This window comes from Emys orbicularis, chromosome 16 (assembly GCF_028017835.1).
Source record: "Emys orbicularis isolate rEmyOrb1 chromosome 16, rEmyOrb1.hap1, whole genome shotgun sequence".
NCBI classification, from domain to species: domain Eukaryota; kingdom Metazoa; phylum Chordata; order Testudines; family Emydidae; genus Emys; species Emys orbicularis.
In genome coordinates, this window is record NC_088698.1 from 12,835,616 (window position 1) to 12,971,986 (window position 136,371).

The 136,371-nt window shown below is 45.6% G+C and overlaps 4 protein-coding genes across 4 annotated transcripts; 3 read left to right on the forward strand and 1 right to left on the reverse strand.

Annotated features, from left to right (window-relative positions):
- Positions 1 to 7,234: 7,234 nt before the first annotated feature.
- On the forward strand, positions 7,235 to 17,749 carry ADORA2A (adenosine A2a receptor). Its single transcript, XM_065417781.1, has 2 exons — positions 7,235 to 7,584; positions 16,749 to 17,749. Exons 1-2 carry the CDS (start codon positions 7,235 to 7,237, stop codon positions 17,713 to 17,715), a joined length of 1,317 nt encoding a protein of 438 aa, XP_065273853.1. The 3' UTR covers positions 17,716 to 17,749.
- Positions 17,750 to 59,986: 42,237 nt separating this feature from the next.
- UPB1 (beta-ureidopropionase 1) lies at positions 59,987 to 96,122 on the forward strand. Its single transcript, XM_065417873.1, has 10 exons — positions 59,987 to 60,087; positions 60,425 to 60,596; positions 63,511 to 63,598; positions 64,678 to 64,772; positions 71,281 to 71,442; positions 75,336 to 75,505; positions 82,603 to 82,684; positions 86,264 to 86,306; positions 92,577 to 92,731; positions 96,039 to 96,122. The coding sequence occupies exons 1-10, from the start codon at positions 59,987 to 59,989 to the stop codon at positions 96,120 to 96,122; spliced, it is 1,152 nt and encodes a 383-aa protein (XP_065273945.1).
- Positions 96,123 to 100,145: 4,023 nt separating this feature from the next.
- GUCD1 (guanylyl cyclase domain containing 1) lies at positions 100,146 to 108,637 on the reverse strand. The gene is made up of 5 exons (XM_065417689.1): positions 108,574 to 108,637; positions 106,889 to 107,054; positions 106,023 to 106,114; positions 103,938 to 104,179; positions 100,146 to 103,429 (listed from the first exon to the last, which is right to left on the reverse strand). The coding sequence occupies exons 1-5, from the start codon at positions 108,582 to 108,584 to the stop codon at positions 103,338 to 103,340; spliced, it is 603 nt and encodes a 200-aa protein (XP_065273761.1). The 5' UTR covers positions 108,585 to 108,637; the 3' UTR covers positions 100,146 to 103,337.
- A 3,652-nt stretch (positions 108,638 to 112,289) lies between these two features.
- SNRPD3 (small nuclear ribonucleoprotein D3 polypeptide) lies at positions 112,290 to 117,925 on the forward strand. Its single transcript, XM_065417690.1, has 4 exons — positions 112,290 to 112,385; positions 114,842 to 114,991; positions 116,463 to 116,655; positions 117,755 to 117,925. Exons 2-4 carry the CDS (start codon positions 114,866 to 114,868, stop codon positions 117,814 to 117,816), a joined length of 381 nt encoding a protein of 126 aa, XP_065273762.1. The 5' UTR covers positions 112,290 to 112,385; positions 114,842 to 114,865; the 3' UTR covers positions 117,817 to 117,925.
- Positions 117,926 to 136,371: the final 18,446 nt, after the last annotated feature.

Below are 136,371 nucleotides of genomic sequence, written 5' to 3' on the forward strand. Positions count from 1 at the left end.
ATTCATCGATGAGATAGTAGCCTGGGCATGTGTGCTCCATACTGCCAAGCCTCAGGAAACCCAAGTTGGAGTCTAAATCTTAGTCTCCTGTTCCCCAGGTTGCAGAGACAGTGTGCTCAGGCCCCGGCTGTGGGAGTGCCACTCACTACTCCTCATCTGGCTGAATAAGGGACAGCATTGATGGGTTCACAAGAGTGTCTTATCTACACTTTTCTCAGCCAGAAGGATGATGACTTAAAAGATTTTTGGGATAAAAAGAACGAGGAAAAGTTCTCTCCAGGTCTGTGACAGGGATGTTGACTATCCTCTGTGGGGGTCAGGATTTATGTAAGCGCACATACTGTGTGTAGATAGATAGCTCAGTCTTTGTTATACTTGTCTAGGACTACATTTTCAAGGAGACCAGGCACCCATTGCTCCAGTTGAAGGTTATGGGAGCTGCAGGTGCTCAGAGCACCTGAAAATCAGGCTCGTAACATGCTGTGGTATTCTTGCCTGCTTTGTTTTATTTTCATCCTTCGTTAATGACGAACAGTCACAAGGGAAACAGTCTATTGTTAATATTTAATTTCCTCTTATTACTGGAAGCAGATGACTAAAAGATCAATTAAAAATATAACCAATAAAAAGCCAATAAGGAAACCAGAAGAGCCACATCCTGCTAAGATAGAGCAACTCTTCCTCCCGCCTGCGCATCCCAGCCACCTCTTCATCCGTTAGCCAGGATGTAGAGAAACCGGTTCTCAACCACGCCCCGGCCATTGCAGCGTGACATGAGGTAGTTGGGGAACTTGTGAAACAATTGTAAATAAGGCATCTAAAACCTTGGTATCTAAGTGCAGGAAACAAACTGGCGAGCAGCATTTAAAAGCAATTCACAAGGAACAAAACCCAGATTTTTCAGTACATTTGTTGCCTAAAATGTTTCTCAGCTACAGGTAAAGTATGGACAATGGTTAATTTGTGTGATACATGATCCTCTAAATATATGGCATGAGGCAATGTGTCTTCGACATTTCAATAGATTTTAAAGATATGGAATCTTCCCCCAAGTTAAAGCATCTTCAAAGGGAGGAGAATGTTCCCAAGTGGCTAAAAGTTTCCTTTCTGAGTTCCGAAAGCAGGAAACATATGGCTTATTAACAGCACCAACCTGCTGGCTCAATTTCAGGGTTAGGGTAGTTGGGAATAATACCCTGTACAAGTCCGAGGTTTTGCCCTTAGGAAACTAGGCACCTGGGACTGTGTAATTTCCCAGGGATACACTAGGAGGCACTGTGCTGGGGAGGAGGTGGCATGGGGCCAGCTCAAGACTGTTGTCTGTGGAGTGAGTCCCAATTATGGTTGTCTCTCTCTTGGTAGGGACACCACCTCTTCCCTCCCATGTTACCTTGACATGACCCACTTTCCCTAGTACTGGTTTTCACTGGTTCTGGAACCGGCCGGGAAAACCCATTCTGGTCCTGAGACCCGGCTGGAGTGGGGAAGGACCAGTCAGAGTCCAGAATGGCTCCAGGCAAGGAGGTGGGATCGATAGTGCTGTGAGGAGGCTGGGGTGTGATAGGCCCTCAGCCTATCAACGCGGGCTTGGGGACTAAAGGAACAATAAGGGGCTGAGAGAGGTTCTTGGCTTCGTTTTTTCTTCCACCTCAGTCCACGCAGTGTTTGGTCACAATAGCTCCGGCTTCTGCATGTTAGAAATTCACATGGTTCCCTGATGCATCACACTGCTAGGGAGGTTCCCCTGTGCTGAGATTCATTGCAGCATGTACCTTTACCTGGCCATTTCATGCACTGTCTCTAGCTGCTTGGTCCTGCACTCTGGCTACAAAGGCAATGGACTTGAAGATTTTTGGCTCCCAGGGAGGGGTCACATTCTGATGGCTGGAGGATCAGAGACTGTCTGAGAAATCCTGCACCCTGTGGGATATTGCTAATGCCCCTGAGATTGGCTACCAAATTAAAAATTGTGAATATTGTCAAACCTGTTACTCCACAGCTGGAAATAAAATGTTCATCGAATAAGGAGGCTGGGCCGTGAGAAGAACAAGTCCACTCATTACCAGCATGATGATGCATAATGCAGGCATGTGTATCCAAAAGCAAGAGGTCTAAACTGAGCCTCAAGGGGGCAATGGCAGGAAAGGAATTTGTATGCGGAATGTTTGAATCAACACTATCTGAGCATTCACTCCAGATAAAAACCCCAAGCAGCTCAGGAGACTGCAATGGCAGTACCTCAGTCCAAAGTCAATTGGAAGAGCTCAAAACAAAAGCTTGTTCTGCCTCCAGATGTGAACAGCTTCATTGGAACATGCTGTTCAGATTCTTTATTCAATTTTCAAGAGACAGATTCTCATTGGGGCTGAAATCTGAGCTAGAACAGAGTGTTCCAAGTCATGAAAAATGAACAAGGGAGCAGCTTAGGGGTTTTGTGAGCGGCAAGAAAGGTTTATTTAATAATGGGAGAAAGGCAGGAACATAGCCCAGGGTAACAAGGAGGGATTAATCCAATTAACAGAACAAGACATGAGTTTGAGAAGCAATATTAATTGTAGCTGTCCAGCAGGCTGCATGGTACAGGTTATTTTTCCCAATTCACAAGAAGTTCACAATATTGATCTCTTGAGGACCTAACTGAAATGTTAAATATCCCACCCCCAATACCTTCGTAAGTCAAGCAGGCTTGTGAGTAAATTAATCTCATCAGTGCTGGCTGCTGGACTGTTGTCATACATGGAATATATGCTCCTCAGAGAAATCAGTACCCACAAAATATATGTCTTCCCCTTTATGTCTATATTTATTTTCATTCCTGCTCAGTAAATTCTAGCAATATGAACTGAACAAACTGGGGCCTGGTTTGCAAACTAATTTTGGAACTAAAGCAAGCTTCAAATACTTCTGCTGTCAAAGAGTCTGGCTGCCGGCGGGCTGAGGGTAAATCCTGCCTCACCACATGGAAAATGAAGGAGATGGGGAATGAATGGGTATATGGCACTTGCACCTCAGAGCCCATTGTACCCAGTGAGCTTGTGGCAGTCATGGTGCTGGAATGTTGTAAATTCAAACACTGTATCTAATGCCAGTTGCTACCACAGAAACATTGGTGCTGAAGGAGATGCAATGCTGGCATGTCATGGCTGGAATGTTTGCTCACCTCCAGTCATTTGTCTTCTGAGATATATTAACTCTACCCAGGTCTAATGCTTTCCATCCCATGAAAAAGCAGAGTGTAGCAGAGTATAAGAACCAGTTGTCCTCCTTCTGAACAGAACACTGAGGTGAACAGAGAAGATTATGATGGAAAAATAAGACTGCAGCGTGCAAACGGAACCAGAGAACTAGGCATGAGCCAAATTCAAAGCCTCCAGAGACTAATTTATAAAAAGGAAATCAGTCAGTGATGCAACTGGGTGAAGTAGAATGTACAAGAACTCTCGTGACATAAGACAATTAAAGACAGTCATTAAATTTAAAATTACAGCATCTTTTTCCAGGAGGATGTGCTCAACTGCAGAAAATTCCATCTCTCCCTGCATGAATTTGAACTAGGTGAGACTTATCTGGAATGATGAGCATCAGGGAAATCCAATAAAACCTTGCTATCTATCTCATGCCTAATCTGATTAAAGATAGCCATGTTGGACAAAGATTAGCTGCTGAAGTGGTCAAGTTAAATAAAGCACAATTAGGATTAAGATTGGTTCATCAGCCTACACAAGGAAGTGCTGATTTGGGAAAAGATATCCTATTGATCCTGTTTCCCCTTCTGTAAAATGGGAATGTTAGTGACCTCCTTTGTAAAGTGCTTTGAGTTCTACTGATGTAATGCGCTATGTAAGAGGTAGATGGCAGTTTTATTGTCTCTGCATCCTGTTTAACTTGATTACTTCAAAGGCTAGTTCTTTTCAAGCACGGCTGTTTTTATAGCTGTCGTAGCTTGATGTGACAGATCTTTTCTTTTTAAAGTTGGCTTTTTTATGGGTCAAAGGTTTTGGCTGAGATACTCCATATGCAGTTGTTAAATTTCACTAAGTGTTTATTTAGCAGAGAGTTGGTACTTAAGCTTGAGTTTCATTAATTTTATGTGTCTGGCGATATGAATGTAAGTTAGGAAGCCTCACATTGAAAAAAAGGCCTACAAACCTCAACGGATTAGTCATTCTCCGGGTGTGTGTTTTGCATTCTTGGAGAGATGTGAACTAATTTGATGTCCCCTTCCCCACTTCAAAGGCCTCATTTGTGGGCTCTAGCTGTGACCGTTCAATTCAAATGACTAACCTTTTCATAGCACGGCACTTCCAATAGACACACACATCATAGCTCTTGGAGCAATTTTTTCCTATCTCTAAAGTTGCCACTTGTTTCCCCATTTTTCTTCTATTCTTTTTCACTCTGTCATCTCTGCTTCTTTTTCTCTGTCTCCTGTCATCTCACTTTTCTGCCCTCTTCCCTGCGTTTCTGTCTCTTTCTTTCTGCTCATCTGCTGTTAACTCTATTACCCGGGGCTGGATTTCAGGCTAGAATGCATTTTGGCAAGTGGGCCCTTCAGTGTGTTTCAGGCAGGATTTGAAATGGATAATTAATGACATTTGGAGAGGTAAAACAGGGCTATACTTTTAACTTTATTGACATACGGTGGAGAGAAGAGCTTTTGGAGGGACTGGATAGAGAAAGATAATAGAGACTGTCCCTCCTCAAGGTACTATTGGTAAAACGGAAGATCCTTATTTGCCTCTTACCGGCTACATTGCAAGTTCATTTCCCCTATTGACTTCCCCAAAATATACATATAAAACAAAAGGGGATATCAGGAGTTGATGAAAAGGAACGGTTTTAGCACTTCTAAACCAAGAAGAACCACTCCCTCTCCTTTCAAACACAGCACTAGCAATAGGGATCTAAACCAATGAAAGGTGCAAGATTAGCTTATCTCCCTGAGATGAGATGTGAATCACAAGTTCGTTGCATTTTCACTATCTTTACTCCTTTATTTTATTTTGAGAAATTCTGTTTCCAACTTCAGATCAGTCTATCTTTTGTGAAGATGTGAAAACCGGCTGTTCAGGGTCATCTGTTGTTATAGCACCAAAACATTCATTTTGGGAGGCTTATCTGCATTTCTGAAACTGAACCCGGTGGTGATTTAGCAACTGACCCCAAAGCCCCTTTCTTTCCCATCCCTACTTGTGTTCGTTTGTCATAACTGTACTCTTCCCTTAAACAAAGGACAAAACACCAGCAATCTTTTGCATTAAATGAGGCTTAAAACGCACTACAGAGGAGCCAAAGCATAGCATCCTGTAGTCACTTGTGATGGACTGCGAAGGACCAGAGCCTTAAACTAAGCTCAGCAAGCGTCATTCTTGATCGTGACACTTTGATTGGAGTCTCTGTCTGGGTGCAAATGTGTGTGTGTCTCTGCACAAGAGAGGGTGTGATGGGAGCGGCAGTAAGTGCTGTGCATGTATCTGACTCGTGGGGACAGGGTGGGTGTGTCCAGGAATACAAGTTAATGTGTTTGTGGGTATGGCGTTAAGAGCTTCTCCATGCATGGGAATGTGTGTTCCTGGGGCCCAGTTTGCCGCTTTTTGCAGGGGTGGGTGGGTGTAATACTATGTGAGCATCTGTGCATGTACCTTTGTGCAGGGGGAGTGTGTGTATACCCATGATTGTATGTCTGCATAAGTATGTGTGTATCACTGGTTGTGTGGCCATCATTCTGATACTGACCTCCTTTGTAAAGTGCTTTGAGACCTATGAATGAAAAACGCTATAGCAGAGCTAGGAATTATATAAAAAGCAACAGAGGGTCCTGTGGCACCTTGGTGCCACAATACCCTCTGTTGCTTTTTACAGATTCAGACTAACACGGCTACCCCTCTGATACTAGGAATTATATGTTTGCTTATAGTGTGAGGGATTGTGTGCGTAGGCAAGGGTGTGTGTCTGTGAGAGGATGGGAGTCTGCACTGTGCGTGGGTCTTTGGAGCAGTGTGTGTGTCTGTCTCCTCTGGGTAGGAAAGTACTGAAGGATGTTACACTCTGAGTTCTATGGGGGGTGTTTCTTGTGTTGTCAGTCGTGTTTTGGAATTTCCCCTGCATCAAAGGAAATGTCAGAACTGCTACATATGCAAACAATGTAAGCATCCTTACATTAGACTGAGTGGTTTGTATGTGATCACGTGGTGTTATTCCTGTGCAAGTGCATGCAGCATTTATGTAATGATAAAGTACACTCGTGTGTTAGCGCAGGTAACACGTCATGTATTTGTGATAGCATGGAGGCAGGTGTATGTGTGTAAAAGTCTCCACCTTTTTCCGATCCAGGCACAAAGCTGTCTAAGGCATAATTAGCTGGGCTCTCATGTTTCATGGCAAACTATCAAGCAGCTGCTGAATTGTCAGCTCAGTTGGTAGCCTCAGAAACAAAACAGCCCTTGTGTTTCGCATCATAGCTGTGCAATATTGACTTCAACCAGGCAGCTTTTGAGGGGGACAAAATATAAGCATTTTTTGCCTGTGATGTTCATGTTAGTCTATTTTATTTCTAACATCATTTGGATTTGTCACTTGAATGAGATTTTGCTTTTCCCATCTCGTCACTGGAGCTGATTACTTAGTATGGTTATTTTTGTTGTATTTTTTAAGGAAACAAGTGGAGAAGTTGGATGTTTGCAACAGCTGACGAGAAGATTCCCTGAGTCCTAGAGCGTTCAGCAAAAGGGAAAAAGGGAGAATATGATGATGTTCCTGAGAGGTGGCAGGAAATTGTGAAGAGAACTGTGATTGTCAACAGGAAACCCAAGATCCTCACCACACATGACTATACCAGGCAGTACATTTCAAACACTCAACATCTGCAGGTCTTTCTGATCTGGAGGGTGAAGGTTCATCTACATGAGGTTTTTCCTGGGATTGTATCTGTTGGAACTCAGTGGACCACAAATGTGCTTCTGCATTATTGTGAACCCGCTGAGAATCTGCAAGGTTTATCCTATCTGCTGAAGCTGGCAAACCCTATACTCCGTCTTTCTGTGCTCTCTGTAGTAGACAGCTAAATCAGCTGAAGGGAAAAGGGGGCAAGATAAGCCTCCGGCCAACAGCTGGCAGCTCAGTACCCTTCAGAACCCAGACCATTTTGAGGTGCCTCGGTGGCTGTTTGCAGCACTGCAGATATGGACACTGAGCTTCTCTGGCACCTTCTTGCATTGGCCTGGTCAACCTCACCATGCTAGTATATGGGAATGAAAACTTCCTCTCGGATGTAATTTACATCATCCTGGAACTGGTCATTGCAGTGCTGGCCATCTTGGGGAATGTCCTGGTCTGCTGGGCAGTCTATCTGAACAGCAACCTGCAAAACGTCACCAACTACTTTGTGGTGTCCCTGGCTGCAGCCGACATTGCCGTGGGCGTGCTGGCGATCCCCTTTGCCATCACCATCAGTACTGGCTTCTGTGCCTTCTTCTATGGCTGCCTCTTCATCGCCTGCTTCGTCCTGGTTTTGACTCAGAGTTCCATCTTCAGTCTCCTGGCTATTGCCATTGACAGAATCATTGCTATCCGGATACCCCTCAGGTAAGCCCAGAGTGGGTGGGACCTGGAGTGGGGGGGGAAGCGCAGATGGAATGGGCATCTCTAGAGTGTCCTACGTGCTATAATCAAGGAGGAAGAGAGAGTTAAAGGGAATGACGCCACTTTCACTGTAATCTGAAAATGCTTTTTAGACCTCAAAACTTGCCCCTTCCTGCTGGATTTCCTGGATGTTGCATTTTTATTTCTGGTTCCTCCTTGTCCCACGAAGTATGTGCCCGTGGCATTACCTGGACCCTGCCTAGGAGCTTACATTCTGCACTGAGACAGATTCCTGACTTAACCGTAATGATTTGTGTTCTGAGTTGGAGCAGACAGTGCCAGACAGATCGCTGTGGGAAAGCTGAGCACTCACTCGGTATCACCCCACTGTGGACAGCAGGGGCTCTGTCTGGTAGGCGGAGGTTTGCTGTTACAGTGAGATTCTCTAGGGCAGCGTTTCTCAAATGGGTCACATGCAGCCACCACGGGCTTTTCTTGCGGCCACAGCCTCCTGGGCTGTGATTGCGGGGGGTGTGTGGAGGGGACCAGTGGCCCCTCCCCCTCCGTGGTGCTCCCGGATGGACAGTCTTGGTGTTGGTTGCTGGGGTTTCCAGCAAGGGTTTGTCAGCCGGTGAGTTCCCCACCTTCCCAGGAGTGGTGGGGCTCAGGATTTGGGCTTCAGCCCGGGAGTGGTGGGGGAGGCAGGTTCTGGCCGCAAGGCTTTGGGCTCCGGCCATGGGGCTTCAGGCTCCGGACCCCGATGCCTCCCTTGATCCCCCATCCAGGCTTAATTTGTCCCCAGACTTCCTGGGGCTGAGTAAGTCTGCTGTGAAAAGTGATACTTGTATGTGGTTATGTTGGTTAATATCACTTTTCGCAGTAGAGTTACTAGCTAGCAATAAATAAATTACAATGATTTGGACGTGTGTATGTGCATATTTATTTGTTTTTCCTAAAGCTAATTAAGTATTTTAGGGAAAAGTGTGAGAGTGGCCACCAGCAAGAGTTGGTGGCCGCACTCTGAGGCCACCAAATAATTTGTCCTGAGAACCCCTGCTCTAGGGCGAGCATGCGGATGGGAATGGGAGGCATTCTCGGGAGCTGTGGGGGTGCTTTAATCCTACACAGGCTAAGAGGGAGAGTGCGCTTTTTGTTCAACATGAGCAAGAGGATCCAGCGTCTCTAACAGAGAAAGCTATTTGGCAAAGGCTGGGTCCTGTCCCAAGTCCATCCCACAAGTGGGCACCCCACACACTCCATCCTTTTGGGGAAGAAAAGGACCTTCAAAAATAGAGCTTGCAAACTGAAACAGAGTGGCTGCTGCTCTGTGGACAAGCAACCAGATTCACATGGGCCAGGGGGACATTTTACCTTGTGTATAGGAGCTGCCACCCTATCTGATCATCACAATCCTGCAGATAAATGCTGCCAGTTCAGTTCAAACCCTGTATGTTCTGGGTTTATTACAAAATGGGGAGCTCTGTGGAGCAGTTAACTGACAATGCTTCTGCGTCATTTCTCAGGCATTTAAGACACAGAGGAAGCCTGTAAATGAGTGACACCCTCCATTCTCCAGCAAGGGTAGCCTGGACCAGAGCAGAGCAGGCTGTGACTAGTGACACCTCTGCTCTGTCTCTCCATTCCTATGTATCATTCTCTCTCTTTTTCCCCTCTCACTTGTTCCTCGCCACCTCTCACCCCTGCGCCCCCCAGCAGATTATTCTGATGCCATCTGCAGAGGGAAATTGTAACGGCTCTTGCTTCTCATTTGCCACCCAGACACTCCTGTGGCGGTGACTGCAGCCTGATCCTGCTCAGTGTACATGGGCTGTTCTCCTGCCCTCTCCTCCCCTCCTCCCCCCCAGATATAAAAGCATCATGGAGGGATGGAAGAGGAACCTGGTGGAAGTAACCTGGCAGTGGGGAGAGACACTGAAAGCCCTGTGGGCAGGCACATTCAGTATTCCAGCTAATTGGCTATTTGATGAATTGAAGCAATTTGCTGCCTGTTTGGTAATTCTTTGACTTATACCCCAAAGCAAATAACGAGATAAAGCCTGATTTCCAGGTATTGTGCCTTTCTAGCAATAAGGAAACCCTCAGGGGCCAGTTCGTGGCTGATCCTTGCAGAGATGCACAAAGGATGGGGAAGGGCAGGAGCAAGAGACAGTTGTCATCCCTTTGACCATTCTCTCACAATGCCTCTGCAGGTGTTTGCCAGACCAAAGGGAGCATGGAGGAGGCAGTCATCTTCCTCCAGCCTCCACTGCAGCACCAGCCAGCAAAGCTGGCTAGACACTCGGGAGCATGCTGTAACCTCTAAGGCTCTGTTGTCATTAAAAATGCTGCAGCTGTAGCACTTCAGTGTAGATGCTTGCTATGGCAATGGGAGGAGTTCTTCCGTTGCTGTAGGTAATCCACCTCTCCCCGAGAGGTGGTACCAAGGTCGGCAGAATTCTTCCATCGACCTAGCACTGTCTACACTTAGTTAGATCGGCTTAACTGTGTCTCTCAGAGGTGTGGCTTTTTGACATCCCTGAGCAACATAGCTGGGTTGATCTAACTTTTTAGTGTAGACCTGGCCCAGAGGTGGGGAAGGACACAGCTGCTGCCTGTTCTACTTAGGAATAAATATGGCTGCACAATTTAGCAATAGGCTTCTGATTTCTTAGAACAATCAGCCACGTAGGCTGCAGAATGGCTAATTTCATTTGAACGGCACTCTTCCAAATGTTGTGTCCCAGGCAAATGCCACAGAGAGACACAAACCTCACTGACTGCAGCTGAATTATTCACTCATCTCTATTAATAGTGCGTCAGATGAATTTGAGCATATTTACTGGGGAGCAGAAGGCTTGGAAGGATTAAATTTTTATCAGTAAATGTTGATTTCACCGTACACAGAAACTGATGAGCAAATATATCTATAATAATCAACATTTACTGATAGGCAAAATAAGAAAAATGTTGCTTGAGAACTTACTAAGTTTGATTTAAGGATATTTACTTGGTATATTTTGACATGTAATGTTGACAATTTGTGTTAGTGGGTTATAAAACTTTAACTTTTAAAATCTCAATGTCTGCTGTTATTTAATTATTGTCTGATCCCCCCCCCCACCCCCATCATTTTCCGCAACTGTGAAACTTTAAAGCAATACGAATTTTAAAATGCTTAAAAATAAACTTTGATATTGTCCATCAAAATCTAATTGTGCCAAGCCGATATATAATAGAAAGATTGTATAATTTCATGTAACTGGTAGAAGACTAACATATGGAGTAGCTAATTTCCCCCTACAGCAGAACTTAGTTAGTGGAAAGTCTGAGACACCTGGATGCTCATGAAAATCAGGAGAATGCAAAATATGTAGCACAGTGTGCAACCAAGGATGATGGACAACAGCACGCCACGTCAGGCCACACTGTATTTATTTATTAAACCAGGCAGTATCCAGGATACAAATGTTACCATCTTCCCCAGAAAGGTAGGATCTCTTCCCCAAAATTACACTGGCCCAAGGCACAGAAGTGGTAAATATTCACTCTTGTATAGGTTTAGCATCTTGTGATCCATGAGGGCTAGAAACTGAAGGGGCATTCTATCACTGGAAAAGGGAGCGTCCCGGGCTTGGAAAAGGATGCTCAACACTTGCTTCTATGCCCTGAAGCTTCTAAAAGTTAGGCCTTAAAATCCCATCATTATTAATAGATTGCCAGAATTAGATTTTTATGTTTTATAATTCTGACAATGAAGGATGTTTAATTTTTAAGCCTTTTTAAAATTTTTATTGATTTTAAATTTTCACAATTGCAAGAAATTCAGGGAGGGTTAGAAAATAATTATTTAATGACAGTAAATGTTGAGATTCAAATAGTTAATTTGCGTTTTAACAATTATAAAGCTTTATCAACATCACATGTCAAAATATACAAAGTAAATATCTGTTAAATCAAACTCTAAGTTCTCAAACAGGATTTTTCTAATTTTGCCTATTGGTAAACTTCAGTAACTATAGATGGAAATATGTTTTCGTTGGGGTGTGTGGGGTAAAATAAACATTTACCAACATTTATCAATAAAAATCAAATCCTTCCAAGCCTAATTATTATGTCTAGGGAAGCTGTTTTACACCACTTTTAGAGGTTTCTAGAATGTATTAATTATGTTTTTCTCTTCCTTTGAGGTCTTCACAGTGGGACTCATGGTGCTAAGGGAACCTGGCCTGTTACAGGTGGAAGGATATAAAAATAGTACCAGGCTTAAAGTTAAGTATGTGAGTAGTCCCCTTAGGACTATTCACATGCTTAAAGTTAATCATATGTAAATATTTGCAGGACTGGGGACATAAGGCTTAAAGTCTCCCAAATGTATCTGCAAAACCTCTTTTTAGTGTGCTACGTAACAATTCCATGGTGATGTGATAAATTTTGCCTTTTGAAGGGTCTTGTGCTCCTGAGTCACTTATGTGCTTTTGAAATCACCACCTCTGAGTGTGAATCATTTGAGATGACCTGCATGGCTTAGCTGTGGCTTTGCCACTTGTGAGCAGCTTGGCCATCCAGAACTCCTGTTGATTAATAAAATCGTCCTTTTAAGAATAAAAGGCTTCTGTCCCTCATAATTGTGAAGACATTCTCTGCAATGTGAACTAATGCAGTGCTCTTTGCCTGAAGGCTGGTCTGTATGGCCTTTAGTACCACTATAACTATATCCTTTAGCAGATAGATTTGGAAACCAGTAAAGGCCCCTAGTTTGGACACATTTATAGGATGTAAGCTATACCATTACATTATGGAAATAAGCTACATCAATATCAGCACCTTTATACCAGTATAACTGTGTCCACACAAGGGGGCTGTTCCAATTTAACTATTTCGGTAACAAATGAGCAACATCACTGAATCAGTACAAAAACCAGTGTGTAGCTTGGTGTACAAAAGGGCCTGCGTGTTCCCCTTTCTGTTTGTCTTTTACAGTAGCAGTGGTAGATCTTGTCAACGCTGTTTCCCCTGGAACAATCTATGGATCAGTAGACACCTTAATAGATTTCTGACCTCAGACATGAGGAGAAAGCGAAACCTGGTTAATGGAAAAGTGTGTGTCAAACAATCAGTGATGAATTATGCTTAAAAATATCCCACAAATTCTAAACTTTATTTTCCAAAAATTTTTTGATGGAAAATGGTGCAAAATTTGACAGACTTTCCAAAAGTTTTTCTAAACGATTAGCTGATGATGCAAGTGGACTAGGCTACGAAGTCTGACAGGCGCTAATACAGGTACCACACTCCAGAAGTGGTATGGGGCATGTTTGAGGTAGGGAGAAGCACTAGCTGTTGAATGGTTCAGGGGTAAGTCGTTCATGTTCCTAATATGTCAGGTGCACTGAGAGCCTCTGCTCACTGGTACAACAAAACCTGGGTGTTATAAATAAAACTGGTTGGTATTCTTAGTCCCGGGGTAAAGCTGTTGGCCAAGAACAATAGGCATTTCCCAGCTCAGAGGTCACAATGTGTGAGGGGGGCCGGGGGTATAAAAGGTATTCCCATGATGAAATGGCAGGTAGGTGAGGTGCACTGGATAGAAAAAGACAGGGTTTCTTCCTGCAGTCAAACAGAAAAGTTCTCAAATTACCATTTGTCCACCACATTGTCCCCATTCTCAAAGGTAGCAACCTTTTATTTGTGAGACAACGTGGGCGAGGTAATGTCTTGAACCAACTTTTGTTGGTGCAAGAGACAAGCTTTCAAGCTTATACAGAGCTCTTGTCTCTTTCACCAACAGAAGTTGGTCCAAGAAAAGATTTTATCTCATCCACTTTGTGTCTCTAATATCCTGGGACCAGTACAGCTACAACAACACTGCAAACAACAACGGAAGAAATCCTTTTATTTGTGATGATCCAACGTCAACCATAATAACATGCTGAACTGCAAATCTTTCTTCCCACTCTGATTTGCGCCTGGATAACCTAGATGTGCAAGTAATTGTGGGCACCCCTTTTCTTAGGATTGCTGAGACCCATGTTCCCAGTCACTTGGAAGTTCTCTGTAAGGTGTTCCTTCTAGCTAGTGTTGAATTTGCAGCTATGAGCTCATATTGGAATGAAGGGTCACATTTTCACCACCACAGATTGAAATTAATTGGATGTAGTGAGCCCTGCTTAAAACCTGAGATGCTGAAAAGTCCTCTTAAATGTCCACTTTAGTTGCCCTATTGCTAATCTTGGAGTTCAGATGTGAAGCAGTAGCTCACGCTTGATAATTGAACCCTATGCAAGTAAAGTGGCTGCTGAAATGGCTGATTTTCTGTTTTAAATCCCATGTTTTGGATCTGAGCAGTCAGATGTGCCCTTGGACATCCCTGGGTTCACAGCCTTTTTTCGGTCCATAGTTTGTAATGCCCTTCCCTCCCGATGTAACCTGTTTTGGGACAAACATTGTTTTTCACATCCTTGTTTCTGCTGGTGTAGAATTAAACAGCCCTGCTTAGAGTGAATGTAGGTTATTTCCTCATTTGTACACTAACACCATTAGCCACGTGTTAGTTACGGGCTGCTTGAGAAGCACCGGAAGTGTTCACTGTCACAAGGCTTTTGACAGTCTGGAAGATGTTCTGCCTTGGAGTATCACTTGCTATTAGATTCACTCCTTATTACCCATGAATGGTCCCACTGAAATCCATGGGGGTCAAGCCTCGCAGTAACTGTTGGTAGGATCAGTCCCTTTGATTATAACCTCTTCAGGGCAGGAATCTGACTTTTTACATGCTCAGAGCCTACGCCCTCTTGGATGCTATGTTAATGATTTTATTCCTATCTATTTAAACATTCGCATTTGGTTCCCATCTCTAAGGCACCTGGCTGTGCTACAGCAATAAATCCATTCTGTATGTAGTCCTTCAATCTCTACAGACCTGAGTTTACCTTCTTACTAGGTTACAGGGGCAGTGAGGTTTGTCACCTTGTCCTGACACTTTCAGAATTGTGGTGAACTTGTTTGTAGATAATGTGTTTTCATCTCTCTCTATCTCTATGGACCTGTCAAAGGGGGATGTTACCGTGTGAGGCACAACTCAAACCTCTTGGAGATCCCTGAATGAGAGGCTCTATAGAAGGACCCAGTTCTATGCTGATTAATTCTACTGCCAGCCCAGTGCTGTAGGGCAGTACAGCAAGGAGGATGCTTGGGTTAAAAGCTGTTTCACAAGCCTTTAAAGCCTGTTGCATGGAAATCCCCAGAGGGTAAGAGCACTGAGAGCTGCAATAAATATATTTTTAGTGTCAGGGAAGGGACCTCTCCAGCCGTGGGATAACAGCTGTACAATTTCAAAATTCCTCCTAACAAAGATGCAGCCAATTCTAGGGTTTTTTTTTTTTTTTTTTAAAGCTTCAAGTGCCATCCTCCAATCTCTTGTTCCCTCTTTGTGATTTTAAATATACATTTTGAAGCACAGGTATAACTCCACTCATGTCGGTTCGATCTGAATTTAAGAGTAACTCCACTTCTCTCCTCCTGAATAGGCAGTATCCTTGACACTTTCTGAGGATTCACACAACTGTCACCAGTTTCTAGAGAAACCTTCTCTATCTTCCAGATCTGGATTGAGTCCTCTCGCCAGCTTGTAGAGAAAAGAGTTGCACCATGCTTTTGTTTTTTCCCCAGTCTCCCACTTTTTATGCTTTTGAAAGGCGATTAAAGAATGTCTGAATGATCAGCCTGCCCTCCCATCTCATGCCCAGGGGCTAAGAACACATGCCACCGCCCAGTTCTGTTCTCTGGCTGAGACAAGCAGCATCCCTCCTCCCCTTCCCTGCAGGACTTTAGTTCGCTTTGGGAGAGGAGCGTGTGTGGGAAGAACAAACCCATTGAGAAAGAGAGCGAGTTCTGGGTGGGTTTTTTTAAGTTTGTTTGTTAAAAGAATCCGACATGGGGAAAGAAGTAGTGCAACTACTGGAGAACATGGGAGCAGCCCAGAGTCAGATCACGCACGCACAGGGTCAAGTACAGTGTGGGACCCAGCAACGGACAATGTGGGAATCCTGCCATTCCCTTTCTGTGTGAATACTACGAGGGGAAAAGAGATTGTACTCACATGTGACACACTACTACAACTTACATTTTCAAAGCGTACAGCTGATGCCTTCAGCTGAGGGCTTACAGCAGCATGCTAGACCCATGGATCAGCTAATATTTGAAACAAGCAAAGGCCTTTTGGTGGTGTGTCAGGTTCTTACTGTGCTTCAGTTTTTTCTCTCAAAATAGCTGGGTGGATTTATTGCCGAAAGCACTGGCGTGAGGGGTAGAGTGACATGTTGACCACAGAGCTCTGCCAGACGACAGTACGTCCTGTTATTCAGAGTCCTTGATCTTTCTTCAGCTGAGGCTTATTTTGGGAAAGGCACAACTGTCAGCGTTGCTCAGCTTGGTTATGGATCCCGTCTCCGTTGATCAGCGTTGGGTTGGCAATACTGAATTCCCTGTGACTGCCATCAAAGGCGTGGTGTGCAGCCTGAGCTCTGATACTGAGCTAATGGTGCCCTTTCTCTGAGACCCTCATCTAAGCTCTATGACATTGGGCGACGAGCACAGTATCCTAGAGCTCTGTGGTACTGGGCAGTTGTACTGTACTTGCACTCAGATAGGGAGCAAGCAACACTACACTACAGGGATGCTCAGTAGCTATTTCTGCCTCTGGCAGTGCATAGAGATAAAGTTAGAGCAGCAGCTCTGGGTGTTTCGGTTCCCTGCGGGCGGAGGGGCAGAGCAGGACGGTTGCTTCCTCTATGCTTTGACAAGCAGGCTCATAACCATGAGTGAGTATTCGTAAGGCAGAGAAGGGAATTGCTGATCGGCTTTATTTGTTGGGAGCTGACCGGTGCTGCTGGCACCCACCCTTCGCCGCCCAAGAGTGGATAGGATAGATCAGAAGGGCTCCTTGTCCAGGTCCAACATCACTCTGGCCTTCACTGGGTTGAGGGAAATGGGCTCAGCACTGCAGTTCAGTGACGCTTCTGATAAGCACATTTCAGTGAGCTGGAGTATTCCCTGAAAGGCTTTACCTCCCCCATACCTTCCATGGAGAGGAGCATTGGGAAGTTACATGGGCATCAGGTGCTTGTACCAGTTACACTGTTGTAATCCTCCTCTCCTCTGCTTTCCAGGTACAATGGTTTGGTGACCAGCTCGCGAGCCAAAGGTATCATTGCCATCTGCTGGGTCTTATCCTTCATCATCGGCCTGACGCCCATGCTGGGCTGGAACAAGTGCTCCCAGAGGGAAGCTCAGGACACCAATAACTCCTCGCTCAGCAACTGCAGTAAAAGCATGGTAGCTTGTCTCTTCGAGACAGTGGTCACCATGGAGTACATGGTCTACTACAATTTCTTTGCCTGTGTGTTGGTGCCCCTCCTCCTCATGTTTGGCATCTACTTGAAAATCTTTCTGGCAGCCAGGCGGCAGCTCAAACAGATGGAGAACAAGATGGTACATGGGGAACGCTCACGCTCTACTTTGCAGAAGGAAGTCCATGCGGCCAAGTCTTTGGCCATCATCGTTGGGTTGTTTGCCGTCTGTTGGCTTCCACTCCACATTATAAACTGCTTCACACTCTTTTGCCCGGGTTGTGCCCGTCCTCCCCTCTGGCTGATGTACCTGGCCATTATCCTGTCTCATGCCAACTCCGTAGTGAACCCATTGATTTATGCCTACCGGATCAGGGAATTCCGACTCACCTTCCGTAAAATTCTCCGGCAGCATATTGTAGGCAAGAAGCAGTTCAAGACTGGTACTGCCAGTACTAGGACTTCCACTTATGGTGGGGATGGAGAGAATGCCAGCATTAGGATCAGTGAGTACGCTCTGAACATATACGCCAATGGGGAGCTGGGTGCTATCCACAAAGATACTGACATCCAGGACTTGAGTAAATGCAAGGCAGGTTTGGAATGGCACCACAATGGGAATTCACTAGACATGGAGATAAATGGGCATCTCCCACATTCCTGCAAAAATGGGGACCTTTCAGATGCATGCGGGAACATGGAACTTCTTACTGAAGAGCTAATGGGCATACGTGTCTCTTACTCTGAACTGGAGAATTCAACCTTGGCAGCAGCTGACATTTCCTGATGACTCTCACAACGTCTTCCCACTGGAATGAAATCTGTTGGGTTTTTTTTTGTTTGTTTGTTTTTTTCTATTGGCTGCCTCTGCTATGGCAGAAAGGGAGGATGAGGGGAAAAGAGGAGTGAGGCCAGGTCACTATCACATAGGGGGTCCCTACCCAGGACTGATGGGAAGATCCGAAGAACTAGACTGGAGAAAGATTGAGAGGCACCGTTTTGAACAAAGGAAGAGGAGGGACACTATAGCTATCAAAGGCCCAACTCAGAGACACAGAGAGAAGAGAGCAAAGGTCAAATCTGACATCTGAATTTTAACTCTGCTCCAGCAGGGTGTGTTATGACATTATGCTGTACTGTGTATCTGTGGTTGTTCATCAGTTTAGTGTCTTTACCAACAGAAATAAAGGTGTGGCTGAAACATTTACTACTTCATGAGGCGGAAGAGGGGGCAGGGCTTTTAACACTGTGGCCTCTAACAGAGGTAGAGGGTATAGCAGTGCCTACTGGTCAGGAAAGATGCCTATGCTGCCTGGAGAGTGAAGGGATTCACCTGGTGGGAACTTTCAGCATCTTCAACTGTGAGATTCTGTTGTAAAATCAGTTTTTAAAGCTTACTAGTCCAACAGGTTTCCTGATTTTCCACTCACTGCTAGATCAGTTATGAATTATATTACAGTGAGCTGGAATATGGACAGAAGGTTTTACCTTCCCTGTGTTCCATGGAGATGGGCCGCTGGGAAGTTACTTTGTGCGTAAGGTGCTATTATGTTGTCAGTTATGAATGTATACAAGAGAGGGTGGCTCTATCCAAGCCTACAGTGTCCAGCTATGTCCTGGCACATTGAAGCAAACTGGTAACTATACTTCAGACCCTTCCATTTCACCAAAAGAACAAAGAGTATATATGATGATTTGATAGTTTTATTAGCCAATGGGACAATGGCAGGTGTCTGTGTGCTGTGGGTAACAGCAGGGCAGGGGCAGGTCTGTGTGGGAAGGGCTGATCAGGTAGTGATGGCAGGTTTTGTGAATTGCTGGCAGATGTGTTGGTAGCAGTGAGAGATGACCACAGGCTGGTACTAGGTCCATGTTTGCAATGTCTTTGTGGCTGGTGCTTTCCTCTGTCTATCTTTGTATCTCTGCACCTGTGTACGCAGAATGCCCATTCATTCCACAGCCTTAGTTACGTTTTCTCTAGAATTCCTCTTTTTGGTGAACTTTAATTTCTCATCTTTCCTGAAAGTAAAAATAACTTTTAAAACTGAACTTGGTTTTAAAGTCTGGAATTCATATGAGCCCAAGTTCATTAAAACCTTTTTTTCTATATTGTTTCAAACAACTCCTGGAATCTGGTTAACCGTGAAGCCCTGTGTTTCTGTAGCATGTGGGTGTGCATTACAAATGAGTGTGCATGCATATGTGTGCACCAGTAGAAGTGGGGGCATGTGAGTGCAGTTTGAGAGAGAAAGAAGCTTGTGTTTCAGAGAACTAGAAAACAACCACCAGTGCAGCCCTCCCCGATCTGTGTAGACACAGCATTAGCCTTGCCTGCCTTTCTGATAGACCACGATCTAATCTGTCTCTAATACAGGGTACATGACAGTGTGGTGTGTTACAAAGGGGTTTTACATGTGTTTGGAATGGCCCCTTACTTGTAACTGGTGAAGCCACTCATCCTAAAGGAGGCCAATAAAATCTTTATCCAAGCCCAATCAGCTTGTATGCTGCATCTGCCATGTATGGTTACATTAAAAAAAACCTATTCCAAAGCTCACCTAAAATAGCTATTACTGTAACACTGGTGTGGAAAAAAGTCTAGCACAGGGCCTTCTGGGGCTAGAGGCAGGTGTCGTCTGTCCCATTGGAAAGCTAGGAATCTCCCCTTTCCAGTGATCCATTCTTTGACCCTGAAGCATTTATATATCGCCACTCAATCCTGTCTCTGGTCCAGGTCTGAGCGTTGGCCATCCCAGACCTCAGATCAGGGTAACTTTTTTTGAGGGGAGAGATTCTGAAATTTGGGGGGAAGAGAAGGAAACCCAATGCTTATTCTTATTCATTCCTTATTGACAAGCTATTTAAAGGGAATTTCCTTTCCGTTGTGCTCCCTGGGTGAATGGGGATTGGGGGTTTTATTACTCTTGATCTTCCCTGGTGGAATATATTCCTCTATGCTATGTGGGGGATTGTGCATCTCCAACCTTCTGTAACCTTCCAGCAGTGGAGGAATACATGAAGGGCTTTGATCTTTTCAGAACTCTGTTAGGCGCTGAAATGCTGCTAAGAATAACACAAGATGACATCCTGCCTTCATAGCATAACAATTAGGTCCACACAGAAGCGGAGTAGGGAAGGAAGTGTGGGAAAATATCAGCATTGCTCATGTGCTGGCACACACAAGTGCAGATAGTGTGTGCTGTCACGTTCTGGTGGCTGTCACACAGGGATCTGTCTGATGGTATATTACATCAAACTTTACAAGAACCAACACAGGCTGGCTGCCTTCCACTACTCCCCGAGCTTCCTCACACCCAACGTGCAGTTTGGTTACTACAAGGACAGAGTTGATCTATGTGGGTTTAACAAACTTGGGAGGGTCCCACTGGAAAACTCTCCAGCCTAACTGGGTTGTCATGTAAGCTCACTTGGTCTTCAGCAGTCTCGGAATTGGCTCCAGTATTGCTGTTCAGGGCATTCAACCAGCTGTGTCAAATGCTCTTTCATTGCTAACATCCAGAGCTGAAAGGAAATGGGGTCCCTGTAGCCCCCAAAAGCTGAAGGGAAGCTGAGGCTGGGATTGATTCACGGGTTGTGGGCAGGACTAGGGGAGCTTGCACTAGATCGGCATCCCTTCCCCAGGCAGAGGGCAGCTTAGCCTGTAAGGATTTAGAGATGATGCAAGCTCCTCAGGGCGGGGACCATCTTTCGTTCCGGGTTCGTACAGCGCCTACCACAATGGGTTCCTGGTCCATGATTGGGGCTTGTAGGTGCTATGATCATCATCATCCAGAAAAGATGACTAGGGGATGACATGGAGCCCATCAGATTACACCCGGCTGTCTTTCGGCTGATACGTGTTAGAGAGAGACCTTTGGGATATCTTGCTGGGGAAATGTCAGACAAGCAGATGAGGGCTGCCATGCTCAAGTGTCCCTATGCTTACTGGACAATGTTCAGCGGGCAATCAATAGCTTTAGGAGCCAGCATTGCTAGCACATAGTGACACTGACCGCAAACTCCACAGACACAGTATTGGACTCCCTGTCAAGGTGCTGACAACCCCAAGCGTTGAAAAATCCTCAGTCAGGCCCCCAAATACTACGAGATTTTTAAAAGCAGGGCATTTGGGGTTCTGTTTATTTGCCTTCCTCTTTTTGATCCTTTTTAGGGTTCATGTTTTCAGGTTTGTCTCCATATTTGTGAATTGGAAGTACAGATTTAAATGTGAGACTGTGACTCCAGGAGCTGGGGCTGTTGTGAGGCTCTTCATTTGATTGTGATTGGCAACACCGGACATCACCACCGTAATCTGACTGTCTGAAAAGAGCCAGAGAAGAGGAGTTCTGTGCAAAGCATATCCTTTTCTCCTGACTCTTCTATCTGTCCTTTTCAACTATCTATCTGTTATGCCACTCTTCTCTCAACTACAAAAATCAGTGGTCAATACAAAGGTCAAAGATGATGTGCTTCTCCCCCTCCCACATCCTCCTCACTTCCTTTGCAGTGGAGAATGTTTAGCTGATGAAACACAGCTGTTCTGAAGAGAAGGGGCCTAGGTGTCCCTCTCCCCACAGAGAGAGCTATCTAGTGTCTGATTCTGTGTGAGGAAGATTCCATGAATTTCATCATTCCCAGGAGACTAGCGAATTCCAGGGTTTATTTGCCTTGCACAGTTTTAGATGAGGTTCTGCCTGGTTGCCAGGATTGACTTTATCAAGAGCCATTCTTTGGGCCTTTTAGTTGATAGTGCGCTGTCTGGTTGTGTGTGCGCAATACGTCACAACTTTATTCGGTATAGCATGGTTCAGACAGCCTGTTTCAAAATCCTTTGCAGGTGTGAATAGTACAGTTGCAGAGTTAAATAGCAGAAAGCTATGTATCGACAAGACCGAGATGTTTGAATGACAGATAATGTTTGAAAACTGGTGGAAAGAAACAGGAAGAGCTATTTCAGACAATGAGTGTTTACCAATGAAATTGTAATTTGTACTAGTCAGTAAGTGAATGCTTGTGTTTAGGGACAGGTTTGGAAAAAATAGGGAGATTTTGGAGGGCTCGGGGTGGGGGGGGCAGAAGTGTGCTGGAGGATTCTGGGGCAGTCAGGGGGCAGGAACATTCTGGAAGATTTGGGGAGATGCATTGCGGGTTCCGGGGGCACACACAGGTGGCATGGCTATCCTGGATAACCCATGCGTCCCATATTTATGCTTGATTTCCTCAAGCAGGTGTAGCTGATTGTTCCCATCTGGTCATTATGTGGCAGAATAGATTTTTGGGCGGCTCCCCCTTCACAGATGCTGCTCATCTTCTTAGGATGTCCAGAAGTCGCAAAAGCCTTTCTTCTTGATCTGCATCTGATGAGCCCTTATTTAAAAATAAATAAATAACCTAACAATATTCTACAGGAATGGCTAACCAAATAGCAGCAATGCTACTGAGCAGGGTGTGGTGTCACAGCTGCAGAATACTCCACTGTTCTTTGATAAGGACGCTGCCTAAAGATCAGTCCTTTCCATGGTTACCATTGGCAGGGGAATCAGCCCTGGCACCTCGCTCCAGTGCTGAGTGGAAGAGGTCGAAGGCCTGATTTTGATCTTCCTTTCACCAGCATGAATCAGGAGTAACTAAAACTAAGTTTCACCAGTTGGAAATTGGTGTGAGAAGAGAATCTGGGCCCCGAATGCGAGAATCAGGCCTGAATCTGTTTCTTGTACCTCCCAGCCTTACTTTGGAAGCTAGGTTAGTTCAAGCCACAATGTACCAAAATCAGGACTGGATCCTTTTTATCCCAGAGCAACTGTTGCATTCACTCCTTGCCTCCTTCCCACTCACAGGAGAATTTTTCCTCTTTCCTCTGCTTTTCAGAGCCATCGTCTCCATCTTGTATTACACCTTCCCACTGCCCCATGGGGCAAGGGGACCCAACACCCCAGTGCATACGTGGTATCTCTTACCCTTTTAATTTAAATGTTTTATAAATGATTTATTGGCTGCTCCCCCTTTCCCTCTATTGAGGTCTATCACTTAGGAGTGGGAGCAGCATGGCAGAAGAGGGGGTGGATTCTGTGCATGTAATTATATTTTAAGTGCATTGACCAATGGTTTAGAATGTGATGAGTCATCAGACAGCCAGGCACTGAGGAGCCCGCTGCTGGTGATGCTGCTGAGTGTAATGTCTTGGTTACATTTTTTTAAAATGAGCATTAAAATAATAAAATATATTTCTAAAGGAGTGTGAGTGCCTTTGTGTCCTGGGATTGCAGAAGCTGGCCCACCCTCTGGTTTTGTTTAACAATGTATTATTATTGTGAGCGTTTCTGCTGGGCTCATCTTGGAAGAGCGTTTCCTCTGCCCTCTTCCCATTTCCGGCTCCTTCTGTTAGTCTTTCCCTGAAAATATTAACATGCTCCAAGATGACAGACCCAGACAGAGGCCAGAAGCCCTTTGCATCCCTGGTTCACTGGGATCTGTTATCCTGGCACCCGGAGGAATAACGTTAATGTGCTGTGTAATATCTGTACATTGGTCTGCCTGAGCAGCGCACTGTGGTTTGGCCAAGGTACAAGGTCTTGTCATGGCATATGGCAAGTTGTTAAATAGCCAGACACCTGAGTGGGGGAAACACCTGAACCATTATACAACCCTGCTGGCTGTGACTTTAGCATTCACTTCCTGTCTGGCTGGGTGCCCCTACTTTATCAGTGCACCTCATTGCTTTATCAGTACACCTTAGACCTCCTGCCTGCAGTGCCCTTGCTATTCCATTGCTGGATCCCCATATGGCTGTGTCAATGCACCTCAATCCTGATCTGCACCATCCTTGCCGCTCCAGTCCTGGCCCTTTGCTAATGCTGGGAATTCTAGGGAGGGAGAGACCCCTGTTCTGCCTCTCAGGCTGGTGTGGGACAGCATTGACAGGCTGCAGAAAGAACTGTGTCCACGTCCCCTCCGCTGGCAGCCAGGAAGGGGGGCTTAGTGAAAGTGAATATGATTCATAACTTCAGGGAGCAGGAGGTGATGAAGTGAGCTGGCGTCCCTGTGGACTCAGGGCGAGCAAGGCCTGACCTGCTCAGTCAAGGGTGAATTGAAAATGTTTTTCATAAACACTGTTTTGTTCTGAAGCATCAAAGAGAGAGAGCTTGGTGGAACAATGGGAGTCTGCCGGAGTACAGTGGGAGTACCTGGAGGAACAATGGGAGCCTGCCCAAGTACAGTGGGAGTACCTGGAGGAACAATGGGAGTCTGCCGGAGTACAGCGGGAGTACCTGGAGGAACAATGGCAGTATGTGTCCTGCAGGAAGAAAGCTGAGTCCTTGGGAGAACAAAGGGAGCACCCAGTTTAAAACACTTGCTCAGGAAATCTAACCTTCAAGGCCCACAGCTTGGCTCATTCATCCAAAGCAGCATAGGCAAAGGCAGAAAACAAAGGGACTTCACAGTGCTTTCATTGCAGTCCCGGGCTGAGATCTACCCCCGTAACAGTTTACTGTGTTACGTGCTTTGTGAGAGACGATTACCTGCCCTGCGAATGGGGAGGCAAGATGATCTTGAGTGTTTTTTCCATCTCCAACCTCTGTGTGCCCAAGGTGGTGGTGCTGATATTAGCCAACAGCCAGCATCCTAAAGCTATCACTAATGCAATTTCCCTACCTGGTTCTTCCCTGGTCTAGGAGCCCATTGATGGTTCTTTTAGGGACTGAACCCATAAAAGTCCAGAGCCTCCTCAGCTCCCCCTGATTTCAGACTGAAGTCTGTGGCAGTTGAAGGGGTTCAGCATGAGAAGTGGGTGAAATTTTTCACTCACGTAGCTTAATCGCTGAAAAATGCTGTTTTAATCGACCTGAAACTATTCATGAATTTGACCCGATTAGTTTTGGTTGGGGAAAACTTTTTCCAGGCCAGCAAAGTGTGTGTGTGTGTGTGTGTCCATTCTCCCCTCCCCCACTCCCCCTTTGGAGGACAGAGATTTGAATCCCCACTCTGGAGCAGGGACTTGAACCCAATCGTCCCTCCTCCCAGGTGAGCATCCTAGCCCCCAGGCGACAGGTTGTTCTGGGGTGGGCTGCTCTCTCTCTGCCTGGTTCAGAGGAGAGATTTGAATCCACATCTCCTACCTCTCAGGTAAGTGCTTTAATCACCAGGCTATAGTCATGCTCGCTCGCTCTGGCCCACTGAACAGTCAAGTATTTATACAAAGCGGAACAGTTTCAATAGGAGAGATTGAGAGCAATGCACCCCAGACTAGCCTGTAGCCTTCTCACTGGGGAGCGGGGAAGCTCTGAGTTCAAGTCCCTGCTCTGGAGTGAGGATTAAACCTGGGTCCATACACGGGTTGTTGACCTGGGTCACAGGCCGTGCCACTGTGTCTTCACTGCTATTGTTACGCTAGCGAGATGAAAGCATCCTCAAGCTTTGGAGTGTAGACATACCTATAATGGGCAGTTAGAGGACCGTATTTTCCCCAGTCCCTTCTTTGACTCCCCTGAGGACAATGTGTGTGCAATGATGGGCACTTAAAATATCTGAGATTCATGTTCTCTCCTCATAAAATGGGGGGTGGGATTTTCAAAGGAGAGCTTATGGGAGTTAGGCACGTACTGCTCCTATTGACCTCCATGCCTAGCTCCCTTATGCGTTTTTGAAAATCCCAGTTTAAATATGCAGCTGAGGGGCAAGCCTCACTAGCCTGTAAAGGAAGCAAGCTCAGCACTTTGGTGCTACAGGGAAGCAGTACTTCCTTTTAAAGCCATGACAGACAGACTGAGTTTGAGATCCACAACAGGAGCAGGATGGGATCAGAGGGCTGCAGTGCCAGCCAAGTAGGAACTGTCACTGGTAAGATCCTGCAGGGAGACAGGAAGGGAAGTGCAGCGCAAAATGATCCCTGTGAGAGCTGAGGATGCCCCAGACAGGTACTCCGAGATTCTGGTGAGTTTACATCTGGACTAAGGACTTGCAGCTGCATCCTTTGGGAGGGAACTGGCATTCCCTGGGCTGCAAATGTCTAATGTGTCTGTGTTTGGGTTTTAGGGTGGCGTCAGGCTCTTATACTTACCGTAATCTTATCCAAGAGAAATCTAATGAACCGAGAATTGAGCAGTAAGGATCAGCTATACAAGGAATGAAAAATAAACCCAGACCATTTAAGTGTGAGCTGCGCTGATGGTGCCTCTTGAACCCGTGTCATGTTATTGTTAGTGTGGAACGCAGAGGCCTGGGCCAATGAAAATAAGGAAGGCATCCTGAGAGAGACAGATTTTTATCTTTTGAGATTTGTCGTGACCTTTCCTAGACTATAATAAATAAAATTGACTAGGGAATGGGCAAGTGCCCTATAACATGTAGTCCTGGTGGCAGGACTTGGCAGAGAATGTTCTGCTTAGCAATGTATTCTGTTTAGCTTTAAATGCCTATTTCAGAGGCATGTTAAAGGACTGAGCTGTGGTAGGTGCTGAAGCTGCCTTCTGTAGGACAGAGGCACTGCATTTGGTGTGTGCATGTGTCTGTTGCTTCTGATCCTGGATGGAGAAGGTTGCTTAGGCTCTATGCTGATTCTGCCTTTAAAACTGAGCCATAAACAGAAACTAATGAACAAACCAATAGTTTTCCCAGTGGTCTGAAAGCTGGTGGGGAGGAGACCCTCCAGCCCCTGTGGCTGAGTCCAGTCCTCGAAATTATTGAAAGTCGCAGGTGCTTAGCAGCTCTGAGGATTAAACAAAACTCCACCATTATTGTTTCCTGCCTTCGTTCCTTCCAAACAGCCCTTCCCTTGCTGCACAATGGACACCAGTGATATTAAATCACTCAGTCATTTGGAAAACTTGGCTCATAGCAAGCAGCACGAATTGTAGCTTTGAGACTTGCTAGCTTTTGGATGAATTCCTGCCACATCCCGTCTTCTGTTAAATATTGGCATAAGTAAGAGTGTGCCTAATCTGTCTGATCCTAGACATGGTGGCTGGGGTTCTGATACATATGGATCTTTATAAAGAGGGCTGGGAATCATATAATGAAATAGTGGAGCAGTTTCTTGATGCTAATTGTGTATTATCCCTTTTGAGCCATAAGTGACCTTGTAACTGTTGTGTGTACTTAAAGTACCACTAAAGCCAAAGAAGGAGAGTTATATGGCTATTGCAGCTAACTCATGAAGACATTTGTCTCCAATACCACTGTCCCAGTGAAAAGACTTCTGGTTCCATCCACAGAATAAGCAATTTGTAAAGTCCGTAGATGTTTCTGGCAGAACTGAGAAGTTTGAACCAGCACTGTGAATCAGGAGCAAAGTTGGATGATGCTTTGGGTCACTTGGGTGTGCCCGCAAACATGAACCCAGACGGAAATGCTTGCCATTGGAGACTGATCTTGTGTTTTCCTGAAGTGTGGATTTGCTGTGTCAATGGAAACTGCAACAGAAGAAATGGAAGAGAAACTGGTCAACTTTTTAGCTACATACAGAAATGCTCCACACAGCAGCACTGTCTAAGCACCATCTGTGGTTTTTTTGGATGAACACTTCATTCTCGAATGGATTGCCTCAAACCAAAGATCCATTTGTAAGAAACAAGTAAAACAAGCTGCCAGTTGGCCACATAGCATCCTATGGAAATTGTACATGGCCACTGTGGACAGGAGACTTCCATGGAGTCCAAAAATGGTCACAGTTAAGTTCCACGCTACACACAGTAAGTCATGTTGACCAAGCCCCATGCAGACACACAGATCAGTTTGAATGGCAGAGCCACCACCTACTCCAGGGGTGCACAACCTACAGCCTGCAGGCCGTATATGGCCCACCAGAGCATTTCATAAGGCTTCACCATAATATACTAACGGCCGATTCATTAGCGTTTTGTCATCATGTTTACATCACTTTAGTTTACACAAGTGTGTAAATAGATTGTCTACGTACAGTGTTGTCTATCTAAATACATATGAAACAAGCTGAACTTAAAATATAAATCAATACAGGTCACTTTAAATCTTATTAAAATATGTAGACTCTGTTTGGCCCACACAAGGTTGTCCTTAGGTTTATGTGGCCCTCTAGTGTAATAAGGTTGGTCACCACTGACCTACTTTAACCAAACTGTTGTTAGAGAGACTCCTTTTTTAACCATCTGCAGCACTGGGTGTGGAGTTATAAGTGAGAGATCCGGTGTCGGGAAGGGGAGCAACAACTAATGACACATTCCTGAACTGACACCAATCGCTATTCTCTTGACACTGCAGCAAGAGCAGATGATCCTTGAGGAGAGACGTGCTGCTTTCACTGTTTAATCAGAGGGCTCTTTAGCCACGCAGCTCAGGGAGGGTGCATCTAGGTAGACCGTACAGTGAGGCTCTGGGGGGCAATATGTTCAGAGAACAAGCATTGCTGTGGGCAAGTAACCCCCACACACCTCTTTGATTACAATAGCCCAGAACATGTTGGAAAACTTCTCTGTATTTTGGGAAGCTGAAGACCTCATTGCGATGGGTAATCAAACGATGCTGCATTGGCTGTGAATCTACAGACACCGGTATGTTAACAAGCAAGTTCAGATGTTCGGCTGCATCCACATATGTCTATACAGCCCACTCCTCACCCAAATTCAGCCCTAGCACAAATGACCTCCCTTTCCAGGGATGACAATGAGAGTGTAACCCCAGAGCTGAACTGGGAGCTTCATGCCCAGCTTTATACCCAGGGGCCTAGTGCTAAAGGTGCTGAGCATCTCCTGTAAGGTGCCCTCAGCATCAGAGACTGATTTTGATGGGAGATGAGGGTGCTTCATGCCTGCCAAAGGGGTGCTCACACCTTGCAGCAACACACTCTTGGCTCCTTCATTACTAAGGTGCTTACCATTTGGGATTGGCACAATACTGTAGGTATTCCCTGCCTTTCTCTAAATCCCTTCTGAAGACATTTAACAGAAGGGGAGAGGGGGAGAACATCAACCCCTCCCAGAGACCCTTCTACCCTCCTTTACTTCCAACAGGAGACAATGCTAAAGGTTGCATAAAAAAATTCTCTTCTCCCATCACTAATAACTCAACACCATAAACAAAGTCTAAGGCCAGCTGCTTGTCCTACAGCTGTGTCTTTCTGAATTCATCAGACCCAACATCTTGATTTCCTTCCAAAGGAAATACACAGTAATATCTCTCATTCGCACTAAAGCCTGTCAAGCTGCAGAACTAACCAATGCAACATACATGTGTGTAATCAAAAAACAGGGTCTTGTGTTCTTTAAATCTGCCCCAACTCTGTGGGTGGCAGTTTTCAGCTGGCTGCTGTCTCTTAACACCTGCTCCCCAAAGAGTTTCCTTTCCATACTGATTCCTGCGTTTTAAAATTATGTCAAAACTTAACGCTTTCCACAAACCAGATCCAGACAGCATAGCCTGTGTTATCAGAGATCCCCAGGATGATTGCACCTCCCATGATATTAATGCTGCATGGCCTTCTTGATGATCATCGGAAACAATCTCACAGTAAGATTTCACTGTGCCACTCAAGTGTGAGATGCCGTGTCTGCATGTTGATTTCGCCTTCTGTTTCATTTCCCCCCCTGGGGATCTTCGATTCACCGCTCATTCTGGAAAATGGTGTATTCAGCATGGAACCCTCACAATGACAGATTAACCTTCTCTTCCCTTCCATCCCTGGGTCAAGCTGCTCTGGCCTTTGGGCCTGCAGGTCTGTAAAACGCAGATAGCTCAGAACCAGTGAGGCTAAATGTTGAGGGCCTGGATCTCATTTACATTAAGGCCTTTTTATGAATCAGGCTCTGGTAGAAGTACTACTCTGCCCCCAATACAGCCATGTTCTTCCTGTCTAAGAAGGGAGATCCCTAGGTGTTTAGCAATGCATTTGCTGTTTTTCCATTTGGTCCAGTGCTCCGTGTGTCAGCTATCTCAGTATTAAAATGTGTGTCCCCGTTTTTCTCCCTGAATAGACACAGCCGCTGACATCGCCTTCAAGATGAGGAAACAGGTTCCTGTGCATCTTTCAAGATCCACAGCCTTTGACTTCCCCTTGCTTTTACGCATCCTAAGGTAGGTAGAAGCTGCTTCCTGTAGTTCTTTGCTGATTTTTGGTCAGTGCTGCAGTTAGGCATGCAATGGCTTTCCAGCAGGTCAAACCTGACCCCCCCAATCCCTGTCTGGATATTTGCACAAGAAAAATAAACACAGGACTTAGCATCAACACAATCAAATAACATAGAGCTGGGACATACAGCTCTGTGCTATGAAGATACCATGGCAGGGAGCTCTCTGCTATGTCTTTATGCCTCTCAAAAGCCTTTATACTAGTGAAAACTGTCCAGTAACTCAGACTCACCCATGAACCCCATTCCCCTTGATGGGACCTGTGTGTCAGCCCAAGCCATGAACTCCCTCCCAAGGCTCTGTGGGTTTTTCAGACCCTTGATGTGATGCCAATGTTGTATTTGGCTGAGCATTTATCACTGGCTAGCGTTTGCTTGTTCTTCTCTGGTGCTCGGTGAGAAGATGGGCATGCCATCTGTGTCTCCCAAAATAGATTGCCTCAAACGGGGTGGGGAGAGAGGAGTGCCCCATGTTTCATAAGGAAGCTTTTGTTATGAAGATCTAACACTGCAGTCCCAGGCTCTGCCAGCTGTGGAGAGGAACAGATGGAGAAGGAATATAAAAATAGATCTAAGCAGGCTCACTCAGCTACTTTCCCTCGCTTGCTCAAAGTGGAATCTCAGAGGTTCTCTGCTTAAATGAACAAAGTGAAGAGCTGGGTGGTGTGCAGCTCGCTATCTGGAGCACATTCAACCCTTGTTGGACTCAGGGACGCCATCTCTATTAGGGCCTGTCACACCACAGCTGACGCATTGAACAATCCTGTTTTCTCACAGCTGCTGTGAGCACATTCCAGCTCAGCTTCCCCGGTGCAGCATGGACAGCTGTGGTGGTTTCCCCCCAGAGACTCCATTACTAAACTGTGCTATATCCTACCTGTGCGGCAGTGGGGTTAGACTGCAGCATGGATCTCAGGATGATAACTTTATACACAACAGCTAGGAAAACAGTGTTAGTTCCCTGCTAAAGACTGTTGATGCTAGTGTGCTTTTAGCCACAACATGGGCACAGTTTTAGACAGTTAAATTAGAATCAGTGTTCATTATTTGCACGTATCTGGGAAAAGCAGTGCGGACTGGTGAAAATGTTCACAAATCCTCAACGTTTCTTGAGTTTTAGCACAAGCTGTTCTTCAAAAACTTAATTGCAGAAAGTGCAGTATTTGTTGTTCTCTAGTTTAAAGAGTTTGTCATCTAATTAAGGAACAGAAATAATAGTACGTGAATAAAGATTAGCAAATGGCGTTAGTGAGCTGAAAATTGTTCCTCCAAACGATCTGGGGAATATTTACAAATAACTACTGTGTTCTTGGAGCTTAGGATCTGTTCATGAACAGAAACAAGGGCTAAAGCCTACATTTTCAGAAGTGACTACTTGTTTCAGGTGCCTGGATTTTTGAGGGCCCAAATTTTCAGGATGTGTGAGCCACTCATCCTCTGAAAATCAGACCCTTTTGAGGTGTCTCAGGTTGGGCACTCAAAATCATGAGTCAGTTTTGAAAATCTAGCCCTTAATTCACAGTAACTAATCCACCCTTCTAATAATAGTGACTTTTGGCCTTTCTCCTTGGGATCCCAGTAAGGTCTCAGATAGTAGAAAAGTGTCAGCAAAGGAAGGAGTTGCTATGAAAACATCCGGGAAAGGAAAGTGATGTAATAGGAGCCACAGGCCATGTGTAGCTATCCTGGAGAAAAAAATGTCATTGGTCTATGCTGGCCTTGTCACGTGGCCACCAAATACAGACTTAAAGTAGCCAAGAACAAGCATGTTCTTTAAGAGTAATAGGGAGGGGTACTTTCACTGTCTCTTATCTCCCTCCTATCCCCTCTCTGAGAGTATAAACAAGGGTGAAAGCAGAAAGAGGTGATGGAGATTGGCAGCAGCAGCGTTTGGAAGATGAGATGACACCGTGGCCCAGAAAGCATATGTCTAGGTAGAACAGTGTCCCCTGCCTCTAGCTTGGCATCCACACTCTATCATCTCCCGTTAACTGAATAAGGATCAGATGGACATTTCCTGACTGTATTTTCATAATGCGTTAATTTGATACATTCTGAGCATCTTCCTGTAGCAAATGTTCCTGAAGGTAATTGAATGTGAAGGCAGGGAGGGGATGGCAGGGAAAGTAGAGAGCTGGATGGATCTGCATAAAGGGGAGAAAGGGATAGAGAACTAAATTTTGGCATATATTGGTGGACAGGTGTGTGTTGTCCCCTTATACCAGATCCTGACAGTGGCTGCTGTCACTCTTTTTTCTGTCCTTTTCTCTCTTGTTTTTTCTGTTTTTCTTTCTTTTCTTCTTCTTTCCCCTGTTTACATTGTGTTTTGCCGCCTTTTGTCCTCCTACCTCTCCCCATTCTCCCACTTCCCAGAAAGCTTCATGCTACGGGAGGTGAGGGTGTCTGTGGAGGTAGCCCAAGGCTGGGCTGAGCAGAGGAGAGAAGCTTGAGCTAGCTGGGTGCTGCTGGAGCCTGCACACTTGGACATGTGAGCTGACTCCACAGCTGCTTTTCTTAAGGATCATAGTGGGAGCAGGGTGGGAAGATGCATGGTTTTACCTACAGACTCAGTAGTATGTTTGCTGTGAGTGAGCGTGTGTACGTAGGGCTGGATCAGGGGGCCTGCAACTTCCCCTCCCATGCTGTTCCCCTCTACTGCCAGTGGAGAGAGAAGAGACCTGAATGGAGAGAAACGGGGTCACAGATGGACCTGAATGGAAAGCAGGGAGAATGAGAACAGAGAGCACAGACACGGAGGATGTCATCTTTGAGTCAGACTGGTCTGGGTACATTTCTACTTGTTCAGTGCTCCTCTTGGTGCTTTGAGCTTCCTAATTCATCCCAGCTGAGGTCAAATGTCAAGGTTTGACTTGGTCACCACCGTTTGCTTTGTACTAGAATGGTGCCTTCCGTCCAAAGAGCTCAGTGTGTTTTACAGATAGCAACTAAGGCTTGCTGATGCCCCCAGGAGAGAGAACTACCTCCCGTTGTGGCAGAGATGGACATAGAACCCAGAGCGCCTGATTCTCACTCTTGTGCTTTAAGCACAGCAATGATAGTTGTGTTCCTGTTAACTCTTTAATGTACAAGGTCTCATAGTCCTCAACATCCCACCCACATTCTCTGCATTCACAGGTCTGCTCTCCTGTCCATTCCACTTCCTTGTCACCTTCCCCTCTGCCCCCCATCTTTCTTGCATTCCTCCCGGGACTTATACCCTGAAGATCTTCTCCTCTGTCACTTTTTATAGCTCGTCAGTCTCTGCTTACAAGTTTCTTTTTTACATGCCCGCCGCCATGCCCTCTCCTCTCCACAGCATCATTCTCACTTACTCCTTCAGGATTTTTTGCCAGTTGTCATCTCTGCCTTCCCTTCCAGCTGCTCACACCACAGCTGTGCCTGTCCCATCAGCACATGACAGCATCAATGGAACCTTGTTTGAAAATTTGACCCTGAACATGAGTGATCAGGAACATGAGACAGGAATGGGACTTACTCCCATGAGGCCTCTAGGTGCTACCACAATATAAATGTTTAACAAATTCATTTTTCTTCTTACAAACCCAGTTGGGTTTGACCTGTGAAGAATCTATAGCACACACACAAACACGCCCCAGATCATACTTGTATAGACTAAGACACATACACTAGTGCACAGAAGATAAAACATGCACAAAATCCAGCCCAAGTAGAGTTTGTGTATTTAAAACCCCGAGGCTTCTCTTTTCAGAGGAACGTGAATCATGGTCAAAAAGTTGGTTGTGGGGGGGAACTGAGACCGGGGGAGATCAGCTCATCACTCCTGTGCAGGTTCCTCTGTTCCTCTGTTTAATGCCTTATTTCCGAACAGTTTAAAACCACCATTAGCTCCTTTCTCTGAAGCCTCCAGTACAACATGTGGTGCCAGAGTCAGAATGCCAGGCTAGAGAACTATGCATCTGTTCAGCGAGGGCAAATTCCATGTCCTTTTGGCAGGGCTCCTTTAGCTAGAAATAGGATTTCACAAAAGGTCAGGAGTGGTGTTAGTGGAACATTCTCTCTGACCAACGCCTGCCACCAGGAACCCTCCACCCCAGACCCTCCTGGGCTCAGCCTGCTTCTCTCTGAGTCCTGAAGGAGGAGAACTACTGGTCTGCACACAGCTGCAGTCCCCTGGTCCTGACTCTTATTTTAATAGTTATCTTTAGGAATCTTTTCCTTCTGTAAACAGAGCCATGAAACAGACTCTTAACTTGCTGGAGGGCACTCTCATTTGGACACTTACCAACCATCCCTCCATCAGCAGCAGTGAGTCTGCCACTGCTTTGATGTGCCCGTTTGATGTGCATTGTCAGGAACAGCGGAAAAGAGCTGTCTGAACCTGCCCTGGCTTTTCCTGCGGGGGATTTTCAAAAGTTCCTACGTGATTTAGGAGCACAAATCCCATTGACATAGGCACTTTTGAAAACCTAATGCCCCCACTTTACTCTGAACATTGGGGCCTTTGAGATTCCTAGCCAGTCATTGTGGCCTCACTTGTCTGAGTTTAACTGAAAATTTTGAAAATGTTCCCTCTAATTCAAGTGGTCAGCCTCTCCCGGTGGCACTTACGATATCCTAAGGGATGAGCCATTCTCCTCCTTTGCCTTGGGAAGGCCAGTGCGTCCTTTCTCCCAAGGAGGGAAGTGGCAAGGTAAACGTGCAGCTACCTCAATGAGAGCTTCCCCTTTCATTCTGGTCTCAGTCGTGGGCAGTTTTTCCAGATCTTTCTCTGGCAAGGCCGGACTCTGGGGCATGATCAGTGAGAAGTTTCCAATCTCTCCTATAACACATTCAAATCTCTCTCATTTAGGCTGGGCCTCTGCAGTCTAAGTAGCTCTGAGATCGAAAGGGCCTTCTCTACAGCTCCCTGACACCTGCTGGGACTCTGCTCACTTACCTTGCAGCTCATAAAGGTGCCATTTTCTTCCCCTCAGTAGAGTTGCTAACATGTCACAACATGCACAGGTTGTGCTATTTTTACCTGGAGGCTCAACAGACCCAAAGGACTGATCATTAAATAGGGTAAATCACCCTAATAGGTCTGGCACTGGATGGTTTTCAGTGCCTTTCCCCATCTTTTGTAATGGACTGACAATAAGGTGTCATTGCAGGACAGCCCAACATAAATAGAAAACGCCAGATTCCAGTCCTGTAAATGGGTCTGAGAAAAATGCCCTGGGTTCTTTCATGTGGCGGATTGTTGCTGAACTAATAAAGGGAGAGAGTCTTTACTGGTTAATCCAACTGTGTGTGTAAGAAGGGAAGGAAATGTATTAAACACTTGTATTGTGGTAGTACCTCAAGGCCTCAACAGTCTCGGTTCCCATAGTGCCAGGTGTGCCATAAACACAGAGTAAAAGAGCTTACAGTATAGAGGCCAGACATGGTCGCTGAGATAGACAAGCAGGAGGAGGGATGGGGGAGCACGAGTAACAAGTGCTGGGATGTTTTAGCCCAGACTAGCGGTGTACAGTTTGTACCCAGTCAGGAGCAGTAATTCCCTGTATGCATTATGGAAGGTGTGCGCTCTGAGGAGGGACTTGGGGGAAGATAAGGTGGTGGCTTTGTGGATTTTGACTGGGAATGTGGGAGCAGATACAAAGGGACTTGTGGGTGAAGCAGCCAAAGAAGTGATTTGAAGCTGGCAGAGCAAAGGCAGGAGTTAGCCTTGCGGTGGGATGGGAAGATAGGGCAGGGCTAAACTGTGGAGGGCATTGAAAGTCTGGACAAGAAGTTTGTGTTTGATGCACTGGAAGAAAGGGAGCCAATGAAGGGACTTAGGGTGGGGTTATCAAAAGGGCTCATCCTTGGCCTAACTCGGGTCCCACTGAAGACCATAGTAAAACATGCGTTGATTTCAATGGGAGCAGAGTTAGGCCAACAGTGAGCACTTTTGAAAATCCCACCTTTAAAGAACTTGTACATCCATCACTGTCCTCTCCCCTGAATTGCTCTGCCAGGAGGATTTCATGGGCTTCTAATGCGTCAGAAGCCCAACACTGAGAGGCTCTGACGTCCTGAGGATGCATGAGCTGCAGCTTTGACAAATAGAGAGATCCTGTAGAAAGGCCATGTGGGTATAAAGAACAGGAATACTTGTGGCACCTTAGGGTACATCCAGACTACCCGCCGTATTGGCGGGTAGCGATCGATTTATCGGGGATCGATATATCGCGTCTTGTTAAGGTGCCACAAGTACTCCTGTTCTTTTTGCAGATACAGACTGACACGGCTGCTACTCTGAAACATGTGGATATATTTACCATTGGATTTAAAAAAAGGTGTCCCCCGCCCCCAAGGCTGAATACTACATAAAAAGTCAATGTGTTTGATGCAGTCAGTAAACTGTGTACACACACTATATTCACGTACATGGTGCCGACAGTTGTGATGAATTACACTGCCACGTGGTACACAGCATTTACAGGCACCTTTGACTTCCTCCCCTAGGCACTGACCTCTAGTCCATCTCCCCTGGAATTTATTCTAACATTCCAAAACTCTCTAACCAGATTCAAACAGATGCTATTTTAAAATGAATTAAAGGGTTCCTTCTTTCTCTCCCAGCAGTGAATTTCTACCCCCATCTCTACTTCTCTCCCTTATCTAAAACATTGCACAGGGCTGCGGTGCAGGATGGGCAATTTTCAGTCTTGGTCCACTAATTCAAAGTCTGATAGCTTGTGATTCATCAGGGCTAGAAATGTGCATTTTATACCCTTAGCCAGGAATTCACCCCTTTGAATGATATAAGACTTTTTTGCTTCAAGCCAGGGTAGGGCACAACATTTCTAACTCAGAACTGAAGTATCATGCAAAAAAAACCCTATTCTGTATAGTTTTTTGAGATTACTACCATAGAGGGCTTTTTACACTGGAAAATTCAATTGTGTTAGAAAGCAATCTTGAGGATCTCTGATAACATGTTAAACACTCAGAACACTGGTCTACAATTTTTGAGAAGTCGTCTGCTTCAGAGATAAAATGTGCTATTTATTATGTATTTTGATGTGCTGAATTCAAATATGACAATTAAAACAACTAATTGGCTACTGTTTCTAAGATATTTAAGTTTTTACATTTTATGTCTATGTATATTGTGTAGATAGTAGAGTTTTAATCATAAATTGTAAACCTAGGTCTTTTCGTGTGTTTATGGTTGCTTTACATGATAATATTTCACCTGTCCTGTTTATGTAACACTTTAAAAATCAGCAAAAGGGTTATATAAATAAAATTTATTATGAAACAAAAGGCAAAAAACTATTCTGTACATAGTTTAGTCCTATTCAGTGTCTACTCAGCGCTTCTTGGCTTGTCTCTTGTATTCATTAAATGGAGCATCTCTTGTCACTGTCCAGCAATAGTCTGCAAGCATTGATGGGCTCCATTTGCCCTGATAGCATTTCTCCATTGTTGCAATGTCCTGGTGTAATCGCTTGCCGTGCTCGTCGCTCACTGCTCCGCAGTTCGGTGGAAAAAAACTCTAGATGAGAGTGCAAAAAATGTATCTTTAGTGACATGTTGCAACCAAGGCTTTTGTATGCCTTGAGGAGGTTTTCCACCAACAACATGTAGTTGTCTGCCTTGTTGTTTCCGAGAAAATGTATTGCCACTAACTGGAAGGCTTTCCATGCCGTCTTTTCCTTGCCACGCAGTGCATGGTCAAATGCATCATCTCGAAGAAGTTCACGAATCTGAGGTCCAACAAAGACACCTTCCTTTATCTTAGCTTCACTTAACCTTGGAAATTTTCCATGGAGGTACTTGAAAGCTGCTTGTGTTTTGTCAATGGCCTTGACAAAGTTCTTCATCAGACCCAGCTTGATGTGTAAGGGTGGTAACAAAATCTTCCTTGATTCATCAAGTGGTGGATGCCGAACACTTTTCCTCCCAGGCTCCAATGACTGTCGGAGTGGCCAATCTTTCTTGATGTAGTGGGAATCTCTTGCACGACTATCCCATTCGCAGAGAAAACAGCAGTACTTTGTGTATCCAGTCTGCAGACCAAGCAAGAGAGCAACAACCTTCAAATCGCCACAAAGCTGACACTGATGTTGGTCATAGTTTATGCACCTCAAAAGTTGTTTCATGTTGTCATAGGTTTCCTTCATATGGACTGCATGACCAACTGGAATTGATGGCAAAACATTGCCATTATGCAGTAAAACAGCTTTAAGACTCGTCTTCGATGAATCAATGAACGGTCTCCACTCATCTGGATCGTGAACGATGTTGAGGGCTGCCATCACACCCATCGATGGTGTTGCAGGCTACAAGATCACCTTCCATGAAGAAGAATGGGACAAGATCCTTTTGACGGTCACGGAACATGGAAACCCTAACATCACCTGCCAGGAGATTCCACTGCTGTAGTCTGGAGCCCAACAGCTCTGCCTTACTCTTGGGTAGTTCCAAATCCCTGACAAGGTCATTCAGTTCACCTTGTGTTATGAGGTGTGGTTCAGAGGAGGAGGATGGGAGAAAATGTGGGTCCTGTGACATTGATGGTTCAGGACCAGAAGTTTCATCCTCTTCCTCGTCTGACTCAAGTGAGAATGATTCTGGTGCATCAGGAACCGGCAGTCTTTCTCCGTGGGGTACTGGGCGTATAGCTGATGGAATGTTTGGATAATGCACAGTGCACTTTTTCTTCTTTGACGCACCTTTCCCAACTGGAGGCACCATGCAGAAGTAACAATTGCTGGTATGATCTGTTGGCTCTCTCCAAATCATTGGCACTGCAAAAGGCATAGATTTCCTTTTCCTGTTCAACCACTGGCGAAGATTTGTGGCACAAGTGTTGCAGCATATGTGTGGGGCCCACCTCTTGTCCTGATCTCCAATTTTGCAGCCAAAATAAAGGTGATAGGCTTTCTTAACCATAGTGGTTATACTGCACTTTTGTGATGCAAAAGTAAGTTCACCACAAACATAGCAGAAGTTATCTGCACTGTTCACACAAGTACGAGGCATCTCTGCTCACTTTGGCTAAACAGAAATGTGTCCCTTTGCAAAATCAAACACTGACAAATAAGAGAGCACGACACTGTATGATTTCTAGAGCTGATATAGGGCAATTTGTTCAGCAGAGTGATGTAAGCTTTGTTATGATTGCATCATCCATGACTTCTAGGAATAACATGATGCAATTCATATCATGTATGACGCAATACCAGCTTCAGATTGCATCATTCATTGTTTTGCCTAAAAAGCAAGTACTGTCCAAACCCAGTCATAGATTTATTCATAGATCCAGTCAAAGATGTATTTTAGTCATTTCTGTTTTAAATTGAGATCCCTTCCCTTTATAACTCACTTATCCTCCGCCATTCCCAAGTCAAGGGTCGTATATACTGACCCAATAGCATATCTTGAAAACTAGAGCCAATCAACAATTTTAAGCATCATTTTCGTTCTCAGTGACCCAGAATTAGTAAAGTTTGACTACATTTATTTCAGAAGCATTTTGGCTGTAGAGCAGTGGAATAGACTAAGATAATAGGGTTAACCATGACAAGCTGACATGATGTTAAATATGACAGTTCCTGTCTAAACTGAGGGCCAAATCATATTTCACCTTATTTTAATTGCCAAAGTTCCTCATGATCAACACGATGTAAATTTTCTAGTATTGACCAGCCCTTTGTTATGAAAAATATTCTACAGAAGACTAGAAAATGTGGGCCCATGTCAAAACATGAAGGGGGTGAATGAACACTGCAAATAGATGGCTGGATTATAATTGTTATAATTTTCTTCCCAAGGCCTGTATCTGGATGTACAGTAATGAAGGAAGCTGAACAGCGACGGAGAGGAAAAATAGTACCCTGTGTATAAGAACTGAGGTTGGGCATGAGCCGAGTTGCAGAGCACTGTGAGATGCATTCTGGCATCCCCTAATGACAAGGACACCAGCGTTGCTGACTGGCTTTCTTAGGAATTGTTGCTTGTGGGCAGCGGCTACTCAGTGTAAAACATCTTGGCTGTTCCAAAGCTGGATTTGCAGACACAGCCAGCTACGGGATCATCTGTAAATGATAATCCATTAGCCTCTCTCTCCACTACTATCCCTGCACTAGGAGCTGCCAATAGTAAACTCTTTCCCTTGCCACTGGTTTCTGCTAATTCATTAACTTCCCATGCTCACCCATTAGATGCACGTTTGTTAACTTTTACCCATTACATCCCACTCTCTGGGGGAACAATGCGATCCCTTGCCTGTCAGGGCCATGAAAAATTCCAGCTGGAGTGAGTCCAGCAGCAGAGACCAGCAGCTCGGTCCTCTTGGGACATTCCAGCCTCTTGGTCCTCCTGGCAGAAGCCGTGTGTGTGCATGTGTCTTGCTTCTCCACCCCCACCCCCTGGCTCTGAGCATCAGATGGTGCTCTGCCAGTGAAGTGATGTGTTGGGGTGAGGTGGGAGAACTGGGCTTGTGTGGAGAGGGGTTGTTTTTGTCCTTCAATGACTCTAATTATGTCAGAAGAAGGCTCCCCCCACCCCCGCCTCCGAGCCCAGGCTGGCTTCAGGGGAGCATCAGGAAGATGATTTATGTTGCTCAGTGGCTGGAGCTGAGCTGATGCTGCTAGTTCTCATTATGCTGGGGCCAGGAGGAGTTTAATTTAATATCAATGTGTTTGTGGGTGGAGACATGGTCAACTGCCAGTTCCCTAATGTGGAAGGCAGGATAGGAAAGTGTGGCTAGGTGGACAGACCCACTTATGAGTTTTAAGTGGCTTTGGCTGAATGATTTCTGCTGACACCAGCTGCATCATTGTCATTTGGTGCAGGGGCAAAGAGAATTCCACAAACAAGAAGTGATCTGTCAAGCCTAGCTTCAGGGTCAGGGAAGCCAGCCAGGAATGTTCTCTCTCACGCCACCCAGGGGGACAGTGTGGGTTCAGAGGAAAAATAAAGGTGACCATTACCCCAATTTAAAAGTCATTGCTCTGAGTCAGGGCCATTTCCCAAGATTCTGTGCAATCAAGGCGGCAGTTCTGGAATATAGTTTCCAATCCTGATGGGAGGGATAGGGCGAGACCTTGAAATAATGCAGCATTAGCAAATGCCCATCTGAAAAGATAAAGCAGCAGGAAATGTTCTTCCAGAGGCTTCGAGCCAACTAGTATTATTCATAAGATTTTATACATACATGAGAAATAACATAAATGTGACCTACTTAGTCAGGGAGCCTGGCATCGAATGACCAGAGTATCGCCTCTTAAGGCCCGAGCACAAGACATTGCATGGAGTGAGAAGTCACCTGTGCACCTTGAGATACAAGATCACCCAGCTGGTGGTCTACAGGCAGAGGATCTTCCCCAAGGAGAAGGGGAAGGGGTGGCAGTGCCTGTTGGATGCAGGGCTCCTTTGCCTGTGACTAGGGGCTGTCTATCTCCAGTACGATTGATGTCTTAACAGCTCTTGAGGGAGGAAGGACACGTTCACCCTAATGGGATAATGGAATAATATGCAGAGCATTTCAGCATTGAGACAGGCCAGCTGGTGGCTACAACCATAAATAACCAAAGGAAAACAAATGTATATGTTTCAGGAAGCAGCACAGTGCATGGGTGTGTGTGTGTGTGTGTGATTTGTATATAAAGAACAAAACCCATTCTATTCAGCCATATCAGGGACGTCAAACTCATTCTGTGGAGAAGACCAAATTCCATCTTTAATGATGACCTCAGCGTCCGGCTATAAATTTAGGGCTATATTCCCCTCTGGACCCACAACAGAATTCCCACTGATGGCAATGGGAGGGCTGCACAAAGATCAAGGGTAGAATCCAGTTAGCAACTAAACCTTTAGTTATTATCATCCTTAATCATTTGTTCAGAACCTTACTGGCACCTTAAGTATCATTCGAAAATAGCCCTGGGCCTAAAGAGGAGGATCTCTGGCTTTTGTTTCTTTCTGTCCCCATTCTCCTTTCTGTGCTTCTATTTCCCTTCATCTTTTTGTGTCTCCTCTTTTTTTCCCCTCTGCAGCTAGTTCCAGTTCCTGCCCCCATAGGCCTCCTTCCAAAAATGAAGCCATTAATGCTGGCATTTGAAAGTGTCATCATCAGCTTTTAGAGTTAGCACCCTGGTGAGATTTCTGGGTTGGGGAATTCACTCCTCCCAGAGGATTTGTTTTAGGCTGTCTACTGACTCAGACAGACAACACTGCGTTAGTTACACTTGGGTCACATTTGGAAGGTTGTCTTTGGAACCCTGAGGGCTAGAAACTTTTCTCTTTAAATGAAAGCTGAGGTCGCGGAGGCCACATAGATACAGCTAGTGTCTGAATGCTTTACCCTCTGGGCAATATGTGTCTCTCATGGTTTTATCAGCCCAGGGCCCCATGTATGGTTCCTTCAGATAACATGCCAGCTCCTGGGTGGTGACTGTAGCTGTTTTTATCTTACTGCTCTAACTGGCCAGATTCCAATTTCAGCTGCATGGCATACATAGTAAATAACTCTACGTTTACACCTCTGTAGTTGAGACCACAATCTGGAACAATGACAAGAAATTAACGAAAAAGCCAATGATATAAGATGCCAACATGTCCCAGCCCAGGACCACAGAGAGGCCAATCTCACCCTTTTCTTCTTTCCACGCTGCTTGTTGACTATAGGCTCATTCCCCTGGGTCTCATTTCCCCCTGGTTAGCTCATGTCCTGGCAGCCGTTCTCATGTGCTGGGGCAGAAGCGTGGGGAGAGTGTCACACTTTCACAAATGGAGTTTCCTTTCCTGTTTCTCGTTTACCTTTCAATTTAGCAGCATGTGCAGCTTTCATTTGAGGAACCGGCTTTGGGTAAAAGATATGTTGATGGAATTCACTCTGTTGAAGTTATTTCTGTCACTAAGAGAGCTGGAAGGAAGTCAGCATTACACACATGTTACTGTTTGGCCTAGGAAGGTCTGAGAACCCTCTAAACTCTTGGCTGAGAATTGGCTCTCTCCTTTTTATCTAAAAGCTTTTTGCTTTCCTGTTAAGTTAATTAAGCTTCTATTTTGTCTTCCTTGTACCATGTTGCCAGCCCCTAGCCTTTTCATCGGGACATGGGTTCAATAAGCATCATTTACAATGTCAAGCTTAGGTGACTACTGTTTGTTTTCAGAATTCAGTCCGTCTGTTCAATTCCATGCGTTACTGTGGAGCCAGCAATATTAGCCTTAAGAAGCCAAAGGAAAACCTCACTGGGGTTAGCGAACATCCCTCACATGAGAATTGCTTTTAAAAAAGCTATCACGCTCAGTGTTTCTTCCACGTCTCCTAACGTGAGAGAGAAGGTATGGTCTAGTGGTAATAGCCAGAAAATTAGGAGTCAGGGCTCCTGCAGTTTTGGACGTCAACTCCATGGAGTTTGAGAGATTCATGAGAGTTGAACAGTTGAGAGTGGATGACTCTGGGGAGGTTTTTTAATCTAGGTGATTGAGAGGAGTCCACAAAATGTTGCATCTTCCTGCAGGTCCACGCAATCTGCCATGGAGGTCTACACCTGAGAACCCATTTGTAGTACTGTGACCTTTTATTGGACACCTTACCGTATCTGAGAGGGTTGAGTGACACTGCTGTGGCTTGGGGATATAAAAGTTCAAGGGGGACTAGTTACTGCAGTTTGACTCTGTCAGTTCCAGTTGTAGGTAGGAGTAGGAACACATTGTTCTTTGGGAGTTGGACAGGCCCAAGATATTTTGTTACTGATTCCTTTGGTCACAGCTGAAGTGTCTTCTCAACAGTTCTGGGTGTCAGCTGATAAAGACCCTGCTCTCCATTTCATGCTGTTCAGTGGAAGATCAGAGGCTAATGAGATTAACATAGTCCATGATTTGATTATGGATAAGGCATCTGATGTTGCAACTGCAACCTGGTTGGATGCTGCTGCAGTGCCACGGTAGCCCAGATGTCATGCAGAGGGTACTCAGTTCAGCATGGTGATTGAGGAGGCAGTGTTGTCATGTTGGAGACAGTTGATATTAAACGTAGTCCTCCCACCCAAATCCAAATCTAATACAGCATGTTTAATATGTGGGATGGAGTTAAAATAGAACTGATGCTGGTGTAGTGCCTTAGAAATGCCTGTAGATTAGATGTAAAAATCCCCCACAGCTCCAGAGTCTGCTTGAGCTGACAGTTCCTCTTCACAGAAGTAACACAGAAGCTCCCCAGAATGGTTCTCGGGCTAGCTCAAAATTCCATGGTTGCCATATACCATGGTCCAAATGGTTGCCATGGGATGTGGAGGATCTTCAGAATTCAGTGGGTCCTGCAGTTTATCTTGTTAGACCACCACATTCTGTTATACTATGATCTAATCGCAGTAATAACAAATAACCAGGGCTTTGGAGCTGTGCTCCGGCTCCACTCCAGCTCCAGGCAAAAACCTGCAGCTCCACTGCTCCGGAGCTGCTCTGCGCTTCAGCTCCGGGCTCCGCTCCAAAGCCCTGCAAGTAACAGTGAAAGTCGGCATTCTCCTTTGACCAGTTCCATGCCATATGCCCATTGACAATCTTGCCAGCAGAGGTGTAGACTAGAGATCAAACAAGAGCTTCCCCCTTGAACTGAGCAATGAGAAAATGACAGAAAAACAGCTGGGATTGCGGGCTACCTCTAATCTCCTTTGCAGCATCACAGGATTCGGGCCACATTTAAGAGCTCAGGGTGCCTGCAGCAGATGACTGACAGCCTTTTGGAGGAAGAAATAACACAGGCAGGGATTCTGGTGGACTGCTGAGCTGGATGGAGAATGGGAGTGGAGAGCACAGGAGGAAATCCCCAAACCCTTTTGCCTAATAGTAATGTAGATAGGTTTGATCCTTCATTTCTAATTACTACTCAACAAATATATGCAGCCATATGCTCAGCATTACACCACAGAACTGAAGAGCAAGTGAGGGGTGCGGAATCAAACTCACAATTTATATTGGCTACTGACCATCTCCAGAAAGGTCAGTAGTATACAGGATAACCCCAGGACTTGAACATCTTGGTCTTTCTCACTCATGGAGGAAGTTAAAAAGAAGCCAGCACCCATGTTACTGAAAGCAGCTTTCTAAACTCTGCTCAACTGAATGTGAAATTGCAGTTAATTAAAATGGGTATTTGAGAGCCCTCTGCTGGTGGCCACATTGCTGAAAACATCAGCTTGTAAAATATTTTCCATATGGCTTTAGCCAGCTGAAAACTGTCATCTCTAAATATTTGGGTTAAGTACAGAAGAAAAGAACTTTTATCCTGAGTGCTAAACATGCACAATGCTGCAGCAGATAAATAATTACAAACATGAGCTAATTAATTGTCATAGAACCCCTGTGGACTGTAATATTAGCCCCATTTTATTGATGGGGAAACTGAAATAGAAATTAACTTGTGACCAAACCAAGGTCACACAGCGAATCAATGTGAGAAATGCAATTACAACTAGTTTTTCTGGCTCCAATCGTGTGCTTAGACCGCTATCCCATGGAACCTCTCACTCCAGTTAAACAGAAATGTTTTTCTAGATAGAGACAAGCCAATGCAGTGTACAGAAGGACCCCCTCAGAAGCTAGATTGGCACAAATTGGGGCCCACTACCCACTATGAAGACTATGGGTAGGATTCTTACACCTGGCTAATCTGCTAATCTGCTGGGCCTGTGGAAGAGAGGAAGATGGCTTGAAGTCACTTTTCACTTCCCAGTCCAGGGGCTGGCTGGGAGTTGGTTTGGTCCTTGGCATGCTTAGGCCTGGTCTACACTACACCTTTAATTCGGATTTAGTGGCTTTAATTCGAATTAACTCTGGAACCGTCCACACAACGAAGCCATTTAATTCGAATTAAAGGGCCCTTTAATTCGATTTCTGTACTCCACCCCGACGAGCGGAGTAGCGCCAAAATCGAATTTGTCAATTCGAATTAGCGTTAGTGTGGCCGCAATTCGATGTTATTGGCCTCCAGGAGCTATCCCACAGTGCACCATTGTGACCGCTCTGGCCAGCAATCTGAACTCGCATGCACTGGCCAGGTGGACAGGAAAAGCCCCGGGAACATTTGAATTTCATTTCCTGTTTGCACAGCGTGGAGAGCACAGGTGACCACAGAGAGCTCATCAGCACAGGTAACCATGCAGGCTGATAATCGAAAAAGAGCACCAGCATGGACCGTACAGGAGGTACTGGATTTGATCTCTATATGGGGAGAGGATTCAGTGCTAGCTGAACTGCGTTCGAAAAGACGAAATGCCAAAACTTATGAAAAAATTTCCAAGGGCATGATGGAGAGAGGCCACAATAGGGACACAGATCAGTGCCGCGTGAAAGTCAAGGAGCTCAGACAAGCCTATCAAAAAGCAAAGGAGGCAAACGGTCGCTCCGGGTCAGAGCCGCGGACATGCCGCTTCTACGCTGAGCTAAATGCATTTCTAGGGGGGGCCGCCACCACTACCCCACCTCTGACTGTGGATTCCGAGCTGGGGATAATCTCATCAGGGACACCTGATGATTCCGCGGAAGGGGAAGAGGAGGAGGAGGAGGACGAGCTGGCAGAGAGCACCCAGCTCTCCGTTCTCCCCAACAGCCAGGAACTGTTTCTCACCCTGACTGAAGTACCCTCCCAAGCCTCCCAAGCCAGCACCCAAGACCATGACCCCATGGAAGGGACCTCAGGTGAGTTTACCTTTTAAAATATAAAACATGGTTTAAAAGCAAGCATTTTTAATGATTAATTTGCCCTGAGCACTTGGGATGCATTCGCAGCCAGTACAGCTACTGGAAAAGTCTGTTAACATGTCTGGGGATGGAGCGGAAATCCTCCAGGGACATCTCCATGAAGCTCTCCTGGAGGTACTCCAAAAGCCTTGCCACAAGGTTTCTGGGCAGTGCAGCCTTATTCCGTCCTCCATGGTAGGACACTTGACCACGCCATGCTAGTAGCAAGTAATCTGGTATCATTGCCTGACAGAGCCTGGCAGCATATGGTCCCGGTGTTTGCTGGCATTCAAGCAACATCCGTTCTTTATCTTGCTGTGTAATCCTCAGGAGAGTGATATCGCTTAGGGTAACCTGGTTGAAATAAGGGAATTTAATTAAGGGGACTGAGGTGGCCGTTCCTACTGGGCTGTTTGCCTGTGGCTGAAAAGAAATCCTTCCCTGCATTTAGCCAAGTGCAAGGGGGGGGGGGGAGGATTGGCCCAGAGCTTTTCGCGTTTTGCTAGCAGGGATCTTCCCTGATACCAGCCACGCGGTGGGGGGAGGGATAAAGCACTCATCCCAGAGAATTCATGGCGGGTGGGGGGGGGGGTGTTAGTTTGGTTCCTGCAGGGATCTTCCCTGATACCAGCCACGCGGTGGGGGGAGGGATAAAGCACTCATCCCAGAGAATTCATGGCGGGTGGGGGGGGGTGTTAGTTTGGTTCCTGCAGGGATCTTCCCTGATACCAGCCACGCGGTGGGGGGAGGGATAAAGCACTCATCCCAGAGAATTCATGGCGGGTGGGGGGGGGTGTTAGTTTGGTTCCTGCAGGGATCTTCCCTGATACCAGCCACGCGGTGGGGGGAGGGATAAAGCACTCATCCCAGAGAAATCATGGCGGGTGGGGGGGGGGTGTTAGTTTGGTTCCTGCAGGGATCTTCCCTGATACCAGCCACGCGGTGGGGGGAGGGATAAAGCACTCATCCCAGAGAATTGGATGGGGGGGGGGGTGTTAACCTTCAGCAGCAGAAAACAAGCTAACAGGAAAACTGCAGCACAACGGGCTTTGCTTGGTATGTGGGAAAGCAGGGCGCAGAAGCCTAAAGACAGTGGCTTACCATGGCAGCATGCAAGGTGAATTCTGTTGCCCCGACCTGCGTCTGTGATCTCTAGCAGCAAAGCCACAGGCACTCAATATTAAGAGGCAAAATGCGACCTTGCACAGAAATCACATGTGCTATGTAATGTGAATAGTATACACCGTGAAAGAGTATAAGCATTGTTCTGAAAAATGTATCTTTTAAAAAAATTCTCTCCTTTTTTCACTCCCTCCAGCAGGTGCAAATGTTTCAAGCCTCCCTCCTCCTTCCCGAAGGCTATCCCAGATAAGGCGTCGTAAAAAAAAAACGAGAGAAGAGATGTTTTCCGAAATCATGCAATCCACCAGGAATGAAAGAGCTCATCTGAATGAGTGGAAGGAGACGGTTTGCAAGTATAGGAAAGAAGCCAGTGACCGTGAGGACAGGAGGGACCAACGTGAGGACATGAGGGACCAACGTGAGGACAGAAGGGACCAACGTGAGGAGAGGAGAGACGCTCGAGATGAGAGGTGGCGGCAGGAAGATCAGAGGAGTCGGGAAGCAACGCTGGGGCTGCTGCGTGAGCAAACAGACATGCTCCGGCGTCTGGTGGAGCTTCAGGAACGGCTGCTGGAGAACCGAGTGCCGCTACAGCCCCTGTATAACCCCCCTACCTCCTCACCATGTTCCATAGCCTCCACACCCAGACGTGTAAGAACACGGGGGGGGAGGCTCCGTACACCCTCCCATTCCACCCCAGTGGACAGCCCAAGCAAAAGGCTGCCATTTTTTTAACCTTTTTTTACTGGGCTTTTCCTTCCCGCAGATCCTCCTCCCAAACCCCACTCAGGTTCTGTGCCGCTACAGCCCCTGTATAACCCCCCTACCTCCTCACCATTTTCCATAGCCTCCACACCCAGATGTGTAAGAACACGGGGGGGGGAGGCTCCGTACACCCTCCCATTCCACCCCAGTGGACAGCCCAAGCAAAAGGCTGCCATTTTCTTAACCTTTTTTTACTGGGCTTTTCCTTCCCGCTGATCCTCCTCCCAAACCCCACTCAGGTTCTCTCCCTCTTTTTATAATCAATTCATAAAGAATAAATGATTTTTAAACAATGGTGACTTTATTTCCTTTGAAAGCAAGCTGGGGGAAGGGGGAGGGTGGGTTCCTTACAGAGAATGAGTCAATAAAGGGGGCGGGTTTTCAGGAAGGATAAACAAACATAAATTTCACACTGTAGCCTGGCCAGTCATGAAACTGGTTTTCAAAGCTTCCCTAATGCGCAGCGCTTCATCGTGTGCTCTTCTAATCGCCCTGGTGTCTGGCTGCGAGTAATCAGCAGCCAGGCGATTTGCCTCAGCCTCCCACCCTGCCATAAAGGTCTCCCCCTTGCTCTCACAGAGATTGTGAAGCACACAGCAAGCAGTAATAACAATGGGGATATTGGTTTGGCTGAGGTCTGAGCGAGTCAATAAGGATCGCCAGCGACCTTTTAAACGGCCAAATGCACATTCTACCACCATTCTGCACTTGCTCAGCCTGTAGTTGAACAACTCCTGACTCCTGTCCAGGCTGCCTGTGTATGGCTTCATGAGCCATGGCATTAAGGGGTAGGCTGGGTCCCCAAGAATAACAATTGGCATTTCAACATCCCCCACGGTTATTTTCTGGTCCGGAAAGTAAGTCCCTTGCTGCAGCCGTTTAAACAGATTGGTGTTCCTGAAGACGCGAGCGTCATGAACCCTTCCCGGCCAGCCCACATGGATGTTGGTGAAACGTCCCTTGTGATCCACAAGTGCTTGCAGCACCATTGAGAAGTACCCCTTGCGGTTTATGTACTGGGTACCCTGGTGCTCCGGTGCCAAGATAGGAATATGGGTTCCATCTATTGCCCCACCACAGTTAGGGAATCCCATTGCAGCAAAGCCATCCACTATGACCTGCACATTTCCCAGAGTCACTACCTTTCGTAGCAGCACCTCCGTGATTGCTTTGGCTACTTGCATCACAGCAGCCCCCACAGTAGATTTGCCCACTCCAAATTGATTCCCGACTGACCGGTAGCTGTCTGGCGTTGCAAGCTTCCACAGGGCTATCGCCACTCGCTTCTCAACTGTGAGGGCTGCTCTCATCTTGGTATTCTGGCGCTTCAGGGCAGGGGAAAGCAAGTCACAAAGTTCCATGAAAGTGCCCTTACGCATGCGAAAGTTTCTCAGCCACTGGGAATCGTCCCACACCTGCAACACTATGCGGTCCCACCAGTCTGTGCTTGTTTCCCGGGCCCAGAATCGGCGTTCAAAGCCTATAACCTGGCCCATTAACATCATAATCTCCAAAGCACCGGGGCCCGCGGTCTCAGAGAATTCTGTGTCCGTGTCCATGTCCTCATCACGCTGGTCGCTGCGCTGCAATCGCCGCCTTCTCCTCCTCCTCGCCTCTTTTTTCTGGTCCTGTGTAAGCATAAACTCCACGAGAAAGCGCGAGGTGTTTATAATGTTCAAGACTGCGTTCTGGAGCACAACGGGATCCATGCTTGATGCAGAATGGAGTCTGCAGAGTTCACTCAGGAAAAAAGGCGCGAAATGGTTGTCTGCCGTTGCTTTCAGTGAGGGAGGGGGAGGCTGTACCCAGAACTACCTGCGACAATGTTTTTTGCCCCATCATGCACTGGGGTCTCAACCCAGAATTCCAAGGGGGGTGGAGACTGCGGGAACTATGGGATAGCTATGTAAAAGCTACCCACAATGCAACGCTCTGGAAATCGATGCTACTATGGTAGCTTGGACGCACACCACCGAATTAATGGTGCCTAGTGTGGCCGAATACATTCGAATTTACAAAATCGGTTTCCTAAATTCGAATTATATAAATTCGAATTAATCCTGTAGTGTAGACATACCCTTAGAACATCCCAACTTTTATGCCAACAGTAACGGTTTCCAAGGGGCTTCAGCCACTCCTCTTCTGATCTCCAACATGCCGCCTACTCTGGCAGGAGACCAAGTAGATGGGATAAAGCCAACTATGTCAGGTTTCTGATATAGAGGCGCTTCCCCCAATGCAGCAGTGATTGAATCTCGGGCTTTACTGTGGTACATTATAAAGATAAGGGCTATCTGAAACATTCTGATCTGGGTGGGTTCAGATTTTGAAACCACCACCAGAAACCCAATTTTGGCCCTGCCCCAAGTTGGGCCCATCTCTAAATCTGACACAAATACTTCTCACATTTGAATAAAACAGAATTAGAAAGAGACCCGTTCAACTGTACTGTATAAAAAAATCCATATAATCAACAAGAAGCCATGTTGTAAAGGGGACAGTTTAAAACAGAGCTAAAGGGAATCTTCCCACACCACAACTGCCCCACAGAAGTCCCCTAGATTGGTTTGTGAACCAAGGAGGGGCAGGAAAGAAGCTAGGTAGTGTTAGTTACACTTTGACTAATCTAATACAGCTAATCCTTTTCTCCTCCCCATGTTATTTTATAGCTGTCATATCTCTGATTTTTTTCCTTTGCTCATTTGCTGCCTGCTCACCATCTCTTTTTAAACATATGGAATTACTGTGCTCAGAAATACTGTGTGAGGGATTTTTTTCATATCTGCATTAGAAGGAGTGGATCCTGCCAGCATATCTGCTATCAAAATCCATTTCAATGGCACATTCCACATTGCAGCACAGTACTTTATTTTTTTCAGGTGAAAAGGGCAATGGCACCATAACATAGAAAGCAGGGGTGAAGTTAAGTATGAGCTTACGTGACCCCACATGCAGTGAAATCCCTTTGCTGATATTAATAAAAAGCAGCACAACCCTTTGGAAGGTAAGAGGGTGTTGCTGGGTCAAGGGTGCCAGTTGTTAGCATTCTAGTCTCTTTGGAGAGATCTTTGTGGCTTGTTTCAGGGAAATGATGGTGAGAGAATTTGTTAGGAAACGTGATCTAGGAGAAAGCAACAGAGTCTTGGGAGGAACACAGGCATTCTGGGGGAGACAAGAATGTACATACTAATTATGCAGGAGGGAAGTCAGAGATTCTACTTTATAAATACAATCCTGTCTGCTGGTTCTGACCTGCAGCCATGTTCACCCTTTGCTTATGACTTAAATTACAGTGGAAAGATTGTTTGAATCAGTTCTTGTTTTTTTTCCCAGCCTCGGCTTGACTTCTGGGTTTGCTTGGCCCTTAATTCCACTTGGTGCCTCAGGGCTCTGAGTGTCTCAGTTATGCTAGGGACACTAACCTGGAGCTTGTGCGGAATAATAAGCATAGCTGATGACTCCTGGCTATAGGAAGCTTCTGTTAGGAGAATCTTGCAGCAAAGAATCTGGACCATTTTAATCAGACTTCAGTTTTAGCACTGGAGTGCTGTCTGCCCAAACTGGGATTTCAAACTGGGACATGCAGGTGAAGAACTGCTTGCTGTACAGATGGCATCCAGGTGGTACCCAGTTTTTTACTCTGGAACCTGGCATCACTGGGTATTTACTTCTGGACCAGTCCTGTCCCAGGCATCTCTGACATCCAACTATTTAGTAAAAATGTCATGTTGATAGAAAGGAAGTGTGTGCACCCTTTAGAATTTGTTTTGAGGGAGTTGTCAACCATTTTAAATTATCCCCTTGGTCAACTATCTCCATCTGAGCTGATTACCAGAGCAACCTCCATTCATATCAGAGGGTTCCATTATTTCACAGAATATTAGGTGGTCCAGGTAATCCCGAATTGGATGCAAACCTCTTTCAGAATTTTGGGGAAGTTCTGAGTCAGCATTCAGAACTCGATTCAAGCATCATAACTCTGATCTATCTTTGTAAGGGATTGAGTCGGGATGTTCAGATTTGGATCCAGGCTCTCTCTGTATTTGATATGCCATCATCTGGGGGAACAGAAATCATATTCCTTTATTAGGTTATCTTCCTGATGAATTTCAATATTTGGTGGTTTGGAAATGTGTTGGCCATTCTATTCCTTTATCTGTACACAGTTCCAGAGAAATAGTCTGGTCTCCCTCCATCCCTATTATTACTTCTAGTTCTGTCATTACCCTTAGTAGCAATGAATAGGAATGTCTACATTGCCTGTGTTACAGCGCAGCTCCATCAGCGCTGTGACATGGGCAGTGTCGACACGCTTTATCGCCGGGGAAGAGCTCTCCTGGCAATAAAAAAACCCACCCTGAACAAGCACGGCTTCTGGCAATAAAGCACTGTCTATACTGGCGCTTTTCAGCGCTAAAACTTTTGTCGCTCAGGGGTGTGTTCCCCCCCCCCCCGAACGACTAAAGTTTTAGCGCTGAAAGTGGCAGTGTAGACACAGCCTAGGCCTTTGTTGTACTGATGCAGGGTGGTTAGTCTAGTACACAGGAAATGTATTGTTTTTTCAGGTCTCTTCCCTACACAAGTATTCTTTTCAGAGGCTTCAACTTTATTGCTCTGAAGTCAATTTCCTACACGTAGTACACTTTAAACAAGGCTAAATTACAAACAAACAAGCCACCAAAAGAGAAGTCACTGTGAGTTCATGCTAAGATTAGAAAAGAAACTTGGAGAACAGTTCAGCTATGTGACCTTATTCAGGAGTTGGACACGGAACACACTTGCTGCTATGTTGTTCTCTATCGTTTGCAACGCGCACAGAAAAGAACTTGGTCAATCCCAAAACAAGGCCAGACCCTAATCAGTTTGTTCCCAGGATGGGCTCCAGCAATAGCACAGCTAGGAAATGCTTTCCCAGCTCACAGCCATGCTGGGTATTGACATGAAAATGAGCTGAGTGTCGATCCCTTAAAAATCCCCCTGTAGTTTCAGCTGGATACAACATTGATTTTCTGTTGTGCAGTGTTGTTGTGCACTGTTAAATACCTGCCACCTTCCACCCAAGAGGTGGATGAAGTGATTCTTTATATATAGCCTTTAAATCAGCTAGTAGAGCACTTTAGGATTCAGATGAAAGCTTCTATATAAATATCAGTCATTATTATTATCGCATTGCAGGAAAGCACTGGGGAAACAAATATTTCCTCAAAAACCAATTCTCCAGGCTCATGGCCCTGGACGTTCAGGTAGAACTGCGGTGATGTGTCTAGTAGGAAGGCTTAGATAAAATAGATAATATGCTAACTACCCTCTGTCTAAAGGAGTTCCTCCCTTCCCCAACTGTTCCCTTTTTCCATTTGCAATTTGTATTTGTCACCTTTTGTGTCACAGCATAGCACCATCCCAACTATTAACTAATCTTGAAAATTCCCCAAAAGACTAGAAAATTGGTTAACTAATTTCCTGTGTCCTACTTCCACGCCCCCTCCTCTACTCACACAAACATCAAACCAGTGCCTTTCCTCCTCTACAATTTGCACATAAGTAAGGCTGCGTGTCTGTCACGGAGGTCACGGATTGCGTAACTTTCCGTGACCTCCGTGACTTATGCAGCAGCTGGTGCGGCTGGCTCCGGGGTTGCCCGAGCAGATCAGGCAGCCCCTGGGCCAGCCGCACCGGCCGCTGCTGGGGCAATTTGGGTGTGGGACGGGGCTTGGGGCTGGGGCAGGGGATTGGGGGGCAGGGTGGTGCTTACCTGGGGGGGGGGGGCTCCTGAAAGTGGTCAGCAAGTCCCTGCAGCTCCTGGGTGGAGGGGCCAGGGAGCTCTGTGTGCTGCCCACAGGCATCGCCTCTGCAGCTCCCATTGGCTGCGGTTCCTGGCCAATGGGAGCTGCAGAGCAGGAGCTTGTGGCAGGGGCAGCACATGGAGCTCCCCTGGCCTTCCCTCCCCCTAGGAGCTGGAGGGACATGCAGAACTGGGTAGGGAGCCTGCCAGCCCTGCCCCCACTCCACCCCTTCCCCCAAGCCCCCGTCCCACCTCTTCCTGCCCCTGCTCCCCCCCATTCCACCCCTTCCCCCAAACCCCCATCCCACCTCTTTCCAGCTTCTGCCTCCTCCCCTGAGCGACGCCAGGAGCCGGCAGGGCAGGCTGGGGCTGGGTTGCTTGCTGCTGCCAGTGCCAGACCCCCTGCTAAACTCCCAGGCCGCCCTGGACCCCACATCCCGAAGCGCAGGGCCCCCCAAAGCACGGAGCCAGGGGTGGTTGCCCTGGTCCATCCCGGCTCTGGTCACCAGCAAAGGTGAAAAACAGGTTTCCTGTCAGAGAAGAGCTGTATATCTATCTACCTGTTTACATGTGAAATGAGTACAGTAACTCCTCACTTTAAGTCGTCCTGGTTAACGTTGTTTCGTTGCTGATCAATTAGGGAACGTGCTCATTTAAAGTTGTGCAATGCTCCACTCTTACGTTGTTTGGCTGCCTGCTTTCTCCATAGCTGGCAGCCTCCCTACGCCCCCCCCCCCACCCGCTGGCAGACCCCGTGGATCAGCGCCTTCCCCTTCCTCCCCTGCCTCCTGCCCACGGCAGTCAGCTGGCTTGCGGCGTTTAGGGGGCAGGAGGGAGGGGGGAGGAGCGAGGACTCGGCGCGCAGGCTCCCCCTCCTTCCCCTGTCTCCCGAACGCCGCAAGCCAGCTGATTGCCCCAGGGAGGAGGGGAGGGAGGGGAAGCCTGCACGCCGAGTCCTCGCTCCTCCCCCCCTCCCTCCTGCCCCCTAAACGCCGCAAGCCAGCTGATTGCCCCGGCAGGAGGGAGGGGGGAGGAGCAAGGACTCGGCGCGCCTCCCCCCTCCCTCCCCTGCCTCCTGCCCGCGGCAATCAGCTGGCTTGTGGTGTTTTGGGGGCAGGTGGGAGGAGCGAGGACTCAGCGTGCAGGCTCCCCCTCCCTCCCCGTCTCCCGAACGGGGCAAGCCAGCTGATTGCCCCAGGCAGGAGGGAGGGGGAGGAGCGAGGACTCAGTGTGCAGGCTTCCCCCTCCCTCCCCTGCCTCCTGCCCGCGGCAATCAGCTGGCTTGTGGTGTTTTGGGGGCAGGTGGGAGGAGCGAGGACTCAGCGTGCAGGCTCCCCCTCCCTCCCCGTCTCCGGAACGGGGCAAGCCAGCTGATTGCCCCAGGCAGGAGGGAGGGGGGAGGAGCGAGGACTCAGTGTGCAGGCTTCCCCCTCCCTCCCCTGCCTCCTGCCCCAGGCAATCAGCTGGCTTGCGGCGTTTAGAAGGGAGGGAGGGGGGAGGAGCGAGGACGCAGTGTGGGAAGTAAAGGGGGACAAGGTGGGGAGAAGAGGCAGGTCAAGGGTGGGGGCTTGGGGGAAGTGGGTGGGCTGAAGGTTGAGCCCCCTGCCCCTGGTGCTTGCAGAGTAGGGGAAGCTGCTGCTGCTGCGCAACGTGCTTCTCCTAGCCTACAGCACCTTCAGCCTCCTTGCCTGCCTCATCTCCAGTGCCAGTGGGCTGTGCCTGTGTAGGGTAAGGCAGGGGCACCTCCCAACTATAGTACTGTACCTGTATTAAATTGCTTGTTTAAAATTGTTTAAAACTTATACCTGTATTAAATTGCTTGTTTAAAATGTATATAATGCCTTTTGTCTGGCAAACATTTTTTTCCCTGGAACCTAATCCCCCCTATTTACATTAATTCTTATGGGGAAATTGGATTTGCTTAACATCGTTTCACTTAAAATCGCATTTTTCAGGAACATAACTACAACATTAAGTGAGGAGTTACTGTATTGTCTTGTTCACAGTGGGTCTCCCAACACTAGTCTGAACTGAATGCAAATAAAGGGTTGTGGGGACATCAGAAAGAAACTAACAGAGAAAAACAGCTTGGGGGAGAGAATCGTATCTGGTGGTACAGATCAAAGATCTGGCTGAGTATATGTGGGCAATAGAGAAGACACTCAGGCAGCCTTCACTAAGGAAGTAAGAGGAAGACAGCAGTTGTGCTTCATGAAAAAGGGGTCTCAACCAGCTTTGGTTGAAAATGCTGAAGAGAACTTTGGGTGAGATTAGCCTCTAAAGAAGTTTAACTGTTACTTAAGTTTAGTCTCTAGAAAGCAAGTTATGATTTTGCTTTATATGTAGCCATTTGTTTGCAATATTCTTACTCACTATTATTTGAATCTCTGTTATGATAATATAGTTATAGTGAAAACAAGAATAAATTTAACTAAGCAAAGTGATAGTCCTAAACTGAATCTTACAAGCTTGAGTGTACTGTTCCTTTGGGAACAGCAGGCCTGATGATTGTGTGAGTGTTCAGTGGATAAGGGGCTGGATGCTGCAGAGAATGCTCTGAGTATTCAGGGGTTGGTGTGTGCCTATCACTACCTGTACAGAGAGAGCAAGGCCTGGAAAGTAGTGTTTTGCTGCTAGAGGCTGGTGGTTTCAGGGCACAGACCCACAACAGGCGCAGACCAAACTATTTTGTGCTAAGGGCAGGCAGTGGTGAGGTGCCTCACAACCCTGGGTACTATCACAGGAGAGCATATGGGGGGGATCTGCAAAGGCTGGCATTTCCAAATGCAGATGACCCCTGGATTCTTTTTGTTTAGATTAAAAGTTAATATAAGTTACTCTTCCCTTGCAAATATTTAAAGAGCCTTAATATTTAACTAGTTAACATTTGCTATTATCAGGGTTTTCAAGTGCTGTGTGTTGCCATGTGTCACGGACTCACAGGTCATGCCCACTCTTGGCCCCATACAGTCCCTGAAGGGAACCCCTTTTAGTGTGACAGCCCTTTTCAGGGGTCCACTCTCTCTTGGGGGTTAAGCCCCTCCACCTCTTGGAACCACTCCTCTCTGAGCCTTTAGCATGCCTGTCTCTTGCCGTGGGCCCCTTCAGGGAGTCCACTTGCTCTGGAACCCCGGGGCCTCCACTCCCAGAGGGAATAATGCAACCCTGTTCTCTAGACCGGAGCGACTCTCATCCAGCGTAAAACAGGAGGGTTTACTGAGCGTCTGAACACAGCATAGGAAACTCTCAGGGGCCTCAGGCCTGGCCTCCCTCAGCACAGTACATCTAAATCGCTCCTACATCCAGGTGGGCTCTCCTTCTTTCCCTCTCCAGCCCAGAGACCTCCTGCTTTCCAACGGGGCATCTGATATCACCTGCCCCCAAGCTCCGCCTCTGTTCTTTGTCTTCTGTCCAGGTAAACAGGGTCGCCTGGGCCTCCTCTCCTCTCAGCCATCCTTTGTTCACCACTGGCTGGAACGAGCTGGTCAGGTCACTGGGGTCCTCTCTCTGCAGCCCATTGTCCTCCCATTGGCCAGAACCAGCTGTGTCATCCAAGCTGGGCCTCCTGGTCAGTAGGTCACCAGTCACTGGGGTATCCATTCTCCTGGCCATTGGCTGGGGTCCCAAGTTCCGTCGCTGGGCCTCTGTAGCAACAAACTTCCTCTCCCATCACCTCATTAAACCAGTAACACACAGGGAAACTGAGTCCCACCCCCTCTGCATGCAAACCCCTGAAAAAAACAAGAAAATCCCCCACTTCGTCACACCATGTCTTGTAGGAGACTTAAAGAAAAGACTCTAAAAGTCATAGTTTTGATCTATTAAGACATTTGTAACAGTCACTGGACTCTGTAATCAGTCTTCTCATGGGAACAAAATGCTTACACATAATTCATTTCACAATAATACCGCGAAGCAGAAAGCATAGCCAGTAGTTATTGACTCTGGTGGGAATAATGAGGTTTAAACAGGATGGCCTCTTGGTACTTACTAAAGGAACTATCCTTTATTCATACCCACTGTTCCTTGTCCCAGATTGGTGTTTAAATGGAGGCTGGTACATTGCCTCCTTATTTTGTCTGAGCTGTCCTTTGTGTGGTAGATTGATTCTCTCTGGCTCTGGGATGATTTTCCAGTGATAACCTGGGGCTCAAAGCCAAGTTGAGGACTAGGTTAATCATTACTGTTTCTGGCTGCTGTGTGGTATCTTTTTGCTATTAAAAATGATACACATCATGAGATGCATGACATTTTGTGTAAACTGTGATACTCCCTCTTTTCCTCCCCTGCCCATACTGTGGCTTTGCTTACTGGGCATCTTAAAAGTTCCTAAATGTGTGTTATGCCCGTGTGCTGGTTCTAGGTTAGCCAGGGATTAGAGGCTGAGGGGGTCAGATGGGACCTTCGTGACCATCTTGTCTGACCTCCTGTATAACCCGGGTTATAGAACTTCCCCCCAAAATAGTGCCTAGAGCAGATCTTTTAGACAAACATCCTGGGCATGGCAGGGGCCGTCGCCCCTTAGTGATTCTAACAGGAACAGGGGGTAAGCGGCGGGTCTGCACGGCTCCAGGGGGTTGGTAGGAGATGCAACCATTCAGCGCTGGGGGCCGGTTCCAATCCAGTGCAGGCTGCTTTCTACTCAGCAACAGGCTAAGCCAGAGGGGCACATCCCAACCAGCCCTTGGTGAGTGGCCACAAAGGGGTGTACAGGCCAGGGAGATGGATGGTGCCCCCACCTCACCCCTATGGTGGTGCTACCCCTAGGGCGCCGTGAGTGGCAGGTTGGCAGGGCCCTGGGGGCCAAGCTGGCACTGCTCCTGCCCAGGCTGCAGCCAGTGAGCGAACGTCCCTGTGACCCCACCAGGCCTCACACGTCCAACCCCACAGCAGGCCCCTCCCTAGCAGGGGAACGTGCCAAAATCCCTCTGAGGGGAAGAGGCGGGGGCGTGTCTCACGGTCCAAGGGTCCCATTTGGGGGGGCATGTCCAGGCTGGCTGCCAGGGGAGGGTAATGGTCACTTAGCCTCAAGAGGTGAAAGTAAGCTGGTACGCCCCAGTACGGCGAGGCGGCAATTTAAAGGGCCTGGGGCTCCCATCAGTGGCTGGAGTCCCAAGCCCTTTAAATTGCCGCCAGGGCCCCACTGCTGGAGCCCTGGGGTAGCGGCAGCAGGGCTCCGGGGGTAATTTAAAGGGCCGGGCTCCCACTGCCTCTACTGCCCTGGACCCTTTAAATAGCCGCCGCTACCCCAAGGCCCCAGGGGCTAGTTAAAGGGCTGGGGCAGTAGAAGCAGGGGAGCCCTGGGGTAGCAGCAGCAGCCGGGGGCTCCGGCAGCGGTTTAAAGGGGCTGGGGCAGTAGCGGCAGCAGAGCCCTGGGACCTTTACACCGCTGCCGTAGCCCCTGGCTGCTGCTACCCCGGTGGGGGGCCTGGCTCTGATCCCCGCCCCTTCCGGGGGCCAACCCCGGCCCCAACCCAGCCCCCTACAGGTAAGTCCCTATTTCTACTTTCACCCCTGCTCAGCCTGCCCGCTCCCTGCAGTCCGCTCAGCTGTCGGCCACCGCTGCCTCCCTCGTCCTCGGCGCCGCCATGGCGCGGGGTCTAGATTCGCTGGAGAAATGCCTGGAGCGGCACCTCCCCCCCGAGGAGCTCGGCGAAGTGAAGCGGATCCTCTACGGGAACCTGAGCAGGTGCGGGAGGACTACAGCTCCTAGCAGCCCCTGCGCCGGCGTTGCTGTGGGACTGAGGCGGCGGGGGGAAGGCTGTGGGGGGCGCCTTAGCTCGGGCGGCCTTGGGGGGGGGGGGGGTAACCTAGCCTAGGGGGCGTGGCCATTGCCGGAGGCCTTTGGGGCGCAGGTTCGCCCGAGGCGTGGCGCCCTTGCAGTGTCCCGCTGCTGTTGCCCGCCCTGGCGGTTGGCAGGCGCTCGGGCTGCCTGCGGGGGGGGGAAGGCGCCCCCCCCCTGTCCCGCTCGCGCCCCCCCCCCCTGTCCCGCTCGCGCCCTTGATTCCGCTCCTTTGCCGTTTCAGAAAACTTGCCTTGCCGGCTGCGGCTCTGTCGGCCGCGAGCCAGAGGGCGTTTGAGCTGCAGGGCTGTGGATTTGGAGCTGCGCCCGAGCAGCTGAGGCAGCCCCGTGTTGTTCGAGTGGGGCTGGTTCAGAATAAAATCCCCCTGCCCACAGACACGCCCGTGGCGGAACAGGTACAGTCACCGGCAAAGGGGGCTCTGGGTCAGCCGGCTACAGCTCGTCTGTTGGATCAACTCCTGTCACATGAGCCTGGCAGCTTCAATTCCTAAAACTCGGACACTGAAATCAGGGACTCTTGAGCGCCTGTCTTCACTACCGCCCCACATTGGCACAGCTGCCATGTCTGGTAAAGACACACTGTGTGGCAGGAGAGTGCTCTCCCATGGAGGTAATTGCTCCACCCCAATCATACAATATTAGGGTAGGAAGGGACCTCAGGAGGTATCTAGTCCAACCCCCTGCTCAAAGCAGCATCAATCCCCAGACAGATTTTTACCCCAGTTCCCTAGAGAAGTGGAAGCTATGTCGGCGGGAGCTAGGTTTGCCAACTTTGGTTGGTCCTGTTCCTGGAGGTTTTGTGACGTAACATAATCTTTTAATTAAAGATTAATCTTTAATTCCTGGAGACTCCAGGACAATCTTGGAGGGTTGGCAACCCTAGAGGAGAGCATCACATCACACCCCTGAGCAGTGTAAATTATGACTGTAAAAAGTGGTAGTGTAAACAAGCTGTTAGACTGAGAGGCTGGTCTTGTGTCTCATTACAACAGTATGTAATCTCTTAACACTTCTTTGTCCAGTGATTGCAGAGGTGATAATTGTGCACATCATCCTGAATGGTCTCTTGCAACATGCGTTAACTCCTCATATTTATCAGTCTGTTCCGCCTTGTACTGAGCTGTGACACTCTGAGCTGAGGTCTATGTTACAGACCTATATCGGTATAACTACGTTGCTTAGGGGTGTGAAAATCCACACCCTTGAGTGATACTGATCTACAGTCCCCCCCCCCCCCCCCCTGTAGACAGTACTGTGTTGACGGAAGAGCTTCTCAAGGAGGTGGATTAACTACGCTGCTCTCTCGTAGGCGTAGGAACATCTTCACTAAAATGCTACCGCGGCATAGCTGAATTACTGTACGGGAGAACAAGCCCTGAGTACCTTTCCCAGACCTCTGCATCTCTCAAAGCTTGTCTCATTCACCAACAGAAGTTGTTCCAGTAAAAGATATTACCTCACCCTTGTCTTTCACATGTCACACTATCAGTTGTGCATTTCTTGTGTTGTCCGCTATCAGTTTTAGGGCCTATGTTAACTAATGGCCTTGGATTTGACTTGTTGAATGGTAAATTGCCAAGAAGTCTTGTGACTCAAAGTAGAACACGCAGCTCCATCAGAAAATCTCATTTCTATTGTTTACTTATTGATTCGCCCAACCTATTTGTAGTTTTCTTGAAGCTAAATATTTAGTTGTTGGCTTTCTAAGCTAAAAGCCTTTACCTGTCAAATGAACCAGAAAAGTCTCATGTTCAGAGAATTGAAGTCGATGATTGCAGAATGCAGGGTTGGTGATTTGTGTAAATTCTACACTCTAAAACTCTTTATACCGCAGTAAGTCAAAGGTCTGAGGGGAGTCTTTCACCAAATGAACACCGGCGTGTCTGTGATACAAGATGCACACCTTCAGGTGCAAGTTTTATGTAAATCTATAAAGTCTTTTTAAAAGCAAAATGAAAGTGAATTTCACATTTGTGAAATATGCTGGACTGATAGTCCGGTTTATCCACAGGGCAGAAAGTTCACTCAGACACTGTGTTTTGGAGAGAGAGAAAGTAGCTCATTCTCTGTGTTAGTCAAGTTCTTCCTTTATCTGTGCGGTCTGCCAAAAAGAGTGCCAGTTGCTGCCATTTGTTATGTGGATGCCTCTCCACTAGAAACTGGCCCGAGACCACCAAGTCATTTTGCATAACGCTACACAGCTGTTCTATCTGTTTGGTCGGTATCAGTCTGGGTTGGATTTGAGATGGATATATATATGTGTGTGTGTGTGTGTATGAATGGCTCCAAATCTCATTGCCACTGCCCCTATGCCTCCTTGTAACTAGAGTTCTCCAGTGAGAAGAGTTCCTGTGTAAAGTTTTTTAACTAATTAAAGAAAAATACAAACTGTCCATCACTGGTGCACTGCTTGGTTCTTCTTAGGGATGCACTAAAACATGCTTTGAGGGTAATAACATGTATATTGCTGATTGAAGCATGTTTACTAACTCTGTGTGTGTGCGCATGCGCATTTCAAGCCTCAGAGCATGAGCTTCTCTCATTAGACCCAGAGCATATGCCAAAAGGAGGAGCTTGTCTGCATTTCAGAAGTAGCCAGTCCATGGCCATCCCTGCCCCCGATCATCCCATCTCTCCTTTATCCAAACATAAGCAACTGTCCCACGGATAACCATAGGGCCGATGGCCTAACTTCTAGTCAAAGAACTTCTGGTCGAAGTTGTCAGATGTATGGGGCTCAAGAGTGAAGCAACATACTGCTCCAACAAGCATTTTGTCAGTTCACAACTCTGCTAGCTCCAGGGCTGGTATTTTAGGGGAAGTTCTGGAATCTACATGTGCTTGTAGGATGTACAGCTCTCTCTAACCTCTGGTGGTGGTATGCTTACTCATTCACATTGCTAAGTGTCACATCTCAAAACCGCATCAGCAAGGTTTTTTGTGTGTGGCTCTTTTAAGGTTTATAGATCTCTAATGCACATGTAGGGACTAAAGGCCAGTTTTTTAACTGTATCTAGAATAGAATGCCTAAAGATGCAGATATGTGCTTTTGAAAATCCCATTAGGCACCTATCTGAATGTTTAGGCACCTAAATACCTTTAAAAATGCCCTAACTCTTTAGGGCCTAATTCTGCAACCATTGCTTGTGTTGAGCAGTAACTTACCCTAGAAGTATTCTCACTGAAATTAATGGGGTGAAGTGCCAAGCAAGGTACTACTTAGTGTGAAAGGTGGCAGAACCAAAACCTTAATGTTACAAGTGAATTATGATGTATGAGTTTTTATAGAGTCAAATTTCTTACAACCAGGTGGCTGCACTGCACAGGCGAATAGAGGAGATCGTGGAGGTGGCTGCAATGTGTGGGGTCAATGTGATCTGCTTTCAAGAGGCTTGGAGTGAGTATTTTCTGTAGCCTCCCCAAGTCCAGATTCTTTGCCTTTAAAATGCTTAAATTTCTGAAAATAGCCAATTCCTCTCCATTTAACAGGTACCCTATATTTAAAAAATGTTCCACCGCAACTATGAAACAGAGATTCCAGGATACAATCCACTGATCCTAATATTTATTTTCTGAAAGAAACTTAAAAGAATCCTTGTTAACAGAGCTGTGTGTAGGTCCCATGTAGGTCCGCAAAGGCAGGGCCTGCATCTCGGCGATGCTTTTAGTTATGCTTACTGTGTGTTCTTTCACCTGCTCTTCCCCTTTTCTTCCTTGGAAGTTTTGTTTGATTTAGGAAGATTCTCAATAGCAGAAAAATAATATTTAAATGAAAATGGAGGATGTGTGGGGTTAGGACTGTGGCCAAAACCAAAATTGAAGGACCTCTTGTGAGACTGTTGGGGGAAATACGTCTTAGTCATTAATTTGTAGGTTTCTTCCTCAGACACTCCTTCAGGGGATCCTCTGCCCCGTGTGAGATAGTGGGTAATCTTCCCCTCTCATTTCACCTATACTGACTTCACCCTCCTGATCTCTAATCATAACCACCTCTCTTCTGGCCAGCCAGTCCTCCCATTTCAAATTAGTAGGGACTCAGCCTGGCTTCTTAATTGAACAAATGTTGGCTGATGACAAGATGCTGTCTTTGCTCCATAGTGTTGAGTGATTGTGCGACACTTCTTGTCCTTCCTGGGCTGTGGAGTAAGAGGAATTTAGATCCTGGTCTGCTGCATATAGAGCACTGGAACTATATGTGGCTGGTCTTGTCACGGTGTCTCTGTGAGAATGCAGCCTAGAAAATCTAAAGTTTAGAGACCCCTAAATGACACATTCTCAAGAATCAAACTCCTTTGTACAGGGAGAAGGAGATGGCAGTACCATACTCAGATGTGGTAATTATTTCTCAGTTTTCACAAAAGCAACTTCTGAACACATTTCATTGACCTGTTTTATATGAGTAAAGCAGAACCCATCCCATACCAGTTCAGTGACCTGAAGCCTTTGTATTGACTTCTCATGTTGGTATTTTTCTAGCTATGCCCTTTGCATTCTGTACAAGAGAGAAGCTTCCATGGACTGAATTTGCTGAGTCAGCAGAGGATGGTCTGACAACAAGGTTCTGCCAGAAGGTAAAAAGCTGAATTCATACCATTGTGTAGTGATCACTTTTTGTATATCAGTCTTATATGTTGTAAGAATTAAAGAACCAAAAATAATTTTCCAGCACATTCAAAGCATGTATTGTGAGAGCTAGTGAAAATGCAAATGGACAACAACACGTGCAATATGAAACAGTTTTAAAAAAATCTTACTTTACCCTTATATAGTGCCTTTTACCCTGTAGGATATGTGAGACTTCCTATCCTGATTTTTTCCATATTTTTACAAGAAGAAAATAAGCTTCACAGCCAGTCACCTTTAAATTCTAGTCAAGAAATTCCTTTTGAATGGAACAGACTATGCATTAGCAAAGCATTACACAAAGAATATTAACTGATGAGTTAACTAATGTTCTGAACAGGAAACACTTTCATATGATTTTTCTACATCCTTCTTCTGACATGTAACACAGAATGCTGCTTTCTGTGCACCAGAGGTGACCTTTTATTAGCTGGCAGTCATTCGGCCAGGGATCGCTAAGTGAAAGAGTGATTGTGGGATAATTTTCACTTTCTGCCATCTTAAATAGTCTACAGCTCTTTTGTTTTATAAGGGACGTTGTATTTTTCTCTATTAAATGATTCACTGACATGATCAGGTTTGTTGTGGGCCTGAATCTATCCAGATGTGATCTGACCTACTAAGCATGTATGTGTAATGACCTTACAGCTTCAGTCTGACCTAGGCCAAGTGTGGGACACTTCTCAATGTGGGGTTAATGACCTAAGGGCAGATCCTGCAAGAAATATTCAGACTTATGGAAAAGTAAAATGACATGAGGGGAAAGAAGAGGAAAATGTCATTTAACCAAAGATTAAATAACTTATCAGTACTAAAATTTAGTGCAAAATATTCTTGCTAGAATATTAAAAGGTACTGTGATGCTATGATTCCTGTGGATAAGGCAGCACCTATACTTTTTAACTTAAATGCATTTACATGTGTGGATCCACTACATACTGTATAACTACAGTAACTTGTTGATCAAAGGCTTTCTTATATTTGATCTATTGCAATAAAGAGCAATTTAGGCACAGGAACCAGCAAACAGAGCTGTAAACAGGGGAGTGGGAGTTCTTAAGGGGAGTTTGGGGGGAAGACTAGGAAAACCAGGCAGAGGAACAGACAGGCTAGTGAAGGGAGTGTGTGGTGTTCTGGCAGTGTTGTGGTGCTCGTGGGGGGTTTGTTTTGCTGTGGGTGGTGGTGGTTTGGTTTGTGTTTCCCGGACTAACAGGACTTAGGTGGGAAGGCTATGACAGATACAGAGGCAGCAGTGGTAGTGACCCAAGCAGTGGAAGACACAATGAAGATGACTGGATGTGGAAGCTGTGGTATCCACATGATCCTGGAGGGGGTACCTGAAAAGAGTTTTGTCTGCATGAAGTGTCGCTTGATAGAGCTGATGGAAGAAAAGATCTGAGGATTGGAGATGCAGGTGGAAACTCTGGTTGAGTTTAGAAGGGGGTTCGAGCAGATGATGGAGCAAAGACATGAGGAGGCTGAAGGGAAAAGCTCAGACTTGCAGATGGAAGCAGGACCAAAGAACTCTGAGGGGAGACTGCTGGGTGAGGAAAGTGGACAGTGGAAGCATGTGACTAAGAGAACCAGGCAGAGGAAAAGATGGGCTAGTGAAGGAGAAATAGAGCTCAGGAACAGGTTTGTGGAATTGGAAAATGAAGAAGGGGCACAGCAGATGGTCACTGAAGGTGAGAGGGCAAGGAAGAAGAGCGAGCAGCTAGTTCTGTAGAAAGAGGGGAAGAGTCAATGGAGATAACAACACCAAATATGAGCCCCAGGAGGATACAGGCTGGGTTACAAAGGATTGCAAGGGAGAATAGAAATCAAGAGGACTTGCAGCCAGAGGGAACAGGGGATAGACCAGAGAATCGCACCATCACCAGGAAAAGGCAGGTCTACATTACTGGGGACTCCTTACTGAGAAGAATGGATAGGCCTGTAACCAGAGCTGATCCAGAGAACAGAAGGGTGTGTTTTCTGCCGGGTACTAAGATACGGGATGTGGACCTGAAGCTGAAGGGGATCCTAACGGGAGCGGGAAAGAATCCACTGATTGTCCTTCATGTGGGAACAAATGATACAGCTAGATTCTCACTGGAACGTATCAAGAGAGACTATACCGGGCTGGGGAAGACGCTTAAGGAAATCGAGGCTCAGGTGATCTTCAGTGGGATTCTCCCTGTTCCTAGAGAAGGATAACAAAGTTGTGACAAGATTATGATGATCAACAGATGGCTCAGACAGTGGTGCTATAAGGAGGGCTTTGGGATCTGTGTCTAAGGTTTTTGATTTCAAAAGGGCAAGCTTTAGAAAATTAAGGAAATTAGTTAGGGAAGTGGATTGGACTGAAGAACTTGGGGATCTAAAGGCAGAGGAGGCCTGGAGTTACTTCAAGTCAAAGTTGCAGAAACTATCAGAAGCCTGCATACCAAGAAAGGGGAAAAAATTCATAGGCAGGAGTTGTAGACCAAGCTGGATGAGCAAGCATCTCAGAGAGGTGATTAAGAAAAAGCAGAAAGCCTACAAGGAGTGGAAGATGGGTGGGATCAGCAAGGAAAGCTACCTTATTGGGGTCAGAACATGTAGGGATAAAGTGAGAGAGGCCAAAAGCCATGTAGAGTTGGACTTTGCAAAGGGAATTAAAACCAATAGTAGGTTCTATAGCCATATAAATAAGAAGAAAACAAAGAAAGAAGAAGTGAGACCGCTAAACACCGAGGATGGAGTGGAGGTTAAGGATAATCTAGGCATGGCCCAATATCTAAACAAATACTTTGCCTCAGTCTTTAATGAGGCTAATGAGGAGCTTAGGGATAATGGCAGGATGACAAATGGGAATGAGGATATGGAGATAGATATTACCACATCCGTGGTAGAAGCCAAACTCGAACAGCTTAATGGGACTAAATTGGGGGGCCCAGATAATCTTCATTCAAGAATATTAAAGGAACTGGCACATGAAATTGCAAGCCCATTAGCAAGAATTTTTAATGAATTTGTAAACTCAGGGGTTGTACCATATGACTGGAGAATTGCTAACATAGTTCCTATTTTTAAGAAAGGGAAAAAAAGTGATCCGGGTAACTACAGGCCTGTTAGTTTGACATCTGTAGCATGCAAGGTCTTAGAAAATTTTTTGAAGGAGAAAGTAGTTAAGGACATTGAGGTCAGTGGTAAATGGAACAAAATACAACATGGTTTTACAAAAGGTAGATCGTGCCAAACCAACCTGATCTCCTTCTTTGAGAAGGTAACAGATTTTTTAAACAAAGGAAACGCAGTGGATATAATTTACCTCGATTTCAGTAAGGCATTTGATATGGTTCCACATGGGGAATTATTAGTTAAATTGGAAAAGCTGGGGATCAGTATGAAAATTGAAAGGTGGATAAGGAACTGGTTAAAGGGGAGACTACAGCGGGTCATACTGAAAGGTGAACTGTCAGGCTGGAGGGAGGTTACTAGTGGAGTTCCTCAGGGATTGGTTTTGGGAGCAATCTTATTTGATCTTTATTACTGACTTTGGCACGAAAAGTAGGAGTGTGCTAATAAAGTTTGCGGATGACACAAAGCTGAGAGGTATTGCCAATACAGAGAAGGACCGGGATGATATACAGGAAGATCTGGATGACCTTGTAAACTGGAGTAATAGTAATAGGATGAAATTTAATAGTGAAAAGTGCAAGGTCATGCGTTTGGGATTAATAATAAGAATTTTTGTTAAGCTGGGGACTCATCAGTTGGAAGTAACAGAGGAGGAGAAGGACCTCAGAGTATTGGTTGATCACAGGATGACTATGAGCCGCCAATGTGATATTGCCATGAAAAAAGCTAATGCGGTCTTGGGATGCATCAGGCAAGGTATTTCCAGTAGAGGTAAGGAGGTGTTAGTACCGTTATACAAGGCACTGGTGAGACCTCATCTGGAATACTGTGTGCAGTTCTGGTCTCCCATGTTTAAGAAGGATGAATTCAAACTGGAACAGGTACAGAAAAGGGCTACTAGGATGATCTGAGGAATGGAAAACCTGTCTTATGAAAGGAGACTCAAAGAGCTTGGCTTGTTTAGCCTAATCAAAAGAAGGCTGAGGGGAGATATGATTGTTCTCTATAAATATGTCAGAGGAATAAATACCAGGGAGGGAGAGGAATTATTTAAGCTCAGTACCAATGTGGACACCAGAACAAATGGATAGAAACTGGCCATCAGGAAGTTTAGACTTGAAATTAGACGAAGGTTTCTAACCATCAGAGGAGTGAAGTTCTGGAACAGCCTTCCAAGGGGAGCAGTGGGGACAAAAGACATATCTGGCTTCAAGACTAAGCTTGATAAGAGTATGGAGGGGATGGTATGATGGGATAGCCTAATTTTGGCAATTAATGGATCTTTGACTGTTAGCGGTAAATATGCCCAATGGCCTGTGATGGGATGTTAGATGGGGTGGGATCTGAGTTACTACAGAGAATTCTTTCCTGGGTGTCTGGCTGGTGAATCTTGCCCACATGCTCAGGGTTTAGCTGATTGCCATATTTGGGGTTGGGAGGGAATTTTCCTCCAGGGCAGATTGGCAGAGGCCCTGGGGGGGTTTCGCCTTCCTCTGCAGCGTGGGGCAGCAATCCTCACTTGCTGGAGGATTCTCTGCACCTTGAAGTCTTTAAACCATGATTTGAGGACTACAATAACTCAGACATAGGTTAGGGGTTTATAGGCTGACCAGATAGCAAGTGTGAAAAATCGGGACAGGGGGTGGGAGGTAATAGGTGCCTATGTGAGAAAAAGACCCCAAAATCGGGACTGTCCCTATAAAATTGGGACATCTGGTCACCCTAGGGGTTTATTACAGGAGTGGGTAGGTGAGATTCTGTGGCCTGCGTTATGCAGGAGGTCAGACTAGACGATCATAATGGTCCCTTCTGACCTTAAAGTCTACGAGTCTAATTTAAATTCCTATTCAAAAAAGGATTTGCTCTTGGTGCACAGTGCCACGGTTCTATACCTAGCATAATTGGGGATCATCAAATTGTGTAATGTCTTTCTGCTGTGTTACTAACACTAAATTTAATGGAAGGAAGAATACAAGGACAAACAATGCTTAAATGATGAGCAGCCAGTAGAATCCGGGACTAAGGCCTGGTCTACACTAACCCCCCAATTCGAACTAAGGTACGCAATTTCAGCTACGTGAATAACATAGCTGAAGTCGACGTACCTTAGTTCGAACTTACCGTGGTCCAGATGCGGCAGGCAGGCTTCCCCGTCGACTCCGCGTACTGCTCTCGCCGAGCAGGATTACCGGAGTCGACGGCGAGCACTTCTGGGTTCGATTTATCGCGTCCAGACAAGACGCGATAAATCGAACCCGGAAGTTCGATTCCCAGCCGCCGAACTACCGCGTAAGTGTAGCCAAGCCCTTAGTTCTAGAGAGTGATTCCTGAGACATCCTTGGAAGACTCTGCCTTGCCTGAATCCTTTTGTTCCCAACTGTTGGAGTTCAGTTTCATGTGCCTCTGTATTGGTGCTGAAGAGAACCTGAATGCTTTATCCCATAGCTAAAAGCCAAACATGAGATGCTTTGCAAAGAGAATAAAAATGACTAGTAGGTCCAGACTGATATAATAAATGTCTGCATAGAGTTGTCCACTTTCCATACTGTGACTTCACATGTCAGGCATTCGCAGGAAGGCCTTAGCAAATGCATTCATTAATCCTTTGCTCCGGTTCTTTGTAGAAGGCATCAGGAATCAGCCCCAGGGTTTATGGGAAGCTTTAAAATCGGAGGCTCAGACGCAAGTTGTTAAGTAGAGCTGGTCAAAAATTCTGAGGAGAAACATTTTTTCAGTGGAAAATGGCTATTTGAATGAAAGGAGAATTTTCTTGGAAAATTTGTCACTGGAAAATAAGGGTAAAACAAACATTGAAAAAAATTTCAGTTTTCTGTTTTGTTTTTTTGTTGAAAAACTGATTTATTATTTTTCAGAAAATAAAAAATGTTCTTTTAAGCATGTCCCATATTTTTATTTTTTTTACCTTTTTCTACCAGCTCTTGTTACGCAAATCCACTAAGCAATGTACCAGAATGAAGGAACGAGAGCAGGATTACACCCTCTCCCCCTGCTTATTTCTCAGCAGTTCCTTATGCTCCTTTTGGGTGTGGGTGGATCTGGCCTACAGGTTAAAAACTGCTGCTACAGCAGAACTCATCTAACTGGAACTCGATGCTTCTGCTAGAAGGATTCAGACTGGAAAGTTTTCAGTGAGGTATCCCTCTCTGAACAAGAAAAAGGTTGTAACACTAGAGTTCCAGTACATCATATATTCATCACTAGTGCTTAGCTGAGGTCAGAATAATGCACAGAATGAAAACCTCTCCTGTATTCTACTTTGAGGGGAAAAAGATGAAAACAGAGTTAATCATAACAGGCTTTTCTGTAATAGAGATTTTCTATTCATTTCTATAGCTGGCAAAGAAGCACAATATGGTTGTGGTGTCTCCAATTCTGGAGAGAGATGATGTACATGGAGGAACTTTGTGGAACACTGCAGTGGTGATTTCAAACTCTGGATCTGTCCTTGGGAAGAGCAGGAAAAATCACATTCCAAGGATTGGAGATTTCAATGAGGTGAGATGTAGCATTGCTTATAATAAACTGTCCTCACTTTGTAGCTCTTGCTTGTCTCTGTATGGTAGAGTGTTGGAAAGTGTAGCTGCATAACTGTCCTGTCCATTTTGTCAAGGTAGAATTGTGTGGCTATGATGATGCCACTGAGGGGTTTCTGGTGCGCTCATAAATCACAAGCATGGAATATGATGCCACCAGAATCCCCAAGATGCTATTGTAGCTTTGATTTATTTTAAGTTATTTTCTTTGTTTTATAGTATTTCCCCAAAATAATCTGCTCCTCTCTATAGGTTATCAACCCAATGGGCTTTTCTATACAAAGCAACTTCACACACAGGGGGAGGGTTAGCTCAGTGGTTTGAGCATTGGCCTGCTAAACCCAGGGTTGTGAGTTCAGTCCTTGAGGGGGCCACTTAGGGATCTGGGGCAAAATCAGTACTTGGTCCTGCTAGTGAAGGCAGGGGGCTGGACTCAATGACCTTTCGTCCCTTCCAGTTCTAGGAGATAGGATATCTCCATTAATTTATTTATTTAAATATTGAGGAGCTTTATAAAAATTGTGTAATTCATAGCTATGGTGTGTCAGTTGTCGGGCACTGATGAAGTCATACTCCTGGTGAATTTCTTGTAAGCTGACGAGCCTTGTATTATATGGTTCAGGGATGAACTGTACCTGTGATCTCTTTGTATCTCTCCATGGGCGCTTCTTTCAGGTGACAGGCCTATACCTGCACTTCTCTAAGTAAAATCCTGCAATTCATCCCACTTTTGACTGGACCACGAGTTTACAGCACCTTTATTTACAAACCATATTACCTCCAGCAGAGCCAACTGGGTTTGACCCCGATCCAGAATTCTCTCAGGGAGCTGTAAATGCAATGACAGAGAGCAGCTTGTTCAAAACAGAGTATGATTTATTTATCTGTAGGAACATCACAAGCAGAGAGAAAAGGGTTAAAAATAACAAATGCCTAAATGCATATTGTCTTACCTAAACCTAACCTTTCCTTGCTAGTTTAAATAGATTCTGCTTAACCCAGGCAGCCCCAAAGCATTGGGTTGCACGAAGCAGGCTGCACCCCTGCAACTATTGCCTCTCTCATAGTCAGCCCTCCCGCACCATCCCGTCAGCATGCTGTGTCCCTCAAGATCCAAGCTGCCTTTTATCCATTTCAAAGTTCCTTTGTTTGAAATTTCCCACCCAGAGATCTCCTGATGTTTCAAGCCAAGCCCCTGGAGCTGATGAAACTGGTGTATGCATTTCTCCAGAGCGGGTTGGAGGTAGCCTTCATACAGTGGATTCATAGTATTGTCTGAGCACCAGGCAACTGACTTCTGTCTTCAGTGATTGTTTCAGGTTCCTGAAAGATTTAACCCTTAGCTGCCTTTTAGCCAGCACTACAGTAACCATGAAATACTCCCCCTTCCACACACACACACACACTCACTCACTCACTCACTCACTCACTCACTCACAAAAATTAATACACATACCTTCCAGGTTCTTCACACCTTATTTAACAGTTAAATCCATACATAATAAATACCATGTTCATACTGTATGGGCCTAGAACACTCAGAGGTTCCCAAACTGTGGTCTGTGCAGCACTTGCTGGTTGCATGTTTCTCTTCGTTTCCAGCTGTGAAACTGCAATGAAAGGCAGCTAAACTATATATATATATATATATATATATATATATATATATATATATATATATATATATATATATATATATATATATATAATATAAATATAAAAAGTACTTCCACTTTTCTATTCATGCAATTGCTGCAGTTGCCACAGGGATGTTATGTGATCACCAGTGGGAGGTGGTCCATGTGATCATGAGTGCCAGGAGAAGCATCAAAACAATCGATTAACATATTTAAACAATTTGACAATTCCTACTCTATCAGCTTCACTGTAAAGGGTAAGAACACCCCACCTTGTTAAAAAGTGTTGATCCTGCTTGTTAGGGGTTAAGGATATTCTGCTGGTGACTTGTTACTCTGCCTGGATATAACAGAGGTGGTCCTGGCTCTCTGAAAAGAGAGAGACAGACAGACCTGGGGTGAGGGCTGAGCAGCTCAGACTAGGAAGAAGGATTATTCCGATCTTTATTAACTGAGAAAACAACAATAAAGTAACAAAACCCAGACCTGAGGAGGGCAGTGAGTTGGACTTCTCAGACTGGGTGGACTGTCTCTGTGGAGCAGGTTGGGAGATCTGCCAGCTTGCAATCATCCATGGCAAATCAATGAGAACTAAATGTAAAGGGGAAAAAGATTGGTTTCTAACCTTTTCAGCCCTGTGTGGGAGGGTGTATAAATAAACAAAAATCAATCCTCCTTGAGACATCAGTTAGTTGCTGTGGAGATGATTATGACCTCTGGTGAGGAATAAAAAGCAAGAGCTGATGAATTCCCTCAAGCAATAACAATCTTGTTTTTCTTCTCCAATCATAGTAGAAAAAACAGAGGACTGAGAAATAAAAATAAATTAAAAAGATACAAAATAGGCAGATCTGTTTTGAAATAGAATTATTTATTAGAACATAACTGCCATGCTGGTCCATCTAGCCCAATATCCTGTCTCTGACAGTGGCTAGTACTAGAGCTTCAAGGGGAATTTGGGAATGATTCACCTTGTCTTCCACTCTTGGCTTCTGGCAGTCAAAGGTTTAGGGTTGCCTGGAGCATGAGGTTGCATCCCTGCCCATCTTGGCTAATAGCCATTGAGGGACCTATCCTCCAGGAATTTCTCTAAGTCTTTTTTGAACCCAGTTATCTTTTTTTGTCTTCACAACATCCCCTTGCAATGAGTTCCACAGGTTGACTGCATTGTGTGAAGAAGTACTTATGTTTGTTTTAAACCTGCTGCCTATTAATTTTTTGCTCTTACCATTTTGGCATGGAGGGTAGGGTGATCAGGTTATAAAGTCTGTAGAGAATGCAGTATTGCTACAGGAACATGTGAAAAAGCCAGGTGGCACAGCACTTATGTCCAGCAGTGAGTAAAGAGAAGTAGAAATGGAACTGGAATTTAATCTCTACAGCTCAAGAGAGCCATTTCTGTTGGATCTGTACATACAATGCAGGTATTTAGTGGCTGAGGGGTGTTGTCTTTTCACATACTGTTTGTGCCTCCGAGAACTAGTGAATTTTAAAGGATGGTAGTGGGGGGTGGGTGAACTTGGAGACAATACCTGAAGACACCTGTGTGACAAAGTGGGACTGTTCTTAACGTTTCCTCTGAATACTGTGTGGGTGCCTCAGTTTCCCCCATGCATTTCTTAAGTCTCCAGTGTGCATAAATGGCCGACACTTTGTATCCTGGCAACAAATGGCTGGGGCCCTTCCCCTCTGCAAGGGGATAGCTAAAGGTGAACAAAGAGCTCCGGTGACCTCCTGGCCCAGGAAAGAGACAAAGGCCAGAAAGGAGGGGCTGGAGGGGGTTTCAGTTTGGGGCTGGCTGAGTGAGTGCAGACGGGGTTGTCTGGCTCGCTGGGCCCCAGAATGGACCTGGCTGAGGGATCCCGTTCTCTGTACCTACAAGCTCTGTTTTAGACCATGTTCCTGTCATCTAATAAACCTCTGTTTTACTGGTTGGCTGAGAGTCACGTCTGACTGCGAAGTTGGGGGTGCGTGCAGGACCCTCTGGCTTCCCCAGGACCCTGCCTGGGTGAACTCGCTGTGGGAAGCGCACGGAGGGGCATATGCTGAATGCTCCAAGGTCAGACCCAGGAGGTGAAGCCGTGTGAGCTTCTTGCCCTGAAGACAGTCTGCTCCGAGGGAGAGGAGGCTCCCCGAAGTCCTGACTGGCTTTGTGGGGAGCAGTTCCAGAGCATCGCCCGGGGACTCGGTGACAACCTGCTTGTGTTTTTTTTCCTAGTCTACTTACTATATGGAGGGCAACACAGGGCACCCTGTGTTCCAGACTCCGTTTGGAAGGATTGCTGTGAATATCTGTTTTGGGCGCCATCACCCCCTGAACTGGCTCATGTACAGTCTAAATGGAGCAGAGATTATCTTTAACCCTTCAGCTACTACTGGAGAACTCAGGTAAAGTACAAACAACTTGTGGGCTGTCCATTGCTTGGGATGAGCTGTATTGTGGAGTGAAATACCTGCGCGTCCCATGTTTCCTGAAAGAGGAAAACCATACTTGTTTTTCCTAAATGTTTCTTTTGGACAGCAACATTTTAAAAATGTTTTGAATTCCACTTAATTTTTTTTGTGGGGGAGGATATCAGTTTGGAGTGGCTCACAACGGTGAGTGCCTACAACAGGGCAGACTGTCAAAAGCAGGGCAGACACCCCAAACTGATGGTGTGTTCTATAATTAGATTTCACCAACCTAGTAACAAATGTGAACTCCTGGATCACTATATCAGTCTTCACATAGAGTCACAGACAGTCCCCTTAGACTCTCTAGTCTATCTTGCCACCCAGACAAACTGGATTTTCTGATAAAAGGTCACTTACACCAAAATCACACCAGATTCAGGTTGCTCCCAGTCCCAAGAGAACCATCACTTACCCCAGATCAATTGGTATCCTAGATCTTACACGAAAGGCAACACTGGTAGCCAATTCTAGAGTAAACTAACTAAAGGCTTATTAGCTAAGAAAAGGAAATAAAAGTTATTGAGAGGTTAAAGCAGGTAAAATATATGTACAGGTGAGACACAATTTGTAATTCCAAATGGTGGTAGTGATGTAATAAATTTCCAGTTTCCCAAAAGTCTTTTCAAGGTACCGAGATTGTCTCTAGGGATCTCCACTTTGCATCTAGTATCCTTCCCTGTAAGAGTCCAAACACTCCAGAGATGAGGGATCTTTCCCTGAATCCATACTTCTAGCTTCTTCTCATAGGAAACAAGCGACAGGGTCACTACCCACGTGGGCTCTTTGGAGACGGAGAGTGAGGAATGCATTTAGAGTCTTTGATCTCCAATCACCACATAAAATGACCACTTGATTTGAAATTAGCACTTTGCTATTAAAGTTCTTCATTTGCATTCCATAAGGCTTCTTTCTCAGATTGATGAGTTATTTAGTTACAGGGGTATAGACGATGTAAATATTTGCTATTACAATGGGATACAGATAAGTTAAAACAGTGCATGTAACATCCCATTACTTTTTATGACGTTTAAACAAAGAAAATAACAGAACACCACTAGCTGTCACCTTCAGCCCCCAACTAAAACCTCTCCAGCGCATCATCAGAGATCTACAACCTATCCTGAAAGATGATCCTTTACTCTCACAGATCTTGGGAGACAGACCTGTCCTCGCTTACAGACAACCCCCCAACCTAAAGCAAATACTCACCAGCAACCACACATCACTGAACAAAAACACTGACCCAGGAACCTATCCTTGTAACAAAGCCCGATGCCAACTCTGTCCACATATCTATTCAAGTGACACCATCATAGGGCCTAATCACATCAGCCATACCATCAGGGGCTCATTCACCTGCACATCTACCAATGTGATATATGCCATCATGTGCCAGCAATGCCCCTCTGCCATGTACATTGGCCAAACCGGACAGTCTCTACGCAAAAGAATTAATGGACACAAATCTGACATCAGGAATCATAATACTCAAAAACCAGTGGGAGAACACTTTAACCTGTCTGGCCATTCTATGACAGACCTGCGGGTGGCTATCTTAAAACAGAAAAACTTCAAAAACAGACTCCAACGAGAGACTGCTGAGCTGGAATTGATATGCAAACTAGACACAATCAACTCAGGGCTAAATAGGGATTGGGAATGGCTGAGCCATTACAAACATTGAATCTATCTCCCCTTGTAAGTATTCTCACACTTGCTTCTTATCAAACTGTCTGTACTGGGCTATCTTGATTATCACTTCAAAAGTTTTGTTTCTCTTACTTAATTGGCCTCTCAGACTTGGTAAGACAACTCCCACCTGTTCATGCTCTCTGTATGTGTGTATATATATCTCCTCAATATATGTTTCACTCTATATGCATCCGAAGAAGTGGGTTGTAGCCCACGAAAGCTTATGCTCTAATAAATTTGTTAGTCTCTAAGGTGCCACAAGTACTCCTGTTATTTAAACACCAAATACACTCTTACGTTTAGCAGTCACTTTGCTCTATACTGCTACACAAGTGAATTGGCCTGGCTTCCAGCTATGCATTCAGGGCCGGCTCCAGGGTTTTTGCCGCCCCAAGCAGCGCAAAAAAAAAAAAAAAAGCCGCGATCTGCGGCGGCAATTCAATTGCCGCCGAATAGTTGGACATGCCGCCCCTCTCCAGACTGGCCGCCCCAAGCACCTGCTTGGCAAGCTGGCGCCTGGAGCCGGCCCTGTATGCATTTGTAAGCATTCAGTGAGGCCTGGGGCTTTGGCATGAGCTGGCACATGGTCTGCCAATATCACAAGTGCATCTATTAGCTAAGGTCCAGTATTCCAGAATGTGTCAATGTATCATCTTGACACACAGTATAGTACATGTACTTTTTCATTTATCCAAATGACAGTGGAGTCTGAAAGAAATCCAGTTCTGTAGGATGTACACTCCTCTACTAGTAAGCAGTGTTGCCTGACCTGTTGATTATGTATTTATTATATTGATTACACTCAGAGGATTAGTAGGTTCTCATCCCAAGATCAGGCCCAGTATTATTAAAATTACTATCCAGTTGGGAGCCCCGACATGCATGGTTCCAACACTCACACTTAGGAAAACCTTTTGTATTTGTAATAGTTTTATTAACACAATTAGTAAAGTCACAAACACTCCAACCCAGCAAGGTAGCTAGAGAGAATACAGAATGTGCATCTGAACATCCATATACTCATACCATTCTTTGCAAAAGGATCCAAAATGTTACTCATCACCCTCACTGTCAGATTCACTATCGCCAGTGGCCACCATCCTGGCATCTCCCAAGCGTCACATCTCCCCAAGGTATGTAGGCTGGGATACAACTTTGATAAAGTGTTATGCTGAAACCACTATGCCAAATGTATATTCAGTAGGGGTTTCATTCTCTTTTCCTTATTTGTATTTCCTCACCCTACTAATGTTGGGATGCCCTTCTCCTATAGTTACTAATCCTTTTACCTCAAGTTTATTAGCATATACATCAGTTAATTACTGTGGCACTTTGGTGGTCGGCCATCTGCTGATGTTCGGAATTTAAAATATACCAAGCTGGTATAAATTAGCATCTTGTGGTTAGCTTGTCAGCAGTTTAGTCATTCTTGCATATTACACCATTCTATCTTGGGATATCTTGTGATCTAGGGATACTCTTGGTTAGCTGTTTATGCTAAGGCTTTTTGAGCCTTGTGCGTTGATTAGTTTAACTAAGCTATTCTCTTACAGGCCTTGAGGTTTGTGGGCTCATTGCAATACTATCTTAAGTTAGACCTATGCCTTATCTATTGGCTACAGATGGTGTGATACTGTTTTATGCTCTGTGGTATAAATGCAGGTATTCAAATGTGCATTTATTTTTTTTAGGAATTTATACCATATTATCTTTTTTCTGTTCCCTTAATGTTGCCCTCTTTATAAAGATGCTCCTCTGAGTGGGAAATTCACTAAGCTTTATACCAGGAATCAAGTTATCAAGGAGCAAGTTATATGAATTAGTTATTTTGACAAATGGTCACAAATAGAGTTAGTGGATTCCTTGAGTCATCTTCCCTGCCCTACATCAGGTTCTTAATTAGCTCTGTTTTGATGCTAAGAGTCAAATGGGTTAAGTTAAGTAAAAGCTGAGTTCAAACATATATATTTCTGGGGCAGGAAGTGTCTCTCACTCTTTGTTTATAGAGTGTCTAGCATAGTGGGGCCCCAATTTCAGTTGGTATCTAGGTGCTAAAGTAGTACCAATAAGAAATAATAATAATGTTACCCTTTTTGACCTAAGCACTTGTTTCCGTTAGGAGAAATTGATGATGGAGTCAGGTGCAATCCTGTTTATTTACAAAGAACGTACATAAAATCCTGTTTTCCTGAATGCACTAGGAATCAAACAGCAGGAGGCAGTTATTTACTCACAGTTCCAAGCCTCTTTCCGGCCAGCACTCTACCCAAATGTGCTCTTTCTCAGTGTCACACTACAAGTGCTTCTCTGGCTGGCTGGTAGGCTTCCTGGCTACCTTTCCTGTGTGCTTCTGTTGTGTTTGTACTGCCTCTCTGCCCCCTTCCCACACCCTGCAATCAAATCAGTATCCCATCCCTCTGTTTGTGTTCAGACCCCCATGAAACCCCTTGGCCCAGTGGTCTAGTCCTTGAGCAGTGGTTTCCATTGCTTCAGCCATCACTAAACAAAGGGGCATTTAGTTTCCCCCTCATTTAGCCTGAATGGAAGGCAACTAGTATAACATGCCTAACAATTTCATCAAGGTGGGGTGATCGCCCAACCCCCAGCATAACAATAATATTAATATATTCAGTAATGCTAAGCCTGTTTCAGAAGCTCACTCCTTCCCTAGGTGAGGAGCTGTTCGATAGAACATTTTGTAGGCAGCATTAGAGGACTCTAATAACTTAAGCCCCAGTAATGCAAGGAACTCTATAGGGGTGCAGAGCTCCTGGCAGAACTGAGACCATAGTGCTTCCTATTTGAGGTAATAACCACTTCCTGGGCTGAATAAACTGTCTTTGAGTCTGTCAGACCCAGAATATGGCTGTTATCAAGGTAACAGGAAGCCCTGTTGAGTTGTTTTTAAGCTACTGAAATTTTAAATGTAATATTCAAATTGAAAGTGAAGGAAGAAAATCTTACAGAAGGAATCAACCTCTTCAAACTAACTGAACCCCCTTTAGGCCCCTGCTTTCCCTTCCTCTGACTCAGCAGGGCTTGTCTGTCCAGAATAATTGCAATATATCTTTGCTTTCATTGTCTTTAAAAACAAAGAGAGGGGACAGGCCTCTCCCAGTGTAAACTGTGTAAACATAAATGTATGAGTTATTCTGGGAACAAGAGCCCTGCTGAACGGAACAGGAGAGAACAGAAAAGTTTTAAATCATGGAGAAGGGATTCATTTTTTTAAAAGTTTTGACAGCCCCATTTTCTGTGCTCTCCGCTGGCTCCCCTTCTCTTTCATGTAAATTTGGAATTTTTCTGCATCAGCCAAAGGGATTGAAGCAGCGAGGCCAATCTTTGTTGCTGGCAAACAGCTTGAACATTCTGAATACGTGAGCCACTCGGAGTAGGGAGATTGCAGTAGCCAGAGAACTGTGATTATGGATAAATAAGTGCATAGTGAATACATAAATCACGCACCCACAACCAAGCCCAGTACAGGGAATTGTATATTTGGAGTGGTGTGGAAGGGAACTATAATTTTGAATCAGTAAGTGTACAGCATCCTGTCACTCAGACTTCCTAAGGCAATTCTGTTTCCCGATAAGAGCTGATAGCTGCTGATTTAGGTTGTTTAATATTGGAAAATGTCCTTCGAAAAGAGTTTAGTAAATACAGAGTCACTTGTAGTGGGCTTTACAAATATCACCATTAAAATAATGTTTGTGATGTTGGTCCATTTACAGCCCATTAAGAGGAGAGCAAACAGAAATTACACTGCCTTCCTGAGGCACTTCATTGCTTTTCTGGGTGCTCCAGGCTCTCCTGATTATTAGCTTTCTTCTCTTGGTTGCTTTTTGAGGGTATAATTTTTATTGCAGGAAGAGGACTCTTGAGTCCCATGCAGAAAAGAGTCCTAGGAAAATGGAAGAAAGCTGTTCTGTAGTAACCTCTTGGCTATAGTCTCTTTTCCCTCAGTATTTCTCCTTCCTTCTGTGAAATTGTAATTTGCAGGAGCCTTTCAACAAAGTCCCTTTTTCTTAGAAGTGCTGGCAGGTTGGCTCAGCAGTTGGGGGGGAGGGGGAAGAAGAGGGGGAATAATAAACCAAGTCCTTTCAATCAAGCCAATGAGCATCTTGTAGGTGCCTGAGTCTTCTTGAGATTTACTTATAACAGTCATCCACCCACACTCTCCCCTTGGAGCTCAATATTGGGCAGCTACATGCTGTTATGAGGGTGATTTTGCAGAGGAGTGTACACCCAGTCACTCTTGTTTTTCAGTGCTGTAGGTACTGTCAAACCATATCTTCTCGAATGATCTGATCCCTGTGTCTCACTATGCTTAATGAAAGGAAGGCTTCCTGCGTTTTCAGTGAGACAAGGGGAGTGAAGTAATATCTTTTATGGGTCCAACTGCTGTTGATGAGAGAGAGAGAGAAGTTTTCGAGCCACACAGAGCTCTTCTTCAAAAGTTAATCTAATAAAAGATATTACCTCACACACCTTGTCTCTCCAATATCCTGGGACTGACATGGCTAAAACTACACTGAGTTTTCAGTGTCTCCAAAATTGAATCCCAGTTTCGAAAAGGACTGAGGGGTTAAGGTGGAGGAGGAGGAATTCTTTCCCATTTCTCAGTTCTTGGTTTTCTATACAGTGTGGAGACTGGTTTAATGGATAATGATTGAAATGTTACAGGGCTGCTTTTGTCAAGCTTGCTCTTTTGTTCTGTCAGCCCAGCATAGGGGAATGACTTGTTGAAAATTTCTATGAAACCTGCAAGCAGAAGGGGTGGAATTTTTTTTTCTAGCTTTCAGATAATCTAGTTTCCCATTGCCTGCCTCAGAAACTGCTCCTGGAGAAAGGGGGAGGGGGGCAATTAGAGCGAGAAACTTTCTACACTGCTGCAAAATATTATTTGGATTCCTGAAAATTAATGTATAAGTCTTCCAGACTGTTTTGAAAAAAATTTCTCCCAATAACTTTAATGGAAGGTGTATATCTAAATTCCCTGGACTGCTTGAAAATCTCAAGCCAGGCATTTAAAACTCTCATCATGGTGGTCACCATTAAAAGTCAGCATTTGCCATGTTACCAGATAAAATAGCCTCTCCCTATATGTGGAATGGAAATAATGTTGGTAACTATGCTGAATCTGGTGGAAAATGCTGACTATTAATGGTGACCACTCTTTGTGATCCAAGTTCATTGACAGGAGTTGGCTGTAGTTAGTTTTGGTTTCCCTGATCGAGAGGCTCAAGATTACAGGTGTCCATAGCCCATGAAATATCCAAATTTATCTATGAGCCATGCAAATAAACAATAACCACCACCTTTTTGTTACTATTTTGCAGCGAGTCACTGTGGCCAATTGAAGCAAGAAATGCAGCTATTGCTAACCACTGCTTTACATGTGCCATAAACCGAGTTGGAACGGTAAGTATTTGAATACTTTGCTTTGTAGCCTTAGTTTCAGAATCTATACATTTGAGCACATTTTAATCCTAGCTAATGAATTGTATAGTGCTAACGGGGTTACATGGTAGCACTAGGACACCTGGAAAACTCCTGTATTCCTCTGTATAGCATGAGACCTCCTCTCTCATGAACGTTTGCAATGTGCTTTGAAGATTGAAAGTGTTGCTATGATACCTAATAAGCAGGGAGAGTGTGAGCCACCTGCCCTGCTGCTGGCAGCCTGCATTCTGCTGCGGTTCCTTCCTATTCTTGACTTGTTCTTTCTCTGTGGTGAAGGATTTAACTAAGGACTTGTTTACCCTTACCGGGGGATCAACGAGTGACGATCGATGCATCGGCGGTTGATTTAGCGGGTCTAGTGAAGAGGGGGAGGGGGGCAATTAGAGCGAGAAACTTTCTACACTGCTGCAAAATATTATTTGGATTCCTGAAAATTAATGTACAAGTCTTCCAGACTGTTCTGAAAAAAATTTCTCCCAATAACTTTAATGGAAGGTGTATATCTAAATTCCCTGGACTGCTTGAAAATCTCAAGCCAGGCATTTAAAACTCTCATCTGTAGATTGCTCTCCCGTCGACTCCTGTGCTCCACCGGATCGAGAAGAGTAAGGGGAGTCGATGGGAGAGCGTCTCCCGTCGACATCGCATAGCGTGGACCCTGTGGTAAGTAGATCTAAGCTATGTCAATTTGAGTTACGCTATTCACATAACTCAAATTGCGTAGCTTAGATCGACTTTTCCCTTTAGTGTAGACAGGGCCTAAGATGAATGCTCCTCCCCTTCTCGCTAATTCTCCTAGCTCCTATGCAGAACCCGGTGTCTCCTTCACTAGGATTATTGAAAATGAAATGTGTCCTTGCACTTCTGTAACAGAGCTAGTTCCTGCTAGTCAGACACCTTCTCTCCTTAACAACTGAGATCATGGAACCAATTCTACTTTCATGTGCAGTAGGTGAGGCCTGTCTTCAGACCTAGTGACACAAGGTGAATGAGGTGTAATATATTGTATTGAACCAATTTCTCTTGGTGATGGTGACAAGCTTTTGAGCTATGCCGAGCTCTTCTTCAGATCTGGGAAAGGTACTCAGAGTGGTGCAGCTAAATACAAGGTGGAACAGATTGTTTAGCATAAGTAGTTAGCACATATTTTAAGGGACCATTTAAGGGAAGTTGTGGTGGAAACCTGTAGGGAAGTTTAGATCATTTGTCCAGAGGATGAAAATAATACCGATATCAACCTCTTTATGGGCCACCTTGAGGAAGAATTTCTGGATAAATGCACCATGAAACCAATATACCTAAGATACATCGATATTATATTCATCCTCTGGACAGATGACCTAACTTCCTTCTGGATTTCCACCACTACTTCAACCACCACATTCATCCATCAAACTCTCTCTAGAACACTCTCACAGCAGCAACAACTTCCTGGCCATGATTAGCTTCAACAGTGGAACCTTACAGACAACTGTATACAAGAAACCCCATGGATGACCGCACTTACCTTCACAGATCTTGTAAACACCCCAAGAAATCTGTTATCTACAGCCAGGCCCTCAGCTACCATAGAATATGCTTCAAGGAGAAAGTCTGGGATACACACCTTAACACATGTAAAACCACCTTTACCAAACAAGGATACTCCACCAGAGAAGTAGATCACATCATGGAATGAGCCACCCCAAAATCCCAAGAGACCCTACTTCACTACAGGGGGGGGGGGGGGAAACCCTCCGACCACACACCCCAAGTTGTCACCTACCACGCTATACTGAAACCGGTATGGGGTATATTTAAACAGTTACAACCCATACTCGATGGGGAGCACCTCCTGAAGAAGTCTATCCAACCCTCCTCTTCTGGCCTTCAAACAACCCACTAATGTCTCCAGGCTCATTGTCAGAAGCAAGCTCCCCACAGACCAGTACCCACCAACTCAAAGCGGCACGAGACCCTGCCATAAAAACAGATGCGAAACCTGCCGACGTATCGCTACCGCTACAATGGTCAATATCTGCCACAACACACGTTTCAAGATGTATGGGTCCTACATATGCCTATCACAACATGTAATGTACCTCTTCCAGTGCACTAAATGCCCCAGTAACAACTATGTGGCTGAAGCCAGACAGTCATTATGCTCTTGAATGAACTTACAGAAAAATGATAAAAGACAAAAATACCAGATCATCCATGGGCAAATACTTTTCACAAAACGATCACTCCACTCCATATCTGACCTATCAGTCCTCATCCTCAGAGGAAACTAGCACAATTCCTTCAAAAGATGAGCCTAGGAGTTTAAATTCATAATTTTGCTGGACACTAAAAATCATGGTTTTAATAAAGACAGTGGATTTATGGTTTATTACAATAATCTGCAATCCATTAATCCCCTTTTTTGTCCTATGACTGGAGGAGTGTTAATGGACCACTTCACCGTGAATAGTTCCTTAAAACGTGTTAGTTACTAAACAATCTTGTATTTAGCTGTGACACTCTGAGTACCTTTCCCAGACCTGAAGAAACGCTCTGTGTAGCTCAAAAGCTTGTCTCTTTCACCAACAGAAGTTGGTCCAATGAAAGATTATACCTCACCAAAGTTGTCTCTCTGATATCCTGGGACCAACATGACTACATCAACACTGCAACATTCAGAGCTAATGCACATGCAAATTCTTTGTTGGACACCTTAGTGTGTATATTTTTGTAAGGTGCTCTCCATGAATCTGGCTTTGTGTCCACCTGCTAAGACCATATGTTCTTCCTTTCTATTATTTGCAAAGACTACCTCATTTAAATCTCTCTTCTCCCACCACCATACCAGAGCTGTCCTCTCCTTGGATCGTTAACTTGTTGTGGTGGAGAGGCTTGTGTGTCCCAATGACCCTCAGAACTACGTCGTCCAGAGTCTTGTACTCCTGGTAGGATCACTTTTAGCAAACAGTTCTGAGGTGAAGTTCCAGATGAAGCACAGTCCAGACTTCTCAAAACCCCAACGGTGGAACAGGTGTATTTGAGGACTTGTTAGTTCTCTGTGGCTGTGAAGGCGGATGACGGCTGCAGCAGGACAGAGACCTCCAGTTGTCTCAGACTCCCCTGCCACCGGGTCCAGGGCTCCTTCCTGTCAAATTTCATGAGGTTGCTGCCTGCGCACCAACTCCCCCACATTAAAAGATTTCATGCATAGGCCTCTCCCATGACCAGAGTTGTGACACTCTAGTATTACTACTCATATTCCCCAAAGTGCTGTGAATACAAGGCTGTCACCCAAGCAAATGCCTGTCTTCCAGGCTAGTCCATCCTAAAATTCTAGCAAGACAGTCACTACCTTGAATCTAGAAACTAGGTGACACTGAAGATTCCCTTCTACAGGCAATGTTGACGGTAAGCCAGACAAGTCTTAACAGATGTATGCCAAGCATTAATTAATATGTTAGTATATTAAACATTGTATTGCAGCAAGATTCTCTTGCATGAAATGAGATTATAGTGCCATCTACAGCCTCATTTCAAATGGCCTTTGTTTCACAGGAATACTACGTGAATGCATTTACATCTGGAGATGGTGGGAAAGGTACGTTCAGCAAATACCTTCATGTGTTGCTAATAGTTGATTTTGAAGCATGAAGAGTTATCTTTCCGGCTATCTGCCTGTAGTTTCCATGACAATGGTAGTATCTAAGAGCAGCCTTACTTCCCAGAAATGCCACTGTCATAGAAACTACAGGCAACTAGTAGGAAAGATATCCAAAGTACAGTGGCATATGGTGCTTATATAGGGCTGTTATATCCTTCCTAGGGACTCCAGTCTGTCTGATCCCTGGAAGCTTGCAAGGCAAAACCCCATAAATTTGCCCTATGTTGTCAGTGAAGTTTATGATGATGCATTAACCTTCATGTTCTGACTTTAAATCCATGCCAGAAATTCTCTTACCAAGTACTGTTGCTACATACACAAGTTAATGTGAAAAATGATTAGCTTCATATAGTCCATATCCAGACACACAGATGATCTATTGAGTCTCATGTGTTTTTGTGAATGGTTTACATAAAGTAATAGGTTCTGACATGCCGAGCCACATGATGCTGAAGATGGGGTGCAGAGCTAAGACATACAGGAGACTCTCTTACTGGACTTCTCCATTTTACTGCTTTATAAAACGTTGCCTCTTTATAACAATTGTCTGAGTCTGATGTGGTTATAGCAGACTCCCAGAACCTTCCTTTAGGCTGTCGATTACTCCTGTTGTAATGCCTATTCTATAAATAGACAAATGTGCAATTCCCAACAGATATGTCTTCACTGCAGAGTTAAGATGAGTGATCAGCACCTGGATTAATCTAGCCCCAGCAGGGGGAGTGCAAGACCTGTGTGACTGTGTCCTCACTGATACTGCATTCACTATGTTGCTATGACTTTTGAGGGTATATCCCATCGTTCTTTGTGCTGCAGTAAGCTGAGACACCCTATGATTCTTTCCCAGTGAATCGTGGTAGAACTTGTCTGTCTTGGGCACATGGGAGAAATTGTGGGAAGCCGTTGGAGGTGTCAGTGCATGAGTGATTTAGCCTGCATCTTTACTGCAAAGTGGACGAGTTGCCAGCCCAAGTGGAAGCAGCACAGGAGCTCTCCCCTATACAGCCAGCCAGCCTGAGTGTAAAGCACCACCAGACCCAGGAGAGAGGCTTTTGTGTGAATGGAAGTGGGGTGAGGGGCAACACCTGACTAAGGCCTTGGCTACACTTGCCGATGTACAGCGCTGTGAGTTAAACCTGACTTCGTGCAGCTGAGTAGGGAAAGCGCTGCACTCTGTCCACACTGACAGCTGCCCAGCGCACTGTCGTGGCCACATTTGCGGCAATTGCAGCGCTGTTGGGAGCAGTGCATTATGGGCAGCTATCCCACAGAGCACCTTTTCCCATTCTGGCGCCGTGGGTTGTGGGAAGGGGGCGTGGGTGCACCCTTCTGGGATTCTGGGTCCTGTCCTAATGCCCCGTGATGCATCGCTTCGCATCCCAGAAATCCCTTTGTTTCCGTCCACCTTTGGCGCCATCTTTCAACGGTTTCAGAGTGCAGCGCGATCTGTCTGCGGGAAATGGAGTCCGAACTGCTGAGGCGTATGCTGACGAGTCTCGCCAGCACGTCACGTTTGGCTGTCGAACTATTCCTTAAGATCCAAAGTGACAGTGAGAGTGAGGGTGAGGAGTCCGACGATGCTATCGAGCCGCGTAACGCGTACGATACGAAATTGCTTGTGGCATTCACGGACATGCTCAGCACCGTGGAACGCCGCTTTTGGGCTCGGGAAACAAGCACTGAGTGGTGGGATCACATCGTCATGGAAGTCTGGGATGACGAGCAGTGGCTGCAGAACTTTCGGATGAGAAAAGCCACTTTCATGGGACTGTGTGAGGAGCTCGCCCCCACCCTGCGGCGCAAGGACACGAGATTGAGAGCTGCCCTGCCAGTGGAGAAGCGGGTGGCTATTGCAATCTGGAAGCTGGCAACTCCAGACAGCTACCGGTCGGTCGCAAACCAGTTTGGAGTGGGAAAGTCGACCGTTGGAATCGTGTTGATGCAAGTTTGCAAAGCCATTAATCGCATCCTACTCAGAAGAACCGTGACTCTGGGTAACGTGCAGGAAATAGTGGATGGCTTTGCACAAATGGGGTTCCCTAACTGTGGAGGGGCGATAGATGGGACGCACATTCCTATTCTGGCACCACCCCACCTAGGATCCGAGTACGTTAATCGGAAGGGGTATTTCTCTATGGTTCTCCAGGCGCTTGTGGATCACCATGGGCGTTTCATTGACATTAACACAAGCTGGCCCGGAAAGGTGCATGACGCTCGCATCTTTCGGAACACTTGGCTGTTCAGGAAGATGCAGGCCGGGACTTTTTTCCCAGAGCAGAAGATCATGGTAGGGGAAGTTGAAATGCCCATTGTGATCCTTGGAGATCCCGCTTACCCGTTAATGCCGTGGCTCATGAAACCCTACACAGGGAGACTTGACAGCAGCAAGGAACGGTTCAACTACAGGCTGAGCCGGTGCCGAATGACTGTGGAGTGTGCCTTTGGCCGTTTAAAGGGCCGCTGGCGATCTCTGTATGGGAAGCTGGACTTGGCTGAAAACAGCATTCCCGCGGTTATATCTGCGTGCTGTGCCCTCCATAATATTTGTGAAGGGAAGGGTGAAAGCTTCACTCAGGCATGGACCTCCGAGGTTCAACACCTGGAGGCTGAATTTGCACAGCCAGAGAGCAGGGCTATTACAGGGGGCCAGCGCGGGGCTGCAAGGATTAGGGATGCCTTGAGGGAGCAATTTGAGGCTGAAAACCAGCAGTGATATCTGGTGCCCTGCACAGGAGTGAAGTGCAGTAGTTCCAATCTTTAGGAATCAGTGTCTGCTTAGCAGACAAGCAGACTTGCAGTGCCTGTTTAGTTCCTGGGCTAAGGAGTCTTTTACTTTATGCAATAATAAAGAATGTTTTCAAAGCCAAAGAATCCATTTATTGAAAAGAAAAAAAAATTATTTATTGAAAAGAAACAAGGGGGTGGAGTGGGGAACAGTTCAATCACAGATTTGCATATGTCCTGTCTGGTGTGCTGTGCAGTGAGTGCTGCATTTCAGGATAGCTATACTGCATGGTGATGGGGGTTGAGTGCAGAGGGTAAGGGTCGTGGTTTTCAGGGCTGGGTGGTGAAGATACTGGTGTTGGAGGCAGCGGGTGGCGTGAAGAACACGGAAGTTGGGGAAAGTGGGTTGGAGGTGACAGTGGGGCACAACGGAAAGAGTTTTGGGACAAGGGCTGTAGGGGGGGGTGGCGTTTGCGGTACTGCTCCTCTTTCTGCATGGCTACCAGCTCCTGGATAGCATCTGCTTGGCGCTCCAGGATGCTTATGAGCCTATCAGTGCTTTGCTGCCGGTGCGCGGTGCTTTGCCGCCGGTGCGCTGCATTTTCCTGGCGGATCCTGCTTTCTCTCTCCCTCCAGTCCTGTGCTTTCTCATTCTCTTTAATAGATTGCCGCATCACTTCTTGCAGCATGTCTTCTTTGCTTTTTCGCGGTCTCTTCCTGAGTCTTTGCAGTCTCTGAGCAGGCGATAAGAGGGACGGCTGAGGTCTCAAGGTTGATGCAGCTGTATAGGCAAAATGCAACATTTAACAGAGGCAGCATTGTTCATACCAGACAGAGTAATGATCCCCCCCACACTTAAGGAGTAGAGAACACACAGGGTCTACACAATAGCATAATTTTCCCGTCCGAAACAGAGCACACATATCCCACGGGAGCCTCACAATGGTGAGTAAGGGGGACTGATTGTTTCAGGGCTGCACTGTCCTCTGGGTTTCTGTGCCTTGGGGACAGAAACCCAGCTTCAGGGGGCACCTACAGCTTCAGGGGGCACCTACACTGAACACTGTCCCAACATTTTCCACAGGAGTTCGTCCTGGATGATATCTCGCTGCTGAGGGTGACCTGGGAAGCAAGGGAGGGTATTCTACTGCAATGCGGCTTCCGCCCTGGCCCATATGCAGCTTGCCTGTGTGCAGCAATGGTCCCCCCTCCCCTCGTGGCACAGTGGCGCGGACAGGTTAGCCTGGCTGGGACAAGGACCACGGCGGCTCTCCCGATAAACCTGCGCAAACGCATTGCACACGTTCTGGATGAGACATTCGAGGAGATTACCGAGGCCGATTACCGCGATGTGATAAACCACATCAATGCACTATTCCGCATCTAGGCATGCATGCCTAACCCTCCTCTCCCAAAGAGCCCGCACCGAAAAAATCCCTTCCCGAAAAAAAAAAAACTGCTTACCGGGATCCTGCTCTTCTGTTTGTCCTCCACCAAGTACCGGCCGCTGCGACTGGCTACCTTCCTCCTGGCTCGAGAAGAGCTCCTGGCTGCATGGCTGCAGGGATTCCGGGGTGTCTCCATCAGGCCCACCACCATCACTCCCGTTTTCCTCCTCCTCCTCCTCCTCCCCCCCCCACACCGGCTCTGAAGTGTCCATGGTGGTGCTCGGAGTGGAGGTGGGGTTAACCCCAAGTATCGCATCCAGCTCTTTGTAGAATCGGCAGGTCGCGGGGGGAGCACCCGAGCAGCCGTTTGCATCGCGGGCTTTGCGGTAGGCACTCCGCAGCTCCTTCACTTTAATCCTGCACTGCAGGGGGTCCCGGTCATGGCCCCTTTCCATCATGTCCTTTGATACCTTCCCAAAGGTATCGTAATTCCTACGGCTGGAGCGCAGCTGGGACTGTACAGCTTCCTCCCCCCAAACACTGATGAGGTCCAGCAACTCGCCATTGCTCCATGCTGGGGCTCGCTTGGCGCGTGGAGGCATGGTTACCTGGAAAGATTCGCTGATAGCACTCCACGCCACGCCGGGCTGAGCAAACAGGAAGGGGATTTTTAAAATTCCCGGGGAATGTAAAGGGTCGGTCACATGGTTGGTTACCTGAGGCCAGGGCAGTAGAGTTTGAACTGATGACCAGAGTGGCTAGAACAGGCATTGTGGGATACTGCCGAATAATTCTGGAGGCCATTCACAGCGCATTGGGCGGCCACACTGGCGCCGCAGCGCTGCAGCGGCAGCGCTGCACTCACTATTCCTCTCGGAGAGGTGGAGTACATGCAGCGCTGCAACCACGGAGATACAGCGCTGCAAATGCCTTGCCAGTGTGGACGGGGAGTGAGTTACAGCGCTGGGGGTGGCTTTACAGCGCTGCAACTCGCAAGTGTAGCCAAGGCCTAAGAGCCCAAATGAACTGCAGTGAAGACATACCTTAGAGGGGTTTCACAGGAGCAAACCAAAATATACTTGGCCAGTTTTATTCTGTTCTTTAATTTATATCATTATAAATGGTGAGAACATGACAGGCAAAAGCAAACACTAATTATAATTCAGAAATAAGAGAAGAAAGAAAAGAATAACCTAATGCATTGTTGTGTTCACTACAGGCTTGAATAAACGGATAAGTTATAAAAATCAAATAAACGTGTACTCTGTCAGATTCCCTGATTATCTATTCAGAAATCCAAAAGTCTGAGATTCTGAACTGCTTTCTCTTGGGGTAGATGTAACCCACCAATATTCACTTGTAACCTCAGCATTTGTCCTATGGGAACCACCATCTTCTCTGTTTATTTTCTGGCCTCAGTCTGAGTCTCAGCCAACTCATTTGCTACAGATCCTTGTATTGGCCTGACATTGGAGCTCAGTATTAGCAGCTGCTGCATGAAGGTGGCTAGTGGTTGCTATCACTCACTTTGATTGCCCCCACTGAGCAGTGCAGAACTTTCGAGGTGTCTGATGCTCTTGATCTTGTGGCCAATCATTTGATCCTGTTGAAGATATTTGCATTTTTAATAAGATTTTTCTTCCTACTATCTCAATGTTTTATACTTTGGTCCTGTACTGAAGAGCTAATGCTGTGAACTCTGTCAGTTGCCTTGAAACACATTACGATGTCACAGTTAGCATTTACTTGATTGTAGGCTAGATGGGAGAGGGAAACAAAGCCCTTATTTAAATGCAAATAGTTTTAATAATTAGCAAGCACAGTAGTCCATTATGAAAAGCCTATGAAAGTTGTGTGGATTCCTGTTTGTCTATGTGAAAGCTCTCCTCTGTGGGAAAGGTAACTAATGGTTAGAGCTACAGTTTTCCTGTGGCTTCACTGTGGTGGCTTGTTGAGTTAAATGAGGGCACAGCTGGGTGAAAAAATAGAGGAAGTTATCCTGAGTTTCTCAGGGGAAACAACATGTGAGGTTGCATACTTATTTGCCCATGGCATTCTATGTTTATTATTATTATTATTTATTTTATTTATTAAGCCCACCATGACTTGGGATATTTTTATGGCTCGAGTTATGTGGCTGCACCAGATGGCAGTCGGACACCTGGACTGTCTCGCACGCAGGATGGGCTTTTGGTGGCTGAGGTGGATCTAAACCTTTGCAGGCAAGTCGGTGACAAATGGAGTTTTAAGGTAAGTCCTTATTCTCTAAAGCAGGGGTAGGCAATCTGACACGTGTGTGCCAAAGGCGGCACGCGAGCTGATTTTCAGTGGCACTCACACTGCCCGGGTCCTGGCCACCAATCTGGGGGGCTCTGCATTTTATTTTAATTTTTAAATGAAGCTTCTTAAACATTTTAAAAACCTTATTTACTTTACATACAACAATAGTTTAGTTATATATTATAGACTTATAGAAAGAGACCTTCTAAAAATGTTAAAATGTATTACTGGCACGCGAAAACTTAAATTAGAGTGAATAAATGAAGACTCAGCACACCACTTCTGAAAGGTTGCCGACCCAAAGGTTGTAAAGAAACCTGGCCAGTTCTCTAAGAATAGTTTGCTAACTTTTATATGACATTGAATGGGCCTTACACATTAGTTTTTGTGGAATTTAAGATGTTGCTAAAAAATGAAACCTTCTGGTCCTTATGATTCTTAAGGTCACACTCAGAAGGTTAAGTGGTGGATTGCTCACTTCCTGAGCCTGCAGACAGCCTGAAGCCAGACATGAAAACTGCCTCCATTCACCTCTGAAGCCTCTTGCTCTATTTCACTTTGGAAGTGAATTAAGCTAAATGGAATTTAGGCCACTTTAATTCTGAATGAGAGCATCCACACGGGTTTACTGTGGTTTAACTAATCTAACACACCTTTAGTTAATTTAGATGAACTTTCCTGAGGGTAGGTCTATACTGCAATTAAAAACTCGCAGCTGGCCCATGCCAGCTGACTTGGGCTCATGGGGCTCAGGCTAAGGATCTATTTAATTGCGGTGTAGATGTTCGGTCTCAGGCTGCAGCCCAAGCTCTGGGACCCTCCCACCTCACAGAGTCCTAGAGCCTGGGCTCTAGCCTGAGCCTGAATGTCTACACAGCAATTTTTCAGCCCTGGAGCTCGAGCCCCGTGAGTCCGAGTCAGCTGACCAGGGCCAGCCACGGGTTTTTTCGCTGTGTAGACATACCCAGAGAGTCCACATGTAGTCAAGCACTTAGTTTTAGTCCTCAGAACTTCTATAGGTCTGGAATTTCGATCAGCCTTTCCTCCTGAACCCAATATGGACCTTGACTCCTGGCAACAAGTAGGATAAACCCTCTAGCTAGTGACCTTTACAGTCTGTCATCCTCCTCCTGCTTGAGTTCTTCAGTGATACTGTATTCCAGTGTCTAAACCAGAGGTAGGCAACCTATGGCATGTGTGCCGAAGGCGGCACGTGAGCTGATTTTCAGTGGCACACTCACTGCCCAGGTCCTGGCCACCGGTCCGGGGAGCTCTGCATTTTAATTTAATTTTAAATGAAGCTTCTTAAACATTTTTAAAACCTTATTTACTTTACATACAACAATAGTTTAGTTATATATTATAGACTTATAGAAAGAGACCTTCTAAAAACATTAAAATGTATTACTGGCACGCAAAACTTTAAATTGGAGTGAATAAATGAAGACTCGGCACACCACTTCTGAAAGGTTGCCGACCCCTGGTCTAAATTCAGACATGGTAACAAAGAATTTTAGGTCTTTATCTGTACAAAAATACATCCAGCTTCCTTGCGTTTTGCTCTTGCATACGCCTGTGCCATATGGTCTTATATATTCTGTGACACACTGGACCTAGCGTCTGTGGAAAGGACTCTTGGTGGCTGTGGTATACTGGTACTGAATTTTACATCCTCAGTAAAATGAGGGGTCATTTCAGCAGAACGTAGACCTTGGTCATCAGAGAATACACAAGGGCCCCTCAACTGTAACCACACATTTTAGATGCATTCAAATGTGGACATTTTTATTGCTGTATGAAAATGAGTAGTACAGTATCCCTTGTGCTGTTTTTATATTTGGTTGTTTATTTTATCTGCCCCCACGTCTTCTGGTTCCAGTGTGCTGCAGTTTTGTATTGACAGTGCAAACCGGCATTGCTGGAAGTTTTGGAAGCTGAGTAGAGGACAACTGGGGCTTTTGACAACCAGAAAGGAGTAGGAAGCAGTTTACATTTTTGTCATTTGATGGAAATACAATATCCCCTTTCTACGGCTTGACATTTGGGGGTGATGGGCATGACCTTCTTGCTCCCCACCCAGACAACCCTTGACAGCAACCACATATCCCCATAACTTGCTCCAGGATCTGCCACTGCATCCAGAAGCAATGGATAAGGACATTAACTGTATGTTTCTTCTAAAATTATCAGCAGTGAAATAATTTAACCATTGTCGTCATTACATTTCAGAATTCATTCTATTGCTGTGAGAGGAGCAAGTTCACTCCCCTCAAAGCTAATGTTTCAGGCTGCTTGCACACTCAGGAAGACAGCAGGATCAAGTCACATTTAGAAAGCTTTCTTCACAAGTATAATGCCTATAAACTTACTGTGAAAAGTGACTGTAAAAAGAGCAGCATGGAATTCATGCTTTATATGGATATTTTTTACACGCACACACCCACACACACACACACACACACACACACACACACACACACACACACACACACACACACACTTCTTTCTAACTATCATCCCTGAAAATTCTGCCTGGCATCTGAAAGTCAAGATGGGTTCTTCCCTTACTGTGCATCATCACCAGATGATCATGCTACCACAATGGGAGCTGTATAAGTTCCTACATAGATACAGGTTCTGCAGACCAAATGCTACAGTGACACCTGTGCAAACCCATTGAAAGCAGTGGGGTTTTCAGGTGTTACTGGGACCATCATGTGAAGACTTCTCACTTGTGTAGTTCACTACCTTCATTGGATGTACATTGGTGTAACTGGAATTCAGTACATAATTCTATCAGTGCACAGCAAAGAGACTCCAGCTCTCACACTCACCTGTGTTAGCCCTGCAGAGGTAACACAGGTTTTAAAAAAAAGCTGTAAGAATTTATTTTTGTCACTTGTCAGCAAATGTGACTTTGAACACACACACACAGACACACACACACACGGAGTACATGTGCTGAGCAAGACGGTGCCAATTTTACATAGTCACTTTGCAGCATAGAACTCCATTTGTAATGTGTTTTTAAATGAGAGCTTAGCTTTTGCAAGAGACTGCTTGTGCCAGGGCATTGGTAATTTTTGAAGATTGATGGAATTAAGACCTTCCATTTCTTGGTAGTTAATGTTTCTTTTTTTTAAAGTGATGTAAATCAATATTTTCTATTGAAATTCCTTCAACTGATCATCTGTAATCCTCCCTGGCATTGGGGAGGAGAAGGAGCAGCTAATGGGAAGTTACTGAAATAGGCTACAGCTCTGCTTTTCTTTTCCAGATGACTGGTAGATACGAGATGTATGCAGAGGAACTCATGAAGGCTGTCCAGCTTAACTTTGCACCCAATATTATTAAAGAGTAGCTGTGACGGTGTCCTCTGGTAGGAGAGCTCTTACACCAAGGTGATAGCATCTCCTTTACAAAACAAAAGTGATCTATGTATGTTAGTCTGCAAAAGTCTCCATCTTCTATTATCTTACAGTTGGTACTGCAACTGAAACTTGGCCAGTGCAGGTGCAGTCACTGCCAGTCAAAACTTACTATACATTTTTATAAAGTACTTACTGCAAAGTGATGAGCAAATGATAGAGGGCTGGGTGAGGAACTCACCTGGTCAGATTTAGCTTAAATTCTGAAATGTGCATTATACTGTATGAGTGTTGGTGAAAAGGTGATATAGCATATACAAAACCAATCTGGCCCTGAGGAAATGCTAGTGCACTTTCCCTACATGCTTTGTTTCAGGGGGATAAAAATGTCAACACTTAAAGGCTTTGTCTGAGACCTTCTGACACATCTCCTTTTCTTTGGATGCCGAATCAGTCCTATCGTTCAGAAGAGTATCAGGAATACAAGCATTGACTCTTGGTACTTCCCAAAAGGAAGCGCTAGATAAGGAACTGACTGTATTTCCCCTCACTTCACATAACTTTACATTGTTACAAGTAGCTGAACTCCCCTGCTGTCACACAGGTGTAATTTGTTAAGTCATGTTTATGAAAAAGCCCAAAATGGCTCTAAACAAAAACTACCATCAGCTATTCTTGTAGCTGTTTCCATTGCTTCATATTGCTGCAGACGGGGGGAGGGATAGCTCAGTGGTTTGAGCATTGGCCTGCTAAACCCAGGGTTGTGAGCTCAATCCTCGAGGGGGCCATTTAGGGAACTGGGGTAAAAATCTGTCTGGGGATTGGTCCTGCTTTGAGTAGGGGGTTGGACTAGATGACCTCCTGAGGTCCCTTCCAACCCTGATATTCTATGATTCTAAGCTTCAGAGTGGTGTTTGGGGTTAGTGGTGTGTGCTGGTTGTGTCTATTTGTGTGGGTTATGTTGTGCTAGGAGATTTATGTTGATTTTTGTGGCTGTGACAATTGGGCCAGGTAATCCAGCATCTGTGCAGTTTCCCTAGTACAACCAATGAAATTATTGCATGCAAATTAGCTGTAGAGTAAGGTTGGTTGCGTTACCTCTGATATCACAATGGTCTAGAACTCTTGGCATACTATAGCTGTACACCACCCAGGTGTAATACGTAAGGTCAAAATGGCTGAGAACTTAAAAATTGGATGGAAGTAGGCCATGAAACCCAGTGATGATGGAACCTGGTGATATTCTAAACAAACAGAGCTTTCAAGCCATGCTTGGACCTGTTTCCATTGCTTCACACTGACTCAACAGACATTTTAGGCTTCAGAGTGCCATTCCTAGAATCTTACTATATGGATGCTGCCACACTACGTATTTCAGCTTGTGGACATTGTACCTCTTAGGTTATTTATCTTGCCGGGGAGGTAATGACCTTAGCATTGCTGTTCCACCATCTGACTCCTTAGAGCCAGGGTACCCAACATATGGCCCATAATCCTACACAGCCCACCAGAGCATTCATAAGGCTGCAGCGGGGCTCGGACTATCAGCCCCGGGTGGCGGGACTCCTGCTGTTGGATGAAATCTTATTAAGATATGTAGAATCTGTTTGGCCCACACAAGAGTGTGCTTAGGTTTATGTGGTCTTCTAGTATAATAAGGTTGGGCACCATTGCCTCAAGAGAATTGGTGTATCTAAATTGGTGGTTTAAAAAAATGAACTGCATGTCCCATGTACTAGTTTTACAGGGGAAAATATGGAAGGAAAAGGTCTGGCCAAAAACAGAGTGGTTGAAGTTAGGATCTTATGTTGGTGCCCAAATAAGGATTTAGGAGCCTAATTTTTGGCAACCATTTTTAAAAGTCTTGGCCTCTGTCTTGTGAAAAAAGATTTAAAATGAAATGTGTATGGTTTGGCTTGACTTAGTGAAGATAAAAGGGGCCTGTGGGCTATTGAAAAACCTTTGAAGGATAAGTAATTATTTAAAGTGAGCCAAGGGTCCAAAAGTATAAAGGATGGAATAAAAATAAGAAAAAGATTTGTTTGTAGAATTCCCAATAAAAAAATTTAGTGGTAGAATTTTCTTAAGAGAATTGGTGGAAGTTCCCTTGTTTGGGACACTTATGACAAGTGATCAGTAAACAGTGTGAGAAAGTAATCCTACAACGGCAAGGGGTAGCACTGGGTACTTTTGTAGACCTTTTCCAGTGCTAAAACCAAACTTGTCTGTAATGCCAGAGTAACTCCATTGAAATCAAAGGCATTATTCTCTTTAATACTAATAAATTTTAGTTCAGAATCTAGCTCTTAATATCCAATTTGTATCTTAACCATCTTAATGCTCTACAATTTAAAAAAACTCAGTCAAGCAGGATTAAATGCTACACATTCTATTAGGGCTTTAATCTAAACTCCATGAAGCTATTATGAATGTTGCTTTCTAGAGCATTGATTAGTTTGGCCGTGAAGGACAGACAGCTTTGTAGCGAGACATCTTTTTAAATTACAGCCAAGCCAAAAAGAACTCTAACAGTGTTCAGTACTTTGTAATGGAATGTATTACTATTGCAGACTTTCATAGCACTTCAGGATTTTGTTGTCTTATGTTCCTGTAGCCAGTTTTTAAATACAGGAAACTAAAGCTTCTAAGCAGGGCCCCAAATTACATGAAAAAAGTAAGAAGGCTGCCTAGGAAGTTTTTTCTGTAGTATAGGTGAGTAGCTTTCAACCTTCAGTCCGGTGACTGTTCCACCGGAAATACAGCCATTGCATAATCCATGGGTATAACAAATGATAGTGGAATTCATTCAGTATCACATGCAGGAACAGACCATGTGATGTGAGTGGGGGAAAAGGGGGGATCAGTAGCAAGAAAGAAATGTAATATTTTTAAGCTTTGTTCGTAACATGCATTGGATCTGTCTGCTCACTTTTACTTTCCTGTCTCTCCCCGTGTCACACCCACACTAAGCACTTAATCCAAGCAGCACAAGAAAGCAGGGAACCCCTGCTCTGTGGCAAAACAAACTGCCTGAAATGCTTGTAAGCAGCAGGCCTGGTTCTCTCTCTGCAGGGGGGTATTTCTGCCTATCTTCTGTTCTCTCTCTATATACCGCCACCTCCAGGTTGAGATTTGGCCATATTTATTTTTTTATACAAATTAACTGTAGAGTCTGGGATTTCATTGCTTTCCTTCTATTGTTTTGTATTATAAAGCATGTAATACACCCCACCTAGAACCAGATAGTGGCCCCCAAACAGGACGTGACCTATTAGTTGGGAATCATTGGTGCAGATAAGGCTTCTGTGTATTGATCCCATTAAAAGTATGTAAACACTAACAAAGGAAACTATTGCAAGGATGATAGGATGTTACGGTTTATCACATAGTTTGACCTTGCAGCAGTTTAGCACATATACCAACCCCATACCGTACCACCATAGTTGAACAAATGCCTTTGGGTACTCCTGTAGTACCCAGTAATGGTGCTAGAGGCACAGAGGCTTTTAAGGAACCTCCAAAAGCCCAGCATGGCATTGTGAGATGGAATTAGAAGGAGCAGCTGAATTGGTGCAGCAGTTGCAATTCTTGTGGCTTCTTTCAAACAATGCAGAGAAATTGGTGTAGATTGCACCAGTGCAGAGCTGAAGATCTCAACCAAAGAGTTGCACTCAGCTAGGATACCCACTGGTTGTGTGATGCCTAAGACAACTGTAGTGTGTGGATAGCAATGGTACTTGGAAAGCTTTGAGCTTGGAATGTAACCAGTTTTGCTTCCCTTTTTGTTTGCCCAGTGTAGTCTGATGATGTGATGTGTCTGGGAAAAGTGAAAGGAATACGAACCTAAATCCTAATGACAGCATACCCACAGCTGAAGTAAATTGTCTCTTAAGAGTTTCAAAATGGCAGTTTCAGCTAATTGTATCATTTCTAGTTTAATACATACTTCTTTTAAAGATCTTCACACATTTTTGCATAATAAACTGGTTGACAAATACAGCTGCTACACTGTGCTATGGGGTTCACTTAAAATCTTTATTGAGAGTGGCTCAATTACAGACAAAATATATTTATGTATAAAATTTCTCTGCATGTAAAATATCCCTTTCTTTGCTGTGGACAATATGAATAAAACAAGATATTACACAGAAACATTTTCAGGGTGAGCTTTTTGATAAGCAAATTTCTAACAGAAAAAAGATAAGACATTCTTTATTTTTGCCCAATTAACTGCTTTCTTACCCTAAAGTTTGACTCGGGCCTACTCAATATCAGCTCTACTCAAATATGGCCTTCACCTCTTCTCTCTAGGCTCATCTTCCAGGGCAGTCTTCACTTGTTTTCCCTGCCTGTAGGAGATCCTGTGGCAGTGAGGGGCTCCTGTTTTCTTCTTTGTCATTTAATCAGCTGTAATTTATTCTTTAAATTCCATTTAACTATTTAAAACCCAGCCACCCAAATACTTATTAACCCAACAGCAGTAAAAATGATTACACCCATATATCTGCTTCCATCATTCACATTAGGTATTCTTACAATGAGACAAGATTCCATTTTGCCTTTGAGTTGAATACATGCAGTCTAATGTCTGCTCCCAAGTTGGTTCAAGACCAGGATCTGAACACCAGAACCAAAGCTGTATGGCAACATATCATTACTCTTAACCCCGCTGTAAGAACGATTTTCATTGGGCTAAACGCACCCCTTTCAGAAAATAAATTCCATGGTGCTTAAATTATATTGGAGGAGTTATGTGATGGGAAAAAAAGCACAGATTAACAAAAGCTACTGAATAGTTAGTTTACAGATGTGTTGTTAGTAACATACCTAAAAATCCTTCACAGTGAAGCATTACACACAAATGGACTTCGACGTACAATTCTCTAAGTCAGTGGCCAGCTGGTAATTTAGCCAGTTTTGTAGGCATTATAAGGCAAAACCTGTTACTGGTTTTGGCCACAGGGCCTCTGCAGTGATTGTAATGGAACTGCTGATGCTTCTGTTCTGTCTGCCAATAACTTGTATCCTAATTCCCAGCCATCTTCACATGCAGCAGGTGCCCAAGTGCATTCCAGCCACACCTGCTGTAAATGAGTTCTGATTGAAAACACATTTCCATCAAACTCATTTTTCAGATTTTGCAAAGGAACTGCATTTCTACTCACCTGCCACTGTATTTCAGGCACTGAAGAAAGGAGCACTCTAGATTGTATTGAACATACACCATCAAGTACTTTTTGGGTACTCTCCAGTGTTTGCAAGCCACCTAGATTAGAAAATGTTTTTCCTTACAACTTTTATCCTTTAGCGTGTTGCTAAACACTGACTCCCTGTACTCTGTTTTCACCAGAAAGGGTGCCTTTTATTTACTATCCGCACCATCAGGGATTACAGCTTTAGGCAATGGGTTTAAGATGTGTCTCCTCAGCTGGTTGTCTAGGTACAAAACATATCATGTTATAGTGCTTACATCGATAGCAACATTTTTTCTTTTGTTTTTAAAATCATTTTGGAATTTGGAGGTGAGTTCAAACCAGTTATAATTTTAGAGTAGACCAGATTTTGCGCCCAAAGTATTTGCCAGCGTGACTTTGTCAATTGTACATTATCTGAATCCTCAGCTGAAAAGGCTAAGTATAAAACCAAGCACATTTCTATTGTAGTTAAAGTCATAAAGCTAAATTTCAAGACGCGATGAGACTGGGAGTCAAAATTCGTAGGAAGTGTAAGGTCAAAGCTGAATTATGTCCTACACTTCAGTGCTTCTCTGCCAGGCAGGTGATCCCAGATAATATGTTAAAGGGGCTGCACACAGCCTGCTGCAATCTTACAGTTTAGCTTAAAGCATCAGAATGCAGTGAGGACCCTGCTGCTTATTCCAGAACACAGCTGTAGAGTGAGTAGAGGTAGAAAGTCTGGGCTCCTGCTATAACATCTTTGGACTTCAGCCAAGAGAAGTTTGTTCTCCCTGCCTTCTCAATTAGAAGCAGAGTTCTGAGCCAGGCTACTGGCAGTATCTGTTCCTGGGAAATCCCTCAATAAATCTCAACAACAAATGTTTAACCTCAAATTACAATATAGGCTTCGCGCAAAATCTGTTCTCTCTCCTGCCAGACATTTAAAACAACCCTCTGCACACAAGGCATAAACCCTCAGTGCTTGGGTGACTACTTAATGCATTTGCTTAATCAACAGTTTAAAAACTGTACCTAGACTTGATCTCTGGATACTGCAGAACGTTGTGGGAGTGGGTGTGGTGTAGTGGGTAGAAAGATGTTTCCAAGCCTTTGCACACAGACTTAAAATTTCTTAGGCCCAAATAAAATGTCACCAGTCAGCCTTTTGGGGCAACACAGAACTTTGGTCAAGCCATTCCTAGAGACGTTTTAACTCATGCAAGATAACTCGGTAGGCAAAATGACACCAGGTGCTTACTACTTGGAAGGAATAGCCTATAGCCCTTATCAGGAAGACTGGTCCTCCGCTGACAATAAGATCAAACTGCAAACTCAATTCCCAGGTACAGGTGGTGAGAGCAGTCAAGCTGGGTTTACACAAGAAGCTTGCTTTGTAAGTGGTATTTCATTCCCATTATGCAGGCAATGCTGATAGAATCTGCCACAGTATGTCAACAGCTGACAAGTCATTTTCTTCCTTGAAAAAAAATAATCATGGGTCAGGTTAATCATTTATCCTATCTACACCCTTCTGACCATTAAATAACTAAATCTAGAGTGAAGATCAGCTCTGGCAGTTTTGAAGGCAAACCAACGTGTATTTCCTCTTTCTTTTCTTGCTTCATGTAGCTGAACCTGTGCACAAATTCCCACGTGTAGACTAAATTCGTGTACTTGGTGTGTTTTATTTCAAGTCTTTAATTCAGAAACAAGCTCACAGCCAACTGTAAGTGTCGGACTCTGAGGGGATTGCATTTTGAAACTGCTCTCAAATGTGCAACGTTAAAATTAAAGTGTGTGTGTGTGTGTGTGTTAGATATTGCAACATCAGATATTTCATCATCAGGAATAAAAAGATGAAGACAACACTGCAATATAAATGTCTGAATGTCTATAAAGCATCCCTTGTTTAAGTTCCCACTGCAAATCAGGAGCTAAGTCTCTGCAGTAAGAGTCCTGAGACAAGCAGCCAGCTGCCATGCAGGTGCTGGGCAGACTGCGCCAGAAATGACAAAGCAGCAATCTTGGATGTCAGCTGTCCGTGTAGATAAACAGGATATCCTCATCTGTGCCGTAACTTGTCCTGGCTTCCTCAAAGTTACTGATGCTGGTGCTGCATGTTCCTGTGGGACAGGAGCAGAGTGTTAGTCAAGCTGAGCCAGGGGAAGAATTTGCTCATGAACAGCTCTTAGCTTGCCTTTGGGTAAACAGAACTAGATCTCATGGGCTTGATCTTGCAGCCCTTACTCGCTTGAGTAGTCCCACTGATGTCAAGGGGAATGCTTATTTGCATAACCCCTGCAGAAGTGGGCTCTGTATAATTACACACCATGTTGTTCTTTCTTCAAGATACTGAACGTGTATAGTTTAGCTCTCCTAAACTGTGTCCCTCTTAATAATCATAAGGCTTCTGCAATCCTGTCAGAATATATTTCCAATGCTTCATCTGAATCGCAGCCCAGAAAAGAATGAAATAATTGAATTCTGTAAGAACAATCATGGGCCAATCAGCTGGTGCCGCCTGACTCAGATGCCTGGTATCAGGGAAACTCCAGCTGGTTTTGCATTATGCACGTTAGTAATGAGGAGATGGAGAATCCACACAGAATGAAGCAAAGTTCAGCTACTCACGGTCAGCATAGGCAGGGTTGTTGTAGTAGACACTCCCTGAGGCTTTGTTGTAGCCACACAACACAATGAAATGACCCTGGTAGTCAGGATTCCTGCAGAAGCACTTCTGGCCAATAGGGAGGAAACAGCAATATTTGACGGGACTTGAGCAAAGTTCACACAGCAACAAGACTGCATTCACCAGGACAATGGCTACATGACCTTGGGACAGGTGCTCCTGAATGTCCTGGACAGTCACTGTGCTGCAGAAGAAAATTCAGACATTCACAAAGAAGCCCAGGAGAGAGATCTGTATTCACTGGATTGGGCTCTCCCAACCATGTGAGTGTGGATGATGTCCATCTCTGTTAGGTGATTGCTATGATAATTTTACATATCTTTGTTGTTGAGGGCTCTACTGCAGCCGCAGACAGTAGTTGTTCCATTCAAGTCTATTATACCCTCACTGCCAGTGAAGAGCAGAGCCATTCTGGCTGAAGTTCTATAGAGCATGCATTAAAATGAATGGAATCTCAAGAAGTCCCAGATGCCCTGGAGGAGCAGCATTTTTGTCAGAAGTATTTGACAACCATTCAACACTAGGGAGATTAGTTTAGTTTATTTATGGGGCAGTTAGGGATGCTGTAGAATCCCATCCCACCCACCCAGAAGCCCAAATGCAGCTGGTCTCTAAAGCACCAAGTCTTTCTCAGCTGAGGGATTGGATGGCACAAGATCCCCAGTCATCTTGGTCTCTGCATCCTAAGATACCTTTGTCAGGTAAGAATAGTTTCCCAATTATAAAGTTGCATTGTCTGGCTCTCTATTCTTGCCAGGATTGTTGTTCTAATATTTTATTGTACCCAATTTCGAGCATGAAAATCACCCATGCCCACCTGGTAATCCCATTTATTTGAGCTGAAGTTCTTCATTCAGAGACACAGACAGATGGTGTGTTCCATACCAGTCTGCACTCATCCCCTGGATCAGATCCAAACATTCAGGCTGTGTGCAATGCCTCACTGAACTGATGTCCTTTTTAATCTCTTCCAGCACCGCTCTTCCCCTTTGCCTTCTCAATCCTAGTACTGCACAGGCGCATATACAACCGCCTCCCCCTCCCTAATGTGAGCCAAATCTAAAGCTTTGTTACTGTGCTAGATATGGCCTAGATTTTTGCCGCCTCCTCCTCCCAGGTCACAGCACTAGGTGGATAGATGCTGCCATGCAAACTCTAAGTACATTAACAGGACACTAAAGATTCTGGCAAATGCAGGTTTAAAAAAGCATGTAAAAGCACAATAAGGCCATTGTTTCCAGGCACAAATAGTACCTTCCCTTTCTTCTCTTGCTACTACTCATCCACCCCAGTAAACAATATACAGAGTCAAATGCAGCCTTGGTGGAAGTGGATGCAATTCTTTTCAGTTTATACCCATTTAGAGTCAGATTGAATATGACCCAGAGTCTTTTCTCCTCTTCCAAATTTTGCTGACAACAATAAGGTTTTAAGCCGTGTGTGTGATTTTTCTCTCTCCCATGTTTAAGTCTCTCTCCAGGGAGGTTCCTTCTCCTATGATGTCATCCTTCATTTGGCAAATATTGTAAATTACAGGGTTTCCAAGGGAGTAAAAGCACACATGCCTGATTTTGGTTTATTTCTCTCAGCAGTGGCTGAGCAGTGTTAGCACAGCTCTAGGAACAGTGGGTTTTGTGCCACTGCAACATTCGCTTCAGCACTGATGGCAACTTTATTTAATAAAAGCTATTTAGAAGACAGAAGACATTCCCCACTAGTTTATCTTAATGGAAGACCAAATTTTCAGCCTAAATAAATAGCCAGTTTCCCGTCAGCAAATCCAAAATGCTGCTTTTCCCCTTTCGGGGCTCCACTTTTCTGCTCTTCTTCCCAGTCACCATTTTGCTTCCTCCCTCTGTCTCAATGGAAGTGAAAAGATATGGGAAATAAAGAGGGGGTGGAGCCTGAATTCAGTCTGACTTACACCACCACAGTCAGAAGTAACTCAGTGGAGTTACACAAGTGTGAAAGGAGACTCAGGCCCCTAAAGTCTCCAAAGGGAAAAGGAGATGAAATGACAAGCTCACCACTTCTCCACCAGCACCTTGCTGGCTTTGGCCTGGGCGAACAGCTGGTTCACTCTGTTCTCTTCCGTGTCAAAATGTTTCCTGTAGAACGACTGAGGGATAAAGAATGATTTATCAACAATTCATCAGAATGAAATTCACCCTAGTAAAGTGAATCTTCAATTAAAAACCGGTTAGAGAGGGACTGGGTGGTTTAGGGGATTGATAATGGTTAAGGTGTCATTCTCCCACAGGTGACCGGAAACAGGATAAGAACCTCTCCTCTAGTTCATCGGTTCAAATTCAGTTCAGGTCTGTAGTTATTGCAGTCTCCGGCTGATGGCTATTCAGCTGCCTATGTGAAATGAATCTGGTCGTATCAATTTAGTTCCTAGATTTCAGGACTCCACGTAAGAAAAAACATAACCACTACTGGATCGAATTGGCCCTTTTGTTGGCAATATCAACAGAGGCCAAGGATTGAATGGACATGGAGACTGAATTCCCCTCTCACCTCTAGAGGTGGTTCCTCCAGGTCAGGGTTGAGGCACGTTGGCGGGGGAAGTGTAGTGGAAGCTAGCACTGCTGCTGCCCCGGCTGTACCTGTTCTGTAGATAAATAGAGGGCTTCAGTCTCCAAGGCTGTTAAATAGGCTGGAACCTTTCATGAACACTGAATTCATACTGTTTTTTTAAAACGCAATCTGGAAAATATCTGGGACCACATCTAACCTGGGTTTGGAATTGTTTCATGGACAGTTTGACAATAGGCAAACCTTGCTTACAGGAATGGTGGTTAACCACATCAATAACACAGCTCCACCAGCATGGCCCTGATGGATCATGATGGAAAGTGCCTGATATTTCCCAGTGAATGAAGATGCTCACCTGATTTTTATAGCCCTTGTCCACTCCAAGTGTCTGTGTGCAGAACCTATGCTTAACACCAAAGTGCTGCATTAGGTAGGCCAAGTCAATGGTCCAGATACTCTTTGTTAACCGGAGTTCCCGGATGGCTTTCTGAAATTCCTCATCATTCGAACGATTCAGGTACCTAGGGTATTACAGGAAGCGGGGAAGCAAAGACGTTAGCAGAAGGTGTGTTTAACAGTCCAAAACCTCTTAATATCACAAAAGGGAAAACCTGAAACATTAGGGTTTGGTTGAGAAACAACCAAAATACAACCCACAAATGAACCACAAATTCCAAAGCAAGGGAAATGGGGTAGGGAGCATTTCACTGGATTTATCACAGGTGAGTGTTTCCCTTTGGGAAATTTAGTGCTGTCTCAATTATTTTACAGTTCTAAAGATGTACAGGACGCTGTACAAGAGGTGAGCTGTGCTAAACAAATAACGGGGCTCTATCCTGAAGAGTTTATAATCTAAAAGCACGAATTCAACAGCAGGAAGGGGTATGGCAACTATAGCTGGATTGATTCATGGAATAGGTATGTTTCAGAAGGAGTTTTTTGAAGGAGGAAAGGAACTTGGTAAATATTCAAAGGAAGGTTGCCTCAGGCACCGAGGGTGGTGTGAATGAAAAACAGTTGAGGAGAGGCGGGAGGTGAGGGGGAAGGTGATGTGGGAGGGCAGAGATTTATTCAGAGACAAAGTTATGGAGAGCTTTGGAAGTGAGAAAAAACAAACTATGCAGAAAAAAAGAAGGAAGCCATTGGAATTCAAGAGGCAAAGACACAAGGTCAGATTGGCAGGGTAAGAAGATCGATCTTGGCAACTGAGGTTTTGAATGAAGTGGAAAGGAAAAGAGGTGAGGGGGGACGGAGAGGCTAGAGGCAGAGGTTACAGTAGTCAAGATGGGAAATTACCAGCGCACGGACTAACGTCTTGGCAGAAGGGATGGAGAGAAATGAAAATCTTCTGCTTCATATCTACTAAGTGGACATCTAAATAGGTATTTCACTCTCCTGCACCTAAGCTCGTGTTCCTCTGTGGAAGGAAAGACTAGTTCAGCAGGACAGCTAGTAGGTTAAAGAAAATGGGCAACACAGAGAATAGCTTTGAAACTCTCATATTCCTGGAAAACATTTACCCCACAGAACGGATGCCCAACTGGACAGTGGCAAGATACTAACTCTTATAAATACAGAAGAAACCTGCTAGTCATTTGAAGACACACAGAAAGGAATTCAAGTGAATTGCTGTGATAAGTAACAGTTCCAATAAGAAGCAGAGAGAACATTCTATCACACAAAACATGCTAATCTGCAGGGATAACATTCTATTGGGTTAAACATGCTAATCTACAAAGTTCTTAAAGTTAATCAGATATTTTGTATATATCAAGAAACTTGGTTAATTATCCTTCATCTGTGTTTTCTTTTCCTCCTGCTGGAATACTGGTGCTATGCCCAGCAAGGCAACAGTAATCCTTAGCGGGACCCTGGGGAAAATATGGTCTGATGAAGTTGTGAGGTTAGTCACAGCTGCCCCACCCAACTTTTCTCCTTTGACATTCGATCCTGGTCTTAGGAAGGGTCCCACAGTGGGGATAACATTCCCAACTCCCTATGCTCAAAACCCACCCCTCTGAACCAAAATCAGTTACTTACTGCAGTGCCATCCTGGAGCAGGCTAGCCCACAGTCCCAATGGTACAACTGCTGAATAACTGGCACTTGCAACTGGACATAGTCAGCTGTAGTAAAGACAACGCATCATTAGAAGAGCATGATAGGTGAGTTAGCCCAGATATGTGTATACTTCCACACATTAGTATTAGCAGTCCTCTTGCTATCACAGTTAGTGTACTGGGGTACTTGAGAAACACTTTTTATTTTGTCCCATTAGCAGGTTATGCTTCTCAGCATAATTTTTTTTTAAAGGTCTTTTTCCAAATTGTAAAAGTAAGTGAACCATCAAGCATCTGTTTTAACCTGACACTCCCTCTTTGCTATAGGTATGGCCAATTCTGCAGCAAATTCATCCTCCTCTTCCTCCCTAACTTTTTTCCGGTCAGATCTACCTATTCCTGGTCATGGCCTCTGTATGATCATGAAGAGGTAATCACACCCTAAGAGAGATACCAGGAGAACAACAGACTTTCATCTTTTATTGTGGTGTGTCCAAAACTGAGTCTCTGGGTTTAAACAGATTTTGTGACTGTTGCAACCTTCTGTGCAGTCTGACCATCAAAGATGTGCCAATACTCGAGTGTTCATCCAGCAAAAAAACATACCATGCCACAAGGAAGTGCTAACTGAGCCTGTGATCAACAGGAACAATAGGAGGACTTGTCTCCTCAAGAACACTACACTGAGCTACAGCAAGACTGTGAGAAGTTGTGTTAACGCAATGTCAACTGTGTCTTTGCAGTCAGTGTAAAGACAGGGACAAGGTGTGTTCAACATTATGTGGGCTAGTCATGGTCAACATCAACTCCTCAAGGTTGTGCTCTAACTTGATGTAATTTTCTAGGGAAGATATGCCCAAAATGCTTTTAGCAGAAACAGGCCTCCATGGATTTTGTGGCCTCCTTCCAAAATTTCTCACTTTCCTATGTATTACATTCTTTCTAGCCTTTCCCGTGTGGCTTTGAAAACTAGTGTACCTGCTGAGGACATCAAGTCTCTTTAGTTAGTCTATGTCTGGCCAGTATAGATCAATGTAGTAACTCATTATACTAAAGGAAATGCTAATCTCCAAAGCTTTCTCACATTAGGAATTATAAATCATTTGTCATAAATTCCTGTTGGTGGATTATACTAACCTCATTTTCCACTAAGGACTCTACCCCATTAGGTCCCAAGAAAAGAACACATTTTCTACATCATAATCTCAAATAGTAATAACTGAAGCCTAATGTGTCAATTAATTTCCTTTGATTTATTGAGTTGCCAGCCATCCTGCCTTGCCTTACACACCCTTTGCTGCAACAACTTCATATTACTTTTCAAGCTCCCTAGATGAGGACGATTGCCAGCAGTCCTGGAATAAATGAAGTTAGAAAGTATGTTCCAGCAATAAACTGAACTGCATGATCATCGCCAGTTTGGTAAATACAGTACTCAGTGTGACAGGTTTACAAAAAGCAGCCACTAATTCCAAATCCCTAGGGGACAGCACTACCCTCCTCCTCAACATGGATCTTAGGCAGGTTGGTACAATCAGTATCCCTGATCTGATAGACCTGGAAGTGCAGGGAAGACAGATCCTTGAAGGACCTGCCGGTAGCTTGCGAAGACACCATATCTTCCTGGAACAGTGGTATCTTCCCAAACTGAAAAAAGAACAGGAATACTTGTGGCACCTTAGAGACCAAGTACTCCTGTTCTTTTTGCGGATACAGACTAACACGGCTGCTACTCTGAAACTTCCCAAACTGAGTGCCCTAGTTCCATCGTCTGTCCAGAGTGATAAAAATTCAGTCTTAGGACTCCTTTCTTTTCACTATACACTCAAAAGCCCAGAATGTTCTGTTGGAAAATAACGATCTGGTATTTAAATTATACCCAAATCCTTGCACTGAAGCCAGTTCAACACGAAAAGCTTCAGCACAAGGTATTGGTTATAGAAGACACTGCAGAACGGTGCTCAGGGAAGCAGACATAGACCTCATCTTAGCTGTTTAATTCTAGCCCCCCACACCAATCATGCAGTTACATTCACCGGCAGCATCTGATTTCAAAATCTCATCCATGCGTCTGTGCAGAATCAGAGCCTTAATATCCCTGGGGTAATATCTCTTATAGGGACTGGTAATTTTTTCTGGATTTCCTCAGGCCTTTAAAATACTGGTTTAGCTCTGAATCTTCACCTGCTGTATTAGTGATCAGAGTGTGCACAACAGCGGGTGTGTAGAGGACTACTGCCGACAAGGGCTGCAGACCAGCCGGGGCCTGTGAATGCCTCAAATTTCTCATGAGAGAGTCAAGATAGGCATCTTTTATTGGACCAACCTCTGTTGGTGGAAGGTACAAGCTTTCAAGCTACGCAGAGATCTTTCCTCAGGTCTGGGGAAGGAAGCAGAGACGCTGAGCCAAATACACTTTGGGACAGATTGTCAAGCAGAAGGGGTAATGCATGTTGGAGGCAGTCGCTTGAAATGAAGTGGCCAATTGGGGGTTAGTGTGTTATGCAGAAAGGGTCTGAAGTGGGCAATAAGGAGTAGCAGCAGGCACCATGTTCTCATGACACCCAGGCAATAGAGGGTGCCCAAAGCAGAAGAGCTGTGACAAACACAACCTGGCAATGGCAACGAGCCTTCTGCTGTGGAACGGAAGGGGGATCAGATGAGAGGCAGCTCAGATCCCTGGGGGTGGGGGTCCGAGGCGGCTCGGATCCCCCCGGGCAGGGCGCCGCGAAGGGGGGGGGGTCCGAGGCGGCTCGGATCCCCCCCGGGCAGGGCGCCGCGAAGGGGGGGTGGGGTAAGGCGGCTCCGATCCCCCCCGGGCAGGGATCCGAGGCATTGGGGCGGGCTAGCTGCCCGGGCAAGGGCTGGCGAGGGTGCCCTGGGGGCGTTACTCGGAGGCGGCTCCTTTGCTGGGCCCCGAAACCCGTCCCGGCCGCGCCCGGGGACACACTGACCTGAGGGCGGCTCCGAGTCCGCGGCCTCTTTGGGGCTTTTCATGACGGCGAAGAGGGGGCCAGGCCGCTCAGTGGGCGGCCGCCGGGCCCGGGCCGGGCTGCGGGGCTTGGCGGGGCCGGGCCCCCCTCATGTCTCGGAGCGGCGCTGCTCCTGCCGGCCCCGGCGCTGCTGCCTGGCAGAGGCGGGGCGGGGCGGGGCCCGGCGGCGGGAGCTGCTGATGCGGCGGGCGGGGAGCGCTGCGGCTCCGGGCCCAGCCCCGCACAGAGGGGACCGCCGGAAGGCGGAGAGAGGGGAGCTGGCCGCGCTCAGGACGGCATCGCCATGCCCGCCCCTAGGGCAAGGCTCCTTGGGGACTATTCCCGCCTCCCCCCGACAGCTGTCAGCAGCGCGCTCCCCGCTCCCCGGGGCGGGGGGTGTCGGCGAGGCAGTCCCCGCAGGGCAGGCGTTATGGGGGGGGGGTATTTGCACCCCGGCCACATGCCCTAGTGATACACGGGGGGCGGGGATAGCTTGTCACTCCTGCCCCGGGGCCGCGTGTGTTCAAACTCGCAGCGGCGGAGCCATGCGGCATTGTCGTTTCGCTCCCCGCCTCGTGGGCCGGGGAAGCAGGCGGAACCCTTGTTCCGGGCTGGTGTATCCCCGCGGGACGCCCTCTCCTGAGGCCCGTCGGGCGCACGAACCATAGAGTTGAAAGGAGAGAGGTGCTCGAGAAGAGCGCTCGCGCTCTGGGCAGCGAGGCCTTTCCGGATCCGGTGCGCGGTGCACGGTGGGATACCGGTGGAGGCCATTAGAGCGTTAACGCTGAGCCCACGCTGAGCAGAGACGTGCCTCGCGGAGCGTAAGTGGCGGGCGGGAGCGCGGCCCCTCACCGGCGGGTGGGTGAACTCAGGCCGCGCTGTGTGCGGGGAGCTGGGCTGGAGGCTCCGGGAGGTCTCGTCTCCTCAGCGCGCTCCCCTCCCCCTAGTGACCCGCGGGCCCGGGCTCCCGCCCGCCCCCGGGACACTGACATGGTCAGGGCCGGTATTTTGCGATCAAGTAACGCGGGTGCCGTGAGCGTTGCAGATCGTCTGGTGTTTGCTGCTCCGGACGCGGGTCTGTTTTGATACCGCTCCGTGCGCGTGTCGGGGTCTCTCCGTGGAGCGCTGGTTCGGTTGGAAGCTTTGCGTTTTCCGGCCCAGGAGACTGGCAGGGTATCACTGAGCGCAACGCTTGGCGGTTTTGTACGTCCGACTAACCTGTCCCTCTTCAGAGGTCCGCTTTGACTTTTAATAAAACAAAAAAGGGTTAAAGTTTAGAACTGCCTTCAACGGAGCATAGAAACATCCCCCTTCACCCCCCCCCACCACATACCCACACCCCCCACACGAGTTTCCCACCATCTTTCTTCCTCTTTCATCACAACAGCCCTAGTTACAATGGGGAAGGGATGGGGTGAGACGAGACCAAAACAGTGAAGTGTAGCTGCCAGGCGAGTCCTTCATCTATTAAATTAGACACGAGTGGGTTTTTTACATAATTCAAAACATATCCTCTAGATCAGGGGTTCTCAAACTAGGGGTTGGGACCCCTCAGGGGGTCATGAGGTTATTACATGGGGGGTCGTGAGCTGTCAACCTCCACCCCAAGCCCCGCTTTGCCTCCAGCATTTATAATGGTGTTAAATATATTAAAAAATGTTTTTAATTTATAAAGGGGGGGGGTCGCACTCAGAGACTTGCTATGTGAAAGGAGTCACCAGTAAAAAAATTTGAGAGCCACTGCTCTAGATGTTTAGTAAGAATTACTTAATGATTTTTTTTTTTAACTCACATAAATAGTTTCCTTGAAGGCCGTGAATGCATAAGTAAGGATTTGCAGTATCAGGCCATAATGCACATCAGTCGCCTTGACATATCCTTTTAATAGGCTGCTTAGCCATTTCTTTCCAATTCAAAAGCAGTAATATCTCTTGTTGTACCAACTTCTGTTAGTGAAGGAGACAAGGGTTCGAGCTAGGGTTCTGGAGACAGAGCTCTTCCGTTAATAAAAATAACAGGAGTACTTGTGGCACCTTAGAGACTAACAAATTTATTAGAGCATAAGCTTTCGTGGGCTACAACCCACTTCTTCGGATGCATATAAGTGGGTTGTAGCCCACGAAAGCTTATGCTCTAATAAATTTGTTAGTCTCTAAGGTGCCACAAGTACTCCTGTTATTTTTGCGGATACAGACTAACACGGCTGCTACTCTGAATCCGTTGTTAAAGATATTACTTCACCCACTTTTTCTCTCTAATGTCCTGGGACCAACACGGCTATAGCAACTCTTTCCTGTATGGTAAGGTAATTCTTCTAGTGGAGGCCAAATATATTCTCAACCTCAGGCATTTCTGAAAGGAAATAACTCTTGTATCAGAAATGTCACTTTAAGTCACATTGCTTCTGTGTCACTTTAACAGAAAATGTGTGTACTAAACAGTGCTCCCAAAGCTTGAGAAAATCCCCTATATGGTATAGAGGCCTCCATCACAAGCTTGTAAGACTTTACTCTAACGTCTATATCTTGGGGAATATCCAGCATGTTGTATGTTTTTAATATGATGCTCGGAAATACAGCAATGTAATATGGAATGCTCTTTATGTAGTTCCATCAAGCAATGAGATTCTGTGAATACACTGTGTGAGAGTCAACATCTCTAATTGAAAGGAAAGTAGTATTTTCTTTTGCTAGTAGCAAGCAAGCGTTTTGGCACTGCTGATTCCTCTGCTTTGGTATTCTTACTCTGGTTTCATTTCGCTGGTATAGGCCATCCCAAAGTTAATTATGTCTACTTACCTCTTCTAAAATTATTATAAAAGAGTCTCTCACTCTTTCTTGACTAACCCATCAGATTCCTCAGTAATTCTTCTGAAAATGTAGAAAAATTGAAAAGTTTTTCTTCCCCATCCTCCATGACTCTCTGAGTTCCCCATTTCTTTCCCTGCTACCAAGATTTTGAGACCAACATGGTCTTTAAAATAAAACTATCTGGCATTTACATAGCAATTCAATGTGCACAGAAGCCTTAATCCTGATTACTATGATTACTTGTTCTGGGAATAGCCATGGTGACAGCAGACCTGTTTATCAAGTTGACACTTTTTAAGGGCACTGAATTTGTAGAAAAATAAAAAAACAGGAGTAAGTAGTTCTTTATTTTCTGGACTAGAAAAGTTTGTTAGGCTTCTAAGAAAAAAATCTGTATTATATAGGCAGAGCTTATGGGCTTACTATGAAACTTACTATGCTATTCCTCTTCTTTTTTTTGGTCCTAGATTTAGAGCTGTACTACTGCAAAGATGTCCATCGGAGTGCCAATTAAAGTGCTGCATGAGGCAGAGGGCCACATCGTGACATGTGAGACCAATACAGGGGAAGTCTACCGTGGCAAACTCATTGAGGCTGAGGACAACATGAACTGCCAGGTATGTCTGGGAAAAGGGCGTGTGAATGGTGTATTTTTGGAAAGGTCAATCTTTGGCTGATTGTCAGCTTTACTTAAATATTGACATTTCTACTCAGAGATAAAGAAAGATGAGTTATCCTGCTTCATAGTTTTGCCAAAATGACATAGTCTCACTTGTGACATTCTAGAGAAGGGGACAGCTTAAACTTTTTGGTTTATAGGCAGGAGCGCCAGTTCCTACCAGAAATTCTTATGCATTTTTCAGAGCTCTGTTCTGTGACTAGTTTGAGATAATGGCATTTCTGCTAAAACCATTTGTTAATTCAACAGCTAGCTTCGACTCTTTTGACTCATTAGCTCAGGGTATGTTTTCTCCAAATCAGTGTTTTGAAAAGCTTTTTCTTAAATATTTTTTTTAAAAGCACACACAAAGCCAGGTACTTGAATACAGTGTAATTCTAATTGATTTTTAAGACTAGGGCTACATGTTTAAATCGCTCTCATCTCATGAGAAATTACTTTTGTTAGAATAAACTAATATAATATATGTGATACTACAGAAGGGAAGGTTTCAGAGTAGCAGCCGTGTTAGTCTGTATCCGCAAAAAGAACAGGAGTACTTGTGGCACCTTAGAGACTAACACATTTATTAGAGCATAAGCTTTTGTGGGCTACAGCCCACTTCTTCGGAAGATATTTCCCCTTGTCAGTGAGTTCCCAAAGCTTATTTTGGGTTAATGTGGTGAACAACTTTAGGAATTCGTTACTAGAAATACAACTCTGGGAGTGATCAAAATAGCCTACGAAATCCACAGGATTAGTAAAATTCAAATAGTGTAAACTGCATTGTCTCTCATAAGCAACTGCAATTGACAAAGGGTGCCAGAGTTAACAGGCCTTCTGAGTACTGATTAAATAGTCCTTGGTAGTATTGTTCTTTGTGTACCACGCGCCATAGCTTATACTCTTCTTTCTCTCCTTTCCCCTCCAACCCCCTTCGCTCAATCATGTTACACGCACACACCAGTCTAATTTAAATCTGCTCTGTACTTATATGCTGATCTGATCTTGAATGTTGAATCTGAGTTTTGCTGGCTAGATTACTCTAACAAACACTATGCACACAATTAAAAGGCAAAACTTATGTAAGGCTATGATGTCTTTGAAAGATTCTTAGTGATCTTGCTCTGCTGTTTCAATGTATTCTCTTAATTGGGATTCCATTTACATTAGTCAACTTGCTGCAGCTTCTGAAAAATACCAGTCCATGTTAGCACAAAACAGATGAAAACTTCTCTCAGAAATCAGTTTCAAAACAGTCCTGGAAAGTTATACTGTTGAACACATATGTGCATGCTATTATTTGGCCAGACAGCTTTCTGTATTAGAAAGAAGACTTCCTTGAATCAGAATTCAGTAGCCAAAACAAACTGGAACACTTCACTATTTAAGAGGCCGTTATAGGCACTGATCAGTTTCATGTCTTCCAGATGTCCAACATCACAGTGACATACAGAGATGGGCGAGTGGCACAGCTGGAGCAGGTGTACATTAGGGGTAGCAAGATACGGTTCCTCATTTTACCAGATATGTTGAAAAATGCTCCTATGTTAAAGAGCATGAAGAATAAAAACCAGGGTTCTGGGGCCGGACGAGGCAAAGCAGCTATTCTCAAAGCCCAAGGTGGGTACCTCTGTGTTTGGTCATTACATTTCCTGTCAATTTGTTAGGAAACTGAAGCGGGTGTCATCATCAGGAGTTCTGCAGTACAAAGAGTTTGGTTTATTACATCACTTAAATATGAACATCACAAGGAGTAAGAGGAGTTTATTTGGCAGGCAGAGGGGAGAATTAAATAATTGTGAAGTTTGCACTTTATTTTCCTTTTTTTTCTTACCTTGATTTTATTGTAAAACTTCAAATGTCTAGTGCTTTAGAAAATTTAAAAATAGTAATATTCGTTCAGAAATAACTAGACACTTAGCCTGGTAAAATCTCTACTCAACCCTCCCACATAAATATCAAGATCTTAGTGCTCCCCATGTATATGTGTGCCGATTCTGAAGCAGCTATTTGCATCACTTGGATCTTATATGCAGTGATCTTTTTCTGGGCATTGGGTTAGTCAAATCTACTTCAGTTATCACTGAAGCATTAATTTAAATATAAAAACAGCACTTAAATACACAAGGATTTGAACTTAAAAGCCAGAAAAGTCAGACTTCCTTTATCTTTGCTAGGCCTAAATTATGCGGCTTGATGCATAAGGATTAAGAGCAAATATTTTGGGTCTGTTTATGCTTATATAGATTACTTTGAAAAGGTTTTTGCTCATAGGAATTAAGATGTTTGTAGAGCACTTTGAAATCTGTTCCAGCATGGTATGTAATAATGGTGATGGTCAAATGTTATTAAAAAATGTCTCTGGCATGGCACTGACTTTTTAATACAGATCTCCTGGGCTGCAGGTTTGTGCCGCTAAATGGAATGAATACAAAATTTTCATTTTGTTTTACTGTCAATCCAATATTAGTTGCATCTGTTTCATGACTAGAAGCATGTAAACATTAGCTTCTACTCCCCATCACAGAGCACTCTGGGAATTAGAGAAGTACATCACTTTCTGAACTGTACAGGGTAACCTAGTTTCCACACTGCTAACTCAGCACAAGAGGCTAGATACTATAGTGATTGGCACCACAAAAATACCTTTGATACAACGTATGTAGATTCTTATAAACATGCAGTTTGTCAGATCCACATGATCTATTTTTTTCTTCAGTGGCTGCAAGAGGAAGAGGTCGTGGAATGGGCCGTGGCAACATTTTCCAGAAGCGAAGATAATTTTGGACTTAACTTACTTACTTTTTTTTTTTTTTTTTTTTTTTTTAAAGGATTTAATTTACTACTGGTGCAGCAGTTAGGGTTCTGTTTAAATAAAATCTGTTTCTGACAAAATAGAGAGTTGTGTGCTGTTGTATGTTGACAGGTCTTGCTTGGGACATATCTGATGAGGTGATGGCTTTTTGTAGTGGGAAGAGTATTGCATATTGATAATAGAGCAGATTATTTCTAAATCCAGTTTGAAATAGAGAGACTGGTACCTGGATTTGTGTTCTTTGTATTTTTTGTTACATCTTGAATTTCAAGAATGTCTTTGTGTCCCTCACTTTTCTCACTAAATCCTGTTGCCACCCACTCTGCAAAAAAGAGTTAAGTCACTATCTAAATCGGGACTGGGCAAGCGTTTTGGCCCGAGGGCCACATCTGGGTGGGGAAATTGTATGCAGGGCCATGAATGTAGGGCTGGGGCAGGGGGTTGGGGTGCAGGAGGGGTGTGGGAGGGGGCTCAGGGCAGGGGGTTGGGGTGCAGGAGGGGTGTGGGAGGGGGCTCAGGACAGGGAGTTGGGGGACAGGAGGGGTGCGGCAGGGGGTTGGGGGGCAGGAGGGGTGTGGCAGGGGGTTCAAGGCAGGGAGTTAGGGGGCTCAGGGCAGGGGGTTGGGGTGCGGGGTGCAGGAGGAGTTTGGGCTCCGGCCTGGCGCCACTTACCTCAAGTGGCTCCAGGGTGGCAGTGGCGTGCAGCGGGGCTAAGGCAGGCTCCCTGCCTGCCCTGGCCCCGCGCCGCTCCCAGAAGTGGCCAGCATGTTCGGCAGTGGCTCCTGAGAGGTGGGTGGGGTGGGGCAGGCGGCTCTGCGGCGTGCTGCCCTTGCCTGTGGGTACCACCTCCTAAGCTCCCATTGGCCATGGTTCCCTGTTCCCGGCCAATGGGAGCTGTGGGGAGCAGTGCCTGCAGGCGAGGGCAGTGCACAGAGCCCTCTGCCCCACCCCACCCCCAAGTGCCGCAGGGACGTGATGCCGGCTGCTTCCGGGAGCGGCGGGGGGCCAGGGCAGGCAGGGAGCCTGCCTTATCCCCGCTGCGCCACAGGGCTGGCAATCCCGTGGGCCGCATCCGGCCCATGGGCCATAGTTTGCCCTCCCCTGCTCTAAATGCATGTTTTTAGGTAAGAGAGGATTCATTCTCAACTGCCAGAGTGCTTGTGTCCCATGTGGAGTCTTTCAGGGGGTTGCTGTGGCCTTAAATCTCTCTGTGACCCAATACAGGATCTTGGTGAGGATGACTGATTCGTTGCTGACAGTTCTGTAAGCGCCATCTCTTGACTTTTGCTCTAAATCACCAAGTGAGCTGTTGAAGAAGCTGCTGCCTCATTTTGCAGTGCTGTTAGCAGTAGGGAGGGAGTGAAGGAAAGGCATGCAATAGATCATGGGGAGGACAAGAGAATTTGGGGACTAGCTACCTTATTGGGTCATAATAATATGATTGAATAAACAGCTGGATGGCTGAGGATTTGCTGCCAAAAATATTACACTACGTTCAGAGAAAGGGCCAAACTAAAAATAGATCCTTGCATCTTACATATTGCAATGAGAATGCATCTGGAATCTGAGTTGTGATTTTCTCTGTTGAAAGATGCAGATAGCATAAGCATAGTTTCTGACTTTGCAAATATGAAAGGTTTGTCAGTCGGCATCGTTTCATAGTTCCCTCCAATCAATATTTCAGTAAAGTGAATTGGTGTGTCTGGAGAGTTTAAAATGAGACTGTCATTGCTTAGTTTCACAGCTGCTACCACCTGACCTGTAGTCATAAGAGGTTAAAAGAATCATTTTGATTTGCTGTCAACATAATTTTTAGTGGTTTACCAGGTTGAACTCGCATTCCGTTCTAAACCCATAAGTATAGGTGAAGAATCTCCTTAATTTGCAGTCATATTTTGCATCTTGCTGACTTATTTCCAGTGATCGTGTGATAACATTGGCAATTTTTTGTGTACCCTTCCCATTAGCAGGGGACTATGACTTCAGTTTACAGTTGCTTTTTTGTAACTGGAAGTATGTCATTCCGGCTGTCTGTGGGAAGCCTGTGAGAAAAACAGCATCTTTTAGGGACAGGCTTGCCAGCAGGGGAGACAGGCACAGAGAAGTAGGAACAGGAGGTTATCATCTGCAATCCTGGAAAGGGCAGAACCCAAGCACAGGCTCTGGCCCCAGGGACTCAAAGCACTCTCCAGAAAGACCTCCAAGCCCTACTGAATCTCACTGAGAATGTCTATCCCCAGAGAGATCCTACCCCTCAATCCCACTGAACCTCATTGGACCCCCTACCCCAGCTGTGCCTCCAGGCTGCGGTAGACCGACTTCCACTAGCTCGTCTTGAGCTAGCACACTAAAAATAGGGGATGTCATGGCGCTGGCCAAGACTCCGACTAGCCACCCTAGCTCAGACCCAGGGGTCAGGTGCACTTGAGAACCTGAGCTGAGGCCCAAGCTGCAATATCCACACCACTGTTTTTAGCATGCTAGCTCGAGCTGGTCTACCCAGGGTCAGAGGTTCACTTCCATGGGCGGTGTAGACATACCCAGAGAGAGCCCCAACCCCACTGACTCGTTGCACCCCAGTGATGACAAGGCCAATGAACAATTCATTTGCAAACTTAACACCATTAATTTGGGCTTGAATATGGACTGGGAATGGCTGGCTCACTACAAAAGCAATTTTCCCTCTCTTGGTATTGACACCTCCTCATTAATTATTGGGAGTGGACCACATCCACCCTGACTGAATTGGCCTTGTCATCACTGGTTCTCCACTTGTAAGGTAACTCCCTTCTCTTCATGTGCCAATATATTTATGTGTATCTGTAATTTTCACTCCATGCATCTGAAGAAGTGGGGGTTTTTACCCACGAAAGCTTATGCCCAAATAAATCTGTTAATCTTTAAGGTGCCACTGGACTCCTTGTTGTTTTTGTGGATACAGACGAACATGGCTACCCCTAATAAAATATAATTTACTCTCTGAAAGCAGTATTTTTTAAAAGGGCATTTAAAGGAATTTGCCAACTTCCTCAATCACTTTCACGTCACAGACTGGGGTGGTGTAAATATAGACCCCACAGTCAAAGCAAAGAATCTTAATTTGCATACAATCCTAATGCCCTCAACATTTCGCCCCCAATTGGTTGGAACACACTCCCTTTTGATTTGTGAAAGTTCTGCTTAAAGCTCTGTAGGGTAAAACTGTACCAGTGTGTTCACTGAGGGTGGCCTTCCTGATCAGAGGTGGATGATGCAGCTATTTTGCCTTTTTTTAAAAGCTGTTTAGTAATCAGCCTCAGCGATAATGGTTTTATTGTGGAGGAGAGGCCATCTGCTGTCTTCATGGCTTCCCTTAGCAACAAAGACCTGAGACAGTCCTCAGAGGAAGATTGTAAATTTAAAATAATGCAATTTAATTCAGGTTCATGTTTTTTATGGGAGGGCAGCCATGCTGCATATTTAACCGCAGGTTAACTTTGGGGTTTTAATAAAGGGAAGGATCCTATGCCTTGGATAGTAAAGTTTATTCATAGGTAAAAGCTAGGTGGTGGTTGAGCCAGCCACACCTTACTAATACACGCCTTGGATGGATTCAGCCAGGCTGGCATTGCATGTGGCTGTTAGATGGCTACATCCGAGAATGAAGCTGATTTGTAAGTATGTAGCGCCAGGTGCTGTACAAACAGAATGAAAAGATGGCGCCTGCCCCAACGGGCTTATGATCTACGTGGGACAGACATTATCACAGAGCAGGCTCATTTTGTCCTTTCGTTTTAGTCTCTTAGCTGACTCTGGCTCTTGGTTTGTGAACCCTTCAGACCTGTGTCTGGGAGGCTGGACCAGTCCGAGCCCTTGCACCGTGGAGCTGGAAAATTGTGGTGTGACATATGCTATTGTCAATGGATGAAACAAGGCATCAGGAGCCTCGGTAGCCTGTCCCACCTAACCTGCGTGACAGGTACTCCTCTTGACTTCTGGAACTGCCTTCCTCTTTCTAAGGTAAACAGCTGCTGAAAGCCTTAGCTTAGAGCTGAGTCAGCAGGCTGCCTTATAACTAATTTCATCCAGGCTGCAGTGCCGAGCTAATGCCTGAATTGAGAGTCAGTAGGAATTAGTCTTCTATTTTAACTGAAAGAATGGCAGCTTCCCTGATGCAGCTAAGGAAGGGTGTGCCGTCAAGGAGGTGACAACTGGCTGTATCACAGCAGGGTGTCCGTTGCTTCACTTGGTCCCAGATGAGACAAGATGGCTAGTATCAAGTGGTTTCAAGGTAAATGTTCCTCTTCACATATAAAGCTCTTTTAAGTAATCTTGGTCCAGCCTCTTTTTAGATTCCCTCTGATCTCCAGGAGAAGCGAACACTACTATCAACTTACTAGCAGTCAGGCTAACCAAGACATCATTTTACAATGAATTTCAAAGGCTCGTACATTTTCTCTGCCAATCATAATTTTGCTCCCCTTCCTTTTTGGTGAATTTAGCACTTTTAAATGGTGCCAGAGTGACAGCCTCAGAAAAGGGAAGTCAGTTGGAGGGAGGGCACTGATCAACTGGTTTTTTGAAAGCAGGCTCAGCATGTTGTGTGCTGAGCGCTTCTGCAAATCTGGCCCTTGGAATGAAAGATGGAGCTAGAGGTGAAAGGGCCTCTCACTTCGCATTTTGTTCTGAAATAGTTCATCTGAGGTTGAAGCCTCTTACGGAAAGGAGAGGGAAAATAAAGGACAGCTTTGTGACAACAGCTAAATTTACATTGGGGCTCCCAGTCTTTATGACTCGCAGCAGCTCCTTTAGGCAGAAATATTTGGGACTCTGGTAGATATCCCCAGCAGTCTGGCCTGCCTTGCTCAAAATGCTACTTATCGGGATTGCCTTTTAACAAGTTTCTGGGTTTTAAGTTGTCTGAAGAAAGTTTTGTGCTGAGATTCTAGGAAGAGCTCAAGTTGGAGGCAGATCATGGGTGGCGAAGTTGATGATTTGCAGGAGGATGTTGGGGAACGGCAACAACATAAAAGGCCAAAAGGAAAATCCTATAAAGGTATTAAAGAGTAGGGACAGATTGGGACCTTCCTGAGCCCTCAGCCAAGCCTAGAGTATGTTTCATTGATCAGCAGAGATGTTAAAGTCACTGATAGGAAATCAGAGGGTTAATTAGGCACTGAAGTCTTTCGTAGATAAAGGTGTGATGATGTACGTGCTACTGCGTATCTTGTTAATGGCAATGCAATTCATCATGTCTTCATTCTGACAAATGATTGGCCATCCACTAGGTGGCTCTGTGGCCAAAAAGCCAAACAAGCGAGGAATCCAGTGCAGTGTGTGTATCTATCTATATCCTAATCTAATCTACATTTAAAAAAAAAGAAAAGAAAAGCAAGGAATGGATTTTTCTGAGCTCAAATCCATAAACACAATAGTCTCCATCCAGAAAACAAGGTTGAATTTCAGAAATTCCATCTCAGCATCAGGTGAACCGAAGAACCCCTGTATGTGAGTCAGAAGACTCACACCTCTGCAGGGCTAGTGAGTGGGTGCAGGTCTTTTCTCTTGAGACTTCACCCAGTAATTCAGTTTCACCTGTTCTTTTCCCTCTGGTCTTGCATCTAGACCTCATCTTCACTGGCCACAGAGCTGTTTAAATACATATAATTACAGCAGAACCTGTTTATAAAAACAGCTTGGCTGGCCTGTGTGGAAAGGGTTTAAACTAGAGCTGGTTGGAAAATGGTGAAACTTTTTTTATGGGACAAATGTTGACCGGCTCTACAACTTTAATTGAAAATGTGAAAACATCTACTAGATCTAGTTTGCATGCTAACCTAGTGCTTTTGAAAAGCATGCTTGGAAGGGGGGTTAACATACATGTCTAACAAAGATGTCTTCTAATAAGTGTGTGACGTTGTAGGTAAAGTAGTGGAGTGGGGCAGCTTTAACCACGCCCAAGAAGTATGGTTTGGTGTATTTTTTTATTACTTTAGAAAAATTTATTTTGGTTTCTGCGTGAACAAATTGTGAAGTGTTCTAGGACACTAACCCAGGATAAGCTCTCTGGATTGCCAGAATAAATGTGTTCTCAGGTCAAACCATTTTTAAATAATAATTTAAAAAATACAGGTTGGTACTTTTCCCCCCAACTGTGAATGTGGCAGCTTGTACTATTTACTAAAAGCTGTCCTAAAAAGTGAGGTCATCATTAATGGATTATAGCAGGATTGAGATCTCTGTTAAACTTTGCAGCCCTCTCCCCTTAAAGAAATACAAGTATACTCCCATTCTTACCTTCTGTGTTCTCCTACCACCTCACCGTATGCACAGAAAGAGAAAATATTTTCCCATAAAAACTTAGCAAAGCGGTAATGCAAACCTGGTGTGTAGTTCTCCCCCTTCTAAATAAGGATTAAGCTTGCGCCTCCAAAGCCCGTGAAGTCCATTAGAAGTCGAGCATGCTAACCACTTGGCTTTCCAGAAGAGCACTAGAGAGAGAGCGCCCTGGACTTTGCAGCTGCTGTTTATTTGACCCCTGCTTTCCTTGCTTTCAGCTCAGGCTTTTGTATTTCTTTTCATTCTTACAGTTGTCAGTGGCTTTTCATCAGTGCTGGCTGATGGACGTTTTCCTCTTCCATAGGCTCCAAGTAAATTCCCCACATAATTCCTGATGACGGGAATAGGCCATATTATTGGTATGAAGTTTCAACATGGCTGGTACCAAAAGGATGAGTCCATGTGGATTATACTGACGTATCAATCTGTGGGCCATAGAGGCTGCAACACCGGCAGCTGCAACTGGATATGAGGTGGTGTGGGGAGGAAGCTTGAGCAGAAACTCATCCAGGCTTCTAGAATCAAATAGGGGGCTCTGCCCTGGGGCACAAACGATGGAGGTTTTGAACAACAAAGAGCAAAAGGTTGTACGGTGGGGGATTTTCAATTTTCAATGCAACTTTTGCAAAGAACTTGATGTTTCTTCCTCATTGACCCAGATGTGGGCCAGCTGCAAGTCAACCTCAAAGCAGCACTGCTGATGCTGATTGCTCTGAAGGGAATTTTCACTCTCTTTCCTGGCTATTTACAGCCTAGTGCTCTCAAAACTGTGCATGTCTCATTCCTTTCCCACTCCCATCCATACACCCAGCCCTCCTCTCAATGTGCACACCCCAGCCTGAAAGTGATAGGCTTTATATGATCCTGAATCTTACAACACCCTGCCATGCTTGTACTCAGTCCTGCTCCACAAATGTACTTCTCTCCACTGTGTGTGTTCTTCACCGGGCACAATGAGAAGCATTTTGCTATGCCTGGGAGGAGGCAGCAGGGAATGGGTGGCAAGCTACCGCATCTGTTTTGTTAGTCTAATAATACACCCCAGTGTAAAAGCTACTTCCTGGTTGGTGATAGGCTTTGGCTTACATACAGACTTGGATGGCTGTGGGACAATACGCAGCAGTCTTTAAACCCCTCCCCACTCCTGTAATATCCTTGATAGCCCAGGGATGTGATTCCAAAACCTCCGGTGCTTTCTTTAGGAGTGCATCCCGGTCCCTACCCCTGCTATGCATAGCTACCGTATCATGGGATCGGTCACAATATGCTAGAAAATGGCACTGCCAAAATGTCAGTGGGTCTTGCCTACTCAGCCAGACCAAGCTGTGTTTTAACTGTCTCGGGTATCTTGTCATCTGGTCCTGCAACACAAGAGCATTTGGTAGTGTAGATGGGCCTCAATCAGATGGATTTAACTGGACTTGGTTTTCTTTATTAAAAAGAAAATCCAATCCCAGCCTTTTACTGATGGCTAGAATTAGCAGAGAAGAACAATAGAGCATCTCTGACATGGAAGCTGAGGAGGGTATGTTGTGCATGACATTCAGGGTTTTTTGTCTACCTGCTTTTTACATTCTAATGAGAGAAGTCTGTATTTTTTGTGTATTAATTGGCTGTTCCTGCTGCAGACAGATTATTAGCCATGGCTCACGGCCAAATCCTTGCACAAGCTGGCATAGTGCAGCCTTCTCCTGCTCAGCAGAAATGTTCTCAAATAGGATTCCATGAAGAGTGGAGGTTTCCAGCATCAGTAATTAGATGGAGAATTTTGCAGCCCTGGCTGATAAAGGGGTTCTGTAAGTTGTATGTATGTGTTGAGGGAAGCTAAGAGAATCACAGGAGAGCACTTTGCTGCTGCTGCTGTTATTGGATTGTATGCACTGAGCATTTAATTACAGTTTTTTCACTTTACTTTGCCTTGGGGTAGGGCCGGCTCCAGGCACCAGCTGAGCAAGCTGGTGCTTGGGGCGGCAGATTGTTCGAGGCGGCATTCTGCCCAATCCTAGGGCGGCACGGCCGCTTTTTTTTTTTTGTTCTTGTTCCGCTCTGGCCGCCCTGTAGGGGGCGGCGGCGCGGAGAACCAGAGCGCCCTGCAGGGCAGTCCTCTTCCTTCCCTCGCGGCAGGCGGTAGGAGGCGGCGCAGCGGGAGGGGCCGCGTGGCAGCGCCCCTGCTGTAGCCCTGGCCGCCCCCTTCTCTCTCTCTTCCGCCCGCTCCCTCCCCCCCCCAGCCGGTCCCCCTGCACCCGCGCTCTGGCTGCGCCGCAGGTTTATTTTATTTATTTATTTATTTATTGCTTTGCCGTTCTGGCCGCCCCGTGTTTTTTTTTTTTTTTTGCTTGGGGCGGCTAAAAAGCCAGAGCCGGCCCTGCCTTGGGGCTTAAAACACACTGTCTGCGATGATGATTTCGCCTGGTTTCAGCTCAGTAGCCAGACTCTGGTGTACCTGCACCAATGCAAACCTCCAGTGTCAACAGAGAAACCACTATAAGCTGTGATTTGCACAGGTCCTAGTGGTTTTGCCTGTCTAAACCAATGCCTATCAAGCCTTTATTTATTATTTGTATTTTAGTAGCACCCACAATGTGCTGAGCACTGTCTACAAATGGAAAAAGACAGTCCCTGCTCAGAAATTTTGCAATCTTCAGTAAAGATTTATTTGATTCCACCTAACCCCAGTGAAAGTAAGGGTCAGAAAGGCTGTATGGTGGAGCGGCAAAGGGCACATTATGGGAAAGTCAGTGTTTCCTGAGGAGATACAAGCACTCATTTTTAATATCAATCTGCGTCCAGATTGGTTGTGTAGGCCAATTAGATGGTGTTATAACGCCTAACAGATTATTTTGTGTCATACTCTTATGGCCCCTATTATGCTATCTGAGCATCTCACCACCTTTAACAGATTCTCTCTCAAAGCCCATGTGAGGCAGAGAAATACTATGATCCTCTTCTTAGACATGGAGATCTGAGGCAGAGAGAGATGAGATGACTTGCCCGAGGTGTCACAGGAAGACAGTGGCAGAGCAGGGAATTGAACCCCAGTCTCATGAGTCCCAGGCTAGTGCCCTAACCACTGGATCGACACTGCTTAGCGCCAAGACCCTGACTTCGCAGCCGTGGTCATTTACAACATTGGACATTCATTGCTAGCATCCTGGTTGGGAAGGCCCCCAGTCTAGAGTAGGCTGCTTGTCAGAGGGCTGTTAGGGCTGACACCTTTCAGGATATCCAGGTCACCTTGCTGGATGTCTCTAATTAGTCTTTCTAAAGCTCAGTTTTTTAAAGGGGTCTGTTGCTTCTCTTGTAGCTTTACTTACCTCTTCTTGCTACTTGGTCTGATTAGTCAAGTTCCCCGGAAACAGCCATTGATCTTCCTTGTTGGGCAGTTTTGTTAATGTACATCAGATCTGCTCTTCCTTTGATTTATTGCGTTACCTCTTTTTGCCTTTATCTCCCTTAGTTTTGAAAACTGTTGGCAAGTGAAAAAAGGAAAGAGTAAATTTTGTGAAAGATTCCAGGGGTAGCTGGATATTAACTAGGTGCTGGCTACTGTTTGATCCAATCCTGTTGCAGAGTCCTGTTCCGCTAGTGAAGGATTTCTGTCTCTTACCTGGGAGAGGCTGGAAAGGGGGCAAATAGAAGGAGGATAGTCTTGCAGGAAAGATGCAAGACTAGAAATCAGGAGATCAGGGTTCTAGCCCTGCCTCTGACATAGACTTCCTGTGTGACCTTAGGTGAGTCACGTGTGACTGTGCTTCATTCCCCATCTGTGAAATGGGGATGAGAGCACTGCCCTCCCTCCTGAGGCTGTTGTGAGGATAAATACATCAAAGATTGCAAGCTGCTCCAATACCATGGTGATGAGCACTATAAACATTACTCTAGCCAGATGAAATTGAAGACTGATCAGAGGATTAGTTGATTTATAGCCTTTCATTCAAGAGGTCTGATGATTCCTAGGCATAAACGACTCACACGACCGACCAGGCATTGTAGCAGAAGCAGGCAACCTTCCAGAAAGGGAACTTAGGCCACTTCTTGAACCAATACTTTTCTGATTTGAAGTCTCTTTTGAATGCTTTAAAGCATTCAAAAGAGAAGAGATGTCCTGGCAGAGAGTGGGCACTGACCGCTTCCTAGAGATTTAGGTGCCTGCTGCGTTTCCTGGCACCTTGTCCTTTGCTGCTAGGGACGTAGATAGGGGTTGAGTGCCCTTCCAGTGGTCATGGTGGCCAGTAGATGTTAGAATATCTGAGTTCAATCCAGCTTAGATCAAGGCCACCTTACTAGCAATTTAGACCTAGTGGCCCCCAAAACGTTTGAGCTGCTTAGATGATAATGCACAGATACTCGGAGGCTTCTCCAGACCTTTTGAGGTTTGCTCATTGTGAAATTAACCTAGCATTTCAGAATCCAACATAGCCTGCAGGCCAACCAGCTGCTGTTTCTTTTCCTTACACATCATTCCAAGGGAGGGGTGTGGGAACTGTGTTTGGTTTTGTTTTGTTTGCCATAACTTGCTTTTCAGCTGCATCACATGTAAACAGGCCCCTTCTTCGGGGGATCTCGTGTTCTTAGAAGAGCTGTGCAGTTAACTAAGTTCTCTCTGCCAGGTCCAGCCATCAGCTCACAGTCAGCTAATGTCTGAAGGATACCGTATAAAAGAGACTGAACAACAGTTAACTATCTAACTAATCCTCCTACAATGCCCCTGTGACATAACCAGATACAATTATCCCCATTTTACAGAGAAGGCAACTGAGGCAGAAGGGGCCTCAGAGGGAGTCAGGGATAGGGCTGATTTGTCCCTTCTGGGTTGTCTGGAACAGAGCTCCCTTCTAGTTCTGAGCTCTGATTCAAGCCCCAGTTGCAGAAATGTGTAGGGGGGATATGGCAAACACAACAGCCTCCTCGCTGCTGGTATCTTCCCCACGCATCTGGTTCTCCACCCTGACACATCATGCTTATGCCTCCTCCGAGGAGCTGTACTGACTAGCCATGAAAATGTGAAGTTGCTTTAGAGGCTAGGTACCGCTAGGGCCAATATTCTAACTAGCCAGGAGCCCCGGTGCTGCAAAGTAACTGTGCATGTAGCACCCTGTCCATGCAGGCTTTGGCATCTGCTATATACCTGTAGGTCTGAGTAAAGCACAGTAGCAATGGGCAGGTGCAACATGGCCTGAAATGATTTGCAGGAGTTGCCTATTCCAAGTCTAAAGTCCCTTTAGTCTTTAGAAAGCTGGGCTTCAATCACGGATGTTCGGGTTCCAAGCTTCCGCAGCACCCTCCTTTGGAGGTAAAACACTTGGAGCCAGGCCTTCCCCTGGCGTTCTGGCTTCCACTGAGCAGAGACGCTGGGGCTTCCCCAAAAGCAGCAGCTGCTCTGCAGTTGATATCCTAGCTACCAGTTCCCTGAACGTACAGGTGTGTTTCCATTGGAAGGCCAGGTGGCTGGGAGGGAACGTGGTGGTCTCAGTCTGTGTGTGTGTGTGTGTGTGTGTGTGTGTGTGTTTAAAGTAACACAGCGAGGGCTACAATTGAGTCTCTGAGCAGATGGAATTAAATGACTCCTTCAGTGTTGTTTGGCACACGCAAAAAGGAGCTTGTTTAGGCTGTTTCCCGTCACGCTTTTTAATAGTTACTTCACAAAGCATGAGAATGAGAGATGAAAATGCCAGCAGTTCCAGCGGGTAAAGAACGGTTGGAGAGAGATGAGTAGGTTCTTCATAGAGATGGGTGCAAACCAATTACCTTCCTTCCCCTTCCTGCCTAGCTGAGCACTCCTGAAACTTTGGCTAACTTAGTTAGGTCTTCGGTTTGGAGGTGGGGGCAGAGGAAATATCACCTGTAAGACTAGTGATGGTCCTGATTATAACTGAATCCAGCAGCTCACTCGAACGAGGAAGGATTAGCCAGTGGTTAGGGCACTAACCTGGGACTTGGGAGACCTGTATTCAAGTCCCTGCTTGGCCCCTGTGGGACCTTAGGCAAGTCACTTAACCCCTGTGTGGCACACTGAAAAATGGGGCTAATAGCACCGCCCTGTCCCACAGGGGTGTTGTGAGGCTAAATACATTGACAACCACAATGTATTCCAGTGCTACCATAGCAAGGGTCAGCTAAGTATCTCAGGCTACGTTGATACTACAGTTTATGCCGGTATAACTCATGTCGCTCGGGGTGTGTGAATAAACCACCGCTCTGAACGACTTAAGTTACGCCAGCATAAGAGCTTATGTGCACAGCGCTGTCAGTGGGAGAGCTTGTGCCGCTCGCAGAGGTGGTTTTGCAATGCCGACGGGAGAGCTCTCTCCTGTCTGCAGAGAGCATCTTCACCACATGCTGCAGCGCTGTACGTGTAGACATGGTCTAAGGTAGATAGGACTCAGTCCAGTCCAGTCTAGGATGTAGCGGTGTCACTCAGAGCTGAGTTTTGTTTATTTGCATCTTGCTAGTGAATGGGTTTGGGGGTGGTGGAAGGACGTAGGAGTTTGGGAAGAGAGGCAATAGATGTATGGGGAGGTAGGGCCTTTTCTAGGTATCTGTTAGGATGTGTTGCTTTATTTTTCTTAAGCTTATAATTAGTTAATGGACCAAATTTGCCATGGTTCTATTCCAATGCACTCAGGAGATTCACGAAGTCTGAATATGCAATACAATGGAAAAGCAGAAGCCTAGCAGAGGTGAAGAGCAGGGAATAGAAGCATATAGAACTATTGGAATGGTGTAAACATGAATCATGGAGAGAGTTTATGCCTGCATGTTCCACCCTAAATAATCTAAGGGTGAAAGGGAAACGTAGGGTAAATAGCAGGAAAAAAGCCTAGACACTGCAGGGTATTTAGGCTGTGGCTTAGGCTTCCAAGGGAACCGGTGAAAGCCTATTTGCATGGCTTGCAAGTGCTGGAGGCCTTCATTGCTCTCTGGACTAGACAAAGCGCAAGCAAATGTACTGGCAGGGGAAGAGTTCTGCCCTGGATGTTTTCTGTCTATCTCTTCCATCCCTAACTTCTTATGCGTGACTCTCTGCCTCCCTCCTCAGTTACTCTATATAATGGCAGGCTGCCCTGTCACATTTCTCCTCCCCTCTGTGTGTTTCCCAATAGACAGAGGGGTCAGTTGGTAGCATGGATCTGACCCCTCCACGTTAAATGTCTGTTCTATTGGAGACAGGATACTAGATCCCTTCATCCCATATTGCTATTGCATTGGTACACAGGCAAATGGGGAAAATACCAACAAAGCCTGGATATCTGATTCCCTAAGAGATTGAAATGTTACCGACTAGATTTCGTTCCATTTACCAACAGTTAACACAAGAAGCTCAGTTTTCAAATTCTCTGTCTAGTTTAGGACACAAGCTCCCAAATTCCTATTTTCGGCATCCACTGCAAGTGCTGTTTCGAGGCCTCCAATGTCCTGCTGGGATGCTGTGAAAGAGAAGCCTGTGCCTGAACATTGGGCTCACAAAGATTCCCCCTTCCAAACCCTGAACAATTCCTTGGCAATTATCCTTTAAACTGTGATGTCTCTTTGGAATATATTCTGCCTCAGGCAAACAGATCATTCACAGCATCAATTATAGAGAACTGAAATACCAGGGGAAGATCAGATCTTATGTTCTTCTTGGGGTATGTGTCAGTGTGGATTCCACACTAGATGTGCAAGACCAGAGACTTTTGAATAGCAACGCCCAGTTGGGGCCACATGTTTGCCCTTTGCCTCTTGAGGCTCCTAGACAAGGGCATAAAGGATGGAGCAGTTACACCCCTCCCTGAGGCCTAGTCTACACCTAAAAATTAGACCTACCACCTAGCTACCTCACTCATGGTTGTGAGAAATTTCACACTCTGTGCAGGATAGTTAGGTAAGCCTAATCCCCACTGTAGATGCAGCTAGGTTGAGGGAAGAATTCTTCTGTCAACCTAGCTACCGCCTTTTGGAGAGGTGGATTAACTACAGTGTCATAAAACCCCCTTCCATGGATGTAGGACTCAGCTTTGCTGCTGTAGCATAGACATACCCTCAATTCCTTTGCAATTTGATGTCTGTGGTAGCTAAGGGCTCTGAGAAGTGGGAATGGAGGGCATGTGCTGGGATCTGCCTGGACTGCACCATCTTGAAGAACCACAGGGTAGGTAACCATGCTTTACTTCAGCCCAATTGCTGTCTCTCTGGGACTTTATAAAACCTGTGGAAAACCATATACTAATTCTAGACTGTGCTCACAGCCCTCGTTTACAGTCAGTGGAATCTATTTAAATCATGTCATTCTATTTCACAATTGGCTACATTTTGTCCCTTGGTAATATTTTTTGTATTGTGGCTATAAATATCTATTACACAGAAAGTGTGCCACAGTCTATGGACTGTGCGTTACTAGTGATGAGGGCCATGGACCAATTATTTTTATTTGTATTACAGTAGAGCCAAGAGGGCCTTCCTGAGATCAGAATCCCGTTGTGTTAGGCATTGCACAGACATATAGCATGAGACAGACCCTGCCCCGAAGGGAGTATAGTCTACATAGGCAAGATAATGGTGGAAAGGGAACGGAGGCACAGAGAGGGAAAGTGACTTGCCCCAGATGACATAGCAGGTCTAAGGCAGAGCTTGGAATGGAAGCCGCCCAGACAAAGTCCATGTTTTGGTGGGTGTGATGGGATCATCTGTCTTCAAGGAGCAGAAGCAGTCCAGTTCCCAGCTGAACTCCACTAAGTACTCAGATGTGCTCTCCTCCACTCCTGTTATCCCCTCCCCTCTTTAGGCCTGGTATGTGCTGTGATGGCCTCTGTGAATTCTTGACAGCCCTTGGGCTGAATCTCCAGCCACTGCAATGCACAAAAAAGGGGGCAACTGGGGTAGGACAAAGGGCATCACTGCCCTTCCCAAAATGGAAGGGATGGTGAAGTGTAGAACTAGAATTGCTTCAGAAACGGCAGCAAACTGGCACTGGCCTCTGTGAAAACAGGTGGGGTTTCAGAGAGAACAATCATGCATGGCAAGGAAGTGGGAGCCACGCTAACCCTATATTCCTGCCAGGAAGCTGATTGGTTGGACCAGAAAGGGAGATGAAGCTGGTTTGTCTCTTCCCTGCCCCTCCCATCTGTGTGTGACTCCATGGACTTTAGTGGAGTTACACCAGGCATGAATTTGGCCCATGCGGTTTCAATCTATCTAGGGTCTCATATGCCTCCCATCACTGCACTATCCACACCCCTATTTAGTTCACAGCAGGACACTGAAATTAGGCATGGGCAAAGCATTAGAAAGGGATTGGAAGGAACAATGCTGTCTAAACAGAGAAGTGACTGGGTGGATTACTGGCTGCAATAGGCCTCTTCCCTCTCTGTGGGCCACAAGGCACTTTTTCTCCACCAGCCCTATGACACATACAAAAGCTGGGTGTCATGTGAACATACAATGCCATAGTGAGGATTTGCACAAGCATAAACTGGATCAGATTCTGATCTCAGTTAATAAACTCATGGAAATGTAGGGCTAGAAGGGTCTGGGAGAGATCATCTAGTCCAGACTGTGTGCTGAGGACCAAACATACCTAGACCATCCCTGACAGGTGTTTGTCTAGCCTCTTCTTAAAAACCTCCAAATGCTGGGGAATGCATGACCTCCCTAGGTAACCTGGTCAAGCTCTTAGCTAGCCTTAGGGTAGGTCTACACTTACCCGGTAGTTCGGCGGCGAGCGATCGAACTTCTGGGTTCGTCTTGTCTGGACGCGATAAGTCGAACCAGGAAGTGCTCGCCGTCGACTGCGGTACTCCAGCTAGACGAGAGGAGTACCGCGGCGTCGACGGGGGAGCCTGCCTGCCGCGTGTGGACCGAGGTAAGTTCGAACTAAGGTACTTCGAACTTCAGCTACGTTATTCACGTAGCTGAAGTTGCGTACCTTAGTTCGAATTAGGGGGTTAGTGTAGTCCTGGCCTTAGAATTAGAAAGTGTCTCCTAATATCTAACCTAAGTCTCTCTTGTTGCAAGTTTCCCTTTCTGAGTTTCCCGAAGGAGAACAAAATAGTTCACTAAAATATCCCTCAGTGACTCACACTTCAGTCAAGATGTTTGATGCATTTCTGATTTTCCAAAGAGCCGGCCTGGCTAATAAAGCACAGAGTGTATTTTTAATAGCTACCTAGCTCCATGCAGCATCAGCCTGGCCTATCCGTTCTCTGCCAAGGAGCAAATATTTGGTTTCATCCCAGAGAAAAACAAATTCCATTTGTCTGTTAAGAATCATCCCTTACTGCCTAGACAGAGCTCCGATTGCCGGGCTCCCAAGCAGCTGCCATCAATGGCTGTGCAATGACAAGAGGATACAGTCAAGACTGTGAGAGTCAGACTAGACTTTCCTTCTTCTATCTGTTAAATGTGTGTGATTGACTGGAGCAGGAAGGGAGGCCGCATCCAAAAACAATTAGTTTCTTTCTCCCTTGTTTATTATACAAAGAAACAAATGGAAGTAGAATTGGCGCCTTTAGAAGCAACCCTACAATAAGAAACCAGCACGCCTGCCCGGGGAGAAAAACAGATACCTCCCAACTACTTGCTATGAAGAATGAATATAAATAAATAACGTTTTATATGTAGGAAAAATACCTGGACAGGTTCCATTCTGAAGTACATTGTATAAAAATACATTGTACAAGCTGGTGCTTCCAGCTGCTCGCTGCGTTCTTACCTCTTGGAAATAGTTCCTCATTATTTCTACAGAGCCACAGGTGTGTATGGTGCTTTATAGCATAGGCCTATTCCAAGGATCTGACACCCTAGACAATGTGAGAACACCTACAGCTTTCTAAACTGAAAATTGTATAGCCTGGACCTAGGGGGAAGGTGCAAAAGGGAGGGCATCCTCAGGACGGGATTCGCCATTTCGGCTCAGCAGAGATGGGCCAACTGCTCCGGATCCAAGAAGAGCCGGCTTTCACCTGGGCCTGAACCCAAACACCATTTGGTAGGTTGCTAAATTCTTATTTGCAACTTTGTTACTTCTTTGGTATCCTGCTCCTGTAAGCTCCTCTGTCCCCTCCAGCACTGAGCATGTCTTTACCTGGCTTTGCACTGCTCCCCCTTCCTAGGGCTCATGGAGGTGTTTTTGTGGGGCATGCTCTCTCCTCTCCTCATGACCCGGTCGGTACTTATGCTCTCAGCCTGCCGCAGCGTTGTAAATCCAGAGGGACTCTGCTGGTGTCAGTGGATGAGGCTACACTGGCATAACAGAGCTCAGGAATTTGCCCAGTGTGCTCCATCTCACAGGGGGTGCCTCTGGGTTACATAGCCAAGGGATAACCTGGGTGGAGTCTGTCTGTCTGCTTACCTTCCAGAAGACACCAGCCTCTGCTGTGAGTCACCCTCTGCGTGGGTGTGACAGAGTGCAGATATCTGACAGCTGGGCCAGCACTCAGATCACTGTCGCCTCCATTAGTTCCCCCAGTAATGGCTGATAGAATAATTAGCTAATCGGGAGAGGCTGGGGAGGTAAGGAACTAATTAGCCCTCAACTGACCAGCCTGCCTGGAGGGAGGTGTTTCAGAGGAAGAGGACAGGGCTAGGTGAGCTGGAATGAAGAGTGAACAGGAGCTGTGCCTGCCCAAGTGCCTTTCCTCTGCGGGCCCTAGCAAAGAGGAGCTGAAAGAAGTAGAGGTTAGAGCTGTGATGTGGCACTGGATGGGTGTTGGTGGATGGGTCTGGAATAAAATGTAGCCTGCCCACAAGAAGCAAGTGGGTCTGAGCAGCTTGTGGGCCCGTTTCAGTGGGCCCCAGAACCCCCTAAAGATTTGGCCCTTTATCTTTACTGGGCCATTAGCTCCCTCTCTATTTTGCTCTCACCTGTATGCAGGGTGGCCAGCCAGATCGCCACAGGCAGACACCAGATTTCTCTGACGGAGCAACCAAGGGCATGTCTATGAGCGAACATCGCTCTGACCCGGCTCAGACAAATCCCATACTGAGGTGTGAGTATCTAGAACTATTGGGCCTGCCGCTGCCGCCATGGATCTCCTGGTTCATAGTATAAGACCCAACTAGAATCAGGAGGACATTTCCCCTCTGGCACAGCATTGCACGGTGAGGTGCATTAGAGGATTTACGCACCTTCTCCTGGAACTTTAAGTGGCCACTTCTGGGAGAGAGGAATTAGACTAAGTGGATAATTGATGTGGTCCAGAATGCTGATTCTATGCAGGCAGCCA

Coding starts and splice junctions, on each gene's coding strand:
- UPB1 (XM_065417873.1), top strand. CDS start 59,987: ATGGCGCGGGGTCTAGATTCGCTGGAGAAATGCCTGGAGCGGCACCTC. Junction 75,506..82,602: donor GCTACTACTGGAGAACTCAG/GTAAAGTACAAA, acceptor ACTATTTTGCAG/CGAGTCACTGTGGCCAATTG. Junction 86,307..92,576: donor ATCTGGAGATGGTGGGAAAG/GTACGTTCAGCA, acceptor TTATTTATTAAG/CCCACCATGACTTGGGATAT.
- ADORA2A (XM_065417781.1), top strand. CDS start 7,235: ATGCTAGTATATGGGAATGAAAACTTCCTCTCGGATGTAATTTACATC. Junction 7,585..16,748: donor GCTATCCGGATACCCCTCAG/GTAAGCCCAGAG, acceptor TCTGCTTTCCAG/GTACAATGGTTTGGTGACCA.
- SNRPD3 (XM_065417690.1), top strand. CDS start 114,866: ATGTCCATCGGAGTGCCAATTAAAGTGCTGCATGAGGCAGAGGGCCAC. Junction 114,992..116,462: donor AGGACAACATGAACTGCCAG/GTATGTCTGGGA, acceptor CATGTCTTCCAG/ATGTCCAACATCACAGTGAC. Junction 116,656..117,754: donor AGCTATTCTCAAAGCCCAAG/GTGGGTACCTCT, acceptor TTTTTTCTTCAG/TGGCTGCAAGAGGAAGAGGT.
- GUCD1 (XM_065417689.1), bottom strand. Junction 106,115..106,888: donor ACAAGGGCTATAAAAATCAG/GTGAGCATCTTC, acceptor TTTATCCCTCAG/TCGTTCTACAGGAAACATTT. Junction 104,180..106,022: donor AAGGTGCTGGTGGAGAAGTG/GTGAGCTTGTCA, acceptor TTTCTTCTGCAG/CACAGTGACTGTCCAGGACA.